General features: G+C 33.1%; 8 protein-coding genes, 1 long non-coding RNA gene and 1 pseudogene across 12 annotated transcripts; 4 read left to right on the top strand and 6 right to left on the bottom strand.

The window, feature by feature from the left end:
• Positions 1–6,590: 6,590 nt before the first annotated feature.
• On the bottom strand, positions 6,591–11,514 carry LOC105965177 (Ribosomal protein L1p/L10e family). The gene is made up of 10 exons (XM_012989701.2): positions 10,757–11,514; positions 9,471–9,548; positions 8,813–8,854; positions 8,620–8,725; positions 8,312–8,376; positions 8,190–8,228; positions 8,001–8,108; positions 7,773–7,860; positions 7,529–7,575; positions 6,591–7,020 (listed from the first exon to the last, which is right to left on the bottom strand). The coding sequence occupies exons 1-10, from the start codon at positions 11,378–11,380 to the stop codon at positions 6,943–6,945; spliced, it is 1,275 nt and encodes a 424-aa protein (XP_012845155.2). The 5' UTR covers positions 11,381–11,514; the 3' UTR covers positions 6,591–6,942.
• Positions 11,515–16,502: 4,988 nt separating this feature from the next.
• Positions 16,503–17,375, top strand: LOC148768831 (uncharacterized). Its single transcript, XM_088821359.1, has one exon. It carries the CDS (start codon positions 16,503–16,505, stop codon positions 17,373–17,375), a length of 873 nt encoding a protein of 290 aa, XP_088677485.1.
• Positions 17,376–29,661: 12,286 nt separating this feature from the next.
• Positions 29,662–32,742, top strand: LOC105965296 (S-adenosyl-L-methionine-dependent methyltransferases superfamily protein). The gene is made up of 9 exons (XM_012989832.2): positions 29,662–29,960; positions 30,192–30,336; positions 30,693–30,783; positions 30,921–31,118; positions 31,216–31,442; positions 31,537–31,668; positions 32,126–32,193; positions 32,282–32,343; positions 32,478–32,742. The coding sequence occupies exons 1-9, from the start codon at positions 29,833–29,835 to the stop codon at positions 32,636–32,638; spliced, it is 1,212 nt and encodes a 403-aa protein (XP_012845286.2). The 5' UTR covers positions 29,662–29,832; the 3' UTR covers positions 32,639–32,742.
• A 21,843-nt stretch (positions 32,743–54,585) lies between these two features.
• Positions 54,586–57,785, bottom strand: LOC105965205 (arginine N-methyltransferase, putative (DUF688)). Its single transcript, XM_088822390.1, has 4 exons — positions 57,545–57,785; positions 55,729–56,792; positions 54,842–55,645; positions 54,586–54,745 (listed from the first exon to the last, which is right to left on the bottom strand). Exons 2-4 carry the CDS (start codon positions 56,749–56,751, stop codon positions 54,716–54,718), a joined length of 1,857 nt encoding a protein of 618 aa, XP_088678516.1. The 5' UTR covers positions 56,752–56,792; positions 57,545–57,785; the 3' UTR covers positions 54,586–54,715.
• A 9,694-nt stretch (positions 57,786–67,479) lies between these two features.
• LOC148768830 (mediator of RNA polymerase II transcription subunit 15a-like) lies at positions 67,480–68,195 on the top strand. Its single transcript, XM_088821154.1, has 2 exons — positions 67,480–67,844; positions 67,946–68,195. Exons 1-2 carry the CDS (start codon positions 67,621–67,623, stop codon positions 68,106–68,108), a joined length of 387 nt encoding a protein of 128 aa, XP_088677280.1. The 5' UTR covers positions 67,480–67,620; the 3' UTR covers positions 68,109–68,195.
• A 383-nt stretch (positions 68,196–68,578) lies between these two features.
• LOC148768829 (SNF1-related protein kinase catalytic subunit alpha KIN11-like) lies at positions 68,579–72,585 on the bottom strand (annotated as a pseudogene).
• A 532-nt stretch (positions 72,586–73,117) lies between these two features.
• LOC105965073 (serine/threonine-protein kinase EDR1) lies at positions 73,118–85,189 on the top strand. 4 transcript variants are annotated; one of them, XM_012989583.2, is made up of 17 exons: positions 73,118–73,312; positions 74,509–74,902; positions 77,480–77,683; positions 78,199–78,390; positions 78,552–78,811; positions 79,002–79,118; positions 79,238–79,327; positions 80,006–80,101; positions 80,487–80,573; positions 82,181–82,298; positions 82,846–83,128; positions 83,479–83,602; positions 83,694–83,713; positions 84,059–84,215; positions 84,340–84,628; positions 84,778–84,850; positions 84,943–85,189. In XM_012989583.2, exons 2-17 carry the CDS (start codon positions 74,648–74,650, stop codon positions 85,017–85,019), a joined length of 2,442 nt encoding a protein of 813 aa, XP_012845037.2. In that variant the 5' UTR covers positions 73,118–73,312; positions 74,509–74,647; the 3' UTR covers positions 85,020–85,189. The 4 variants fall into 4 exon arrangements, with proteins under 4 accessions (XP_012845037.2, XP_012845033.2, XP_088678515.1 ...); XM_012989579.2 differs by having other exon boundaries at positions 78,993–79,118; XM_088822389.1 differs by having other exon boundaries at positions 73,118–73,388.
• A 4,905-nt stretch (positions 85,190–90,094) lies between these two features.
• Positions 90,095–92,204, bottom strand: LOC148768828 (uncharacterized). The gene is made up of 2 exons (XR_016032919.1): positions 91,688–92,204; positions 90,095–91,546 (listed from the first exon to the last, which is right to left on the bottom strand). It is a non-coding gene; the product is annotated as an uncharacterized LOC148768828 (long non-coding RNA).
• A 15,177-nt stretch (positions 92,205–107,381) lies between these two features.
• Positions 107,382–108,337, bottom strand: LSH10 (LIGHT-DEPENDENT SHORT HYPOCOTYLS-like protein (DUF640)). The gene has a single exon (XM_012989535.2). The coding sequence runs from the start codon at positions 108,197–108,199 to the stop codon at positions 107,666–107,668; it is 534 nt and encodes a 177-aa protein (XP_012844989.2). The 5' UTR covers positions 108,200–108,337; the 3' UTR covers positions 107,382–107,665.
• Positions 108,338–114,012: 5,675 nt separating this feature from the next.
• Positions 114,013–116,848, bottom strand: LOC148768827 (Heavy metal transport/detoxification superfamily protein). The gene is made up of 3 exons (XM_088821153.1): positions 116,714–116,848; positions 116,278–116,353; positions 114,013–114,532 (listed from the first exon to the last, which is right to left on the bottom strand). The coding sequence occupies exons 1-3, from the start codon at positions 116,717–116,719 to the stop codon at positions 114,165–114,167; spliced, it is 450 nt and encodes a 149-aa protein (XP_088677279.1). The 5' UTR covers positions 116,720–116,848; the 3' UTR covers positions 114,013–114,164.
• Between the last annotated feature and the right edge of the window lie 10,331 nt (positions 116,849–127,179).

Raw genomic sequence — 127,179 nt, 5'->3', positions numbered from 1 at the left:
AAACGCGAGCATGCTAATTGATTTAAATTCGGTTGAATAATTAAGCATGTATGTTGTTTTTAATTTCGCTGGAAGCGCAAAGGTACGCAATTAATTGTTTTAATTATCGGGCATGTGTTTATGTGTTTTAAAGTTGTTTAAATCGCATAAATTTTTTGTCTTCCGCTGCGTACACGTGCCTGTTACCCAACAATAATAGTCTCTAGCACAGTAATATTATCACAACAAAAATCATTAGTAGTAATAAAGTAATATTAATATGTTGACCGTTCAACAAATGCAAACATAATAAAAAGTCAAATGAATTAATATTGATATGGTTGACAGTCATATTACTGTAACAACAGTAATATTTTCGGTCAACCACATTAATATTATTGTGTTTACAGTAATATTACAATAGTAGACAATAATATTATTAGGTTAATCGGTCAATAACTCAGACAAAACAAAAAAGCCAAAAAGAAAAATATATTGATATGGTTGACAGTAATATTATAATGTCCACAGTAATATATCGCAAATTATAGCCGCGTACTGCAAATTACAACAGTAGAATGCAGAATAATACTTTGTAACAACTTTGTTGCACAATAAATAGCAAAATAAAGGTCGGAATATTTTTTTAGTAACAAGTTACATAATTTGTAAGTAATTATATTGACAACGCATACCAATACACAAAATAGCTTTGAAATATGGAATTTATTAGAATAATAATTTATACCAAAATCCAACAAAAGGGTAAGGCGACAAATAAAAAATAAAGTTTGTGAAACGGAAATATCATGAATTTGTTTTCTACTCAAACTCAATGGTGTTCTCATCGTTCAAGAACTTATGAACAAAAAAATTTTAGATTTCAATAGTCCCAGTTTCTGCAGTCTTTGACACTAACATGGTTGTTGCATACAGAATTGTCTCCCAATATCGAAACAAAATCAATATCTTGAAGGTTCGATTTATCTCTATTTGTTGGTTCTTCCACATTGTTTTTTGCTTCCGTGCGAACAAATTCAACGTGATCAGATCGCAGCTTTTCTATTTTTGAAAAGGTCGGTGATTCATTTACTTTTCTCTTCCCCTTCATCTAATCGACTGTTGAATTAAAAAAAATATATTGCACACAATGTAAAAAAAAATCATGTACATTTAATTGCACATATCAATATGCAAAATGTATTTGGTAATATCAAATGCAAATTGTAATAAGAAACAAAATAATGCGATTTTAAAATCACTAAATAACTAAAGATACATTAGCAAGACAAATGTAATCATTTTGATATGACACCAAGTGCAAATGAAATATATAAAAACAAAAAGTACATTATATATGCAAAATTCAAAATAAACACAAAGTGCAAATACTACTATGCTATCAACAAAATACAAATATACTAACAATAAAGTGCAAAATATATTTCACCATAAACAATACAATCCAAACAAAAAGCAAGAAAATTATAAAAATGTTGCAATTGCCATCAAAAAATAATATAACCAAAAACAACAAAATCCAACAAAAAATAATGTACCAAAAAACGCAAAATCTATACAAAATGTAAAGTAACCTGAAACAATAAACTTCAAACGGAAAATCAATGAGCTTCACAATGAAAAAACACACAAAAAATACGAGGGATCAAAAAGGAGTTTTTTGCACTTTGCACCCTTGAATTACACCCTTTTGGCACTTTGCACTCTTAAATTGCAAAATTGGCTGATTGCACCCTTTAAACATAAATTGTTTGGCACTTTGCACCTCAAATCACTTTTGGCTTAGAAAAATTACTTGCAACTTGTTGAACACCTGGAAGATTGGCAAATTCGTAATGTTCTAATTATCTATCATCTTCCCCCAATTCTTAATCGTCGTTCCACCATTTTTATCTTTCCTCCTATTAATTAAAAAAACCTAAAAATATAGATCCAAACTATTCAATGGGAGCACAAAATTCCTCCCATCATGAAACTAATAGGCACCACCTTTTTGCCACCAAATAAACCTCTCAGCAGCCTTATTTTGTCAGACTATTCAAAAAAAAAATTGAGGGATCGGCCTAAAATTTTCAGTCACATTATTTTTCATACTCAAAAGCAATAAAAAAAAGTGATTTACTATTATGTTTAGTGTTTATACCGATTTACCATTGAAAGAAATGACTTTTTTTTTTTTGATTAAAAAACAAAAGATAAAAATGGTGGAACGGTGGTTAAGAATTGAGGGAAGATGATAAATAATAAAAAAAAAATTATAAATTTTCCCATCTTCCAGGTTTTCCAGCAAGTTGCAAGTAAGTTTTCTAAGCTAAAAGTAATTTGGGGTGCAAAGTGCCAAACAATTTATGTTTAAAGGGTGCAAACTGGCAATTTTGCAATTTAAGGGTGCAAAGTGCCAAAATGGTATAATTTAAGGGTGCAAAGGGCAAAAAATCCAATCTAAAAGTATAGAAAACGACAAAATCATTAAAATGTTGCGATCCACATCAGAAACTAATGTAACAAAAAGCAAGAAAATCCAAATAGAAAATAATGTCACACAAAACAGCAAAATCCAAAAAAAAAAGAAAAGAAAAAAAAATGATTTGTGCATAACACGAAAAGAAAAAAAATATCTAGGGTCGAAATCTTAAAATCCACATCTTTCAATACTCGGAACAAAAACCCCATGGCATTTTGTGAATGAATCGCCAATAAAAACATTAAAAGAAATTGTGCAAGAGAAAATTATCTGTACTTTTCCGACTCCCAAATCGTTTGTTTTTTTTTTTTTTTTTTTTTTTGTGATTTGCATCTACGAAAACAATGGAGTGTTACATAGTTTGCATCGATGTAAATGAATTGGGGGAGAGAGTTTAGTTTTGACTTTTTGAAGTTTAACGATCGAGATAAATGCAACCCTATATTTGCTGAATCAGATTTAAGCGAAGAATTTTGAAATATATGAATTTATGAGCAATTTTCCTATTTTTGTTAAAGGACAAATCAATCATATTAAAATGTAGGGGTTATTGTAATATTGGACTTATAACTTATACTATTAACCTATATAATCTAGTAAGGGGACCTATAGAAAATTGCCAAAAAAAAATTGAAGAGCTTAGCAGCATAATTTTGACTTTTGGTTTTCTCTGCCTTTTGAATTTTTGATGTATTTATTCCGTTTGGGAGTATTATCTTATCCAAAATATACGAATAGTGTACTTGCAATGTACGTGAATGCATTTCAGGTAAAAGGAAACGGGTGGGCATGGGAAAGAGCCACGCGACCAGTTGGAAACGTAGGGCCACGCGCCGGGGTCCATTCCAATTTTGGATTAGCTTATTATTTATTTATTGTGGGCACAAACACATGGCCAACAAATTTTGAGTGTGCCCACTCAATTCATTCATCTTTCTTCCAATACTGTACCTCTAAAGTTGTTTCTTTTTATTTTTAATATTATTAATTTAATATTATAATATTATCATGCCATGACAAGAAAGAAAAAGAAAGAGGATAAAGAGCTATGTAATCATGGTAAGATATCAAAGTTAACTAAACTTGCTCCTATCAATCAATTATGTTTTGTTGATTAATATATATATTTTTTTTTTAATTTAAGAATATTTTCATGATGTAGAAGTACGAAATGAAGATATATCCATAAAATAGCAAATGTTACGATTAATTCCGTTTCTTTTTTTTCATTTCAAAACACAATAGCATTTTTTAATTTTCACCATTCCTAAGTATTTTACATTCCATGATTTAATATATACTTTAATCCTTAAAACACAATAAATCATTTATAATGTATCATTATTTTTTATTTTAAATTTAACCAATCCTCATTACTCATTACGAGAGTTGGTACCTAACATTTACCAACATGGTAACGGTCTAGGGTTTGAGTCCCCCATCTCCTACTGTCCCTTATAATGAACTTGAATTTACTCAAAAAAAAAAATTTAAATTTACGAGGAAAACTTATTCTTGTATTTTTCTAGAGTGAATAACAAATCAAAGTGATTAATTGATTCTATTATTCAAATGAATTATTCTTTAATTAATTGTAGTCTTATTATTCAAATAACTAATTGATTCAGATATAATTATTTATACTTGTAACAATATAGCGAAATCTCTCGCCTTCAGGGCCCTCGTCCCTTGTCCCGACAAGTATTTGATGGAGAAATGTAAATTATGGTGACTCAACGGCCGTTAGGGTAGCGGACCCTAATTTATATAATTATTCATACTTGTACAAGCAAAATCCCTCGCCCCAGGACCCCTATCCCTTAACCCGACAAGTATAATTATTTATACTTGATTTTATGGTCTGTGGTTAATTAATTGAATAAAAAAATTAAATTGATTTTTAACAATGATATATTATTTTGAATATATTTTTAAAGTTTGTCACAGAAAAATGACATTGTATTTTATGTGTATTTACTTAAAATACTTGCATCGGAGGTGAGAAATTTTATTTTTCATCGACGGACAAATTAATCCTTGACGCAATGTTGGGAAGTTTTATTTTTCATTTGCAACCAGTGATTCTACAGACCTGTCGTACTCGTACTCCAGGACATGTTTACCACCTCTGTTTTCCTGCTTGAATTTTATTGATTTCAGAGTGAAAATTGACCATTTTGCTTCAATTCTGGAAGTTTTCATCTTTTTACTTGTTATTTTCCTCTTATTTCGAATTCATTGACTTACTTAATTTTTTCGGGGCAAAAGATGGTATTTTACAGCCCTTTTCGCTCAAATTATAGTAGTTTCGTTGGACTATAACTGATTTCGATAATTTATAATTAATTTGAATTTAGTTAACCTGTTGTTAAATACCATAATTTTGTAGTTGATTACAGTAATATTTTAGGTAATATTTTAGCAGATTCTCAAAATTTAGGGGTAAGTGATAGACAATGAGTAATGAAGAGGACACATTAAGAATTAAAAAAAAAACAAAAAAAGGTAGGAGGTATTTCAAAGAACCCCTATATTATATGTTTACTTCAAATGATATGGAAGCCATAGGGGCGAGGGATTTCGCCTTTTTTGGTACAAGTAATTTTAATTTAAATGCTTGATTCGGATTAGGATATGTAGATGGCTACGGTTTATTGTATTTGATATTTCATAGTTTATAATACTAATTGTAGCTTTGTGGTTTAATTCATATGAATGTTTCATATTGGTGATGAATACGTAGTTTTGTATATACTTTGCATAATATGTATTATAAAAGTTAAAATTAAATAATTTAAAAAATAAAAAAATCCAGTTGAATCTCGATAAAACCGGTCAAATTGTGACGCAGTTACTTGTCTGATTCAATGTCAAGTCCGGTGTTCGGAATATTAGGTGCAAGAGAAAAGTAAAGAAGGAAGAAAGAAGTAGAAGACTAGATTGTCATTTACTCAAGAAAAAAAATTCATTGTCAATTTTCCCTTTCAGAATTCAAACTTGGTACAATTTAAACACATAAAAGTAAAGAAAAGAAAACGAAAACCACTCATAATGTTAATGAAATTAGTATGTGCTCAAATCAACATGTTAATTATGCCAATTGCAGAAAACCTGCTCACAGTGGTTTATAATTTTACAACCTATATGTAGGCATTGTTTGAAATTAAGAAAAAAATAGACAAAGATTTTAAGTTCGAGAGTGAAAATGGAGGCAAAGTTTAATCAAACAAATGAGTAATATTGAGCCCATCCTCCACACTTATTATTGCATAATCATAAAAAGAATATTGTCCAATATAAAGATTATATAATTATGAATTTCAATATAAAATAATAACGTATGACATTGCTGAAATGTTAAATGCCGTTTCAATTTTACAAATATTGTTTTGACTTCGCGTAATTTTGATTATTTTAGAGTATGATCTTCAAAACACATATACTATAGTCTTTGATGCTAGCTTACTAATCCGAACTGAATAAGCTAAACTGGATATCGAAGTCTTTGGGGCTAGCTTACTAATCCAAATTGAATAAGCTAAACTGGACATTGAGTGACAAAGTCATATGCATTGATGAATTACATTGGAGAATTACATTGTAAATTTTAGATATGTCAAAAATTCAAAATTGTGTACAGTGTAACAATTTGATTCATGCATATATTTCTCAACTAATATCCAATCCTAGTAGTTAAAGTTGAATTAGAAAGCTAACCCAAGTAAGTATATATTTCGTGTTGAGTTTTGCCAAATCTAGACTCGAAAATAGTCAAATTACGTTTGAAATAAAAATGGTATTATTAAAATTGAAACGGTATTTATTACATCCCATTATACTATCATTGATGATGAAAATTGAAAAGCCATCAAATTCAATCAATCTTATCAATTCCATAATATTCCTACAGCCATAGGATTTTTGGTTAATGGTTAGGCACTTACTTTCCTTAATTGTTTGTTTTTTTTTTTCTGAGAAAAAATAAATTCATAAAGTGAAATAACAACGAAAATCTGGTATTCAAAGAGAAAACTGTTTAGAATCTGGATACTTAATTCCAATCCTGATCTCATTTTTTCTTTTTGATATATTTCATCCATAACAGTCAAACGAAAAATCGAAATTCAGCCAACACTAAAGCAATTTAATTTATAACTTATATAAGTAAAATAAACCGAGATTGCCCAGCCCTTCTTCCAAAGTAATTGACACAAGGCGAAAGCAAAAAAGAAAGAAAGATATTAGAAAAGATTGGAGTCGAACTAGTTGAAAGAAGCACGGACGTTTCAACTTGTTCATTAACTAAACTGCCTTCCAAACATGGGAAAATAGGCATTTATCTAGTTCATATATATGACTGCTATACCTACCCTAGCAGTGCAATATCGAGAAAAACGGATAATAAAATAAAATAAAAATACCTTCAGTTACAACAAAAGACTCAGTAAAATTGGATCTATGTTGATTGATTCAAATTGTCATTGCAATTGCAGTCTGCTGTGGCGGTCTGCAGCCATAGACAATGACTGTATTGAAATCGGGAAGGACTGACCCATCTGCACAATTTCACAACATATTCAAAAGTCAAATATGAAAACTTTGACCGTTACGCAAAAAGTCAAAATCCAGTACAAGTCATGATATGCACAAGAAAAGAATTCGCATGTCGACAACCACGGAGACGTAAATAATTCGTTTTTTTTTTTTTTTTTTTAATACGAAATTGGATATACAAATTCATATCCTTGTGAACAAAATGCAAACTCAAGATAAGATATACAACGAATTCGGCGATAAACAGCTTTGAAAAAATGCAGTTATCGAAGTAATGAGATTGTCAAAAATTGCAAAATGAAATTATAGTTTCTTGGCTTATCGACACGAGCACCATATTGCGCCTAACTAAACAACTTTGTAATTGTTGCCAAAGACATAGTCATATATATATTGTTCCAATATATTAACAAAACTTGTACTACTGTGATTCCAATTAGATCAAACATTTGTAGGAAGGGGCAAAAAGAAAAAAAAAATACGAGAGTGATAATGTATGTATAGGCTTACCGTGCTGCAAATGTGGAAGGAGTCTACATATCCAGCATATTTGGAACCTGGAAATAATACAACAGGAAATGGATTAACAAGTACGCAAAATATCTCAATATATGTGCATACATTATACATAATTCAAAGACCAGCAATTATGGGAACGCAGATTTTTTTAATCAACTGCAAAAACATGTAACGAAAGACGATTTTTTTCAATCAACTGATAAAAGTACCAAATGTGCAATTGAAGTACACTTACTCTTTTTCAAACCAGCAGGTTTGGCAAGCAAAAGAGCATTTACAAAAGCACCAACGTTTTCTTTCAAGGCATCCTCTGGAAAACTAAGCTGCAAACGACAGTTATTAAAAAAAAAAAAAAAAAGAGTTATTACAACATGTTATAAGCGAAGATAGTAAATAAACAACTATACAATCATGTACAATTAGAGTTACTACAACATGGTACAAGTAAATGAAAAAGCTATACCTTTCCGAGTCCAACATGTACAATTGCAGTTTTGTCTTTCTTGAAAAGAACACCTTTCTCCTTAGCTTCTTTGACAGTTCGAAGTATGTCGTTCGTCATTGTACCTTTCTGCACTTTTAAAATGCTTGTGAGATGTTACTGCGCCACCTATTTGAACTGTAAAAACGATAAGATGATAATAAAACTGACCTTGGCGTCTGGCATTAATTGTTTAAGGTTTCTTGATAACTACAGAAAAAAAAAATAATCAGGTATATAGAGTTGGATAGACATATGCGAAATAACACATCTCGGAAATTCAAAATCGGAACCTTTTTCACATGTTCCATCATGGACGGAGTAGAAATACACTTGTCGAAATCTACTTTCATTTGACCTGCACATAACCAAAACTAATCTATTGAGCAAACTTAATTATGTAATATCCCAAATTTGTAGAAGCCAATTTCGAGAAAACTGTACAAAGCAAAGAGTTATGCTTTTTGAATAGGCGTATTTTTTTTTTAGATAATTTGCTTAAAAGTGCCGAATAGTTGTATCCTTGTTGAATATATTTTCAATAAAAGCACTCAAAAGTTATTTATGAATACATGGTGAAAGAAAGAGAGTCGATCATCACCGCTTTTGATATTCTCGACCAGCTCTGGGCCACCAACAATATCAGCACCAGCATCTCGTGCCTCGTCAGCAGCAGCCCCTTCCGCAAAGACAGCTACACGATATGTCTGATAAAGATTCCATTTATCAGACCAATAACTACAGTAGCAGCAAAACAATTAGTGAACTTTTAATTTAACTGCCATATATTATACCTTGCCAAAACCGTGTGGAAGACGCACAAAACCACTCAGTTTCTGCATTTTCAACAAGAGGAACGTTAAATGTAAGTAACATTTACACCAAATAATAAATGATACGACGTTTTAATTTCAGAATTTAATTAATCCAGGTAGAAAGCAACATAATCTTTTAAGACATTTAAGTTTGGTGGAATGAAATAAAACCAATCAAAACAAGTTACCGGTAAAGAAAGGTTAAAAGAAACAGTATAATTCTCATTATGTGCTCCATAAGCAACAACACCTGATTATATCACCCGATTCAAAACAATAACACAACGAATGCTCTATCCTCATCAAATCTGAAATCACTACAAGATTACAGTATGATAACAACACACTATGTAGAAGTGCCTGATATTTCAAGAAAATGTAACTTCAAAATTGCACTTGCACAGTTCAAGAAAAACGTTCGACTTTTTAATAAGATTTAGTGCAGATATTTTTCAGATAGCGGACTATCAAGGTTCAGTTTTACATATTTCTCAAATATCTTTAACAAGTATGAAAAAGAAATAGTTTCACTAATTTTCAGTTAGTGCAACTCGACAACACCAATTTTTTCGTGTTCAAAATTTTAAGGTAATGATTTTTCCATTATAAATAACTACGGAAGAAGCTACACACATACCAGATCAGTTCGACGTAAGTCAGGAGTCATCCTCACATGTGCTTCTAGAGTTTCATCAAAAGTGTGCTTTCCATTAGCCTGTACAATTGCTAAGATGACATTAAAGAAAATCATAATTAGTATCAAGACGAGAAAGCGTGGGGCCAAACCATTTTGAGCATTATACGGAGGAAAATAACATAATGGACCATTCAGATATACAAGTCGATGCATATGCATAAAAACATCATCTGCATCGAAAGTCCAGCAAATCAATATACCACGCTATCCATTGATTTTCTTAAACTTATTGATGATAGGTTGGATAATTCCCAAGGGTTCCAGACTCGGCACCGAAGTTCTAGCACAAATAGAAGACTACAAAACCTCACCCATGTTGGGTTGTGGTATCTACTTAACAATGTCAATGAAGCGTAAATATATCATTTGAGACGATGAACGTATATTTCATAGAACTAGCATATAAAACAACAATTCAACAATATAGCCATTTGAATTGCGGTGTAGAAGAGTATTCCTGAAGGTGTAAGCAGATATTGCAAAAGATAAGAAGGAATGAAATATTGCTTCGGACCTAGTTCCAATAAACCTCGAAGTAAGTATCTTTGCCATATACTCATCTTAGTCACTGATCATTCATATTAACAGTTCAGTGCAATAGGAGAGCAATAGGATCACTTGGACTACACAGAGGTATTTTGAAGATAAGGCATATTGATTAAGCAGTATTAAATAAGCACGGTCAACGACGTTTCCGAAAATTCCGAAAACCGATTTTTTCTTCGGAATCGGAATCGGAACGACTTTTTTCATCCCGAAATATTTGAAATCGGAATCGGAAGTGATTTTTCAATTCCTATAAAAAACGGAAATTTTCCAAAGGGGTGGATTCCGATGCGATCCGTCCGATTTCCACCCCTAGCTATATTGAACTGACAAGAATCAAAAGCACAAAGCATAATTTCATATCGCAACAAAAACACATGCCAATTAAGCTATGTGCTGCCAAGATTCTTATAACAATCATATTCCCAACTGAATCAATATCGAAACTTCTCTCAACGTTTTGTTTATCCTATGCATTGTTTTTTGAACAGAGGGTCCAAAAGAACACCACAATTCACTTTCTAATAATAGATCACTGTGTTTATACCAAGTTCATCCCAAACAATAAGCTAAGATTTAAGGTCTAAATGCTGCAAAACAAAGCCCAAATACCGGAAGATCACAAAACGCAATACAAATTCCTCATACTCGAAAACCAAAACATGCTCGAAAGAACCGACCTTGACGAGACGAATAGCCTCGGTGAGATCGTAAATGACCTTGACTTTCTTCTTACTGTTCTCATCACTCTTTTCGACCTTAATCATCTTCGGAAACGGCAGCTTCTCGTCTTCCTCATGCTGCTCTTTCCCATATCTCAATACACCCCTCCCTCTGTTGTTCTCAATCCTTCTACTTTCTCTCTCTAACTCCTCATTTCTAACCCCCTTTTCATCTTCTCCCACTTTTATTCGATCCTCGGGCAATGGGGCAACTCGGCTAGGGTAAGAAATTGGGGAAATCAAAGGGGCGTCCTTTATGTACCGCATTTCGTCCCGGGTCCACGACCGGATTGTTTCCGGGTTTACGAAATCGCCATTATCGGGAGATTGGGTTTGTTGATTTTGTTGATTGGGTTGTTGTGGTGGTGGAGCTCTAGGTTTAGTCGGGTAGGAAATGGGTTGAATTGGAATGGGCGTTCGTATGTTTGAGTTGGGTTCGGCGGCGCTGGATTCGGGGTTTGGAGATGGCTGGGGTTCTGTGGAAAAGGGACGGCGGAGGAGGGAGGAGAGGGGGGCGGGCGGTGGTCGATTGGAGAAGCAGCGGCGACCGGTTTCGGAGAGCAAGCGTTTGAAGGCCGCCATTTTTGCGTGCCGGGTTGATTTCTGAGAGTGTTGTCGCAGAGAAGAGAGAGAGCGAGGTAGAGAGGGGTTTTACGTGAAGGGTTTTTTCATTTCATTTCTCTTTCTTCCCTTTTCTGTATTCTTTTTTTCTTTTTTTTTTTTCTTTTTTGTAATTGTTTGTAATTAATTAGGAAAAAACCAATGTTTTCAGAACCGGACCGGCTAGAAGCGGATTATTATTTGGGACATGGGTTTATAGGGTCGGTTCTAGGGATGGCAAAAAAACCCGAACCGCTAGCTATCCGCGGGTATCCGCTCCATTTAAAATCCGTTACCGAAACCATTAGGGTTTGGTAATGGTTTTGGTAAGAGAAAAGAAAACCGTCATGGTTTTGGTATGGTTCTGGTTTTACCTTCACGGTCATGGGTACCCGACCATTTAATATATATATATATATATATATATATATATATATATATATATATTAATTCAACAAAATATGAATAAAAAAGATATTTTGGCAAAATTTTAAATTAAGTATTAAATAATTTAGGGAGGATATATTTTTTTCTCTTTTCTTTTTTTCTTCCTCTTTTCTAAGAGTTACTTAAACGTTATCGGACCCAAAGTTATTTTTTATTACCGTAATTTAAATGGTAAATGGGTACCCGTGGGTACCCGAATATTCGCGGTAATGGTTCTGGTTTTTCCATGAACTTTTTAAATGGGTTTGGTATGGTCATGGTTTGAGTTATATTAAATGGTAATGGTTCTGGTATTGCACTTTTTCGAGGATACCCGCTCCGCTGCCATCCCTAGTCGGTTCAACCGGCTTTTTGATTTTTTTTAATATTCCATTATTTTATTGTTTTTAATGCTTTAAAAATATTATTTCTTATATTTTTAATCTTCCAGTTATTATTTTCACGTTTATCTAATTCACCTCACTTTTTACTATATTTTATTGCTTATATTTCCATTTTTTATTCTTGACAATCGGCCACCCCTATTCGATCACCCATGATCATATCCCACAATCCTTCAATCACTCATGATTAGATCTGGCCATCCACTACTAAGTTTGTAAAGGTTCGCTCAAATCTAGCCACAAATAACCAACTCAACGGTGATTCAAGCCGTTATGGTCGAAAACCGGGTTCCTTGATTGACTCGTCGGTTCTTGGGCTTTACCCGGTCGAACCGAATTTTGATCATTTGACCCCGGTTTTCAATTTTTCCGGTTTTAGATGTTAGACTGAACTAGACATGGCCATGGGCCGGTTTTGGGCCCGGAACCGGCCCGTTGACGGCCCAAACTGGCCAGTTGACCGGGTGAACCGGCCAGGACCCGTGAACCGGCCCGCCCTACCCGGGACTGGCCCGGTTCTAAGAAATGGTGAACCGTGAACCGCCGGGCCGGCCCGGCGGTTCACCCGGATTTAAAAAAAAAAAAAAATTCAAAAATATTCAAAAAAAAAAAGCAAATAACGGCTAGTGAACCGGCCGTTATTTACTTTTTTTTGATTTTTTCCCCCCAATTTTTCCTATAAATACCCTCACACCCCAATTTTTCCTATAATTTACTTATTCATCAAATATTTCCAAAAAAATAATAAAAAAATAAAATAAATAAAAAATTCAAATTTTCCGGGCCGACCCGGAACCGGCCTGGATAGGCCCGGAACCGGCCCGCCGACCCGGCCCGCCGAACCGTGCATATTACGGGCCGGTTCCGGTTCCGGAAATAGTGAACCGGTATGAACCGACCCGGAACCGGCCCGAACCGGCCCGTGGTCGTGTCTAGACTGGACCGCTTTATTGCCGGGTCACGGTCGAACCGGTCCGACCGGCCGGTTCGGTCCGGTTCTAACAACATTGGGAAAAACCCTTGCATTTGCTTTCAACTTTTTAATTAGTCTCTCATGTTTTATAGATCGTCCGGTGTCCGAGAAGGTTGTACTTCTCGGACCCAATAACAAAAGAAAGTACGAACCCTAAGTTAAAAATTAAATTAAATAAAAGTCTCCTATTAATTAAATAAAAAACTTAATGAAAAATTAATAATTTAAGAGTTAGTTAAAAATCACCAAATTAAAAATAGTATTAACCGATCAACGTTAAACTCGTTGGAAGGTAACTCCTTACATGTTAAGGAGTTACCTTCTAAAACGTCATTACATGGTAACTTAGCTAGTGAGTCGACTAAACAATTGCCAAAACATTTTATAAATTGAAATGAAACCCTGTGGAAATGTCTCTCCAAGTTGGTGCATTCTTCGCCAAGCGCAACAGATTATGAACATGCGCCTGCACGAGCACTTAATGCTTTTATTATTTGAATGCGATCCATTCAATAATGATATCCCTCCGAACTCATTGGTCTCGGTGGGACTGCTCTGCATTCTCTGCCATTAAGTCGAAATCCTCACCCCGTAAGCTCTGTTGTTGCTTCTTGCCCACCCTGTCTGAGTCATTATCCCTGCCTCCGCTGCCTTTTTCTTACTTGAGATTTAAACATGCCTCTGCCTTGGTGTTCCAATTCTTTTGCTTGATTGGAATTGGAGTGAATTAGTAACTAAAGTAGTATCACTGAAACCATATCACTGATATTATGCTTCCCTACCCCACGAGGAATGAGATTGGTAGCTCTCTCATGTTGGCTCGTAAAATCGAAGATGTTGGCACCACGCTGATCGAACCAGGGGGCCCACCCCCGTGCCACTATTGACAATCAACCCTTGCAACAGGGCTCCTGATTGACTGCCATCAGATCTTCCCGCATCTTTCAACCATGATCCATACGGTAAGTTCTCGCCCGAATCATTGAAATTCTCCTCATAACGGGTTGCGCATCAATTTTTCAAGTGTCCAGCCATCCCACACATAAAGGAGAAGTTTGGAAGCCTTCCCAGGTGAAAGAGATCCAACATATGGACCCATCCAAGTTGTGCAGATTCATTCCTCTCTTTAGGCTTTTAGTTACTTCAATTAACACTTTAATCTGAACATATGAATGTAATTCCATTTGTTTAGGGTTAAAGACTTCGACAACTCACGCTTTTTCTTCAATTTCCGAACCAACTTGAATTGATCTTTTCGAGACGAGGAGATGGTGTAGTTGAATGATTATGATCATCATATTAAGAACCATAGACATAGGGTCCACTTCTGGTGTCAACTCCTAAAGAAGAACGTCATTTTTGTCCATCAACCACGGGCAACTATTCATGGCTTGGGTTTAGTGTAGACGGTGATGAAAGTTGATGACAAATTTATTTGGGCCCAACGGTTTAGTGTCACACGCCTTAGCCGGCTGGAGCAGTCGTAGGAGATTAGCCTTGATAGTATAGGCCGAAACTTCTCTTGAAACCACAATTCGAATTACCAAGATAATCAAATTCCTCATCGTTGACAAGCCGTCCCCCTACAACATCATCCTGGGGAGACCAGCAAATCCATACATTCAAGTCAGTACCTTCCTCCTACCATCAAAAGTGGAAATTCCCCACTCCTTATGGAACGGGGGAAGTACTTGGAGATAGACGTCTCGCCCGAGAGTGCTATGCAAGAGCCCTACGAGAACCATCCAAGAAGCCTAAACCGTCCGGAAGGGGAGACGACACCCAAAAAACCGACAAATGGAAATGGGTCAATACGATCATTGAGGACGATAGAGAAATCCTCATCAGTGTACCTGATGATAGCATCAAGCTAGCGGCCGTCGAAGAGCTTAAGCTCATAGAGCTCACACCTGGAGATGATTCCAAACTCCTAGGCATCGGATCTGATTTAGATCCAGAGATGGAGAAGTAACTAATCAAATTCCTGCGACACAATGGAGATGTGTTTGCTTGGAAGCTCAAGATTTGTCGGGCATTCCCCCTCAGATAGCTCTACATCGGCTCAACGTCGACAAAAGGTTGAAACCGATCAAACAAAGGAAGCGAACATTTGGTCCCGAACGCAACAAACACATCAAAGCGGAAGTGACAAAACTTCTAGATGCAGGTCATATATGACTAGTTCAATATCCTTAATGGTTGTCGAATGTAGTACTCGTTCCCAAGCCCGGTGGCAAGTGGAGGTTATGCGTGGACTTCACTGACCTCAACAAAGCTTGTCCGAATGACCCATTTCCTTTACCTAGAATCGACTAACTCATCGATTCGACCTCGGGATGCGAGCTCCTCAGCTTCCTCGATGCATATCAAGGGTACAATCAAATCTTACTCTCCCAGAAGATCAAGAGAGGGCCAGCTTTGTCACAGACCAAGGCATCTACTGCTATCAAGTCATGCCTTTCGGGTTAAAAAACGCGGGAGCCACTTACCAACGTCTAGTGAACGCAATGTCCGCAGATCAAATCGGCAAGAATATGGAGATGTACATCGACGAAATGCTCGTCAAAAGTGTCAAGGTCTCGGACCATTTAACCGATTTGGATCAGTGTTTCGCCACCCTGCGAAAATATAAGATGAAACTCAACCCCCTCAAATGTTCGTTTCGAGTTCGGGGAGGCAAATTTTTGGGATATATGATTTCGCAGCGGGGAATTGAAGCTAATCCCGCGAAAATCGAAGCCATCACCTCCACGGCTCCACCAACATCTATCAAGAAAGTCCAATAACTTAACGGTTGTTTAGCATCTTTGAATAAATTCATTTCAAGATTTTAAGGGGAGGAAAAAAGTTTGAATGGGATGAAGCATGTCAAAAGGCGTTCAACGAGCTGAAGTCATATCTTGCATCACCACCCTTGCTTACAAAACCTCAGCCCGGAGACACCCTCCTACTGTACTTAGCGACCTCAGTTGATGCCATCAGCGCAGTCCTCATCCGAGATGGAGAAAAAGGTCACCAACCCATATACTACATAAGTCGTGCCCTCCAAGGAACCGAACAACGCTATACCAATATGGAGAAGCTCGCTCTCGCTCTGATCAACGCAGCTCGGAAGCTCCGACCTTACTTCCAATCACATCAAGTGGTGGTTCTCACCAATTACCCTCTGAAGCAGATACTAAGGAGTCCCGAGACATCCGGGCGGTTAGCCAAATGGGCAATAGAGCTGAGTGAATATGGGGTATAATTCAAACCCTGCCCCGCTATCAAAGCGCAAGTATTGGCTGACTTCGCAGTATAAATGACCTCAATAGAAGAGAGCACCTCCCTCCCTGCTTGGTCTGTTAGCGTTGATGGATCTTCCACAGCCACAGGAGGTGGTGCGGGTATCGCACTAACGAACCCCAACGGAGATGAATTCGAATATGCTCAACGATTCGAATTCATAGCCTCCAACAACGTCGCTGAATATGAAGCCTTGATAGCTGGAATCCGCCTCGCCCTAGCAGCTGAAGCGCGTAAGCTCCTAATCCAAAGTAACTCTCAGCTCGTCGTTAACCAAATACTCAGAATTTACGAGGCCAAAGAAGACACCATGGCCAAATACTTAGCTCTCACACACACTCTGTTATCCAAGTTCGAGAGCTACGGAATAAGACAAGTACCTCGTTCCAGTAACGTTTATGCGGACAAATTAGCTAGGCTTGGAAGCTCCATGGCAGGCATCGAAAGTCGGAAGGTGACGCTCCTCACCTCACCTCAGCCGGAGATAACTTCAACCGATGAAGTACATTACAACGAGGAGGACGAACCATGCTGGTTCACTCCAATCATAAAGTATCTCAAGGAGGGAGAACACCCAACTGACCTCACCGAAGTACGGAAGTTAAAAACGAGAGTCGCTCGCTTTGTAATAATGGGAAAAGAACTATACAACCGAGAATTCTCATTCCCCTATCTCAAGTGCCTCGACCCAACTACAACAAATTACGTAGTTCGAGAAGTACATGAAGGTATCTGCGGAAATCATTTGAGCGGGAGAACCTTGGCTCTCAAACTATTGAGGCAAGGCTACTATTGGCTAACAATGCACGAAGACGCAAATAAATTAGTCCAGAGGTGTAAGCCCTGCCAAGAGAGCATGCCAACATCCCTCACCTGCCAGCGGCACTAATGCAACCGATTGACAGCCCCATCCCTTTCGCCCAATGGGGGATGAACTTAGTCAGACCATTCCCGCTCGCCACGAGAGGGCGCAAGTTCCTCATTGTAGCCGTGGATTACTTCACCAAATGGGTGGAGGCCGAGCCCTTAGCACGCATCCGAGAAGAAGAGGTCATCCAATTCCCGTGGAAGAATATTATGTGTCGCTTTGGAATCCCACGTTCCATTATTTCAGATAATGGAACACAATTTTGTGGCGACAAAGTGAAGAATTGGTGCCTCGGTTTAGATATCAAACAGTTCTTCACATCCGTAGCCAATCCACAGGCTAACGGCCAGACGGAGGTCACGAATCGCACCATACTCCAACACCTTAAGACAAGGCTTGGAAGTGCAAAAAAAAAGTGGGTGGACAAATTGCCTAGCGCCCTATGGGCTTATCGAACAACTCCACGAGCCGCAACCGGAGAGTCACCTTTTAATTTGACTTTTGGCACAGAGCCTATCGCACCCGTGGAAATCGGCGAGCCATCTTGGCGAATCACCAACTATGGTCCTATAGCAAACGAAGAAGTTATGCGAGGAAGCCTCGACCTCGTAGATGAGCCACGAGAAATTGCATACATCCGACAACAGATGTACAAAACACGCATGGCCAAGGCCTATAATTCAAAGGTCCGCCCGCGATCCTTCCAAGTGGGAGATTTAGTCCTCCGAAAAGCTGAAGCCTCGCGCTCCATTGGTAAGCTCAACCCAAAATGGGAAGGATCATACAAAATCACACAAGTTGTCAACACTGTAGCATATCATCTCGAGAACCTTGACAGATATCCTATACTCATAACCTAGAATAAAGGGAACCTCAAAAGGTTCTACGCTTGAGGTATACATTCACATTGCTTCAAATACTTTTAATTTACCATCTTCGACCTCCCCATACAAAATTTGCTTACAAACCATTACCCCTACAGGCTTCGCGACCTTTCACGTCACTCGTCCGGTAAAGATGTCTCTACACTCTTGGGAAGTTTCTACTCCATAACGAGGTGCGTAAAAAACCCACCCAAACTGGGGGCTAGTAATATTACTTACATCAGCAATCCATAATCACTTTTCATCACCTTCTTATAGATGGAGAATCAATTACGAAGGGGATGCCTACTACTCATCACTGGCCCAAAGAGCGAAGATACTCCATACCACATCGCCAAGGGTAACACTACTTCCACTAAAAGATATCACACGCATGCTCTGATATATTCATACTAACATGATAAAGTCATTCCATTTAACATGCATGATTACGCAGCAAATCACAACAACTCATGAGTTGATTTCATATCTCGAAGTGCGATGAAGATAAATAATCCCCTTAGTAGGGTACGTGATATTATATAGTACACATCACCCCAGCTTCAATTACTAAGTCTTCAGTACAAGTGTTTAAAAATTTTCTACTATATTTTTCAGGCATAGAGACGCCAAAAGAAATCGAATTACCATCAGCACAACGACACGGACGAGTACAAGGAAGACGTGGAAGAAGAACAATTTAATATAATCACTTAGAATAGTTTTTATTATTTCAACTTATTTGCTTTTGCAAATTTATTTCCCTTCGCCTCACGTAGGCGTGTAACATTTCTCACTTTCTACCATTGAATAAATCAAACGTTTTGCTTTACTCTTTGTGGCATTACATCTATACTATTTATCCGTTACAACGAGTTCAATGCAGGACGACCATACAAACACTTAGAGAAATTTAGATAATCCATATAGCCAGGCCAGCTGGATTACCTAAGTCTCTTTATTTGTTTCACGAGGTGATACTTTTAAAACGTGGCCACGGATAACATATTTAAGACCCACGCGGTCCGAATAAAGGGCACGACCCTTAACAAAAACATTGGGAGACTGATCCCCTCCTCAAGTACATCGCGTACAATGCTAAATGTAAATACATATAAGCAACGCATAAAACTCTTGACAATGTCAAAGTAAATAAAACGAGATATCAATCTTCAAATGTCACAACAAAGAAGAAAAATCAAACGAAATAGTAGTGGACATAACCATCTATATCAGTGATAAAAATAAACTAAGAGTTCCATAAGAAAATAATAAATAAATAAAAGTTTAATTATCCTAGCAAAACTAACATATAAATCTAAGCTCCCTCACCACGAGCGGAAGACGCCCCTGCAGTGGGGTCATCAGCAACCATGTCATCCACAAGCTCAGTGCCGGACTCGTTGACGTCTGCCTCATCCTCCTCTTCATCGGATATATCGGATTCCATCCCACGAATAACTCTCTCACTGATACCACCCACCTCGCGAAGGTATTTGCGACAAGTATGAACTAATGGCTAATAGACTGCAGCAAAAGCACGTTCCTCAATCATAGAAACACACTCAGCACTACCTCGGAAGCTAAGTTTGGTTTCCTCCACGATGGACTCCTTATAAGCAGCACCACCCGACGTCGCGAGAAAACTCTTTCCCGTCGCTTTCTCAACTTCATACTTCTCTTTGAGCTGATCATAGCACTCGTTCAACTTCTGAACATCATCCTTATAAGCCTTCGTCTCACCTCGGATAACCTCGAGCTCCCCTGTCCTCTGAGCAAGCTCTTCCGTCCGTTGAGCAAGATCGGACCGCGCTATCTCCAACTGGCTTCGAAGTTCGTCCTCACGCGCCTGACTTCGAGCCCGCTCCTCTTCCTTCCTAGCTTCCACGTTCCCATCTTGCTCCATGAGATATCTCCAAGTTGCTACCAACTATTAAAAAAAAAAAAAAAACAACAACATAATATCGAAGCAACAAAAGGATATTCGACGCTGACCATCCGGTATTAAACACCTCGGGTCATACTCCACTTCACACAACTTAGATTTTTCAATCATCTTCGCCATATTCGCGGTAATCTTGAAACTCCCGCACGTAGGTTTCCAAACCAGATGGACATCGAAAGAGGGAGCCCTCACATAAAAAAAACGGGACTTCCAATTCCCCAAGGACAACTTCACGCTCTTCACAAATTGATAGGGAACTCGCGGATGAACCAAAAGAAAGGCATCTTATTCGGCCGATGCAATGTGAATAGCGCCTTGAACAAATTCGCAGTACCATGCAGACCTACTTGCGACACTCTATGGTGAAACGCCTCGAACATAAGAACCGCAGTCGGAGTTAGCTGGCTATACCCTATCTTAAATTCATCACAAATCTTCAACAAGGTCGGATGCGGAGTGATTTGAGAAGTACACGTTACATACGCCAAGTAAACCGTATGAAACCCAGCGAGTGGCAAATATAAACGTTCGCCCTTCTGAGGCAACAACAACTTGATATTCCTTGGACCTCAAACTAATCGACGTAAAGACTGCAAATGCTCTTCATTCAATACACTATCAAAATCCACTAAGTAAAGATTGATGAGCTTAATCTTCTTTTGCCTTCTCGTATCCTTCTCAACATCACCTGGCGGGATATCATCTTCCTCTTCCACTTCGACCATCGGATCAACTTCACTACTCGGCACCGCATGTTCACTTGACGAATGCGATTCATTTGACATCACTATCGCTCCCAAAATCAACAACTTGGCGCCCATAACGACGCCTACTAGATTCAACCCCCTCCGACGCGCGTTCACGCACCCCCTTTCCTCCCTGCGACGCGGGCGTCATCCAATCTCCCCTCCCCCATCGACGCGAGCGCACGCACGCCTTTATTCGGCAGCGCGCGCGCGTCAGCAACCCTCCCCACCTCCCCCATGTGCGCGCGTCCACACACGCCCCACTCAGACGTGCACATGGCACCACGCCCGACGCGCGCCGAACATTGGGCCTCTCTCCATCTCTCTCTCTCCTCACCTCGGATATCGTGCAAGCCCCCAACTCCACGGCTTGGCTTGGCTCCCCTCCACCCTCGAAGCGCGCGCCCTCACACAATATTGGTTGGCTGGTTACGCGACTCGAGCCGCCGTTGTTAAGTGTATATTTTTACACTTAATTGTACCTTTTAATTGGAGCTTTTGGTGTGTTTTAATGATAATTGGTGCTTAAAATGATTGTTATTTATATTTTAGGTGCAAATTGAAGAATTGGCAACTTTTGGGGTGAAAACTGCAAATTCGGAGAAAAAGTGGGCCAAAAGTGAAAAAATCAGAATTCTGAAGACTTTAAGACCGGACGGCTGTCCGGATTTCAAAGCTTATTCTCGCACGGCCGTCCGGAGGAACGTAGTGGCGCAGTGAATGAATTTTAAACATCAATATTCCGTTTATCGAAGCCATTCAAAAGATGCCAAAGTGGGTGAAATTCCTCAAGGAGCTCGTGACAAAGATGAATAAATTGCAAGGGAACGAGATCATCCAACTCACGGAGCAATGCAGTGAAATTCTTATACGGCCCCTTCCACAAAAACTCGGCGACCCAGGTAAGTTCACTATCCCTTGCACTATTGGAGGTAAAAATTTTAGGTCACTCATTGATTTAGGTGCTAGCATTAATCTTATGCCTTATTCCACTTACAAAAATCTTGGGTTAGGTGAGATTGAACCAACGGCTATAACTCTTCAATTAGCCGATAGGTCTTTAGTTTACCCAAAAGGTATTTTAGAGAATGTGCTAGTAAAAGTGAACAAATTTATCTTCCCTGTTGATTTTGTTATACTTGATATAGATGAAGATAAGGAGATACCTCTTATTTTAGGGAGACCGTTTTTAGCCACGTCAAAAACTCTAATTGATTGTGCTAGTGGTGGTCTTACAATGACGGTGCATGATCAAACGGTCACATTTAACGTTTTTAGCGCTAATAAAAATCCATGTGATCATGATGATTGTTATGCTATTGATCTTGTGGATTTTACAAATCATGACGATTTTGACGTTTTGATCTTAGACCATGGGAAAGGATCTTTGAGTGCACGAGATGGTGGCGGAAAAGATAGTCGGACGGAGCAAGTTTATTGTGCGAGCTCAATTTCAACTCCGCCGAGAGACAGTCAAAAGAGTTGGGGTGATAACAATGATGAACGTGCAAGGTGGATGTGGCCACCTAAAGAACCAAACGAGCATTATTGGGGAGAGAAATTCAATCACCAAGTGACTTCGGTCACATTAGCTTGAACAAAGAAGCAGACAAAGTCCGGCTGAAGACTGTAAACTTAGCGCTTCTCGGGAGGCAACCCGAGCTTTCGTTTTTCTTATTTTATGTTATTTTAAATTTTTATTTTTGTTTTTATATAAAAAAAAAAAGGTTTCCGGGGCACTAATAAGAAGTTTTTATTTTGCAGGGACCTAATTGCAATTATTCACACGGCCGTGCAAGAAAAAGGCAGGAATCTCACACGGCCGTGTGAGATTTCGGAGCAGCTACTGGACAAAAACGCACATTGGTGCGGCCGTGCGGATTTTTGCCTAAAATCTCACACGACCTTCCGAAATTAAGATGAGCTACTGTCCAAATTGGCAAATTGGCGCGGCCGTGCGGATTTCAGGCTTAAATCCCGCACGCCCGTCCGAACAAAAAAAAAAAAAAAAAAAGGGGCAGCTTTAATAGAATCTTTCACACATTCTTGAGCCGGTACCCGAGCTTTCGGATGATGAAGAGGATGGTGATGCTCATGCGCAAGGTGGAGTTGACGAGCAGCCCGACGATGGTCCCGACGCATCTAGGATGTTTACATCTGAAAGAGATAAAGAAAGATTAGGATAAACATCAAAGTAGACTGGACCATGTGCCAGACTGGATTGTATAATTCCCATAAGGGATTGTTTCCAATTTAGATTCCTACCATCTCTAAGAGTAGCAAGGAAACTTTCAGGTAATCCTTCAAGAGTTAATGGTCTGAAGGCAATTTGAACACATCCTATATGAAGAAATTTATGGAATTTAAAAGGAATTAAGTCATTTTTATTAAGTAGTCTTATAACCATTTCTTCATCATGAAAAGGAATTGATGATTCAGTTGTTTTAACAATTTGTCTAAGACCTATTTTTTCAAAGGTTCCTAGTTAATAAACCAATTTTGGTTCAATTTTAGGGATAGTCCACTTATTAAGTAGATCCAGGTTATATGGAATGTCATAATCTTCAATTATACTATTTTTAACAGTATTTTTTATTCCAAAAATATTCATAAGAATATTTTAATATATGTACCAGATCAAGAACTATATTCTAAATATAATTTTTACTCCCATGGCTCTGATACCATCTATAAACCCAGAAATTAAAAATTTTGTTAAAAGCAATGAAAAGCAAATAATAATAATAATAATAAATAATAATAATAATAATAATAATAATAATAATAATAATAATAATAATAATAATAATAATAATAATAATAATAATAATAATAATAATAATAATAATAATAATAATAATAATAATAATAATAATAATAATAATAATAATAATAATAATAATAATAATAATAATAATAATAATAATAATAATAATAATAATAATAATAATAATAATAATAATAATAATAATAATAATAATAATAATAATAATAATAATAATAATAATAATAATAATAATAATAATAATAATAATAACAACAACAACAACAACAACAACAACAACAACAGCAACAGCAACAACAACAGCAACAGCAACAGCAACAGCAACAGCAACAGCAACAGCAACAGCAACAGCAACAGCAACAGCAACAGCAACAGCAACAGCAACAGCAACAGCAACACCAACAGCAACAGCAACAGCAACAGCAACACCAACAGCAACAGCAACAGCAACAGCAACAGCAACAGCAACAGCAACAGCAACAGCAACAGGAACAGCAACAGGAACAGGAACAGCAACAGGAACAGCAACAGCAACAGCAACAGCAACAGCAACAGCAACAGCAACAGCAACAGCAACAACAACAACAACAATAATAATAATAATAATAATAATAATAATAATAATAATAATAATAATAATAATAATAATAATAATAATAATAATAATAATAATAATAATAATAATAATAATAATAATAATGATGATGATGATGATGATGATGATGATGATGATGATGATGATGATGATGATGATGATGATGATGATGATGATGATGATGATGATGATGATGATGATGATGATGATGATGATGATCATGATGATGATGACGATGATGATGATGATGATGAAACATCATCGAGTTCAAGAAACACGAGCTAAAGTTCGAGCCTTTGTCGAGCCCGCTCATCGAGTTCGCGAGCCTGCTCGACTCGTTTACCACCCCCTAATCCCAGGTATATAAAATAAGAGCTTCAGACATCTTTTTTGTTGTGCCTTTATTGAGAGAGTATTTTTAGAGAAAAGGCTTCATCTCTCGCATTTATTAATCCATTGTGAGATACATCTTTTCATAAAAAATGTACCGGTTTCTAGGCTTTGTGGAGAAGACACCAAGTTTCAAGAGTACTCACAAGTATGCTTCTTCTATGCAAAGAGAAGAACGATTCTTCGGGAGAGGGGCTTAAAAGATCTCGGTAGGAGGTCGATCCGCAGACTAAAAGGATTCAGTGTTGAAGGGAGTTCAACCGTGTGGAGTGGTGGACGTACTGCAAATTGAAGATCACAATTTCGAGTATTATACAAGAACGGGGTCAACGAATGATTCTTTAGTTTTGAATAAGTCCAATAATTGTATTCGTAAACCTGAAATTAGTGAATTATTATGTGCAAATCGCACGTGGATTACGTTACGTTTGTATTTGATCCACGTTAAAATTTTAGTTTCGGTTATTTATGTTTGTTTACGAACTGTCGCAACACTCTTAATACACAGTAACGAAACACTGAACCTGGCACTAATATGTAATATTTATACGAAATAACTCTATCAAATTGAATACACACCAAGAACCTATGATGCCTTATTGCCATAAAATAAGTAAAATGAGCATTGGGTCATTGGATATTAGAATTCAAACCCGGATATCAGTTTACAAACCCTTGTGACATCCTGAATTTTAGTTTCAAACTCATGATGAACCTTTTTAATTCATCTAATTGTTGATAACTGAGGTCATCAATATTAGGTGGGCACCACTTCTTGCTTTGGGGAGCCTTTTACATGTTCTTGTTTTCTTTTCCCCGGCCCTTGTCTAGTTTCAGTGTGGCCTCCGCTATATTGACCTCTTGATTATGATGGTGCATGGTAGTCGGTAGAATCACCATGAGATCTTTGTAGACGACGGATTTCATTTATTGGAATAAAATTAGAGTTCAGAAACCTATCGGCAATCATGTGGAAATCATGATTTACAAAAGAATAGGGCTTTTCTCATGGGGAGAAAAAAACCACGACACTTTCGGCACCACATAGAGAGCAAAGTTTGGTGACCTTTTTAAAATGACCAATTCGTTGTTGGAGCCAAGCAACTTGGATATCAGTACGTCTCGTTCTAGATTTTTTGCCATTTACGGCCTTTTCTTTTCTTGTGAGGGTTAGGGTTGTTTTCTGATGAGTTGTTTTGATTGGATGAGTTCATCTTGCAAAAGGAAAAATGATAATTGGCGAAATCATCAAATATTGGAAAATAAAAATCTATTCAAGAAGATAAGAAATATAAAATTAGTAGGAAATTTTTAGTTTTAGCCATGAAAGGAACATCTATTTATATAAGAGCAGATGAATGCCGTTGTACCTTTGTGTTCCATTTTCATTAAATTCCAATATAAGCCACACAATCAGGTTTAGTCTACTACGGATTTATCAATTAGTCCACCATTTAATTTTGTTGGATCTTGGGTAGTGTGAATGTGATCTAGTGAATCACTAAGAATTTAGCATTTGTAAATGTTGCGTATCTCAACATTTCAATATTAATAGTAAATGTTTTTCTCTTAATAAATTTAAATTGATAAAAAGGAATGTAATTACCACATATTGAGATGATTCTATATTTGTAATGTCACTTTTATTTTTGAGAGATCTACGGATACAACATAGAAATTAATTATGCTAAAGAGAAATAAATCGGTTATAAAATTTAGGTAGTCAATCTCATTAATAAGAATCGTTATGAAATGATCTTCTAATATGCATAAAAAACGTGGATCATAATTATCATAGTCGTGTATACATATCATCATAACTATACAAAAACACAATTTGCATGTTGTTAAGTATACAAACGTACACTATTAGCATCTATTAAGTTAACAATCGACTAATTGTTCAATTATTTATGTGTCACTTGGATGCATTTTAGTCATTGTGGCATCTAGAAGATAGAATCATGCACTTTTCATATTTTATGTGTTTTCTGGTGTTTTAGTTACTTATAGGGCGTCTATGGGAAATGAGGGATAATTAAATCAAATGAAAAAATAGCGAATAAGGGACCAAGTATCGATCCTTAGGTTTTGACCGATCAGTCTCACAGATCGATCAGTGAAGCTATAAAGAAAACCCTAAGGTGAGCCACCGAACGATCGGTGCGTATCTACTGACCGATGAGTGAGATGGTATTAATTATTTTGTCCGAATTTCATAGGGCACATGCCTTTAACGGGAAAAGGGACATTGGAAGAGAAAAAATGCGAAGAACTCAATCTAGGGTTTTCAAGGATAAATTGGGTTGTGGAACGCAAAATTGCGACGGTGGTAGAGCGACAACGACACCGATGATGAGGTTACTCAGGTTCAATTCATTCGCCATATATTTTCTTTTATCTCTTTTATTATAAATTTGTATATTAGACTTGGTAACCAACAAGACAACTTGTGATTGTGGTCTCTTATTTTCGTGTTATATATGAACAATCTATTTCGATTGAAAGAAATTATATTTTAGCAAGCCATATTTATTGTCCCATACAAGCGCATAGATATAGGCCTTATAGTTTCTCTAATCTATACTAATTATAAAAGGATGAATGTGGTTGGGGTTTCTTCCATTTTTTGTTTGTACAAAAATGCCCTCACTAAATTGCTTTTACATATAAAATTTGAAGGGAAATTACATAATTTAGTTATCAATTAATATACAACAAATATAATAATAATAGTAATAATTAACCTCATACAGTTCATTGCATTAATGAGATTAAAACCACCATGCATGTATCTAGAATTCAAAGTCACACGATCCCAATGCATTTTTTTGGAATTAAATTTCCTATTGATATACCTTGCTAATCGGCTCTAAAACTTTTAATATGTTATAATCTAAAATAAATGATTAAACACAAGAAACTCAAGGGTCTTAGTTAATGGTTTGAGTACCATAAAAATTCAATTAATTTGATCTTTCTCTCAGTTTTTTCAAGTTATACTCTCTTGTGTTTCTCGATTTCTTAAAAGTTGGATCATGAAGCATGACCAAATTTACTTTTTTGTACGGACCCTCAAGTTTGTAAACCTCTTGTAATTTTTTGGTTTATCTTCCATCTATTAAAGCTATCATATATGATGCAACATTACATATGCAGCAAATGAGGAACAAGAAAAAGAGAAACAAAGGATGAAGTGTGCACTGCAACAACATCGGAAACTATTTGAATAATATTGAGGGGAAGCTGTGGGATAATTTGCTATTTGGCTTTGTTTCTTTTTAAAATGTAAGTAATTTAGTCACGAAATGAGTACCAAAATTTTCATGTTAAATATATGTTATATATTATTTTATATAAACTATTGTTGTATATGTTATTAAGAGTAAAAAACAGTTTACCCCCTAAACAGTTTATTCATGAGTGTTGATTCAGGAGGGTAATTTTGTCTTTTCACGCACAAAATGTACAAAAATCGCACAAGTAATCGCACACACAGCGAGTGAATGACACGCACAAAGATTAGGGGAGTATGTGGCTTTGACTATTAATTAATTACAGGAGGGCTTTTGTCACTTTTTTTTAGAGTAAACTGCAAAAAATACCCCTGTGTTATCTTAAACTAGCAAAAACCCCCCTATGTTAATTAAACTAGCAAAAACCCCTCTATGAAATTTTTTAAGTAGCACACTCAACCCACAATCCATTTGAGTGTTGACCAGCTGGGAAAATACGTTAATACCCTTGGGGATTTTTGCAATAATAAAATTATTCTATTTTTTAGCTATTAAAAAAATAGAAATGAGACTTAATTGTTTCTAATTAATTTCTGAATTTTTCTTTTAGTTTTTTTACTATCATATAATTTCTGAATATTTCGAATCATTTTAAATTTTATTGTTGAATTGGCTGAAAAGACAACTAAATTATTATACTTTTACAAAAAAAAGACAACTAAATTATGTAAAAAAAATATTAAATTATGTATTTCTTTACTTTGTAATAATTTTTAAATATCTATACTTTAATTTCATTTCTAAAATTTTTAATAACAATTTAAAAAATTTACTAAATTTTTAATAGTATTTCAATTTCTAAACAATCAAAATAAAAAAGACACAATATTAAAAATAAGAAAAAAGAAACAAACAAAGAGAATTCTCCAAAAAATTGGCCACTGCCATCTCCGACAACACCACCACCGTTTTCCCACTTTGAAATTGAATCCTAAAAGACAACAAATCAAAAATTTCAATCTCTTTCTTTAACCAGATCCAGAAAAAAAGAAAAAAGAAAAAAAGGGAAAGATTTGAGCTTCTGCAAAACCCAGCAACAACCCCCCAAAAAAAAAAAATCCACAAAAATCCGTCGAATGTCAGCTTGTAATCGGGGTTGTAGGGCTTGACTGGGCTCGAATTCGCACCACCGCCGCCGTCGAGGAGGAGCTTCCAAATCAGCGTGAAGAAGAAAATTAGTTGCTCCGAAGTCTTTACTGATATTGATCCCCCAAATCTCCAGAAGCTACTCCGGTTGTCTGGCCACTTGTGCTCGAGTGTGTACTTCGAGCGGCGGCGGTGACGGCGGCGCTTGGAGAGCAACAAGGCGGAGCAGCCATGGTGGAGGATGTGTTGCGGTGGGTGAGAGGCGACTGAGATTAGGGGTTTGTGTATAATTTATGAGAAATTCATTAAAATACATAGTAACACATTTTTTGGGGCAATTTTGTCATTTTAGGTTGAAAAATTCATTACCACCCACGAATCCGGCGCGTGTGTCACACGAAAGGGCACTAGGGGGGTTTATGCCATTGACTAAATATCACAGGGGGGTTTTTGCTAGTTTAAATAACACAGGGGGGTTTTCACCATTTCAAGATAACATAGGGGTACTTTTTGCACTTTACTCCTTTTTTTTATCCCATGGGGGTTTTTGGTCTTTGGGATTAACACATGGGGAGTTTTTGCATTTAACTCTATTAGAAATGTAAGCTTATGGGTATTTTGGAACAATATTTAATTTTGTTTAAATATTTGTAACCTCCCATACCGCCGCCTCCCGTCCGCCGCTGCAGCGTTCCAACTCGACGGATAACCAGTCCCATCCTCCATTAAAATCGATGGGCATTTAGCCTTCGAATTTTCGGTAATTCGAGCCATGGACGAGGAGTTGGTGGCATCTGTGTCGAAATTACAACTTCCAGAAGCCTTTCTCGATTTTCTCAATCAAAACGGTTTGGATCCTTCTATTTATATTGCCTCTCACTCCACACCTCGTTATATTAGGTATACTTTCTTTCCAATCATCTTATTAACTTTGTGTGTGTGTGCGCGCTCGCGTTTCCCTATTTGATTTTGGGTGATAAATCAGATAGCTGCAAATTTTATCCGCCCTGTTAATTTGCTGATGCTGTAATGGAGTTATTATTAAGTTACTGTTTTGTATTAGGAATGTTTAATTCTATTTTATGTGAAAAGATTGTGATACATTTTTTGTTTTGTCAATTTTATTGGAAGGTTAAAACCAGGATGTGAAACCCAGCTTGCAGAAATTGAATCTGAGATTAAATTCAAGCTACAAGAATTGTGTTGGCTGCCGCACTTCTATTATCTTCCGCCCGACATTCGAATTGCGAGCACAAAGGCGTATCGCGATGGAAAGGTGACAAATAGAATTCTTGATAGTTCGAACAAATGTTTGTCGGGTTTTTGTTGTTTGACCTAACAGCATAGATGTTGGCGTCAATAGCAGTTTTCCTAAGACATTGTTTGTATTTTGAATTTGAGCAATGAAATTGAAAAAAAAATGGAGCAAGATAAATAAATGTAAAGAACAAAGAACCATTTTTCGTATTCGTTGCTAAAAATCTTGATCCAAACTTAGCATAAGCTACAGTTAAATCTGGTGTTTGTTTCACCCTGTCGTTTTTTTTTTTTTTAAAACAAGACAAATATGTTTTCCAAAAGGTTTTATTTATTTATATTTATTTTGCTATTTAACTTGATTTCATCGTGTAGATCTATGGCATAGACGCAGCTTCGGGTGCTGCTGTTTCAGCTTTGAATATTTCACCTGGAGATCATGTACTTGACCTCTGTACAGCTCCTGGTTTGTGCTTCTTCATGCCGATATATATATATATATATATATATATATATATATAAATAAATATGTGTGTGTGTGTGTGTGTGCATGTATGTGTATAATCTCTATAAATTAATTTTACCGGTTCATGTGTTTTGCAGGTGCTAAACTTTGTATGATACTAGACCTTCTTGGTTCGTCAGGTTCTGCGACAGGTATCGATATTGCTAGACATAGGTTAGCAGCTTCTAGAACTTTGGTGCAGAAATATTCTCTTGGTGACCGTTGTCGTCTTTTTGTTGCCGATGGGACTACATTTTCTCTTATGCCACTAAGGCTTCAGTCAAGCTCTAAATCATGTAATGCATCTCGAAGACAATTCATTTACTTGCGTCTCTACTTTGTGGTCGTATATTGTCTTGCCATTATTATGATAGAAAAATCATTGTTCAACAGGCAATAATACCGTAGTGGAAGAAAAAATCGAGATATACAATGAGTGGACCCCACGAATACCATGGAAAGAACGGAAGAGGATGGCTAAAGCTAGGGAAATGGTGTCAGAAATTAAAGATCCAGAACTTATATTCTACGGGCGTCATTCTGGGGTGGTTGGTCTAAGTAAAGATGATGTGTACGGACACTTTGAAGATGTTGATTTTTTGCAATTTGGTTACGACAAGGTACATACAAGTTTTCGGTCATCTCATGTTTCTCTCTCTATTCATTTATGGTTTACTTTTTGCAATTTTAACATTTATATGACATTTAATTCAGGTGCTTGTGGATGCAGAATGCACACATGATGGTTCAGTTAAACACATTCAGAAGTTTGAACAATGGGGCTGGCCTACACTTTCACGCCGTGTACTCGACGCCGATAGGACTGATGACTTGACTGTGCTTCAGGTACAACATTTTAACTTCGATGAATTTTTCTTTCATAAACAACTTGTGGTTTTTCTTTTCAGCTTTTTTTTTGTTTTTTTGAAGTTATTAGAAACTGAATATCTGATAGTCGCTTGTCTATGATCTATAAGATGATGTATGATTCTGGTAACTTACCGATACTAGTATGCCATCATTTGTTCTTTCCGTGAAATCCTGGAGTACGAGAATAAAGCTTGTGCTTTGTTTGAGACATAGATAAATATGATATTGAGGTAAAATAAAAATTAAAAATTGTTAGAACTTCGTAACAAATCGCATCATGTTTCTCCATGTTAGTTAGTCATTCTGATTATTCCCGGACAGATAAAAAAGAGTCAGTTGAGAAAGTCGTTACTCCCTTTATTCTTTACTTGGACTAGTTCCTAAATTTCGTGTATTTCATTCAGTGAAGAAAAGGTTAATTTCACTGTTTCAGTTAAAATTGCTAACGAATGGATTCCGACTGCTCAAAGCCGGTGGTTGTCTTGTCTATAGCACCTGCAGGTATCTCTATCTGAAATTAACAAAGCCGGTGGTTTCATTTAAGTTACTGTTATTTGTATTTTATCTATATTCGTCTTGTTATCAACAGTTTGACGGTTGCTCAGAATGAAGATGTGGTAGAAAAGTTCCTTTCACAACAACCAACAGCTGGTATGTTTTCCTATGCTTTTACAAATTAGTCATTGGATGACGTGCCAAAAGCCCGGGTATAGAAAACCCGGGCATTACAGGTCGGTCGTGAAGTAAAATAAATATCATATGATTGTGCAAATGAATAATTGCAGAATTGGTGGAGATAGAAGGTGCAGAGAAATGGCCGTGTAGGCAAGCAAGAATACCGATGACTCTCCGATTTGATCCACAGACTTCATCAACTAGTGGTCTTTTTGTTGCCAAGTTCACAAAGTTGTCTGCTTCATCTTCCCTACATTATTTTTCCAGCTGAATATTCTTGTAACAAATAACATATTTTTGGGTTTCAACTTTTCCTTTGAGATAAACCTACTTTCTCAAGGCTTATTTCTATTAATTCTACATTTTTAACCACAATTAATATAGGGAAAATTAGTAGCACCGCTCATTTGGGAAAATCATGTGAGGCGGACCCCCTCTAAATAATAGTTTGAGAAAATCTCTTTATCTTTAAAACAACCCTCCTCACAAATTTAAATTGTACATTATACCCGTTTAAAATCCTAATTTTATTTTTCATTTTCAGTTTTCATTTCTCTTCTCTTTTTTCCTTTGCTTTCTTCTAGATCTCTTCTCTCTCCCTTTTTTTTTCCTACGGTAACACATATTCTCCTTACTCGGTCGAACTCTGATGGGTTGCGCCACCTCCAAGCTCGACAACTTACCTGCCGTTGCTCTATGCGACTGCTGCTCTTTTCTTGACGAAGCCGTACGACAACGTTTCGCCTTCGCCGAAACCCATACTGCTTATCTCCTCTCTCTCAAGGCCCGTACCCTTTTTCTAACCAAGATCTCGACGCTTCTTTGCCTAGGCCCCACTTCCTGCAGTGTACATCGTTGATGGTGTGGGGGTGTGATGGAGTGGTGTAACGACGGTGTGGTGACGATTGTGAGCAGATCTAGGGTTTTTTTGGGTAGATCGCACAGAGGACGGCGCGGGCGGAGGAAATCCGTGCAGGTTAATCGACTACGTTTCAGTTGTCAATTAAGGTTTAATCGACTACTAAAACGTAGTCGAATAAGGTTAATCGACAACATTTTTTTATTCATTTTTGGATTTGTGTTTATCAATTCCTTATTTCGACCTAGTAGTTGGACTTGGGGGCACAACGGTCGTGTGTTTTTGTTCTGCCATTGTCAATCCGATTTGTATGAAATCAATTACAATTATTGTATATTTATAAAAAATAGTTGATTTTGTTTTTTTTTTTTTTTTTTAAATGGTGTTGGGTTTCAATGACCGTCTTGTCTTGTTTTTATTACTTTTAGTAGTTAATTTCATTATTCAATAAAGATTACAGTAGTCAGTTCCTTAATCAACTACACCTGACAACAAAAAAAGAACACCTACAACGAAAAAATTGAAAAAGAAAATAAATAAATAAATGAATTAATAAATAAATTAATAAAAAGAAAGGATAAATGGGAAAAAAATGAAAAAGAAAATAAATAAATCAATGAATTAATAAAAAAATTAATAAAATAAAAATTAGAAAACAAAAATTAATTTAGAAAAGAAAAAGAAAGGATAAATGGGATGCGAGAAGCGGGAATAATATAGCGGAAGGACAATTTAGGAATTAGAAAGAAGGTGAAAGGAGTATGAGTCCATCCGAAAGAATGAAATATGAATTGGACTTTTCTCTATATTAATGAAAGGTTTGATGGGGTTTTCTCAAAGTACCCCGGGTCTTTACAAATAAGTCCATCAATGGGTACTTATTCATAAAGAGATCCAAACAAAAAACTCATTTACAAATAAGTCCACACATGGTCCACATTTTTGTAAAAGACTAAAATAACCCCTCATACTTTAATATGCTCCAATATCATCCTTAATTTAATTTAACCTCAATTTGACCCCAAATTTCACCAATTATTCAATTTTGACCCAAAATATTTTTTTTCAAATTTATTTTTTGCCGCCGGATTCCGGCATTGAATTTTCAAGATTTTATTTTTACTTCCTGATTTTCCGCCACCGGTTTCCGGCGGTCAATGCCGGTCTTCAGCGTTGACTTTTCCGATTTTTTTTTTTCTGTAACAATTTTTTTTTCCCTTTTAAACAACAATATTGCTGTGATTGACATTAATATTAACTATATTACTATTAAACACCGTAAAATTAACTATACGACAGTTTAACATAGTAATATTGCTATATTACTCTCTAACACACTAATATTAACACAACAAAACTCATCATTATTGTGTAATAGAGTAAGGGCTCGTTCGGTTACCTATATTGGATTAGATTGGATTACATGAGATTGGATTAACTTCCTACTGACTAATTAATTATTTAGTTAGTAGCATGTTCGGTTTCTTAGATTAGATTTTCTATTAAATTTGTTAAAATCGGTTATTATATACGAATTGTCCATAAAACCACTTAGTATACAATAATAAAATATGATTTTAAGGATAAAATTGTCTTTTTCCTTTTTAGTCACCCCCTATTAAATTAATCTCAGGGGGAGGGGTGCTACTAATTTAAAGAAATAGTAGCATTTAATAGCGGGCTTTGATTTTAGTCGCGGGTTTGAAAAAGTGTGAATCTTACCAACCGGACATGCTATTAGCCCCTACTATTTAGTCAGTAGAACCTTATAGCGGTAACCGAACGAGCCCTAATATTACTATGTTGATCATTCAACAAATGTAATAAAAAGCCAAAGAATTAATATTACTGTGAGTGACATTAATATTACTATAGCAACAGTAATATCACCGTCAACCACATCAATATTACAATAATAGGCAGTAATATTATTACGTTACTTTGTGAATAACTCAAACAAACAAAAAAATCCAAAAATAAATAAATAATAATATTGATGTGGTTGACATCAATATTACTATAAACACAGTAATATTACCGTCAACTACAATAATATTATTGTGTTTACAGTAATATTACAATAATAGACAGTAATATTATTACGTTACTCCGTGAATAACTCAAATAAAATAAAAAACCCAAAAAAATAATAATTTTGATGTTGTTGACAGTAATATTATTGTGTTAATAGTTATTTTACTATCAACGACAGTAATATAATTACGTTGACTTGTCAACAAATCATACAAAATAAAAATAAATAACAAAAAATAAAAAAATAATAATATTACGTTAGTTTACTGTCAACGGCAGAACAATTACATAAATGTATTGTCAACGGCAGTACAATTACGTTAATTAACTGTCATTGACAGTATAATAATATAATTACGTTAATTTACTTTCAGTGACAACACAATTACGTTCAACATTTAACGGCGGACGTAAAAAAAAAAAAAAAACAAACAAACAAAAAAAAAATTGTGAAAAAAGTCTAACGCCAGAATCCGGCGGCAGGAAAAAAACAGACCAGGAAAAAAAAAAGAAAAAAAAAATCAAAGCCGGAAACCGGCGGCAAAAAAAAATTTGAAAAAAAAAGTTAAAAAAAAATCAAAATTGGATTTTTGTGGACAAAATTGATTAAATTGGGGTTACAATTAAGAATTGAGTATAAAGGGTTATGGGTAATATTGTCATATACATGAATGTTTTACTTAATTTATATTAAATATTAAAGGGATGAGCTTATTGGTGAAAGACATGTAGCCCTAAACCTAAAATAATAAATATGCTTGGTTGGGGACTTATGCACAAAAACCTACAATTAATATATCGGAGTAGTACATAGCAAACTTATTATTCACTAATAAATTGGACGAGACTGCGACGAAAATGAACAAAATTCTTATTTAATTTATGCTTATTTTTTTTGAAATGGTAGGAATTTTTCTATATTAATTATTCTTTTTATCTTACCTATTTGGGCACTTTACAAATAAGCCCATTAATGGTACTTATTCATAAAGGGGTCCAGATAAAAAACTCCTTTACAAAAAAAATCCACACACTGTCCAAAGGTTTGTAAAAGACTAAAATAGCCCCTCCCATTTTAATATGCTCCAGTTTCATCGTTTAATTTAATTTTACCTCAATTTCACCATAAATTTCACAAATTATTCAACTTTGACTTAAAACACAATTTTTTAGTACAATTCCATCCGTCGCCGCCGTTGACTTTACTTTATCTTCATGATTTTTCCGCGACTTTTGCGTTTTTTTTTTTTTTGAATTTTTTTCTTTAACATCCTTTTGCCCCCGTTTAAACAGCAACATTGTTGTGGTTGACAGTAATATTAACTATGTTACTGTTAAACACAATAATATTAACTATACGATAGTTTAACTCAGTAATATTGCTATTAATCTCTAGCACAGTAATATTAACCCAACAAAAGTCATTATTATTGTGTAATAGAGTAATATTAATATGTTGTCCGTTCAACAAATGTAAACATAATAAAAAGCCAAAAGAATTATTAATGATGTGGTTAACAGTAATATTATTGTATGTGTTTACAATAATATTACAATTATAGACAATAATATTATTACGTTAATCCGTCAACAACTCAAACAAAACAAAAAACCCAAAAAAATAATAATATTGATGAGGATGAAAATAATATTATTGTGTACGTTGATTTGTCAACAAATCAAAAAAAATTAAAAAAAAACAAAAAAAAATATTATCGATGACTCTAATTGTACTGTCAACGACAGTACAATTTCTTTAATATACTGTCAGTTACAGTATAATTATTGTTAGTGACTTATGCACAAAAACACTACCTATTTAACATAACTAGATTTGTAAATGTGATTAGTTTTAATCGTATGATTTGATTTGATTAGTTGAGTATTACATGGTATGATTTTATTTAATCATCCTTGATTGTATTGGTTTGATTATGATATATATATTTTTCGGTCTATAATTATGTTATTTGAAATTTGAATTCAAAATGTTTCGTAATTAATATATACTACTCAAAATTATATAAACCCCCCATTCATTTCATGTTCCGTACACTGTCCTTTTTTCATCCATTTCATTCGAGGTTGTGTTGTTTTTTTTTTTGTAAATTTTAAAGAAAATTTTTGGTGTATTACAATTTTTTTGGTGTATTACAATTTTTGGTGGAATATTTTTGGTGTATTACAATTTTTTTTTTCTATATACATTTTTTTTGTGTCCCTTTAATATTTGTATTTAACTATATAACTATGCCAATATTTTTTCTTAATCTATTTCTTGCAGATATTGTTCACAAATCCAATTAATTTAAGTGTTGCATTGATACCGTTTGTATGTAATTTTATTTATTTGTTTTATTACTTAGTAATATTTCAATCAATACTAATTTGGCAGCATTTCCCAATTCATGTTTTTGAATTGGCTGAACCTATTTGCAAGTTCAAAATTTCTAAGCGCAAGACTTTACTTCACGCCAGATCAAAATATAAATAAATTTAATAAGAGTAAGATTGGAAATTACAAATATAACCTCAATATTAATTTTGATATTATTAATTGAAAAAATGCTTAATTGCTATTGCAAGACCAAAAAAAAAAAATGAAAAATGACCATTCTTCTTCAACAACAAAATCCAACCTCTTCTTCTTCATAAAAAAACTCTTTCATATTCTCCAAAAATCCTCATCAAACAAAACCCTCAAATCTTACTAAAACTTGAAAAAAAAGACATTATGGACACACGAAAACATTAATATGGATGATTCTAAGGTCGAAGAACACAATGAGATAAGAAATGTTGTACTTTATTTAATTTTGTGATCGTTTTTTCGTTTTTCGAAAATAATTTTGCATACACAAAAATTCGACGTTTACAGGTCGAAATTTAGCAATAAAAACGACATTACAACGTCGATTTTTCCAGTTTCTGAAAAATCGACGCCAGCATGTCGTTTTAATTGCTAAAAATCGATACACTGATGTCGAATTTTGGACAAAATATCGACACACAAATGTCGAAAAAAATGCAAATAATCGACAACAACTTATTGTCGAAATTTAGTGAAAATTTTGACATCAATGTGTCGAAATTTTACAAAAAAATCGACAAGTACAGGTCAATATTTTTAAAATCACAACTCCTTCAACAATGGTGGTGAAATCTAACCCTAAAATAATCCCCTATGTTCTAAATGGACTTGTGGCGACTGTCGACTGCAACGACGACGGCGGTGGTGGTCGACTGCAACGGCGACGGCGCGAGACGGCGAATCTGCAAATGGTTCTCTTCTTCCCTCCTTCCCGTTCTTCAATTGTGTTGGGTTTCTTTTTTTTTTTTTTTTTTAATTTTGTCTTGCAAAAGTAATTGGTGTAATTATATTTTATTTTGTTTGTATTTTACTAAGGTTATTATAGTCTTTTTACACTTAATTTGGTATAAAATTTAATTTGGTCTTGCCCTAAGTAAATTTTGGATTGCATATAGTCGCTGCCTTTTGAATTTTGAATGCGGCAGTTTTTCAAAATATATAATTCATTTTGAAAACTGTATAAACCCCCACATAGTATCTAATGTATTGATGAAAACTGAATCACAATAAATCAAAGGGCTAAATACAGTTTCCACCCTTAAAGTATAGGGTTGGTAACACTTACCCCCTTAAAGTTACAAATGTAACACTTACCCCCCTCATTAATGAATTTAATGATAAAAGTTTGACTTTGGATGATGTGGCATTTTGTCTTCCTAAATTATCCTTCTAGCTATTATATTGATGCATATACAATAATATATTTTCAATAATATTTCAAAAACTAAATTTTATTAAAATATAATAATTATTAAAAAAAATATTTTGATTTATGTTTAACTTCACATTTTAATTACTATAGACCCTAATATAAATAAAATTTCAATATTTTAAAAAATATATAAAATACGTTAAACATTTGCAAGAAAAAAATATATTTCCAAGACTTAAACGTCCATTTTTTTTTATAATAAGTATTGATTTGAAAATTTATTTCAGTTACTTAAATTGCAATAAAAAAATATTTCAATATTTAGACGTTTAATTTCTTATTAACTTTTGAATACATTTTGTGATTCTCGGAGTAAAAAGTGAGATGATTATATTAGAGTCATATACGCATTAAAATAACTATATAAACTATAAAATCATAATTAAAATCTATTAGCTACAAATGAACACAAGGTAAAACAAAAATGAAATTAACATTCAATTTTTTTCATTCATAAATTTACAATATTAAAATAATAAAATTAAGTTTTTACAAAGTTGCCGAATTTTTTATTATTACATATTCATTATTTATATAATGGCAAGAAGGACAATTTGGGAAGAAAAAATGCCACATCATTCAAAGTCAAAGTTTTGCCTTTAAATTCATTAATGAGGGGGGTAAGTGTTACATTTGTAACTTTAAGGGGTAAGTGTTACCACCCCTATAGTTTAAGGGTGGAAACTGTATTTAGCCCTAAATCAAACATATGCAGGAAAAAAGTTAAAGATATTATAATATATAATATTGTAATTTAGTGGACTAAGTTTTGATAGCTACGTGTCACCTCCTACTTGTAGCTTATCTTTGGAAGCATGCACATCTTGTAATTAGTTTGTATAAATAGTGATGCTGGGCAATAGAATTAGAGATATGAATTCCTCCAGCAAATATTTTCTTTTGCTTTCTTCATATAGTGCAATATTGTTCTTGTTTTATTTCTATATTTCAATATCCGTGTGTGTAAATATGTATACATACTTTGATAATGAGATAGTGGAGTTATTATATATCAAAAGAGATATTTACACAATTTTCCACCCAATTCCAAATATCCCAAATATTATAAGAAAAATATTGACGGATAAGATCTCCTTAAATCGCCTTCGACAGAAACTTTTATACAGATGTGCATGTATATATACGTATATTTATTCCATCAAAACCGAGATTATGAATATGTCTCTAATTTTCTTTATGGGCAATTTGCTATAGGTTCCTCCATATTATAATTTATGTGTATAAATCCAAGTTAAAGTTTTTGTATTTTAATAAATTAATAATATATATTAAGACAAAAATATCCTTAAGTAAAATCAAATCAAATCCCAAAAAATCTCTCTATCAAAACAAATTATCAAACATCTCTCTTCCAAATATTAACTAAAAAATAAAGAGCAAATTACAAATAGGCCCATGACAAGGGCACTTAATTAAATGAGGGACATCCAACTTTTTTGTCTTTCAAATAAATCCAGCTCATTCAAACTTATTTGCAAATAAGGAAAATACTTTTATATATACCAAAATTACCCCAATTCATTGAAACTCAATTCAACTCAAATTTCATGATTTACACCCTAATTTAGCTCAATTTTATCAAATAACCAATTTTAACCCTAATTTCAAGTTTGACCCGCCACCACCGGAGACCGCCGGTCTCCAGCGTTGACTTTTTTTTCCCTTGTAATTTTGTTTTTTCTTAAAAAAAATTATTTAATTAATATTATTGTCTTGGCTGCTAAATTACTATCTCCAGAAGTTATTTAACTGTCGGAGACAGTAATTTAACTGTTAATTGACTTTTTTTCTTCAAAAATATTTTAATTAATATTACTGTCTTGGCTGCTAAATTATTGTCTCCAGCAGTTAACTATCGGAGACAGTAATTTAACTGTTAATTTACCTTTTTTTTTAAAAAAATATTTTAATTAATATTACTATATTCGTTGATAAATTACTGTCTCCAGCAGTTATTTAACTGCCGGAGACAATAATTTAACTGTTAATTGACTTTTTTATTCTTAAAAAAATATTTATAATTAATATTACTGTCTTGGCTGCTAAATTACTGTCTCCAGCAGTTATTTAACTGTCGGAGACAATAATTTAACTCTTAATTGACTTTTTTCTTTTGAATTTTTTTCTTAAAAAAATTATTTTAATTAATATTACTGCTTTTGGCTGCTAAATTACTGTCTCCAACAGTTATTTAACTGTTTTTAGATAGTAATATTAATAATATTACTGTTCGGGAAAATAATATTTATAATATTACTGCCCCAAACAGTAATATTACTGTCTGAGATAGTAATTTAGTAGCCAAGACAGTAATATTAATTAAAATAATTTTTTGTAAGAAAAAAAAATTCGAAAAAAAAAAGTCAACGCCGGAGAACGGCCGGCGGTTAACGCCGGAATCAAGCCGAAAAAAAATTTCAGAAATTTTTTTTTCTGAAAAAAAAAATATTTTTTCAAAAAAATATTTTTTTGGGGGGTTAATGTGATATATTTGTTTAAATACAGGGTCAATGTGTAATATTAAGAAAGTTAGAGCATAATGGATGGAATTGATAAGAATTATATTTTGGAGGGTATTTTAGACTAAAGACATGGGGATGGGTTTATTCGAGAGACTGTTTTTTTTGTGGACCAATGCATTTAAGTCCCATGTGATGGGCCTTTTTGCCATTCGCCCAAAAATTAAATTAATTTGTTACAAAAAGTATACTATTTATTTTACAAACTCATACTCTAAAAACGCAACCACCGCTGCACCACCACCTATGTCTCCGTAAACTCCGACTCACTTTGTTAACCGCAAATAGCAAACTGAAAATTAGAATTTGTGTTATTGAATTGCAAATAACAAAATACCTATGAATTTGTCAAATGCAAACAACAAACTGAATTATATTTTTTCCAGAATTTGCATTATTGTATTGCAAACAAAAAAACTACCTATGACTTCGCCAAATGCAAACAGCAAACTGTAAAAAAAAAATCAGCAGAACTTGATGTGTTGAATTACAAGCAATAAACTACTGATGACTTCATCAAATGCAAACAACAAACTGAAAATAATCAGCATCATTGAAAAACATTAACAAAAAAATTGATTATGGATCACGTTGCAAACAACAAAAACATTACACGGAGTATTTGTAAAAATGTAACTTAAGACATACCTTACAAATTGTAAACCAGAGGAATCGAATCTCAACAACAACCGCAATTCTTCAAACAAAAAACGAAGTTAACGTGCAAACAGAAATTACTAACAACAAAAGATGAATGTTCTACATACGGAAAACTCAATGTCAATTTTGGCTAGGGCTTTGAATTTCTGAAATTTCTTTGGGAGGGGGATGTTTGTTGTCCTCTTTAATTATTTCACCAAGAAATCATCTCATACTCTAATTTTTTTTTTATTTTCCTTCTCTATAATATTTCTTCATAAGGAAAAAGACAAAGAAAAATAATAGAAAAACATAGAAGAACGAGAGAGAGACGCGTGATACATAGAGAGATTGATGATTAAATATAGCATGAGAGAAACGTGAGATTGGAGAGAGAGAATGAATGATATATGAGATTTGTTTTCTTATATGAGATTGGAGAGAGAAAAACGTCTATATACTACTTATTTTATTTTAGGGTTAATATGCTAAGAGTCCCTTAAATGAAACCTAATTTGAACTAAATGACAATCTTAAATTCAATCTTTTAATTAAATCCTTATTTTGAAATAATATTTGATCCACATCCCTAATTTTTATTGTATCCCTAGTTTGCCCTTATACCCTAAATATAATATCCCACGTTTATTCAACTAATCAGATTTATTTTTGTTTTCTCTCTCGCATCTCGCCTCTTCCTCTCGCCTCTTCTTCTCCTTCTCCCTCTCAGATTTTTTTTCGGTTCTCCCTCTCAGATTATTTTTTGGTTTTGTATCTCGCCTCTCTCTCTCTGTCTCGCCTCTTCTTCTCCTTCTTCCTCTCAGATTTTTTTTTTGTTTTTTATCTCGCTGCTCCCTCTCCCTCTCGCCTCTTCTCCCTCTCCCGCTCGGCTCTTTCTCTTCCTCTGCCTCTCCCTCTTGCTCTATCTATCTCTCTCTCTCGCTCTATCTATCTCTCTCTCGCTCACTCAATTATGGTGGTTGTGGTGGGTGGCGGTCGGAGAGAATTACAGATCTGCAAATTGCAGCGGTGATATATGGCTCATGACGGTTGAGAGCGGCAGCGGTTGTCGTGTATTAGAGCGGATGGTTATGGTGGTAGATGGCCATTGGAGACGGTGGTGTGAGGTTAGTATACGGTGGGAGGTGGTTGCATCTAGGCCTCTTTGATGGTGCTAGGGTTTTGGTTGGCGGCTAGGGTTTGGTGGATTGAAGTTGGCGGCGGCGGCGGCTGCGAATTTGTTGACGGCTAGGGTTCAACGACGGCTGAGAGTTGTTTTGCGGCTAGGCTTTGTAACAGTAAACCATAGTAACCTATAGTACACCGTAGTATACTATTGCACAAGTATGCAATTATAACCCGTAGTACGCTACAGTACACCGTAGTATACTACAGTATTAACAACAAATAAAATCAAAAAAAATATTTAAAAATATTTAAATTGAATTTAAAAAAATAAAAAAAAATATTTTTTTCGTAATCTTCAATATTATGAAGAGAATTTTTTTTTTAATTGTTTAAAAATTGCTAAGATGGAGAAATAGAAAGAAAAATAAAATTAAACGTGTTTTGTATAAAAAAATATTGGTTAGAAAAATAAAAATATATTTAATACACGAGGGCATTTTTGGAATGAATTTTATGAAGGATGTGTAGCAAATGTTTAGTTAATGCTTTATTCATAATTTGTTTGCATAGACATATAATGAACCGTTTATGAATAGCAGACTCATAACACACGCGACAGCGGGTTATGAGTAAACTAGTTATTATTATTATTATTATTATTATTATTATTATTATTATTATTATTATTATTATTATTATTATTATTATTATTATTATTATTATTATTATTATTATTATTATTATTATTATTATTATTATTATTATTATTATTATTATTATTATTATTATTATTATTATTATTATTATTATTATTATTATTATTATTATTATTATTATTATTATTATTATTATTATTATTATTATTATTATTATTATTATTATTATTATTATTATTATTATTATTATTATTATTATTATTATTATTATTATTATTATTATTATTATTATTATTATTATTATTATTATTATTATTATTATTATTATTATTATTATTATTATTATTATTATTATTATTATTATTATTATTATTATTATTATTATTATTATTATTATTATTATTATTATTATTATTATTATTATTATTATTATTATTATTATTATTATTATTATTATTATTATTATTATTATTATTATTATTATTATTATTATTATTATTATTATTATTATTATTATTATTATTATTATTATTATTATTATTATTATTATTATTATTATTATTATTATTATTATTATTATTATTATTATTATTATTATTATTATTATTATTATTATTATTATTATTATTATTATTATTATTATTATTATTATTATTATTATTATTATTATTATTATTATTATTATTATTATTATTATTATTATTATTATTATTATTATTATTATTATTATTATTATTATTATTATTATTATTATTATTATTATTATTATTATTATTATTATTATTATTATTATTATTATTATTATTATTATCATTATTATTATGATTATTATGATTATTATGATTATTATGATTATTAATATTATTAATATTATTATTATTATTATTATTATTATTATTATTATTATTATTATTATTATTATTATTATTATTATTATTATTATTATTATTATTATTATTATTATTATTATTATTATTATTATTATTATTATTATTATTATTATTATTATTATTATTATTATTATTATTATTATTATTATTATTATTATTATTATTATTATTATTATTATTATTATTATTATTATTATTATTATTATTATTATTATTATTATTATTATTATTATTATTATTATTATTATTATTATTATTATTATTATTATTATTATTATTATTATTATTATTATTATTATTATTATTATTATTATTATTATTATTATTATTATTATTATTATTATTAATTATTATCATTATCATTATTATTATCATTATTATTATTATTATCATTATTATTATTATTATCATTATTATTATTATTATTATTATTATTATTATTATTATTATTATTATCATTATTATTATTATTATCATTATTATTATTATTATCATTATTATTATTATTATTATTATTATTATTATTATTATTATTATTATTATTATTATCATTATTATTATTATTATTATTATTATTATTATTATTATTATTATTATTATTATTATTATTATTATTATTATTATTATTATCATTATTATTATTATTATCATTATTATTATTATTATCATTATTATTATTATTATTATTATTATTATTATTATTATTATTATTATTATTATTATTATTATTATTATTATTATTATTATTATTATTATTATTATTATTATTATTATTATTATTATTATTATTATTATTATTATTATTATTATTATTATTATTATTATTATTATTTCGTTAGTTGTTTACCATTTTTTGAAATGTTAGCGTTAACCCTAAATTTACAATTAGGTAATTTAATTTAGTTTAGAGTTTGTTAATTAAATTATCCACGTGGCATAATATGAATGGAATCCGATTATTGTACATAATCAGCTCATCCGGTGGGAATTTAAACTCTTTCTGGAATAAAAAGATTATGAGTCATTCAAAGTTGCAATTTCCTATGTTTTGGAGGGATGTTCCAAAACTCCTATATAAGCACCCTTTAAATGAAAAAAATGGGAGATGGTTGTTTAAGTTTAAAAATATCTTGCAAGTTAATTGCATTGAGAGTGAGTTATTTCTCTTTATACGAGTGAGTGATTTGGTCGCGTTGAGTGATTCTGTGATTAGTAGCGTCGAGTGAGTCCACTGCCGCCAGTTGAGTGATTCTCGGTCATCTATCATTTTCTATCTCTTCCCGTCGCGGGTTTCGGCCTGCATCAAGTGGTATCAGTCAGGTTACGCTTTTTTTTTTCATACTCTCATCAAATAACATGTCAACCCATTATCGAAGAAACTTTAAAGATGTCAATATCCACGCGGAAATTGATAAAATATGACAAATGTTAGGTGAACTTCTAGCAAGGGAGAACTCTCCTACTCAAAGTAGAGGAAATATTTCTCAAAATTCTATAAGCGAAGCTCATGGCGAACTTCACAATTCCTCAAGTTCAACCAATAATTTTTAAAATCCTTTCGCCGCTCAAAATGATACAATAGTAAATGCGGATGAATACTGTGATTGGAAAGGTTAATTCACCAGAGGTTTTCTTTGAGTGGAAAAATCTTGATGAAATTAACCTTGTCGAGGAAGATCAGTATGATGAAGAAGACAAACCCCCTCATTTTGATGAAGAATTTGCACAAGAAGTCGAGGAAGAGTATTGTCCTATGATTGACAATTTGAAGTGCGAGAAACATCTAAAGCCTTACAAAGCTTCGTGGTTCAAGAAAGAACAACCTAATTTCTCAAAACAATCGCATGAAGTTTTCAATTGGAAATTACGACGATAAAGCCATGTTCTTCCCATGGATTTTTTTCATCTTCTTTTGGGAAGGCAGTGGAAATATGATCGAGATGGTCACCATAATGGAAGAGAGCATACTTATTCGGTTTTCAAGAATGGAACTAAGTATGCTTTGATTCCTTTAAAACGTACACCAAGTTGCAATTGTCTCAAAAGTTCAGTGAACTTTCTGTCCTACTAACATTTAAAAAAAAAAAACAACCAATGTTTTGATTCGAACTCGAGGACGAGTTATTTTCAAGAAAGGGAGAATGATGCAAAATTGGTGTTTGTAGATCAGTCAACTTTGATTGAAATTGGAGGATCAAATGGATGTGATTTCTCTTTTGTGTTCCATCTTTCTGGCTAATCGAGCCGAAGGAAAATATTTGTGCTTGGTTAGTCATATACACGTAGTCATATATAGTCACATGTGGTCATATACACGTAGTCATATATAGTCACATGTGGTCATATACATGTAGTCATATACATGTAGTAACATTAATCTATAGTTATATATAAGCTATGTGATTTTTTCCTGATGTATAGTGATGTTGATGATTGTGTTTTTCCAATTTTTTTTTGTACTAATTGATAATATCAAATTGAAATTGTGAATTTTGTTGTTGCTTTAGATAAAATTCTTTTATTTATATATAATCAACGGTCTACATAATCGGTAGACCGTAATTTTGGTGTAAAAAGACAGTGCATGACTACATATAAATACATGCATAATTATAGAACTTGTAGTATACTATAGTCATGTGTAGCGATTTCAGTACAGTAAATTTATCAAAATTTGAATTAATAAAAAAATTAAAAAATTAAAAAATAAAAAAAATTAAAACATTTCGAAAGTTAAAAAAAGAATATTTAAAAAAATTAATAATAAAACAACAATAAAATAATGTATATAGGAGTAAAAAAATAAGGGTCTTTACAAATAAGCCATTCAATGGTTACTTATTTGTAAAGATATATAAGACAATAAACTCCTTCACAAAAAAGTCCAGACATGGTCCAAATTTTTGTAAAAGACTAAAATAGCCCATCATACTTTAATACGCTCCAATTTCATCCTTAAATTTAATTTAGCCTCAATTTGACCCCAAATTTCACAAATTATTAAATTTTGACCCAAAATACATTTTTATGGACAATTTCATCCGTCAACGCCGTTGACCGCCGGTCTCCGGCGTTGATTTTTTCTTTTTTTTTTCTTCTTCATGATTTTTCCACCAGTTTCCGGCGTTGATTTTTTTTTTCTTTTTCTGATTTTTCCGCCACCTGTTTTCGGTGTTTACCAGCGGTCAACGCCGGTCTCCGGCGTTGACTTTTTCGAATTTCTTCTTTCTTTCTTTCTGTAACATCTTTTTTTCCCGTTTAAACAACAATATTGTTGTGATTGACAATAAGATTAACTATATTACTGTTAAACACAGTAAAATTAACTATACTACAGTTTAACACAGTAATATTGCTATATTAATCTCTAGCACAGTAATATTAATACAACAAAACTCATTATTATTGTGTAATAGAGTAATATTAATATGTTGCCCGCTCAACAAATGTAAACATAATAAAAGGCCAAAAGAATTAATATTACTGTGAGTGACAATAATATTACTATAACAACAGTAATATTACTGTCAACCACAGTAATATTACAATAATAGACAGTAATATTACTACGTTACTCTGTGAATAACTCAAACAAACAAAAAACCCAAACAAAATAATAATATTGATGTGGTTGACAACAATAATACTATAACAACATTAATATTACCGTCAACCGCAGTAATATTATTGTGTTTATAGTAATATTACAACAATAGACAGTATTATTATTACGTTACTCCGTGAATAACTCAAACAAAACAAAAAAACCCAAAAAAATAATAATATTGATGTGGTTGACAATAATATTATTGTGTTTACAGTTATTTTACCGTTAACTATAATTCGTTGAGTTGTGAACAAATCAAACAAAATTAAAAAAAAAAAAAACTACAAAAAAAATAAAATAATAATATTACGTTAATTTACTGTCAACGGTAGAACAATTACATAAATGTATTGTCAACGGCAGTACAATTACGTTAATGTACTGTCATTGATAGTATAATTACGTTAATTTATTGTCAGTGTCAGCACAATTACGGTGAACGTTTAGCCACGGACGTACAAAAAAAAAAATCGAAAAGTCAACGCTGGATACCGACGTTGACCGCCGGAATCCGGCGGCAAAAAAAAAAATTTGAAAAAAAAAATTTTGACAAAAAAAGAAAATCAAAATTAGATTTTTGTGGTCAAAATTGGTTAAATTGGGGTTACAATTAAGAATTGGGTGTTAAGGGGTTGGGGTAATTTTGTCATATACATGAATATTTCTTTTATTTATAATAAATATTAAAGGGATGGGCTTATTCGTGAAACAGATAAAGCCCCTAAACCTAGAATAATAAAGATAGTTAGAGACTTATGCACAAAAACCCCTAAAAAATAAACGAAAAAGAATTTTATTAAAATCAAAAATCAAAAAACTGATAAATGCAGGTCCAAAATGCTAAATGCAGTTGGTGAAAAAGTTAAATGCAGTTTGGAGAAAATTGCACATAAAGGTACAATAGGATTTTTGCCTCTGCAGGGGTATCTTGGAGAAAATTGCACATAAAGGTACAATAGGATTTTTGCCTCTGCAGGGGTATCTCAAAGAAAGAATTTTAGGGTGAACCTAACTCTATATAATTTTTATATTAGGGTGTATATCAAAGGGGTAAGTACATATAAATCCCCAAACACAAACTTATAGTGCGGATCAGTCCCTACAGACGTTTCATACGCGTATCAGTCTCTAACGTAAAGTTTCACACGCAGTTCAGCCCCTAGAGACAAGGAAAATTCTAAAATACCATTTACTTTAATTTGAAATTACATATTTTTTTCATTTTCTCTCTCTTCCTTTTCTCTTTCTTCTCTCTTTCCTCTTTCCTCTTTTTCTATGTCTCTTCTCTCTCTCATTTTCTTGCCCATTCCAATTCAATTTCTGTTATTTTTCTTCAAACAACAAACGAAAATGAACACGAAAAGGCGCAAGAAAACAAACTCCTAAATCAATACAAATGAAGTAACAAGAACAAAGAAAAGGAAGAACCAATGTAGTAGAAGAAGAAAAAAATAAAAAGAAAAGAGGAAAGAGACCCATTTTCGAAGAATGGTGAAGGGGAAGAAATAAGATTTAATTTGTTTCCCCTAATCATTAAATCGGTTGCAATATATGTTGTTTTATTGTTCGGGTTTGTAAAGATCATTTATTTATTGTCGATTTTGAACACCTTCTCCTGGGTATTATTCTTCGGCGACATTAGCATGTTCCTAAAGCATTTTTAGTCCTAAAAAGAATATGTGTATGTAGTTGCTGGAATATGTCCTTTGTTATAGAGCTAACAGTACTTTGGCCAGCTCTACTCCTACTTTATATTGAAAACATTGTACCATATATTTTGATGAATTGCACTTACCTGTTGAACACATGGTACTATATTTCTTATGAATTGAGTTTATATGGTTTACTTGGCCACAAATTAATATAAATAATATAAGCGTACCATACTAATGAACAACAACTATTTTCTAGTTCATTTGAAGATACCGTGTCAATTCTAGACATGTACTTCACATGTGTATTCATTGTACTTACGTGTTTCACACATCGGACTATAGTTTGTGTTGAATTGAGTTATACCGATTTCCATGACACTTTAATGATCAATTGGTATGGGAGATGCATAAATTATGTTTTAGATGTGTCTTTTAAGGTTGGTGAGCATTATTATTGTGTTTGGAGTACAAAATGCCATAAATATGTTGAATTTCATACATGATACTTATAGAAGTGTACAAGATACCATAAATGTGTTGGATTTGTTACATGATACTCATATAAGTGTAAAAGGCTCATGCGTAGAGCTAAAATTTTCCTCAAATGTTGCCATAATCTATGTTGATCAACTCCTACATCATCTCATTTCATGTTAATAGTCTTAAAATGATATTATATGGATGCATTGGCCCCACAATAATATAAAGAATATAACAGTACAATATGAATGGACAACATATATTTTATGAATAAACTCACCATACTATATGCATGAATAACTCTAACTTTACCAGTTTATACATTGTACTTACTTGTGGAACAAAACATACTACATTTTGTGTTGAATTGAGTTGCACCAATTTCCTTGACACTGTAATAGTGAATTAGTATGGGAGATGCATAAATTATGTTTTAGATGAGTATTTTAAGTTTGGTGAACATTGCTGTTACGTTTGGAGTCCACAAATATATTTGATTTCCTACATGATATTCACATATAGTACAAGGCTTGTATGTAGGACTAGTATTTTTCTCAAATGTTACCATAATTGATATTGATGGATTCCCACGATATCTCATTTCAAGTAATTAGTCATAAAATGAATGAATGCCTCAGAAAATGAGTTTGTATTGTTGCATTGGTCCCAAAATAATATCTATAAAGCAAGCGCACCATATAAATGGAGAACATCTACTTTTTCATTGAAAGAAGCGTACTCTAGGAATGGACAACGCGTGCATCACCGGTGTAATGCATTCATTTTTATGTAGAATAAATTGTACCATAATTATAATGAATTGAATTGTACCACTTTCATAATAAATTAGTGATTAGTAAGTGTGGGAGGGACATAAAATATATTTTATATGACTATTTTAAGATTGACGAACAATGGTGTTGCGTGTAGAGTTCAAAATGCCACAAGATGCCGACATGATACTCACTTAGACAACACGTACTTCACCACTGAACCAAATATACTTGATTCTAGACGTAAGCGTACTATGTTGACGCATTTATTCTACTACATCACTAGCAATACTAGTACTTTTCATCTCTTATTTCAACGCCATCCAACCACACTAGCAATATTAATGTTTAATACGACATATACTACTACAGTCACATAAAACACAAAATGTTTCAAAAAATAATAAGAGAAGCGTCTTTCTCTGAACCTATATCAAACTATCAAACATCTTCTAAATATGTGGCTAGAAAAAAAAATCAAATCTTGTTTCTTCCCCTTCGCAATTCTTCAAAAATGGGTCTCTTTCCTCTTTTCATTTTGCTTTGTTCACAAGTTTTTTTCTTGCGCCTTTTCGTTTGTTGTTTGAAGAAAAATAACTGAAAATTGAGTTTTGAATTGAAACGGGCAAGGAAAAAAAAGAGAAAAGAGAAAGAGAAAAAGAGGAAGGAGAAAAGAGAAAAGAAAGAAAAAAGGAAGAGAGTGTTGTAAATAATATAGTTGTGGGGTTTCCTAACATAACCACCCAACTCCCCACTAGATCACTAACCTACCCCATGTCTTCCCATTATGTGTTAGTGGTAGAGTAACTTATTTTATAACTTCTCTTGTAACTCCCGATGGTTTTTCACCTATATAATGGAATTCTCCCTCCCCCATATTAACACCCTTATTAATCTCTCTACGGATTTTTGTCTTTGCATTCTCTCTCTATCTTTTATTATGTTGTCATACTTTATTTTCCACAATCATCAAGCCAAAGAGAATACAATTAGGGCGATTTACAATAGAGAGAGAAAAATTAAATGAAGAGAGAGAGACAAAAAAAAATATGATAATGCAAACATAGGGACTGAACTGCATGTGAAACTCTGCAGTAGGGACTGATCCGCCTATAAAACATTTGTAGAGACTGATCCGCGCTTTAAGTTTGTATTTGAGGATTTATCTCTACTTACCCCTATATCTAATGACTCATTTATCTTATATATAAATGGAGAAAACGAGTAGCCGAAAAGACCCTAATAACATTATTTTTTAAATTCATCATTATTATTTTAGTATTATATTTTCATCTCCTATTTTCTACATTTTTTTCTCTAATGACTTTTATGGCAAATCGGATAGCAAATCTAATCCACTCCAACAGCTATTGTTTTTAAGTCTTGCAATTTAATTTGTAAACAATTTATCTTGTAATTAATATTTGTTCGAATTGTTAATAATTTCTTACTAGTAGCAAATAAATGGAAAAATGTATCAACACTTATAGAAGTTAGGTGAAATGATTAATGGGTCTATTAGCGAGAACCCCCTCGTTATTTTTTAAATAGAACTAGATCCACTTTGTTATTCGCATTTGAGAGACTCCTTTAATTTCTCATAATCTTATTTTACCCTTACATTATTCCAATTCCCCACTCGTACTCACTACCTATATATTTTTTTCTTTTCTACCTTTTTTTTTAATAAATTTCTATTTAATAAATTCATTTTTAATAAATTCGTCGTTTTTTCTCCTGGCAAATTTGCCACACAACGTAAACAACTACAAATTACAATAATCAACTACGAAATTCTAATCAACTACGAAATTCTAATACGACTACAATTTATAACAAAAACAACTATAAAAACACCTCAATCCAACTACAAATTTTAACAATCAACTAGAAACTACAATTTATAGTAATCCACTACAATTTATCGAAACCAACTACAAAATCTTCAAACCAACTACAAAATCATCGAAACCAACTACAATATATCAAAATCAACTACAATATTATCAAAACCTACTATGAAAAATATCGAAATCAACTATAAATCAACAAAACCAACCAAAACAAATTTCTAATTTGGCACGACATCGGAACTAGACCGCGCATTTTCCGTCTCCAGAAGCAACTAAATGAAATCCGTAATATCAGCAAAATCCCATGGCGTTTCAAGTACAACGATGAGCCGCCGCAAAGGCTCCTCCACCGCCATTCCCCAATTCAACAACCTCCTCCTCCTCCTCCAATTAGAGACTATGAATAAACATAAATAAACTATTCTAATACCTGGACGAAGTATCAACAGTTGTGACCGGAACACGGTTCGGATACAAGTCCTCGAGAAGCCTGGTAGGTGGCATTACTGGAGGAACATTGGTCAGGAAGCTCTCGGCGGCGTAACTATTAAACTCGATTTCCCCGTCTTAGCGTTGCCGGCAACTACAATCTAACGGCATTTCCGGCACCGGAAGCAGCTGAAGCACGCACCGACGCCAGAGAGAGAACAGATAAGATAGAGAGAAAGAGAACAGAGATAATAGAGAGAAGGCTGCAAATGATACGTTTTGGGTAGTGTTCTTGGTGAAAATATATATATGTTATAAGAATACGACAGACATATCAATAGCATTAAGATTAAAGATAATTATAAAAGTGAAACATAGGAGGTGTTGCTAAGGGGGAAAAAAATTGGACCCATACTTTATATAAATGTATTTTGATGGGTTCTCACTTCTCCCTAATTAACCCTCGATTAATTTATGCTTTTTGTTTAGTATATGTTTTTTATTGGAACTTGTATGATCATATTTGTAGGAATATTGAACTTTTTTTTTTTTTGATAATTTAAATTTCACGACTATTATTTTAATATTGTGTAATTTTCTTTTTAATACAATTTAATTACCATATATTTAAATTTTCTTCATTTTTACAATGCTACCGGAGTATTGCTAGTTATGAGCAATTAAATGTGTTAAAAAACGCTCTATTTAGGCAATATTTCGGTTGGTTTGGAATATATTGTCAAAAAAACCCATGTTTCATTAGACACAGATGAAACCATAACCCCTATACAAGAATATGTTTATTGAGACTGTAATTACATGATAGGAAATGAGGGATCAAAACTACAATTACCAACCCATTATCATCCCAAAAGGAAAAAAAAAAAAAAAAAAAAAAAAAAAAAAAAAAAAAAAAAAAAAAAAAAACGAAACAAACATCTCAAGAATCGTCGAAAATAAAAGTATTTAGGCATCGTGGTATGATCACCATGAAATCCATTCTCAAGTTTCCGGTATAGCTGTTAACGATTCCTGGTAAAATAGAGAACAAACATATATAGTATGAGTTCAAATTTATCGGAGACAGTCGTATTGACAATCAGTTCAACCGATTTAAAACAAACGTACCCTGGAATAATGCAAGTCGCGACGCTGCATTGTTGTAGTTTTTACGATAGTTTCCCACTTCATATTACTTGCAGGACAATCCTCAGAAACCACCTGGTTTTGAGGTTTTGCAGCTGCACCGATATACGAACTTAGCGGAGAATTCTTTGCGGAAATCGAAGGCAATGTGCGCCAAAGCCAAGAATCCGATGGAGATTTAGGTAAAGGCGGAGGAATAGGGAGTTGAGAGTAATTTCGATAAGAGTTCCCCACAGTTATTGCTCTTGATAGCTCCTTCTCGAAACACTCCGTTGCTTCTTTTTCCGTCACTTGTATCTCTTTTGTAACCGTTGAGCTAAAACCATGACTTTGATTTTGCTTATCGATCGATGATAAAATATTAGAAGTGTTTGACTTGTTGAAATCCTCAAGATATAAATCTATCGCATTCATTTGAGCGATCCTCTTAGTGACGGTGTCGTGATCTTCTTTTCTTGAAACAGAAACATGTTTAGTGTCTTGTGTACTGAGAGAAGAAGTTGTTGGCGATTCGACACTCCGTATAGTATCTACATAGAGAGTCTTCTCAGTAACAGGAAATCCTGAATCAAACTCCTTTGGATCAGCCAATAATTCCTCAAAGGTTGTTAGGCCGCCGTTTTTATTCTGTTTTTCTTCAGAAATGGCAACAACTTCTTTTTCTTTTTCGATAAAGGTTTCTAATTGACCATTGTCGTTTCTTGATTTAGTAGTCTTGTTCTCTTTAAGTGCACCTGCCCCGCGAGTTATGTCTATTGATTTTATCTCTGTTCTATTAGACCTTGACTGCTCAAATGAAAAAAAAAAAAAGTTATCGAAAAATGCATTGGCTAATTAGTTCATACGAGCTTAAAACCACGAGCTGTTACCTGAATCTCAGTTTCGCTGTAAGAACCAGACGACGAAGATCTCGGTTGTACTTTATTGCGAGAAGAAATTGGCACTCGTGTTCTCACGCTAATAGCAGGAACAGGATTTAAAAGGCCGCCGAACGAACTCTTTAAGCAAAAACGGGGTATCAAACCACACACTCCCATAGAATTTGCATGTTGATCATACTCATCATCACTCTCTTCTTCTTCTTCACTTTCTTGGTAATATGAATACCGTTTTGCAAAACTAGGCCCGTAACGGAGCGAAGGCTTATGTTGATGATTTACAATCTTCTTTATCTGATTCTGCTGTTGATGTTGTTGTTCTTGAACGGCGTTTTGCTTTTGGGCTTCTTTATTATATTGAGGGGTTTCTAAAGCCATCGCCTTTGCAGCTGGAAGAAACCTATCCATCATCAATTCACGAGCTTGCGGATCTGTCGAAAACCTTCCGGAAGGTTTAACATCCAAATCATCCAATCCACTAAGGCCGCTCATACTGCAGTTCAAGAAAAATGATTCCGTTCTCGAGAGTGTATCGAGTGCATCTACGTATGTCTCCGAATCACAACTCTCCTTCTCGTCTTCTTCTTCGTCTTCTCTCTCTTGACTTCTCTCTAACTTTTCGACAATAACATCTCGTCTGTTATCATCGTTCGTAATTGGAGAGACATTATTATCATTACAAATATCATGTGGATTATTGGGCTTTGGATTTCTACCGGGAGGAAGCTTAGGGGCAAGCGGAGGTCTATCGGAGTTTCGTGTTTTTGGTTTAGTCTCTTGTTTAGGTTGTCCGGGTGTTTGTTCCCATATAAATGGAACAGCTCCTGGATTTCTAATCGGACCCGATTTCAGTTCTGATTTGTGAGAGGGAAGCTGAGGTATAACGCCGGCAGCACTGCGAGAATTGTTATTGGTGGTTTTCGCTTCGTTACTTGTTCGTGGAGTTGCGTTTGGGGAATAATTTCTTCTTACGGATAAAAATGGTCGATTGAAATTCAGCTTTTTTTCCTCCATGAGATGATATTCTTCAAACAGCACCAACTACTGATAGAAACCTGTGTGAATATATATCAATACCAATATGTCATGAGTTGTAATCATAACACATCGATAATCCTTAACTACAAACGCGGAAAATATCGATTCTCAACAAATGCTACAATCGAAGAAATGCGAAAACGAGAACACTGTCAAAACTCAAAAGAGAATTACTTGATACAATTTACGCCATCCATTAGCATTTCAACAAGAAAACCGACACACTGCAAGCAAATAAACACGAAAGTTGCTTCTGATATAATCACACAAACAACACCCCAAAACACACACACACACACAAGAATAAGTGGTAGTAGATATTATTAGAAATAGGGTGGCTAATCTTTAATGTGTTTGGTCTCGGTACATATGATTTCCACATTAATACCTTGCCCAATAATAAATTATATATCTCAATTGTATAGGCAACACGAATCAATCGAAGCATTCATTCTAAAGGTTGCAACAGGAATCAAATAAATATATTCTTTTGGTAATTAAGTAATGAATACAATTTCCAGACTTTAATCTATAGAATATATAATTACAACCCAGAACTGATCTAAATCTACTCCATATATATATCTGTATTTAAGGGATTGGAAAAGGTGAAAATTGGATAAAACAACGCCACATCACCGCCAAATCATAAACAGTAATAAAGATGATAACAAAGACAAATATCAGCTAACGAAACAAAAAAACAGATGAGCAGTCAAAAGGAAATGAAAAGGAAGAACAAATTTTTAGAAGAGATGATTATGTATACCTTTTTCAAGAAACAAAATAAAAGGATGAATCTTTAAACTTGACTAGTCTTCTTGGATGAATTCATATTGATAATAGACGATGAATACAACAGATACTCTATTGATGAAAGCTGTACAGCAAATGCAGAGGAAAGAACTTAAAGAAGAGAGAGAAAGAAAGAGAGAGAGAGAGAGAGAGAGAATAAACCAAGTTGCAAGCTTTATGTAAAGATTTTTATTTGCAGTAGTGTGATACTGATTGTTCTTTTTAAGCTACATGGACAAGTAGTAGAAGCTTATCTTATTATGCAAATGGAGAAGTAAGACAGTTGTGTATCAAATTTAAATTCTTGTTATGGAGTTATGGGAATTATTAACTTATTTACTTATTTAATTAACTATGTATGTATAATATAATATTTGTTGGACTTTGGGTTTGGGTTTTTGGATCATGTGATTACATTTAATTAGGAGTTGAGGGGTGGGGAAGTGGGGAGGGTCCAAAAGTCATAGTCATACTCCCTACACATGCATCAATCATCATTCATTCAAGTCCCAATCTTGGTATTTGATTATTATTTTAATATACCTATATTTATAATATATATACATAAATGCCAACTTCTTCATTGTCAATTAATTAAGGGTAAAAAGCGTTTTACCCCCTGGACTTTGGGGTGTTTTGCACGGCGCCCCCCCAGCTTACAAAATTTGCACGTTTTTACCTGAACTTAGGTAGTTGTTGAACGATGCCCCCCCAGCTTACAAAATTTGCACGTTTTTACCTGAACTTAGGTAGTTGTTGAACGATGCCCCCTTAAGTGTCTATTTTTGAAAAAAAATAACCGGAATCTCACACGTGCTTTGCACGTGTGAATCCAAGGTTTAATTTGCCTTTTCCTGTACACTTTTACCACTGTTCTACCTTTCCCTTTGTTACCGTTAGGAGATTCCTAATATTCCTCCCTTTATAAACCATTAGAAGCCCTAATTTTCTGTCCCTTCTCTATTATTGCCATTCATCTTCTTGATTTGGTTTCAATTTCATATGGACGCGACGTGCTATTGTTCGAGAAGACCAGTCATGAAAACTTCATGAACTGATCTGAATCCATGAAGAAGATACACCAACTGCGACAAATACCGGGTAAAAAATTCAATCTTGTATCTTTTGTTTTATTTAATGAAACTGAAACCAAATCAACATGAAATTGGAAGAAGAAGCAACGGCAAATCAAGAAGAGGAATGGCAATAATAGAGAAAGGACAGAAAATTAGGGCTTCTAATGGTTTATAAAGGGAGGAATATTAGGAATCTCCTAACGGTAACAAAGGGAAAGGTAGAGCAGTGGTAAAAGTGTACAGGAAAAAGCAAATTAAACCTTGGATTCACACGTGCAAAGCACGTGTGAGATTCAGGCTATTTTTTTTCAAAAATAGACACTTAAGGGGGCGTCGTTCAACAACTATCGAAGTTCAGGTAAAAACGTGCAAATTTTGTAAGTTAGGGGGGCGTCGTTCAACAACTACCTAAGTTTAGGTAAAAACGTGCAAATTTTGTAAGCTGGGGGGGCGCTGTGCAAAACACCCCAAAGTCCAGGGGGTAAAATGCTTTTTACCCATTAATTAATTAGTCATTCTTGTTTGGGAATTTGATCATTTTGGAATAACTTTGAACACCTCAGCATGAAGAGAGAGGGAATAAAGTATTAATCCTACTAACATGGTATTATTGCTTACTTAATTATTTTTGGTGGGTTGGGTTGCCTTTGTCATCTATCTTTCACTGTCCCACACAAAGGCTTCAATTATTAGACCCTTTTCTTGCTTCACTTTCGTGACACATTTTTAGAAAAGTTTGGCTGTAATAAATATTCTCTATTTAAAAAAGAAAAATAAGCTAAATGAGTGATACCCTAATTTTGAAATATTTACGAGGAGATCTAATTAATTTTTCTGCATTAGTTAAAAATCAAGGAGTAATGGCAAATATGCCCATGACAAGGGCACTTAATTGAAAGAGGAATATCCAACTTTTTTGTCTTTCCAAATAAATCCAGCTCATTCAAATTTATTTGCAAAGAAGGAAAATTCTTTTATATATACTAAAATTACCTTCAATTCATTGAAACCCAATTCAACTCCAATTTCATGATTTACACCCCAATTTAGCCCAATTTCATCAATTAACCAATTTTAATCATAATTTTAATTTTGACCCCAATTTTAACCCGCCACCACCGGAGACCGCCGGTCGCCGCTGTTGACCGGCGTTGACTTTTTTTTTTTATTGAAAAACTTTTTTTTTTCCTGAAATTTTTTTCCGGCCGGTCGACTGCCGTTGACCGCCAGGTCTCCGGCGTTGACTTTTTTTTTTTTTTTATAATTTTGTTTTTTCTTAAAAAAAATAATTTAATTAATATTACTGTCTTGGCTGCTAAATTACTGTCTCCGGCAGTTATTTAACTGTCGGAGACAGTAATTTAACTGTTAATTGACTCTTTTTTTTTTCTTCAAATATATTTTAATTAATATTACTGTATTCGTTGATAAATTACTGTCTCCAGCAGTTATTTAACTGTCAGAGTCAGTAATTTAACTGTTAATTTACTTTTTTATTCTTAAAAAAAATATTTTTAATTAAAATTACTGTATTCGTTGCTAAATTACTGTCTCCAGCAGTTATTTAACTGTCGGAGACAGTAATTTAACTGTTAATTGACCTTTTTTTTTTATTTTTTTTCCTTAAAAAAAATTATTTTAATTAATATTACTGCCTTGGATGCTAAATTACTGTCTCCAACAATAATTTAACTGTCTTAGAAAATAATATTAATAATATTACTGTCCCAAACAGTAATATTACTGTATGAGACAGTAATTTAGTAGCCAAGACACTAATATTAATTAAAATATTTTTTTTTTTAAAGAAAAAAAAAATTCAAAAAAAAAAAAAAGTCAATGCCGGAGACCGGCGGTCTCCGGCGGTCAACGCCGGAATCTGGCCGAAAAAAAAAACATTTCAGAAAAAAAAATTATTTTCTAAAAAAAAAAGTTTTGGGGGTTAATGTGATATATTTGTTTAAACTCGGGGTCAATGTGTAACATTAAGGAAGTTAGAGCATAATGGTGGAATTGATAAGAATTATATTATTGAGGGTATTTTAGACTAAAGACATGTGGATGGGTTTAATTGAAAGACTGTTTTTTTTGTGGATAAAAATGCATTTAAGTCCCATGTGATAAACCTTTTTGCCATTCGTCCAAACTAGGGGTGGTAAACGAGCCGAGCCGACTCGTGAGCTCGACGAGCCGGCTCGTAAACAACTCGAACTCGGACTCGAGGTTTTCGAGCTCGAGCTCGAGCTCGCGAGCTCGAGCTTTCTGACGAGCCGAGCTCGAGCCGGATTTTAATTGTTCATCAGCTCGCGAGCCGGCTCGCGAGCCGGATTTATTATTATTTTTTTTTTTTTTTGTATTTTTTTTATTTTTTATATGTTATTTTTATTTAAATAATGTATAATAATATAAAATATTATAGAAATAAATACAAATATAAAAAAAATATATAATCACAATTTAGTTTTTATTTTTTATTTTTTTTAAAATAAATTTTAATAATAAAATAATAATTAAAAAATATTTAAAAGAAAAAAAAAAAAAAAAAAAAAGAGATTGGGCTCGAGCTCGAGCTCGAGCTCGACAAAATTAACACGAGCTCGAGCTCGAGCCAAGAAAAGAAGAACTCGACGAGCTCGAGCTCGAGCTCGAGCTCGACAAAATAGACTCGAGCTCGAGCTCGAGCCAGCCAAAAGAGGCGAGCTCGGCTCGAGCTCGGCTCGTTCACACCCCTTGGACATCAAAATTCTGATCTTAATTTGTGAGACTTCTTGGGGAACTTAAAATACTTGTTTTACCCTTTTAATTTCAATTCAATACATGCCCTAACCCCTAATCTTCTCTCTCTTCCACTCACACTTCTCACACTGCACACCATCGTTTACATCTCTCCCTCTCTCTAACTCTCTCTCGCTAGATCTGGCACCGACAAAAAAGAGTAAGAAGATGCCGGGTGGTGACAGGCGGCAGAGGCTTGGGCGGGACGGCTTAATCCGTCGGCGACGGTTGTTGATGCAAACATCATGAAGCAGACCAATTTCAGAAAATGGGGAAGACTAGGGTTTTCATCGCTGAAGACAAAATCATCGACATCTCTCAAAACTTAGGAAAACTACAGTGGCAACCTGAGGATATAGGGCTCGATCGAGGTAATTGAATTATGTAATTCAATTTGAGAAAAATAGTTCTAAATTTGTGTCTGCAATGTGATGCAGTGTGAAGTCTGCGTATGTGTTTGTTGGCTATGTGTATGTTGGTAGGTTTGTATGTGTGTTGTTGTGTGTCTTTATGAGAATATAAACTATATATATAGGCCTCGTTTGGTTGGGGAGATTAGTCATGATTAACAAAATAATTGGACTTTATTTGATGTTTGGTATTTTCAATAACTTGTCGGGTCAACCCGCAAATATTATTTTATCATGCCTTATCTTACTTTTTAGACATGTTTGTTTATTGAATCTTCCAAGGTCCAATAATACAATTAAGTTTCATTAGATTATTTAATTTTATCTTGGCTGATCTTATCTTCCCTACCAAACAAGGCAATAGTATATTACGTATATATATGTGCAGAACATACATCGATCTATATGTATGGTTGGTACATATACGTATGTATTGCATAATTATGTTATGTGTGCATGTGTAATGTTTTATTAGATTTATACATATATATTTGTATTTAATATATTATGTGTGTGAGGAGTATATGCTGGTTATGTGTATGTATATCGGTAGGTGATACTGTGTGTGTGTGTGTGCATATTCAAATTTGAAGCAAAATTTGTTGTTTGTTTAACTCTTTTTCTTTCCCGCAGATCTTATTGTTTGAACTATTATGTAGTAAGTTTTTTGCGGAGTCGACATTGTGTTCTTCGTTCAAAATAAGCCGTTCTTGTGTTGCAGATCTAAGCTTGTAGTAGCTCGTGTTTCATTATCGAGAATGAATGGTTTGAAATTAGAGGATCAAATGGATGTGTTTTCTCATTTGTGTTCTATCTTTTTGAGCAATCGAGCCGATGGAAAAATATTTGTGATCGGTGAGTCATATATACGTAGTCATATATAGTCAGATGTGGTCATATACACGTAGTCATATATAGTCACATGTGGTCATATACATGTAGTCATATATAGTCATGTGTAGTAATATGTAGTAATAATGTAATATATAGTTATGTGTTTTTTCCTGATGTATAGTGATGTTGATGATTGTGTTTTTCCAATTTCATGTTGGGTACTAATAGATTTAAATTGTGAATTTTGTTGTTGGTGTAGATAAATTTTTTTTTTTATATAATCAACGGTCTATATAATCGGTCGACCGTAATTTTGGTGTTAAAAGACAGTACATGACTACATATAACTATAATCAGTTGTCTATATATATATATATATATATATATATATATATATATATATATATATATATATATATATATATATATGGAATAAAAAACAAACAAGAAGAATTTTATTAAAATTAAAAATCATCTAAAATGATAAATGCATGTTCAGAAATGGTAAATGAAGTTGGTGGAAATGTTGAATGCTGTTGTGCGGAAATTATACATAAGGCCACAATAATACTTTTGCCTCTCCAGTAGGGTATCTTAAAGAAAGAATTTTAGGGGTGGGTCTAACCCTACATATTTTTCATATAAGGTGTGTGTATCAAATGGCCCCAAAAAAATAAAAACTCATTCTCCTTTTTTTTAATGGGGCTATTAGTGAGAAACCCCTTCTATCATTTTTTTTAATAAGGCTGGATCTAACTTCTTTTCTATTACTAGTGATAGATCCAACTTTTCTGTTATTCTAAGTTTACCCTCCCTTCTATTCATTCTTCACTACTTAAATACATATTTCATTTTTTTTTTCTTTTAATTATAATATTCGTTTATTTATTTAAAATAAAATATTTAAAAAAAACTAAAAACTAAATAAATTTTCTTCAGCTTTTCTTTCTTTCTTTTTTAGTGTTTAGTTTTCAAATTGGCCACCAAATTTTCGAAAACAACTACAAAATTTTCTGAAATCATCTACAAGTGTGTGACCAATGCTCAGATCCACCACATATAAAACATATATTTATGTTCTGATTTTGAGCTCTATTCGGCTTTTAAAGTTCATATACAAATCGTTTATGAATTCACTTGTTCCTTACTTCAGACAAGTGTATGACTTTTTGGTAATCCAAACGACTAATCAGTGTATCCCATTCTTTCTAGGGACCCTCATTCGATGAATAGCTCAAACGAAGGACTTCATCTAACTATCTCCTAATCAGAAACACAGTCTCGACCTTCTGGGCTTTACTTAATAAATTATCCTCGAAAACAACCATTCTCAATTGCTTACTAAGCGCATAGATCTTAACATCCATTCTCCAACTACTATAAATTTTACCATATACATTAAGTTGGGTAAACTCGAGTTTGCTCATGTGTTTCATCTCAAATCAAATACAATATGGAGTATTATTGTTTTATGGGAATGTAACATCCATAAACAATTTCATGAATATTTTTAACTTATTAAAACTTCCGGTCTAATAATTCATATACTACAATTCATGAATATTGCTTATTTGCTTACCATTTGTGTATCATGAGAGTACATATGGCAAATAAATAATGGATCAATTGAATAGAATTCTCCATTAGAGATAGACCGAAGTCTTCATGCAATTAAGACAATGAGTTTTTTTCCAAACACCAGAGACATAGCATGCTCAATAGAATTGATATAAAAGACAATCAAAACCGTATAACTTGCCATGATATAAATCATAATTATCATGTATATATAACTCGTACAAATTTCATGAACCAATTTGAAATGACTATGATAGTTAATTACCAATAAACTAAATAGATCTACAATGCAAAATTCATACAATCACATTGGGCATAAGTGATAACAAGTAAAGAACATGAGACAAAAGAATATATCACCAGACTTCATCACTTTGTATATTAAATCTCAAACATTGACATCATGGCATATAGCAAAATACAAAGAATCATATAGCGTGATTTAGACGGCCAAGTTCATGACAATATTTCATACTTGAACATGCAATACTTTTGCTCAATAATAAGATATCATTTCACATGCCCAGAGCAATTATTATATGAAATAAGAAGACATTTTAATCACACTATTCATAGAATAAAGATTGTCAATCAGATCATATTTTCAAATTATCCATGGTATAAATGAAGTAATGACTTGAATATAAACATACACTTCATATATTCCATGCCATTAAATAGATCTATCATGCATCTCTTACGAAATCAAAATTACAAGGAGATTAAAGTTTATTTGAAACGCTTAAATCCAAATATTAAGAATACATTCTTCCGAGATTACCGTTTCACATACAAACCGGGATCATAAGTTCTCCAAGTAACCTTGTCCCACAACCAATTACCTTTCCCCGAGCACCTCGAATTCTTCGAGTATTCTAGCTCCACGAACGATTGTCTTTCCACGATAACGGCGAGCACTTCGTGCTGATAACGTGTTATAAAATGGCATATTTATCTAGCTCTTATTTGGTGATTGTGTAATAATGCAGTAGAGTACAATGTAAACAACAAGACAAAGAGATAAAGAGAGAATGCAAATAACAACAATCTGTAGGGGGTTAATGGGGAGGGAGTTTTTCACATTACTATAGGTGTTAAACCACCGAAAGTTACAAGGAGGAGTTACAAATAGAAGTTCCATGCAAGTTATATCCTACACACATCATGGGACTAAAATGTGGAAAATTTACACTAGTTGGAGGTTGAAAAAACCCTCAAAGTGGTTAAGTTAGAAAACACCATATTCTAGATTATTTATAACATATGGAGATGTTCACTCACATTCTTTGTATTTTTTATATGGAGACGTTCATTCTAGTTATTGTACTGCTGCTTTGTCTGAAATCAAAGGAGAACGACACTATAAGCAGACAACTTGTTCTATGTCAACCAATGAAAGTCTTTTTAGTAATTCTTGGTAGGTTGGTTTTGCATACAGCATATTTGGATTTGGAAATAGTCGGTGCCTAAAATAATATATAGATGCCTTTAAATCGGTAACTAATCTGCTCAATTAAGAAAAAAATAAATAAAAAAATAGATGAATGGTTTGTCCCACATCAAAATTAGTATATTTTTAGTGCGGATATATAATCAATTAGAACTAAAGTATTGGTTGCTCAGTCCAGTTGCGCGGGCTCGTAAAACCAAGCGAAGGCACCAAGTTTGATTTATACATTGGTATAGGCGGTGTGTTATGTGTAATTCAATCTCCCTAATTGTTAAAAGAATACAAATTCATCTCTTATGGGTTGCATGGAATTTAGAAGTCAATGACTTGGGCGATGACATCGGCAATTTCATTAAAGAGAATTCGAGCCTTGTTGATAAAACTTGCATGGAGTCGAAGATGAAGCGTCGACTGGATGACGTGTGTTGGGGTTAAATACCTAACATGCTCGGATGACGTGTGTTGGGGTTAAATACCTAACATGCAAGTGCACGTATCGCAAACAAGTAGTAAAAGTGGACTCGTGAGAGTCGGATGTCGATCCCACAGGGAATACTCAATTTATCTAATCTTAAGTACCAAATTCTAACAATTATGATTTTTATCCAGCCTACGCAAAATTGTCAAATCTAATCAACTAAATAATTAAACTAATTATGAAAGCAAATAAACACGAGAAAATATCAATAAAAACGGACCTAGGATTTTATCTTCCCCCTATGCAAGAATTGCTCACCCAAAAACCCCTCAATTATGAAATAATTGATTCATGATTATTAACCCGAGACACTAATTTACTCATAACCCGCTGTCGCGTGTATTATGAGTCTATTATTCATATAGTCTATGCAAACAAATTATGAATAAAGCATTAACTAACAAGTCTCGTAAATGGCTACCTAAGGTGATATATGTATGTCTACGACACCACATGCAATTGACACACTCATCCGGTGAAAACTACTCGAAGGTTCTTATACTTACCGTCTAATAATCAAAATAGCTATGTCGAGTCAATCCCAATAATCACAGATAAAGCACATAAATTGATCAAGTTCATGCACTAACAATCATAACAAGTATAAAAAATAATCATAAAATCATAATTGCATAATCTCAAGAAAACGGGTTCACCATCCCCACATAGGGTTCCAACAAAATCCTAGATTAAAAACTTAGCTACTCATGTTCTCTACGAAAAACATAATAAAAATATAAAAAGACATAGATTAAGAAAAGATAGATAAAAGAAGAATTGTGATGAAGATTTGTCAATTCTCCGTCTTCGATTCTTCGTTCTCTCGCTCCTCTCGCTCCAAGGTTGTCTCAAAAGTCCTTTGATTCGTGCTTGGTTTGGGCTTAAATAGATGTCCAAACTTGGTAGAAAAATTTAGGTTTCCTTGTGTGATTAAAAGTCCACAATTGTCTCCAGCGTGTTTTGGCGCGGCCGCGCGAAAATCAGTGCAATTCTCACACGGCCGCGCGAGAATCACCGAAACCTTCTGCCCAACTTCTGCAGTTGGCACGGCCAAAAATAGGCTAATTTTGGCACGGCCGCGCTGGCCAATTTTCAGCATATTTTGTTTTCTTCCGTTTTTGCCCGTTTTTGACCTTTTTTGGCTCGTTTCGTCCCTGGAACTTCCAAATCGTCAAGTTGTACCTAAAATACAATAAACCACTCATTAAGCATCATTAAATCAATAAAAGTATACAAAAATCCTCGTAAGAAAGTATACATTGAGTGTAAAATATATGTTCAACAACGTGGTATCGAATGAAATGGGATTTTTCTCGAGCGAAAATAGGATAAAGCGATAGCGAAAAGAGGTATCTTTTACTATTAATAAGCATTATGTTCTTCTTGCAAAAGAATATTCTCGATTTGAAATCAAATATAATTAATGCGTGCTTAATTATATAGCTTGTTATGGGTGTGCTGATGGAAGAGATAAACGAGATCAATGAAATGCTTATTGAAGTGGTGGTAGATGTGAAGAACGTGGGCGATGAAGGTGGGATCCTCGTTAGGTTTTCGTATATACCCGTTGGATTCTCAAGGAATATTCCTAATCTGCTTCTGGAGTTGATTGTGAGCGCTGATTATCCCAACTCATCTCCTACTGTACCGGAATCGATGCCTATTGGTTGTGGGTGAGAATTTTAACAACATTGATCCATCGCTTTGAAAAAAAAAAATTAATTTCGAAAGATACAAATAAAATTTGATGCATACCAAATCTTTTGATGTACAGTGATGAATGTATGTGGACGAAGGCAAAGTCAAACTTCGGTTTATCGATTAAGAAAATTTCCGAGCCTGTATCGATTAAAGAAATGGCTCGAGCGTGGGATTTTTGTGCTCGGAAAGTATTTCATGAGTTTGCGGAGCAAATGGGAGGAGGTAACTTCAGTTGAAGATATGGCAATTGGGAAAATTGTGCAGTTGATGTATGATGTACATTTTGTGAAGGACTTTTATTTATTTATTTTCCAAAAGAGACAAATAAAATTTGTTTTTTAATAGTTATACGAAACATGGAAGATTCGAATAAAACGAGTATTTACGTTTAAACATTTAGTTTTTGATAATTCTAAAATAATTGAATCGGTACAAGGAGAGATGATTGTAGGGTATTAATACTATACACCACGAGAGCACGAAAAAATGCGCATATATTAAGGAAGAGAAATGGATGTCCGCTCAGTTGTTGCAAGTCCACTACATAGAATTGATTGAAAAAATCACGACCGCTGATATTTGAAACGAACATAAATAAAAAACCGTCGATTCTTTAAAAAAAAAAAAGCACGACTCGATCACCGGAATTTTGAACTTGACGGCATCGTTGGATCTGAGAGGTAATCACAAGCAATTCATATTGTGGTTACCTATTCTCTTCCATCTTACATTCAATCTGTGGAAAATGTTTAGAATATCCAACATTGTCTGATGTGGCGATGCTTGAGACTGGGAATATCGAGATTGAATAAATAAAATAAACCGACAAAAAAAAAAAATCGAATCTTGTGACATTTATCACATTAAAGCTGAGTGTTGTCCAATTATTGTTATGGTCAGGATAAATTGATCGTGTACATGTCTGAACATTATTATCCATGTGTTCCTGCATGTATTCAGAGTATCAGAAAATCCGCTTATTGAATATTTTTTCCCCGTAATTACCGTATTTATATAGCTTCGATCTACAAATAAAAATAAATAAATAAATAAATAAATAATAGTAGTTTTACTTGAATTTCTCGATTACAATCATACGCATTGACATGGCGTTGAGAGCGGTCATGCCGTAAGATAGAGTACGTAACTGTAACCTGGATTACCGAAAACATAATATTCTATTTAGGCATAATCAATTAACTAATGATCAATGAGAAAAGTTAAATTAAATGGTGAGACAGCTTCGCCACCTCGTTTTGCAGACGACTCTGAACTGATCCGACCACTTCACGGACATCAAATCCCATTTCGACCATTTTTTTCACGGCATCAGTATCGATCTTTTGTTTTTTTTTTCTGCATAAAATAAAATTGAGGAATATACGTAAATAAATAACCTTCTACATGTTATGAGCATGAGTCGAAACAATTATATCTAAGAGAAAAATATGTCCGAAAACTTTTCAAAAGTGTAACATGAAAATTGTACTTACCTTATCTCTTGTACTAAAACCACCAAGTGATGAAATGGCAATGTACGGCGGAGGATGCTTCCTAATCCATGGATGACTACGTATTTCAGGAATCGATATACGTTTGATCGGATCAGCCCACAAGTATAGAAATTAAATCACGTGCATTTTCAGACAACTGATTCGGAATAGAATATACTGCAATCTACTCTGCTCGAAAAAATAAAAAAAAATACTACTAACACGAGATGAAGTTAAAATTAGCTGGATAAATCGAAATTATTTAATTTTCTAATCACATTTATTTTCGATTATAAACTAGGGAGATTAACATCATCAAAGGGAAGCCTTCCACACAGAAGCGCGTATAAGATAACGCCACAACTCCACACGTCTACCTCGGGACCCGCATACAGTTTTCTGCTTAGAAGCTACTGAAAATATAAAATTTTCATTCATATTGAAACTAATATAGATGATATATATATATATATATATATATATATATATATATATATATATATATATATATATATATATATATATATATATATATATATGATAATTTTTTTTAAATTTATGTGTTATTAGACCTCAAGAGCAGCGTAATTTGGGCTTCTGCAGCACGTCTTAGGAAAATGCCCGACAGTGTAATATTCCCTAAACCAAAATCGGCCATTTTGACATTATTTTCGGAATCCATGAGTAGATTTTCTGGCTCGAGGTCACGGTGAACAACCAAGTGTTGATGGCGATATTCGACGCCTGAGATTATCTAAATTGCAATAAATTAAAAAACAAAAATGAATCATAAACTAAATTATGTGTAACGAAATATGTCTTAATATCATTTTGTTGTTTGTTTCGTAGGTTTGGGTACGAAATTTTACCTTTAATTACGTTTTATGTTAATTTCGTAATAAACCTACGAAATTAAAGCTAGTACTTCGTATGATTTTACACGAAATTGTACCTTAAATTTCGTGTAGTTTCATACGAAATCCCTTAAATATTGTCTTTTAATTTCAAATATTTATGCAGGAACTAAGAGAACAATCTCACGATCATAGTCACTTCTTTGAACGTAATATATTTCAAATATTTATGCAGGAACTAAGAGAACAATCTCACGATCATAGTCACTTCTTTGAACGTAATATATTCTATATACGATCATAGTGATGCACGGGATAACATTTTAAAATGAAAATAATTATTAGTCTAATACATGACAATAAAAATTATAATAAAATTTAATAGTGATATCAGTAACAACATTAACATTTATACAAAATTAATAATGCAAACTCATTTCGAAAAAAAATAATATAAACTTAGTTGTTATAATATGACATTGGTCATTTTATATATGAAAGGAAGATATTTTGACTATAACCCTAGACCTAAACCTAGGGCCAAATTTGTCAATTACTATTTCAACAGTTTTTTTATTTTTGAAAATTATTTCAGCAGTTTTTTTTTCCCCCCATTTGATTCGATCAATTATTTTGTAATTTTTTTTCCGTCCAATATCTTTATTTTCTTGATTTTTTTTATTAGGTACACGATAATTTCTTATTTCCCTGCATATTGGTTAGACGTTCTGCCACCATCCGAGAAAAAAACACAGCACTCACAAAAACCGCTACAGAACTGAACAATAAATTTGGATGAAGAGCTACAAACGAGCAGAAGTATGCAAAACTATATTACTTTTAGCTCAAGTAGGAAGTCAGTTTTTATTTTCAGCGAGCTTTCTACGAAGCCTGCAAATTTCTTTTGTTCGTTTCAAAAAAATCATATGCTATATGTTGTTTTACTTCTACCAGTTTTTTATTGTGTTTCATCATGTTTCTATTGAATTTATTTATACAACCTGTTGCCATGTTTCGCAGGATTATATAACAAACATAGGTATTTCTTACTACCTTTATTGTTGTGTATTATGATGTGTGTGTGAGTTCATATAATATACAACTCTGTTTGTTGATCTTTTTATTGCTGTGTAGATGCGATTTTTATTGATATTTCATCCAATACTGCAATATAGGAACTTTGATCTTCATATAGTTTATTTCTTCTCTAATTTATTGAGATTGCAGTTGCAGGTTTTGCACTTCCTTCGAAAGTAAAGAGCTAAGAAGCCTGTCTTATTTGTCCCGATAGACTCCCAAAATTAATCTTGATATGCTTCAATATGTGTTCAAGAATTTGAACCTTTTTTTTTAACACCTATCGATTCAGAAAGTAGAAGAAAAAAAAATTTGGACAAGAATGGCTCTGCCCATTAAAGAACCCTGATGTAAGAGACAAGCTTGTCATATTCAAAATAAATTTCTTGGGCAAAAAAAACATTTTTTTTCTGCAAAAAATTGCCATGCCTCCCCAAGAACAATCTTATGCAAAAGTGAAAATATGGTCTGATGATTTCTTCTTCTTCTCTTTTTTTTTGTTATTTATTTTTTATTTTTTATTTTGATCGGGAACATAATTTTATGAAATATTTCAGGCAAATTTTTGTTATTTGTTTCTTTTTGTTGTTCCCTTTTGTCATTGGTTCTGGACAAACTATATATGTAATATGTTTATTTGTATAAATTATCAACTATCTTCCACTTCATATTTTGTTAGATTTTAGCACCTCATTTTCGTCCACTATGTACATAACCGCCCCATATGTTTCTAACAACAGAACTTCTCCTTAATTCCATCTGTTGTGATCCGATTTGCATTTTCATAATTTTAGTATATTTGAATTTAGAAGCTCTTCTGCAGAGTTTTAGTACTAGTCCAACGAGACAACCTCCGTCTAAAAGTATTATTGGGGAATGTTTGAAGTTATTGCTATTTTATTTTGGTATTACTATAACAGATCATTTCCGTACACCTCGGCCATTAACTCATTATTATTCTCGGCACAGATTTAGAGTTTACGAGTTTTCGCTCTATGTTTTTTCTGTAATATCTGATATATACATAGTAATTGAAAAATATTCTTTTAAGAAACTCACAACAAATGTATTAATATTGCTTTTCTTTGAGTTTTATAGTTTCTCCAGTTGTGGAGACGTTTTATGAATCTATCTTGACGATTCTGGATGACAAAACGAGATCATGGTTTATTTAGGTCCTGCTGTTTTCCTTCTCTTTGAACTTGGCGAGACATGGCTTGGTCCATCCTTATCGGGTCATCTTTAAGGCTAGCAACCTCCTGGCCAAACCAGCCTCCATCAATTTTCATATTTGTAGGTAAATGTTGAAGATATCAACCATAAATGATTGATAAATGCACATCTCGAATCCGGTCTAAAATAAATTAACATAATTTTCTACTAGACTGTCCAATAAATTGAATTTTATTTTGTATTAATTTTGTTTTCAATCGTATAGGTCAAGTTACTGGTAAAATTATACTTGAAGAGTGCATAGCAAATTGGACTAAAAAAATACTAATATCTTAACGTAGATTCAAATATTGGTCAAAGGAAATTTATGACAGAACCCAGAATAAAAAAAAAAAAGAAAAAAAAGAAATGGCTGTTGAAAAGACAGCTTAAAATTAACATATTGTACCCCGTGCATAATAAGTTGTACATTTGGTTCAATTTTTGAAAAAGGGAATAGAAAGCAGCTTCATCACTCCCCACTGGATCCATTCATAACCGGTGGCAATTAATTCTTCTTTTCTCCTCTCCCAAAAAACCCAAATCCAGAAAAATAAGTACCAATTATAGCCGGACACAGCAAAACACCCGCTTCCCACACTCCCCCACTATATATATATTCACACCGCCGCTCATTTTTTTGTTTCTACGATTCAATTATTTTTAGTTAGTTGAATCCGATTCCAATTTCATTTCAATTTTTTTTTTCTTCTTCTTCCAAGTTCGGATGCTGGGAATTGTTGCTTTCAGAGTTGGTGGATTCAAATGTGAGCTGAGCTTCTGGTGCTAGGATCTTCTGGCGCGGTAAAATTCCTCGATCCCAGCTTGTGTGCTTTGGATTTGGAAGTTGTTGTTACCTATTTTTCCCATTTCAATTTTGGTTAGTGGATTTGTGTTGATATGGTACTGAATTTGAGTGATCGGAGCATTTTTTTTGAATACGAGTTAGTTAAATTTCCTTGTTTTGAGTATGAGTTAGTGTTATTGAAGATCTGGGAACTCGATTTCGTCTCGTGCCTTCAATTCGTAGTGGTTCGTTGTTGGAAATTGTGTTTTTTTTTTCTTTCAAATTTTCGATGGCTGCGCTAAAATTATAATTGTTAAGGGAGGAATTCAATGGCGAGCAATGGAGTTACTTGCGTGAAATGTTTGTTTGTTAGTTGCATATGTGCTGTTGTTGTTTGTCCTGAACTTCAATTTTGAGAGGGGATTTTCATGGAACGTCACCTTTTCTATATTCGGTGACTATCTTAAGTATTAATGTGAGGCGAAGCTGATAGCAGAATGTGCTTCAGTATACTTCAAATGTTAATTGAACCTTTGAGAGACCAATTGTTTATGAGATTAGAGTGGATGATATGATATCCGCACTGAATGTATACCCCTTATTATTGGGCATAACAAGTTTATTGCTGATTGTTAACTGTAAAGTCCAATTTCTTATTTTTCTCTGGAAATGACCATACAGAATGGCCTCAATAAGTCTTGCAAAACATTCTACATTAATGGTCAACAATCCAATTTCTCTTTTAATTTTGAGATAACCATACATGGACTTGTCTCGATCAGTCTGTCAAAATATTCTACATTCTTGGTTAATAGTATTCATGTTTAAATTGACCACTGTGCTAATGTATCTGCCAGGGAACGTCTATTACTAGATTATTGAAGTGGTAATCTGTTTGTTTTCCACTTTTGTCTCATTTTGAAATTTTCCGATGTACAATTAGTTGTGACTGGTTATTCCCTTTGTCTTTTACATTTTGTCCCTTCCTTTCATATTTTTCTTGTTTATCTGTCCATTTCATTTGAGTAATTGTTAAACTTATGATATTCAAGTATCTTTCATTCTTCTGTATTTGCTTCCCCTCTTATTCTGATCACCTTAAACCATTCTTTCCATTTTTACTGATCACCTTGAGTTAAAAGTGATGCGCTATTTATCATAGTGAAGGGAACTTTGAATTTGAATTTAACTCTCTGATGATTTTATTTTTCAGGTCATATGGCCTCCAGCACAAAGAAGCTGGTAAGGGTGTTGATACATCAATGAGTTCGTCCCTTCACTGAAACAGTGCAACTAATAAGTAGTTCTATGGGATAGAAGTGGTACAGAGATGGTATTGTATTTGAAGAATTATGAACATGGAGGATAAGCGAGATGATATTGGACCTTCAGAGCAGAGGTCTCCTAGTACTACATGGTGGCCATCAGATTTTTCGGAAAATTTTGGATCTATATCCTTGAACTCCAAGGATGAAAATATGAGGAATAAAGAGTTATCCGACAAAGTAAAATATGATCGATTATCATATAAAAGAGCATCACAAATCCTATGGAGCACAGGAATGCTTTCTGAACCAATTCCAAATGGTTTTTACTCTGTCGTTCCTGTGAGTTCTAAGACGAATCTCATAAGCCGCATGTCATTTTATGCCTGCTTTCAGTTTTGTCATTCTACGATCTTTTGCTTAAATTAGAAGATGAACTTCTAATTAGTTTGAACAGCTAGTTTAAAATAGCCTGCTTAATAAAGGGAAAACTAATACTGCATGCAAAAAATGCTTCTTCTCATCCTAGTAGGGTGGTTGGTTTAGAAGAATTTTCAACTAATAACATGGAAAGACTATTGTAGTTTAAACCCCAAAAGACTTTCATAAGGGTAGAATCTCGAGAAGTCCATTTCTGGTGATTACTGTTGGCACTCTTCCTTGTTCAAACCTTAGAATGTCATGTCCCCATTTTGTTAACATGTAGGAAATTAGTTGGGGCCATGAGTTTTGGTTTTTTCTTTTGATGATGAAGATTGGGTCTAAAATCAAGGATATGCTCTTCACATCATATTCTACAAAAACATTAGCAATGGAATTGGCGCAGTATGACGTGCTGTTGTATTTGTACGTAATCAACAGAAGTTGGCGAATTATTGGTTAAAGATCAATTAATGTGCACATCCTAGCATATGGATGCTTTTATTTCACCATCCTATAACTAAAATAGTTCAAGTTTATTTTAGCACACTCTGAATCAAAGCATTAGACAATGTCCTCTGAATTCTTCACTGATTTTGATTTCATGAATATTCTTGAAATATTTTGTCTTATATGGGGCTTCTTATGGGACCCGTCTCCATCTGACTTCGTGAATATGGTTTAAAAAATAATCAAAAAGGATTATTAAGTTTCTAGCAGTTGCTACCTATTACCTTCAACCTTCAGTCATTCCTTAAAAAGAACAGAACAGTTTGTTATTGGTCTCTCCCAATTAGAATTTCTTGGAAGTAAACAAAGATGACCCAGAATTACTTTGTTAGCTTGGGAAGCTAGAGTAACAATCTCTAACTAAAGGAGATGGTCGCCTGCCAGTCCTTTCTCGTTTCCTGGTAGTTGTCAGTGTGCTGTTCTAATCTTCATTTTTATGTTTTCAAGTTTTAACTTTTCAAAACCTGGTGATTATTTCCTCATTATCGAATAGCTTATTTTTAATTCTTTTGAAAATACACCAGCACCATTGACCATTTCGACATTTTTTTGGACAATATCCCCTAGTCAGAAAACAAAATCTATTTCAAAGAACATTTCTTCCATCCTTTGCTAGTCTGTCAGTGATTCACATTTTCTGTGTTCAATTTGCATATCAACTATTGATAAAACCTTGTAAACTAGAAAGAGAGGGATTTCTAGTATCCTACCTCTCATATACTATTGTTATGGAAGTCCTCAACGTTAAATTAATGGGTTTTAAGATTTATTAAGGTTCTTAGAAATTAGAGGGTGAAAATTAGTGAAGAATATTGACTTCCGTGTTAAAGTTATAAACCCCCATCATCTTGGATTATCTTTTAGGTGCGTAAGTTATCAACATGCAATTTTAATTTAGTTTAATTTTTTTATATCATTGATGTAGAGAAACATTTATGAAGATGAGCTTTATAATGTTTACGTATTTCACATAGAGATTGCAGTCACTGGATTATTTATTTTAAGTTCAACTGACGAATGATATTTATGAAGGTTCCAATTGGATTTCTAGTATTTAATGGAGTTCTTTATGGTATGAAACTTTGTGATATGCTAGAAAATGATATAATACCTAAATTCACAGTCAGTGAGGAACACAATAAGTCCTATCTCCATGAGTCAAATTTCCATTGGATATGTTTAAAGAGCCAGATAAGTAGTTCTTGTGGTTGTTTCCATCTTAATAGAACTATAATAAGGGATTTTCGTTGTTATTGATATTACATTTCAAAATTCATCTTCATTTCACAGCAACTAGTCAAGACAGGTTTAGTTTTCACATGCTTCCCTCTGTCATTCTACGTTTAACTTTGGAAACCCAAATCTTTTGAAAAGAATACGAGATCAAAATGAATTCGAAACCGAGCTCAGCTGTAGTTTTTTCTAACTTTGTATTTTCCCAGTGGGACTTGTTGTTCTGAAGACATTGATCCTATTCCTGAATGTTATGATATATGACCAAGGATTTGTACTCCTAAATATGAAAATCTCCGAATCTTAATCTTGAGCAGCAAAATATTGATCTTAATCTTAATCTCGCTCACACCGCTTTTTTCGTGTTACACATTTGAAGTATGTAACTGGAACATGAAATGGAAATTCTATTGATTGTGGAGTGGTATCATCAATAATCTTTTAGAATTGGAGTTGAAAAACAGGCTTCTCAATTGTCCTTAACAGAGTGCAAGATATTTATTTGTTCTAAAATGCTGATGTTAAACTGTATTTTAATTGAAGTATCTTTCATTTTCATCGCTTGAGCCGAGAAAGACCTTAAGTCCTGCCATGAGTGTTGTTGTTTCCAGAAATTACCTGCCCCACTCCTTAAGAAAGCCAGATACTTGGACATTTTTGAGTTATATATCCATTCCTGATTATTTCATAGCCTGTTTTGTTTAAGGGTTTATTATGTTTTAAGTAGCAATATTTTAACAGTATTTTCCCTGGTAGGATAAAAAAGTCAAGGAAATGTATGAAGATGTACCAGCTCTGGAGGAGCTTCATGCTTTGGAGCTTGAGGGTTTGAGAGCTGATGTTATTCTAGTAGATGTGGAGAAAGATAGGAAGCTTTCTATGCTGAAGCAGTTAATTGCAGCTCTGGTTAAGGGTTTGAACACAAATACCCCCGCTGTGATAAAAAAGATTGCTGGACTGGTGAGTATAATTTGGTTAAAAAAAAAAAAAAAAAAAAAAAACTCATGTGCACTTCTGATACAGATTTGACAAAATATGTTTTGCTTTGGAGTTTGACATGTTGTTTTATTTAGTTTACCTATTACCACAAGAGACAGTAGCAGTATTATCTCTTATATGTTTAGATTTGACTAATATCATCACAGTCGTATGTTTTCCCTCCTGTAGCTCTTGAAAAGATGAGGCAGGAAATATAGCTACTTTGAATCATCTTTTGTCTGCTTTCTTGTTATATTATTTCTTAAGGCTTGCCCACCCGGAGTTCATATTGATTTAGGGCTTGAAGTGTGTTGATCGGGTGGCATTTTTTTTTTTTTTTTTTTAAGTGTTTTCTTTTTAAATGATGGATTGAAGTAGTGCATATTCACCTGTTTCTTTATTTAATTATTCAGTTGATTTTTCTGTTCCCTAATCATGTTTATGCTCATTTGGTCTTTGCATATAACCGCAATGTGGAATTTCTGACCTTCGAATAGGTATCTGATTTTTACAAGCGGCCAAACTCAGAACTAAGTCCCAGAAAAGCTGCTCAGGAGGATACCCCACATATATCTGAAAATCGAGGAGTGCAGATGCTGGGGCAAATAAAGCAGGGTTCGTGCAGACCTCGAGCAATATTGTTTAAAGTTCTTGCAGATACTGTAGGACTTGAAAGTTGTCTAGTGGTGGTAAGACTTTTTAAAGTGATATTACATATGTTATTCATTTTTAAGACTCTGTCCTTGCCTTACATTTAACTCGGAATTAGCTTTGATAGTTTAGAAAGTTATTTTGAACTTGTCCACTCAGCTGAATATTATCTTGTGAACATTTGGATTTGTTTTATTAGGGTTTACCTACTGAAAGAGATTCTGAGTGTGTGGACTCGCACAAACATATGTCTGTAGTAGTCGTGCTGAATTCTGTGGAATTTCTGGTCGATTTAATGCGATTTCCTGGCCAATTAATCCCTCGATCAACCAAGGCTATCTTTATGACTCACATATCTGCTGCCGGGGAGAGTGATTCTGCTGAAAATGATTCATGTGATTCACCAATGGAACCAAATAGCCCTCTTTATGGGGTTTCTGAACGAGTTGATCCTGAGAGGTTAGCAGCTAAGCCTCTTCTGACTTGCAAACCAAATTTCTATTGGACCATTCTTAGCATTAAATAAAGCTTCGTAGAAACTAATACGATCTTTGATGAGGCCATTCATCTTTCTAGAAGAGAAAAGATTGCTGTTTGATTGGTACATTCTTTGTATATTTCCGAACTTAGTTATTTTAAGTCTCTGCAGAGCTGAGAAAGAAGATGGCCTGCTATATCAGCGGAGACTAGAAGCTTCTTCAAATGCAGCAGGGCCTTCATTAAGGAATATGATGTTGCGGTCAAATTCTGTTGATACAAAACTGAGGTACTATTACTTCTCAATGCGGCAAAGCCTTTTTATAACTTGACACAATCATTCTTAATTCCCCATATATAAATTTTGTTTCATGATTCATGATATTGTCTTTCATGGTTTTGTTTCAGCTTATCGCACAGTGAACCTAATATAGCTGCTACATTTTGGCGAAGGAGCAGGAGGAAAGTCATTGCCGAACAAAGGACTGCAAGTTCAAGGTTTAACAAAATGTTGCTTATTGGATCAGACTATATATGTACATGTATACATTAGACAGATACCGTGTTGATTGTGGAGTGTGGACCTTTGCTTTCTAGAAACCTTTTGCTTACAAATACAAATAACATGCTCCCACGCGTTGACTTTAACAGTGTAGTTGAATGATTTTTACATCAGCATCTGCATTTTTATGAGGATCTGACAGTCAATTATTCTTTCTCCTGAAAAGATGCTTTGTTGCTTAGTATGATGAACTGACAGTCAATTAGTTAAAAACTATTGGTGACTGACTGACTGGAGGTTGGAAACACTAAAATAGTAAATACTCTTTGAGCATATTAACACCATATATAACATAGTTGATGTTGTATCTCTCCTCTTTTTTTGCTTTACATAGTTCATTTCACTGATGATTTCCCATACTACTTAATAGAATAACAATGGAAAAATAGTTCATTTCACTGATGATTTCCCATACTACTTAATAGAATAACAATGGATAAAATAGATAATACTCTGGCTCCTGGTCTATCTGAAGTATATGGAAGCAGTTTTCTTTCTTTATTGGTCATGGTGCCATACCATTCATGAATATTAATTTTTATGTTTTGTGGACTAGAGCATCGTTTTCTGGCTGAAATTTGTTTTGCACTTCTAAAATGTTTGAAGTTTTCCAGCCCAGAGCACCCTTCACTTCGAGCACATGCTCGATCTATGCTTAGTGGAGATAACAAACCATTCAAGGATTATCCTGACGCCATTGCTACATCAAGGTAGCTTTTGTTGGTTTTATTAATTTACCTTTTGCACATCTTTTAGTGTATTTTGTTCATTTCTGCAAACTCAGAATTAGTTTGATCAGCAAAATATGGTTTTTGATCTGGAAAATCGCCTCATCTCTATTTTTTTTGCTTCTGATACTTTATATTGGATTGCCTTAGCTTCATAAAATTCTCCTTCGTGAATTTATGAAGAGAAAACAAATTATTTGCATAGAGAATTGTACAATAATTACATAAGTATGTGTCAAAGTGTCTTGCTCAAATGTTATTTGAAACTGATTGGTATAACGTACATAAACTCTGAATTTGCAGATTAGCTTATTCTGTAAGTAGGGATTTACTGAGTTTGAGTTTTCCAAATAAAATGTTTCTGCAGGTCAGAAGGTGCATCAACATCAGATGCACGTAGAATAAGAAGAAGAAGCATTAGCATGACTCCGGAAATTGGTGATGACATCGTTAGGTAAGTACTATCTTCCACATCATTAAAACACTATTAATTATTTAAACATGAATTGGTCATCTGATTTTTGACAAGCTCCTCCAGCATAATATTTTCTGAGTAAAATTACGCTTGGTATTTGGCCACTGTGATATCTCTGATTCACATATTTTCGTAAAAAGTGGATAAACTGTTGAACTGTTCACCCAATTCCTTTTTCGATTTTTTTGGTATGAACTGCTTAGTAATCTAGTAAATGTTTAGGAGGCCTTCTTTACCATGTCATTCACCGCTTTTCCCATGGCTGCCATCATATTGGATTGTCTTTGTCATAGAAACTACTCGCTTATCCTTTATCGTATATGTTTGACTTTAAACAGTGTGCAGCTACTTTGGGTAGCTCCTCCACCTCCCTTGACCTGCTCAACTTAGTCTTTGAGAGAGCTGAATTTCTTCGCCCTGCATACGTAAACACATACAACAATAGATCTCACTTTAAACAATGTTAAACTGAAAGATAGGAAGACAGTTGGTCAATTAAATGAGTTCAGAAACAACAAGAAGTTAGGTAGGGTACACCATTAAAAGAGTGTAAATTTTCTGAATTTTTTTAAATTACCTAAAAATGAATGGCTCAGTTAGTTTTCGACCTTAAAAAAATTATCTATGCCTCAAACTTGTGGTCTATTGCTGAATGCTGATATCTACTTATAGTTATTGTCTCATGGTCTTAGAACTGAATGTGGAGTATTTTCCAAAACCATGTTATCATATCGCATAATGTATCGCATATCGTCTTCCTCTCGTATTGTATTGTATCGTGAATTGTAAGATACATGACAAAATCTGATGAATGGCACAAAATATAGAAACATTTCAGACGTGTACAAGTTAACATTTTAAAATAAATCTAAAAGCAATATTCTAGTTATAGAGTCAGGGATAAACTATAATATTTGATTAAATAACATCAAAGTTCAGTTCCAGATCACTAATTCTTGAAAAAGAATCTACCACATTATCTTCAAGATCAATATCACTCATAATCACAAAATCCACCCCTAGTTGCACCTGAATTGTGTCAAAATCATACCAAAAAGCTTGATAAGACCTGAATCGCGAAAAATAGCGAGACACAAACACACCAAAGTCGGCCTGAATCAATGTACAGCAATTCTATGTCAAAATCACAAACAAATCATATCAAATTGAGATTGAATTACCCCTTAATTGATATAATCTCGTATGAAGAAAATTGCTATTTAGTAAGTAAGATTTTTCAGTATTTTTGGGATTTGTTTCTGAAGAAATTGAAGAATAAAAAACTCGGATTTTATTTAGGATATGAATAATTGGGGGAAATAGCGAATACAAATTTAGAAATTTTGTATCGTGCATATTACGATACGCACGATACGGTACAATAGGCTGTCCGAGTCGTATGATTCACTATCATATTGTATTGTATCGTAGGATATGTATCCGTATTGTATGGTACTAATGATGCTGTTCCAGAAGCAAATACGATGTAGTTGCATCACATGTTTACTTCGAAATTGTTTACATGGAATGGTTAAGGTTACTTAATTCTTTCCATAATGTTACTTAGTTTGTTCTATGTTTGTAAGGGCTGTGCGAGCAATGAACGAGTCCCTGAAGCAGAATCGTCTTCCAAGGGAACAAGGTGAAAGCAGCTCATATTCCTCTGGTTCAAAGGACCAATATAGTGCAGGTCAACTGAAAGATGTATGTTTCCTTTTACTTGTATCATATTGGTGCTTTTTGTGTCCTTCTCTCGCTGCATTAATTTGCCACATAGTTATAATTTTTTTTCTTCCTGCCAAGGTGTGCTTTAAGGATATTGTCTTGCTTTCATGAACCCATTGTGGTATCCTTCTGCTCTGTATTTCTTTCTCATTTCTTACAACATAACTGTGTCTGTCTTATATTGGATGGATATGCTTCTGCAATTCCCTTGGGTTGAACTTATATAAGTCAATCATCACGAAAATTGTTGTTCTTAGCTACATGCTGTTTCGCCATGCCTTTCTCTCTATGTTTTAATTTTTAGAACTTTACTCCGATAAGCAGTGAAACACTTTACATACAGTTCTGTAATGATTACTGGGGCAAGAGAAATAAAAATTGAACATAACATTAACATTTTCATTTAGTTGTTGTATCTTGTGTACGTCCCACAAGTTTGTTTTTGGTCCATCGGGTATGCAAACATTAACTTATTTTAAAGTTTCTGGTTAGCCTATAAGTAGCAATGACCTTGTACTGTACTCAGGTCACAGATATTCAACTCGACGAACATGAGAAACTGTCTGGTGGAACGCCAGCCTTATCCAGACAGCACAGCTCCCAAAAGGCAATGTCATTACCGTCATCTCCACATGAGCTCCAGAGTCAGACTCAAGAAAGAAGTGGAATTCCCAGTTTAAATGAAGAAATGGTTTCAACATGGTACAGAGTTCTTGAGTTACCTATCTTCCAACAAAAGCCTCCGCTACCATTTGAAGAGTGGAATATTGATTTCTCAGAGTTAACTGTAGGCACTCGTGTTGGGATTGGTAAGAACTGTCCCTACTCCCTTCTCTTACTATTGATACTGATAAAAGCCCAAGACTTAAAAAGTAACAAAAAAGCAGGTGAAATGGCCAGGTGGAGCCATTTACTTATCTTCTGAAAACTGAAATTTTATTAGACAATCTACAAGTTTTATATCCAATAAGCAACTCATGTTTTATGTTTCTGATCTTGAGTTATGGATTTCCTCTTGAATGTGGTGAAAGAATATGACTATGAGTGTTCGTTGTGCCATGAATCTGAAAGCTATCTTCATATATCATTTTTACTTATAGCTTACACTTGATTTTCTACAGATGTGTAATGTTATTCATTTATAATGATATATTTTCAGGATTCTTTGGGGAAGTTTTTCGCGGCCTTTGGAATGGAACTGAAGTTGCTATCAAAGTGTTTCTCGAGCAAGATCTCACTGCTGAAAACATGGAGGACTTCTGCAATGAAATAGCTATCTTAAGGTGTGTTACTTCGTTTCTATTTGGCCATTTGATTTTCTTCTGGTATGTAGTTCTAACTTCTACATTTTTCTTTGGTTCTTTATTTCTCCAGTCGCCTTCGTCACCCGAATGGTACTTTTTTCTTAACCTGCTTTATTTTGTACTATGTACTTATGTTTACCAATTTGATTTTGGTATGCACTATGCATTTTAGTCAAGACTTGTGAGAAAATGCGTTGGAAAACGAAACTGAAGCTCATACACTTAAAAATAACTGATGTGTAATAGTCAGTATTGGTATCAGTCATATCCAGTGCTTCATGTTTAATGTAAGAGGGAGGATGCAATTCAGAATCAAATAAAAGTTTCAGTTATTTCTAGTAAACTTTGTTAGCAAGGACCAACTTCTGAATCACTTTTTAACGTGATTGTGTTATGGCAAACGTTGGGTGATTAATTCGTGTAATTTTCCTCTAGTTATATTATTTCTTGGTGCTTGCACAAAACCTCCACGGCTGTCGATGATAACTGAATACATGGAAATGGGATCACTGTATTATTTGATTCATCTAAGTGGTCAGAAGAAGAAATTGAGCTGGCGGAGAAAAATCAAGATGATACGTGACATATGCAGGTTTGTTATGATTTCTTCTGTCCATCGAATGTTTCTTTGTACAAGGATTGTTTCCCCTCAATCAAAATGTAGTTACTACTTGGTTTTTGAACTTCATTTCTTTCTCCTACTGCTGCCAATTAAGGGGGTTGATGTGCATACATCGCATGAAGATTATTCATCGTGATCTGAAAAGTGCAAATTGCCTTGTGAACAAGCACTGGACAGTTAAAATCTGTGATTTTGGGCTATCAAGAATAATGACTCATTCACCAATGAAGGACTCGTTTTCTGCTGGAACACCTGAATGGATGGCTCCTGAGCTTATTCGTAATGAACCCTTCACAGAGAAATGTGACATTTTCAGTCTTGGTGTTATTATGTGGGAGCTATGTACTCTAAACAGACCGTGGGACAGAATACCACCTGAACGTGTATGCTACAATACTCGGTTTTTTTTTTTTTTTTTTTTTCTCTTCCCTATCTATTTGTCATTTATTAGTTGTAGATTTTCACCACACTTTGCTGGTAATTTTTCATTACTGAAGAAATTCATTTCATCTAATTGTCTTGCATTGGTTAGGTTGTGTATGCTGTTGCAAACGAGGGATCACGGCTAGAGATACCTGAAGGGCCACTGGGCAGGTTGATTACAGGTATTTTACTTAAATTGAGTTGTTGCAAAAGTAAATATTCACATTTGCATTTGGGGCAGTTAGAATGTTAAACATTTGAATCTTGATTGCAGAGTGTTGGGCGGAACCTCATGAACGACCAAGTTGCGAGGAAATTCTGACCCGCTTGCTGGACTGTGATACCAGTTAGCTAATCATGACGCGCAGTTCATTGTATAGAGAAAAAAAAACACAATGCTGTTGAGTTTTTTATCATGTGTTTCGGCTCCAAATTTTGAACTTGTGTGTGAATTTTTGATATGCTAACGTTCTTCTATTGTCGGTATGAAATGGAAAAAATTTTAATCGTTTTTTGTGCAATCAACACTTTAATTTTTCTGCTGAGTGTTGGTTCAGATCCAAGTAGCTAGATATTGACCGCAAAAAATTCTCATATACTAGGAAAAAAACCAGGGAACGCGAATCTGAATTCATCATCTCGCTGCAGTAGAAGAAATCAGTCTGTATTATGTCCTAACACCAAATCCATTGCCATCTTTACTGCCATTAACATCCGTTCTGTATAAGAACGGTTCAGATCATACGAGTGAGCTCAAATGCACTCCCAGATTTGTACGGCAACTTTATCTAATTAGGCTTCGTTTGGTTGTCCATATAAGATTAAATAATCTAATGAAACTCAATTGTGTAATTGGACTTAGAAGGTTCAATAAAAAAACTCTATAAAAGGTAAAGATATATCATAATAACATAATATTTCGAGGTCGACTGTGAAAGTTATTGAGTATTATATCAAACATCAAACAAAGTCCAATTATTTAGTTAATTATGCTAAATCTCCCCGCTCTTAGTAAATTATTCAATGTATGAACATTATAAAATCTTTATTTCAATTCCAACAAAATGAAGGGAAAATTAGCTAATAGTTCCTAGTTGATGACAATAAATAGGTTAAGAACACGCTTTTATTTATACTAGAAAAATGACACGTGCACGTGTTTAAATAATTTTCATTTGCAGTCAATTATAAGATTATAAGTAATAGTTTATATTGAGTACTGTAAATTACAAAGAAACCAATATTTGAGATAAATATATGATTTAGTGGACTTTCATTAAATAAATACCATTCATTCATGTCTATTCTCGTTTTTTACTTAAGAAAATAAATTTCTTACTCTCATTTGGTTTCTTTGAATTCCTTTTTGTTGTCATTATGCATTGTTTCACATTGTCATTATCTTCATAAAAAACATTAACTTTTATATTTTTTTCGTTTTTTCTTTTTGTACCTTGATCCAATAGCTAACTCAATTGGTAAAGGACATAGGTGACAAACTCCTATTTCCTGATCGTCGAAGCACATCCCGCAATTTATATACATTAAACTTTGAGGGGGTGAAGTGCAACTTATCCTATAGTTCCCGCGAAAAAATGTAATATACCATGATAACAAAAAAGTCCCAATTATTTATAATTTTGAAGTAAGTTGATTATTACTCAAAAAAAAAAAAAAAAAGTAAGTTGATTAAATATTTTAAAAGATGGATAATATTTATTCACCTTTATTTGATCGAAAGATGAATAATATTTATTAATCTTAATTTGGTAAGCTTTTGGGCTTACATTTTCAGTTTATTCTGGAGAAAAAGATGTTTTGGGAGAATAATTTGAAAATAAAATAAAGTTTGTTTGTGTTTTTAGAAGAGATAATTTGTACTGTAACAGTCATATCATGTCTAAAAGGTATTGGAAAAATAATTTAATTAAAAGATAAAGTGATTTTAGTTTGTATTTAGTGAAAATAATTTTCACTGTAGCAATCACATCATGTTTGTTAGAGAGAAACATTTGAATTTTTTTTTTGGGAAATTTTTGAAAATATTTTAGAAAGATAATTTTATTTTGAGGAAAAGAGGGAAAATAATTTGAAAATTGTAACAAAAATAGCCGGTGTGTTATCAATTAAAAAAAACGCGTTCAATAATAGACAAGAATCTAAAGGGAGAATCAAATACACTGTTTATTATTTTTAGGGTAAATTACAAACACCCCCTGAAATATGGTCAAATTACAAAAACACCCCTCTTGTTTGGATAATTACAACCACCCCCTCAACTCATCAAATTTAGTGGAATCTTCGAGATTATATGGAATATTATCACTTTTGTACCCGTTTTATCCCATTCAAACTCTACATTATGAAGCAAGATGATCATAATATGTGATTTTTAGTTTGTATATATCAGTTTGTGGTGCATCGGAAACTGTATTTTTTACACAAAAAGAGTACAAACTAGAGCACATTTCACGGAATTTAGATGACTGTGTTGAATTTGGCACCATTAAGGTGGAGGTCTAAAACAAATCATAGTTGAGGGGGGTAGATGTAATTATCCAAACAAGAGGGGGGTTTTTGTAATTTGACCAATTTACCCTTATTTTTAATGAGGGACTTGATGAATATATAACGACTTTTTGTAAACGTAGAACATTTTATATTAAAAATTAAAATGTAAACCTCACCCAATCTTATTCTTTGAAAATATTCTCCACTAATCTTTTTAAGATATTATTTTGTCAAAATACCACCACAATATTACTATAAGGGTATTGAATTCTGAGTATAATATCGTTGAATGTGATGTAAATTTTTCACTTTCAGTAGTAAGGACCTGTTATTTTGGACCTGTTATTTTTCCATTTGTTTTTAACTGAATAAATATCATTGTCCCAGTTGACTATCGTTCTTCGCCGATGCAAATCGGACAAAGATGGTACGATGACACTGGTTAAAAAGAAATAGAAACTCAAGATCTAATTTCAAATCATCTTTTTTTACTTTTTTTTTTTTAAGCATAGGTGAAGGAAGATTAGTTAATAGGTGAAATATCCTATGTCCACTAAAACTTGTCAATATATATCATTTTAGTTTTTCAATAAAAAATATTAATTGTAGTCATAAGCAAATTTTAAATATTAGGCAAATTACAAGTCCCTTTTACGATGGTCTATTTCCTATCTAACAATTATCACTTGTACATTTGAAAAATACACTTACCCTCTAAATTTAATGGTGAACCTATTTGCCTACTAATGTCGTCAGTGGTAAAATAAAGTATATTTTTATCATAAAATTCAAAAAAATACTTTCTTTTTAAATTATCCTCAACACATGACACCTTTTTTTATGGCGGCGGTTATATGCAAGCCCATTTTTTTATTAGTTCAAGACCTCCAACATAAAAATACTAATTTATCCTTAATGAAATTTAAAATCAAATAAAAAACACAAAACATTAAAAAATAAAAATAAAATCATTTCCTTTGTGCAAAACCAAATAAAATACATAAATCCAAAAACCCTTCTTCCTTATTTCACGACTTAAAACTCTCCTTCTTCTTCTCCTTCTTCACAAACCCACCAAGAAATCTTACACACCAAAATTATCAAATACATACCAAACATTGACGATGGAACCGGAAAACAATGATATGGTGGTTTACGAGGGTGGAGAACACAATGAAATATGTTTTAACCGTTTATTTTTGCTTTTGGGTCGTTTTTTTTTTTGTTGGAAAAAAAATTCGACGATACCGAAAATCGGTCTGCAAATACCGATTTTTGTTAGTAAAGTCGGTAACCACATTCCGATTATTTTAATGAAAATCGGTAATTAAAAACCGGTTTTTGTAGTAAAAATCGGCATGACAACACCGATTTGTTTTTGTATTATCGGTATTGTCATGTCGACTTGTACTACAAAAATCGGTTTTTAAATACCGATTTTATTATCTGTAATTTTTTAAGACCGTTTTCTCATACTTTCGTGCATCAACCTTGAGAATTGATGGAGGATTATTCAAATGAATTATCTAACGAATAAATATTTGATATACGGCAAGCTCTACTCGTTTGGGTTAAAGGAGTGGGAGACGCCACCGAATGGTGATAAACATTTTCGTTTCAAATATTTAAAAAATATCAATTAACCAAATATATAATGTATTATTTAAAAAAAATTCAAAAAATATCGGTATTCGAAAACCGATTTAGTACTCAATAATCGACATTAGAACGTCGATTTTGACTTGTAAAGTCGACGTTGTGTCGCCGATTTGGTTAACAAAAATCGGCATTATGACGCCGATTTTTGTGTACAAAATCGGTCTGGATAAACCGATTTGGGAAACCAGCGAAAAAAAATAAAAACAACCAATTTCAATCTCAATTTTTTTCCAAAATCGGCCAAATTATTGCAACCCAACAAGAAATAAGCATAGATTAATGTTCATAAATACATATTTATCAAGAATCGATGTTCGATTAATGTTTTCGAATTTACAAATAAAAATTTAGTAAAAAGGACATCGATGTTCGATTAATGTTTTCGAATTTACAAACAAAAGTTTAGTAAAATGGACTTACTTGTTGGTGGTGGTGCGGTGGGTGGGTCGCCGGTCATCGCCGGTGCGGTGGAAGTCTCGCTGGTTGGCGTCGCTGGTTGACAGTCGTGATATTTCTTTTTTGTTTTTTTTTTTTTTTTTTTTTTTGGATTTTTGATCTTGAACAAATAAAAAATAAGATTTATTTGTATTTGAGTATTATTTGTGGATAAGGGTATATTTGTCATCTTTGGTCATGATGCAATAAAATTAAATTAATTTACGGGCTTGAACTAATAAACTCCTTTATGTGATTTTGAACTAATAAAAAAATGGACTTGCATATAACCGCCGCCTTTTTTTATATCGAAAATTAATTTTTGTACGGTGCATAAATAAAGAAGTCGTACAAAATAATAGCAGTGACTTTCATGCCTAAGAGTGATTTTTTTTTTTTTTTTTTTTTTATTACATTAGATAAACATAAATGGAGATACATCTCTACATGTATGAGTAGGGGTAGAAATCGGAATGGGATTTCCGAGCCATTTTCGATCCGAAAATATTCGAATTTGGAACCGTATTTTTCATTTTGATTTCCAATTCTTCCGAATTTATACGGAATTGGAATGGTATATAAAATTACCGAAAATTTCGATTTCCGATCCGATTTTAGTTCCGAATATTTCTATGGTTTTTCGAAATATATAATATAATTTTATGATATATTATGTAACTCGATAATATAACTTGTGTTATATTTTATATGAAAAAGGCTCAAGTAAATTAAAACCTTAGAAAAGATTAAAACCTTGCATTTTCATGCATTTTTTTTAAAAAATATAGAAAAACACTGTGTAAATTTCCATTGTATCCGAATTTAGAACAAAAGATTATAAACTAATGTAATTTCCGAAATTTCGCCGATTTCGAGGCATTCCGAAATTGGAATAAATATTTGCATTCCAATTTTTTTGGAATAAAAATTGGAATCCATTTTTTTACTTAATCTGTTCCGAGCTGCGATGTTTACTTTCCACCTCAAGATGAAATTTCATGCAGGAAACAAAGTAGGGAAGTCATAAGAAAACAATATGACTTGAGGAAATATTAGGAGAAAGGGATTCGAAAAGCAAAACACATGCATGAAACGGGCCAAGAAGATGGCGTCCAGGAGGAGCAGGACGACTCGAAAAAATCAAGAATACGAGTAAGAAAAAGGCCGACCGCGTGGTCGGAAGAAAGTACTAGACACCCCACCCCCAATATGGAAGGTGATCTCAGTCACTCGGTTGACGAGGAGCAAGAATAAAAGGAGTATCTGGTACACCGTCTTCCAGCAGAACTAACAGAGTGCCCGATCTGCCGGCGTCCATAACAATAAACAGAGTACCTGGTCCGCTGGCCTCCTGAAGAATAAAAGAAGTGCCCAATCCGCCGTCCTTCAGAACAATAAAGGGGATGCCCGGTTCACTGGCCTCCAGCTAAATAAACGGAGTGTCAGCTCCATAGGCCTCCAGAAAAGTTAACAGAGTGCCCGATCCGCTGGCCTCCTAAAGAATAAAAGGAATGCCTGACCCGCCGGCCTCTAGTGACTAAACAGAGTGCCCGATCCACTGACCATCGAAAGATCAAACAGAGTGCCAGGTCTGTCGGCCTCTGAGAAGTTTAGGAGTACTCGGGCCGCCGGACCCAGGAGATAAAGGCCATACTAAAGCGGTGCTCAACCTCTGTAGAGATAGTGCGGCCAAATATCCTGACCATCCCTCGAAACTTAAAGGAAAACGCCGTAGTAAATAAAGAACATACATATTGTTATAGCTCAGTAAAAAAAAGACACGAGCACATGATCACGAACAGAGAAAATATGTACTCAGAAAATGAAGCCCTCTTCTATTTAAGACAACCTTGATACGGCAAATACGAAAGACGAGGACAAAGGCAATAACTGGTTGTTTTACAAAGTTGTTACAAAATTTGACATTGCCCCGCAACACAACTAGGCAGTACCTCTCAAAAAGCCCGTCCATCTCTGGAAACGAGGAAAGAACGAAGAGCAGCCACTCGCTGAATTTCTCTCTCCTCGGCAGCCTCGGTCATATATCGGATAAACTCATCCTGAGACCGATGAGATCTTTCTCCAGCTCGATGACTGTGAGGTCGACCATCGAAAGACGACCTTCCAAGTCCTCAACCAGAGCTCGAGTGGCAACCTCAGCCTCTTTAAGGCGGCATTGCTGGCCTTCAGCCTCTCATTTTGGTTTAGAAACTTAAGAGCGATGGCATTCAATTTATCCATGTCATCGCGAAGGCAGGCAATATGGGGTGTCACTTCAGTACCATGTAGGGCAAGGGCAAGGTTGAAACTAAACCGATTAGTTACAAAATAACATAAGTATAGAATAAGAGTCCTGATAAGGAAGGGCATATATCAATATTCAATACGACACACGAAAATAAAGGCTGTCATACCTGACCTAAGGAAACGGCGGCACGTTGCAGCACGTCCGTCTCAAATAAGTTAACCACAAGCTACCAATCACTCGGGGTATTGAGGCTAGCGTAAAAGTCCATGAGCTCACTTTTCCTGACACGGAGGGTGCCAGCAAAGAAGGAGGGTGTCGGACACTTGTATCCTCGACAAAAGATTCACCAAACACAAATCACTTTGCCACGGGCTCTTCAGGATAATGTCCTGCTGGCGGAGGGGAACTCGACAGAACTACCTACCACGTCGCGGGAAGAAAGGGGTACAAGCGCCAAATGCGGGTTGGACACGACAATGGTTGGGTGACTAGCGATGACCAAGGGTGAGACGACGTGGCCTGGACGGGAAGAATGAGGTCCTTACCAACCTTTCTGAGGCAACCTTGCTTTTCAACTTGTTGAAAAGACTCATCTCGAAAGAGAAAAAAAAGAGCGCATAAGAAAACATCAAAGTGCCAAAATGCATATAATATACATAGTACAAATAGAACGCATCATTACCATAGTCAGTGGCGAATCCAGGAGTTTTGTTAAGGGTGTTTGAACTTACATATAGTCAAAAATATAATGGCTGGCTAATAGCTTACGGGGTTTCGGGGGCAGCGCCCCCGGATTTTTTTTTTGAATACTGTACACATTAAATAATAATTTTTTTTTTTTTTTGAATACTGTACACATTAAATAATAAAAAATCTTTAAAATTTTTAAATTTAAAGGGATTATTTTTACCATTTTTGGGCAAATTGAGGAAATATTTAGACATAAAATTGGTGAAAATATTAAAGGAGTGGTAAACATATTAAAGTTGCAAGTGACAAAATGTACGTTTCATAAGCAGATTTTGAATTTTCAAAAAGAAAAAAAAAAAACCCACATAGTTGTAAATTTAGAAAAAAAATTGAAATAATACATATATATACAATATTTAGAATTTTGGAATAATTTATATTATATTTAATATTAAAGAAATGGTAAATAAATTAAAATTACAAATAGCAAAATATACGTTATGTTAGGAGATTTTTTTTTAATTATTAAAAAATACCCACATATTCAACATTTTTTAAAACAATTGAAATGTTGTATGTAATGGAAAATTATAAATAAAAAAGATTTTAATTATTAAAAAATACCCACATATTCAACATTTTTTAAAACAATTGAAATGTTGTATGTAATGGAAAATTAGAAATAAAAAAGAAAAAATAATATGTTAGGAGATTTTTTTTTAATTATTAAAAAATACCCACATATTCAACATTTTTTAAAACAATTGAAATGTTGTATGTAATGGAAAATTAGAAATAAAAAAGAAAAATTGTATGTAATGGAAAAAAGAAAAAATAATAGAGAGGGGTTAGACTCTCAGTTAGATTTCGAACCCTGTACCTCTGCAGAATTCTATGAAGGACTTAACCAGTTCAGCTACAGCATTACATTAGAAAGGTTCTACATTTACAGATATATATTATTAAATATATAGGAAATATTTTTTTTTAAAATCAAGGGTGTGCTGTAGCACACCCTTGGACCACACTAGATACGCCACTGACCACAATCTTCAGTATTGGGCATACTCACGGTCGACATTTCGAGGCCGAAACCGACCACGCGATCGACACATAACAGACGGTGACAAAAGAAATGATTTACCGCGTCTATCTCGAATCGAAGACCATCCCCTACGCGATCTTGATCCGGGGTATTATATATGATGACAGTTGGAATAGGTCAGGGAGCCCGAGAACGCATAAAAAAATACCTACGGGACCAATCGGGGAGACTCTTCGACAGGTCGCAGAATAATCGCCGCTAGGAGCGAGAAAAAACACCAAAAGCAAAAAACGTGGCTTTTTTCACATAGAATAAGTGTAGAGTATATCGGAAGAGCGCATGGATCGGCTGAGGTAACGGTTGATAATATAAAAGCAGCTCATTTGACCGATCACTGGGAAAAGGGATGGCAAAAAAATCCGATCCGCTAGCTAACCGTGGGTATCCTCTCCATTCAAAAACCCCCGCTACCAAAACCATTAGGGTTTGGTAAAAGAAAAAGCAAACCATCATGATTTTGGTATGGTTTTAGTTTTAACTCTTAGCTTTATATATATATTAGTTTTAATTCAACATAATATCAATAAAAAAATAATTTGGCCAAATCTTAAATAAAGTATTAAATAATTTTGGGAGAATATAATTTTACTAAATGAATTACTCAAGTTGGTTTGAGGAAGCAGATATTGGGTGGCGGCTCTTTAGAGAAAAGAGAAGAGAAAATTCAGATCGTTGAGAAAAATAACATGAGAGATTGATAGTGGTAATGATTAAACATATAGTGAAAGGGTAGTATAGAGATATTATAATATAATTTGCTGGAAAAAAATTACAAATGGATTTATCTTAAAAATAGGGGAAAAAAAGATCTCCTGTAATGGTGCAAACCTAATGAGGGGGTTTCTAAGATAACCCTAGGTAATTTGTTCTTAGCAATTAAATGATGCATATTCTATTTTTCAGTTTAATGTAATACTCCATCTGTTCCACAATAACTGTCTCTTTTTAAAAATATTTTTGTTCCATATTATCTGTCACTTTAGATTTCCAATACTGCATTAAATGCATTTTTCCTCTTTTAACCTTATCAATGAAATTCTATTCATTAATTTTCTCTCATAAGTCATTAAATAGTAAATGTTGTTTTAGTCATTTTTATATAATTTTTCTAAAATCAAGATATATTTATTGAGTTTTTTAATCTTTGTGAAAAGTGAAAAGTGACAATTATTTAGGAATGGAGGGAGTATTAGATAGTTTGTTGTTTGCAATTAAATGATACACATTCTATTTTTCAATATGATGTTTGTTTGCATTTGGTGGAGTCATATACGACGATAGTTGCCACAGTGGTGGTTGTTTTAGACTTTTTGACAATGTTTTTCGTACGAATTGATTTTGTTTTTTTTGTTAAAATTGGAAGGGGAGAGGTGTGGGAGAATTTGATTTAGCTGAGAGGTTATGGGAGAATTTGATTTAGTAGAAAAAATTTCGGGATTTGATTTGATTTAATTAAGGGTATTTTTGTTACAAGTTAGAAAAAAGATTTATATAGAAAAGTAGGACTTATATGACTAGATTGATTCCTATAAAATTTTGGATAAATTTGAGTTGGCCCATACAATGAATTTTTACTATAAATCAACTCACTCTTTAACTTCCATTTCAATTAAAACCACAAAAATATATGAATGTAGCTTTAAATATTTCTATTTCGTATGAGCCCATCCCACCCTCCGATCCCACCCCGCCCATTAGATTAGTTCCGACCCGACCCGACCGTTTTTTATAGCCGATGGTCTGAGTTGTCGAAGCTTCGATTAGCTGACTTAGCTAATGTTGAAGTCAACTAATAGGAGCTCCGACGACCCGTTGCCTGAAAAAAAAAACAATGATTAAAGAAAAAAGATGGAATGTCAACTAATGTCGAAGTTAATAAATGCTGAGTCAGCTAACCGAAGACCCGACGACCTACTGTCGGAAAAAGGAGAAAATAAATGAAATGTCAACAAAGGTTGAAGTTCACTAATTTTGAGTCAACCAACCAGAGCTTCATCAACCTGTCGTCGAAAAAAAATAATTAAAATAAAAAATAAAGATAAAAGAAAAAATAAAAGAAATGTCAACTAATGTTGAAGTTAACTAATGGTGAGTCTGATAACCGAAGCTCCGACGACCCACCGCCGAAAAAAAAAAAGAAAAACAGAAAAAAAAACGGAATATCAACTAATGTTGAAGTTAACTAATGCTGAGTCAACTAACCGGAGCTCCGACCACCCAGGCCACCGCCAAATATATATATATATATATATATATATATATGTGTGTGTGTGTGTGTGTGTGTGTGTGTGTGTGTGCGCGCGCTCTTTGAGGAAACCCCCCAGTATTTCTTTTAATGGAGAGAAGTTCAAAATATTTTGCTTCATTTGAAAAAAGTCCACACCCATTTTTAGCCATCATATTTTTCAGCCTTACCCCCGCCCGCCGCGTCATCACTGGGTCATGCATGAATGCTATACAGTTGTTACAATGTGTCAGGCGCCGCGTCATCACTGGGTCATGCAGGAATGCTATACAGTTGTTATATACACTTCCATATTTATTCATATATTTCCAATTTCAATTTTCTTTTTTCTTTTCTTTTTCCCTTTTTCTTTTCCTTTTTTGTGTCAATTTTATTAATCAACTATCAAGTATAGTCGATTAAAGTAAATCGACTATGAAGAATAGTCGATTAAGGAAATTCTTTAATTTTTTTTATCTATTTTTTTTTTGTTTTTTAATTTTTTTTTCTATATCAGGTATATTAATCGACTATGATGAAGCATAGTCGATTAAGAATTTGTTACTAAAAATAACAAATTACAACTGCAGAAAAATGCAAAATCAACTATATTTTACAAAAACAAACAATATACAAACATTATAATTGATTTATACAATTGGAATCAATAAACAAAAAATCCAAAAAAAATTAAAAATTGGAGTGAATGAAGCATATTAATCGACTATGATGTGAAACATAGTCGATTAAGAATCTACTACTAAAAAAACAAATCACAACTGCAAAAACATGTAAAATCAACTATATATTACAAAAACAAAAAATATACAAACATTATAAATGATTTATACAATTGGAATCAATAAACAAAAAATCCAAAAAAAAAAAAAAAAAAAAAAATTGGAGTCGATCAACCTTAATCGACTACCAGAGCATAGTCGATTAGCTTAATCGACTATTGAACATGTACATAGTCGATTAATGTTTCAGCCTGCGCGAATTTCTCTACAGGCGCCGTCATCCGCCCGATCCACCAAAAAACCCTAAATCTGCCTCCCTATCGTCACCACACCGCTGCCACAATACACCATCACCACCTTACTTTGACACTATGACGGTTTTTTATTACAAATAAATAAATAAAATAACAACTCGCACCACCAACCAAAGCAGAACCACCACCCATCAAAATCCGATTCCGGCGACAAATCGACAATTTTACCTTTTTTCGCCGCCGATGTAGCAATCCTGGCATTCGAATTCAGAATCGCTATCAAAATCATTTATAATGTTTGATGGGTGCTTCCTCTTCTTTCTTTCTCCATCTCCCGGCGACGGCGGCGGAGAAGATTGCCGGAGAAAACAGAGGGAAAAAAAAACAGAGAAGAAGAGAAAATCTGGAACGTGAGAGCGGCGGATGAAAAATAAAAAATAAGATTAGGGTTTTGAAAGAGTATTATAGACAATTAAGGGTAGTTTTGGAATTATGAAAATATCATATTGGTGGAATATTAGCTAATGGGTTTCTCTAATTACTTTTGGAACAGGGTGTTTCCTTAATTATTTTTCCTAGATGAGGGGGTTTTCTCTAAATTTCATATATATATATATATATATATATATATATATATATATATATATATATATATATATATATATATATATATATATATATATATATATATATATATATATATATATATATATATATATATATATAATAAATAATAAAAGTAATAATGATTATCAAAATAAATAAGATAAAACAAACTCTATTAGAGTTTGAAAATAGTAAAAAGGGTATAAACCAATTATTTGAGTTTGTTCAAATAAAACTTACAACAAATCAGTTTTACTAAAAAACATAAAAAGACTTGGGCTTATCCCACATTATGTAAGTTAGTAAGGGAGCTATCTCAAATAAACCCTAAGATCTAATATATAGTAGAGATGGCAATGGGTAAGGGTTTGTCGGGTCTTAGACCCGGAACATACCAGTTTGGGGCGGGTCTTGGTAAGTTAAATGATTTTGAATCGGGTAATGGGTCTAAGTTTCTAGAACCGGATGGTTCTGGGTCGGATTATGGGTCTTATTGGAACCGACCCATAACCGACCGTGTAAATATATTATATTTAATATTGTATCTATATATACAAATTAATTTAGGATTTTATTTATCAAACTTCCAATTTTCATCGTGTCTATTTTCATTTGCCAATTTTTCGCGGTTTCATTTTTTTTAATCTTGTTTCTCGTAAGTAATATCTATCAAACTTGTCGACCACCACTAGCTGTCTTGCATTTTAAACTTTATTTATTGTAGAAGTTAAATATAATTAATTATATAATTTTATTGTTCACTTTATATCACTTGCACAAGCTTTTTAAAATATTGTATTTTAATTTTGAATTTTTTTGCTAAAATATACAAGCAAAAATATTATAAAAGTTAAAAAATATTAATTTTTTTTTATATTAATGGGTCTGACGGGTCAGAACTGTTTAATTCGTGTACAAATTGGTGCGAGTTCGGGTCTAAGCTAAAACGGGTTGAAGTGAGTCTTGATTTTATATATTTTTCGCGAATCAGGTCTCGGGTTTAAATAAATCATCCCCAAAACCGTCCCGCAAACATCCCTAATATATAAGGATCTATAGCAAATTACCCATCTTTTAAAACCTATTTTTAATAAAATGTCCTCAAAAAACTCCCAATTCATTGTTGTCTAGAAAATTTTATAACTCAAAAGGCTCAATACTATTTGACTTTTATTATATATTGCATGTATATTTTAACAACATAATCTCAAAATAAAATGCAATATTTACAAGTGATGTAAAGTGAATAATAAACTTAGATAATTAATTATATTTTTAACTTTTACAATAAATAATGTTCAAAATGCAATAGCGGTGGTCGATAAATAATAGATAAGACTTGCGAGAAATTAGATTCAAAGAATTGAAATGATGAAACAATGAGTAAATGAGATTAGAAACGATGGAAATTGAAATTTTGATAAATTTAATTAAAAATTTACACACACACACACATATATATATATATATATATATATATATATATATATATATATATATATATATATATATATATATATATATATATATATATATATATATATATATATATATATATATATATGCGTGTGTGTATAAATATATATATATATTTGTGTGTGTTAAATATAAATCCACTATCCCACTAATAGATTCTTAATTTCCCATAATTTCATTATCACCCACTATCTCACGTACTTTGTAGTGTTATAACCACTTTATAACTTGTAACTTTGGTGGTTTTACACCTATATAAATGAAATTTCTCCCTTCCCAAATATACTCACAATTATCTCTCTACGTATTTGTTGTTCTTTATATTCTCTCTTCCTCTTATTGTTTGCAATGTACTCTACTATATTATGCCACTATCACCCAACCAAAGAGCTAATACAATCTAAAGGACTAGTAAACAGGCATTTTACAACACAATATAAAAGATTAGTTTCGTAAATTTACAACTATGCATTCCAAAACATAAGTTGAACATATTACATAAACATAAAATTAAACATTATGAAGAACGAAAATACAATTCATTACGATTGTCATTCAAATTAAAACACGAAATAATATTACATTAAGCTACAAAATACAACATTTCATAATATACCAAATAATCGGTCGATGGTTATGATTGTCATCACTAACACTTAGTCGCCATAATTCATCATATTTTAACTTCTTGATAATTAAGTTGAACGGACAAGAATGTTTCTTATGCCGACTATGTTGTCCAGGTCAACTTAATCATATCAAGTACTAACAATTCTCTTTTCCAGACTAAATAATTAAACGTTGGCGATGACTAGGGGTGGAAATCGGAACAAAATTTTCGATTTCCGCCGAATCCGATTCCGAATATTTCCGATTTTGGAATGATTTTTTGTAGTTCGAATTCCAAAATTTCAATTTTCGATTTTTTTCCAAAACAATCGGATCGGAATCGGAATTGTATATGAATTATTCGGAATTTCCGAATTCCGATCCGAAAATAATTTCGAAATTTCCGATAATATTTTCGAAATTTTCCGGAAATTATTAATATTTCTTCATTAGTATCGTTACTATATATTGTTTCTAGTGAGGCTTTAAAAAGTCCACTTTAGCAAACTGATGCGTCCAAATATTGAATATTCTGAATTTTAGGGACTTAACAGTAAATACGACAAACTTTTAATAAAAACCTAATTTCTTCTTATTCTTCTTGCACCGCTCACATCTCCTCTGGACTTTTTTTTTTCTTTCCACCGCCAACTCTTCTTCTCCACCACATGAGTCATAACACCTAACTTACCATGTCTTTAATCGTTGCCTTCGCGAAACAGAGGCTGGAATTGCTGCGAAATATCACAATCATTTTTCTCTCAATATCGCTGGAGTTGCTGCCAAAAGCTATTGTTATTCTCTCTATAAATCTCCGTCGTGGCTGTTGCTTTTCATCCGTGCTTCAGTCGCCGGGCATACTGAACGACGTTTCCGAAAATTCCGAAATTCTGATTTTTTTTTTCGGAATCGGAATCAGAACGACCTTTTGTATTCTGAAATTTTCGGAATCGGAATCGGAAGTGAAAGTGATTTTCACTTCCGAAAAAAATCGGAAATTTTCCGAAGGGGTGGATTCCGATCCGATCCGTCCGATCTCCATCCCTAGCGATGATTAATTGCATTATTTGTTACCCACATATTCAATGCCTCCCTACTATCAAAGGCGACATCACATTGAAAACAGTAACTGTAATTGTGAGATTCTTGTTCTTATTCTTGCATAGAAAGAAATCATATTAAATCACTTCAAAAATTAAGGGATTTTTTGTGAAATTACACAAAATGCAAGCTTGCATTTCGTGTAATTTCACACGGAATAGAACAATATTTGAAAAAAAAAACCATTTTGTGTTGTATTGCACGAAATGAATGTGCTAAATTTCATGCAATACAACACGAAATGCATAAAAAAGTCCAAAATCGACAAAAAAAAGTATTTTTTACCTCAAAATTGAAGTCGGTTTCGATATCGATAATTGCCGTGTTCTAATTCATATTTACAGAAAATAAATCACGATTTGGGAAGTTTTAAAGTTTTAAAGTTGAGGGAATTTTGAAAAGGTGAAAAGGTTTGTAAAAAAATGAATTATTTCGCACTAAAATTGAAAAAAAAATACACTAATAATAACAAACCCCGTTTTCAAAGAGCTGCAATACATAGGAATCGAAATAAATATGAATTAAACTAGGGCAAATGGCAAATAGGTCCATGACAAGGGCACTTATTTCAAAAAGGGACATTCAACTTTTTTGTCTTGCAAATATTTCCAGCTCATTCAAACTTATTTGCAAATAAGGAAAACCCTTTTATATATACCAAAATTACCCTCAATTCATTATAACACAATTCAACTCCAATTTCATGATTTACACCCCAATTTAGTCCAATTTCACCAATTAACCAATTTTGACCCGCCACCACCGGAGACCGTCGGTCAGCCGCCGTTGACCACCGGGTCCCCGGTGTTGACTTTTTTTTTTTGTGTTTTCTTAAAAAAAAAAATTTAATTAATATTATTGTCTTGGCTGCTAAATTAATGTCTCCAGCAGTTATTTAACTGTCAAAGACAGTAATTTAACTGTTAATTGACATTTTTTTTCTTAAAAATATATATTAATTAATATTAATGTCTTCGTTGCTAAATTACTGTCTCCAACAGTTATTTAACTGTCGGGGACAGTAATTTAACTGTTAATTGACTTCTTCTTCTTCTTCTTTTTTTTTTTAATTTTTTTTTTCCTTAAAAAAAATATTTTAATTAATATTATTGTCTTGGCCGCTAAATTACTGTCTCCAACAGTAATTTAACTGTTTGAGACAGTAATATTACTGTATTAATTAATTTTATCGTCTTAGCCTGCATTTTTGCTGTCTTCGACTGTAATATTACTGTCTCCGACCGTAATATTATTGTTTCATGCAATAATATTACTGTTTGGGACAGTAATATTAGTAATATTACTGTTCGGGAAAATAATATTCATAATATTAATATTACTGTTTGAGACAGTAATTTAGCAGCCAAGACAGTAATAATAATTAACATATTTTTTTCTAAGAAAAAACAACATTTCAAAAAAAAATCGAAAAAAAGTCAACTGCGGAGACCGCCCGGAAAAAAATTTTAGAAAACCAAAATTTAAAAAAAACAAAAATCAAAAAAATATTAAAATGGGGGTTAATGTGATATATTTGTTTAAATCTGGGGTCAATGTGTAATATTAAGGAAGTTAGAGCATAATGAATGGAATTGATAAGAATTATATTATGGATGGTACTTTAGACTAAAGATATGGTGAATGAGTTTATTTGAAAGACTATTTTTTTTGTAAACCAATGCGCATTTAAATCCCTTGTCATGTCTATTTTTGCCATTTGTCCATTAAAGTAGAGGATAAAGTTTTATATGTTAATAAGGGTAAATTACAAACACCCCCCTGAGGTATGGTCAAATTACAAAAACACCCCTCTTGTTTGGATAATTACAACCACCCCCCTCAACTCATCAAATTTAGTGGAATCTTCGAGATTATATGGAGTATTATCACTTTTGTACCCGTTTTATCCCATTCAAACTCTACATTATGAAGCAAGATGATCATAATATATATGTGATTTTTAGCTTGTATATATCAGTTTGTGGTGCATCGGAAACTGTATTTTTTATACAAAAAGAGTACAAACTAGAGCACATTTCACGGAATCTAGATGACTATGTTGAATTTGGCACCATAAAGGTAGAGGTCTAAGAAAAAATCATAGTTGAGGGGGGTAGATGTAATTATCCAAACAAGAGGGGTTTTTTTGTAATTTGACCATACCTCAGGGGGTGTTTGTAATTTACCCATGTTAATAATATAAGTAGACCAAAACTCGATTGGACATTTACATACCACATATCCTTACATGTTGTAAATGGACATCGATCATCACAATAGCTATTTCACAAGTTGATCGAAAGGTATCTCAAGTAAGGATGAGGGCAAATGAAAGATGAAATATATTTGTAACGGATTACAAAAAATCGATCAAAAAAAAATAATAATAATGAGGATTTGTCTGACGGATCCAAAATTGTTTTTCCTCTCCATTACAAATTTTGTGACTAATGTTGATCAATTTAGTGACAAAATTATCCGTCACAAAAGCCCTTAACTTTTTGTGTAGTGCAATGTCTCACTCTTGACAGATTTGAATAGCATTCCTTCCAATACACATAATTAATGTGCATATATGAATGTAAAACGTAAGTACAAAATCTAAATGAAAATATAATAGACTATTTAACTGTAATAATATTTCTTTCTTAACTGCACATGTATCATGTTTTAAGGGGCAATATTACACAAATTATATTGTTACAACTGATTACAAGTAGTAGACAAAAACACTAATTTAGTGATCCTTGTTTATACATTTCCAGATAATTAGTACTATCAAACATTTGTGAAGTAATTTTTTATTAAGAATGCTTATTATTCATGCATCATGATTCATGCCATCAAATTTTGCATCATGGATAATTTGTGTTTAAATGAAGAATAAGAAAAAGATTAGGACAAAATTGAATAAGTAAAGATGTCCCACAAAATCTGAGGAGACAGAAGGCAATCCAATAAAGATTCAAAGGACATTGATATATTTAGTATTAAAATCCAAAGATCTTTTATTCACTTGTTTTAATGGGAAACTAATGCTATATTAATAATGGGTCTTAATTCCGGTCACTAACTCAACTAAAATAATTAAATAAGCATTTTTTATATCTAGTACAAGAGGGATGATAATAAAATTACAATGATGAGGTTGCACATTCATATTTTATATATATATATATATATATATATATATATATATATATATATATATATATATATATATATATATATATATATATATATATGGTCCTGAATAGGGGTGGAAGTCGGACGAAATGGATCGGAAAAAATACCTTATTCGAAAAATTTCTAATTTTTTTCGGACGTTAAAAATAGTTTCCAATTTCCGTTCCAAAAAAATCGGAATTTCAAAATCCACTCAAATTTCGGAATACCTCGAAATCGGTGGAATTTTGGAATTTCCGGAAATTGCATTAATTCTTAAATTTTTTGTTCCAAAATCGGAAATAATGGTAATTTTAAGATTTTTTTTTCCTAATATTTTCGTAATTTTCCGGCAAAATGCAAGAATCCAAAACAAAGGTTAATAAGATGAAATGTAAACACTTGTAAAAACAACATAATCAGTTTAAGCAAACATAGTTCTTGCAAAACACGAATAGAAAAATAATTCAGAAATACAAAATATATATATATATATATATATATATATATAAATATATATATATATATATATATATATATATATATATAGAGAGAGAGAGAGAGAGAGAGAGAGAGAGAGAGAGAGAGAGAGAGAGAGAGACCATAAATCTAAACCATATAAGCATATATCATAATATTTATATTTTTTATATAATATATATCATACATTATATATTTCGGAAATAAAATCGGATCGGAAATCAGAATTTCCAATAATTTTATATGTAATTCCAATTCCATTCCAAAAATAATCGGAAAAATCGGAAATCGGAATATCGAAAATTGGAATGAAAAAAATGGGTTCCAAAATCGGATATTTTAGGATCGGAATTGGCGGAATTCGGAAATTCCGTTCCAATTTCCATCCCTAGTCCTGAAATTAATATATAGTAGAGACTAGTAATTCTCTCAAAAAAAAGAAAAAGAAAAAAGAGAGACTAGTAATTAATATTTGTAGACTTTAATTGAAATAGCGTAATTAATATTCCGAATAGAGTTCTAACGGACTATTATTTTTAGCTAGTGGTGGAGACAACATAGAGTTAGGGGGTGACATGACTCCCCCAACATTTCTTAAATCACTCATAGCTCTTTGTTGTCTCCACACTAGCTAAAAGTAATAGTCCGTTAGAAATCTATCAGAATAACGTATCCAATGCATTATCCGATTAGAGTTTCTAACAATATTTCAGGGGGTGAGCTTAATTATCAATACTACATGGACCTTAAAGTTATTTTAGCATAACATAAAAATGTGGGTGTAATTTACCATATATATTATTGAATTGCAAGAAAAGTAACATTTGCAAAATTTTGATACTAAAATAATAAAACAAGAGTAAATTTAGAAAAGGAGGACATAAAATTGATTTGTTGCTACTGGTGATTTAAAAAGAAAAAGAAAAAAAGAATATAATAATTGAACAACGTCTTGTCGATTTGAAAAATAAACAAGCAAAATAAAAGCATCATCCCCAATAATCAATATATAAAAGTTCAAGTGACAATGTGTGGGGTGCAAAGATCTGACAAGAATCCTAAAAAGATGCCTACTAAAATGGAACGCTGACAACCTAATTCAGAGCTACTCTACTAAATTCTAATACTAAATATTGGTGGATTTCGTTTTAATTTAATTTGTGATGCAAGAAAAAAAAAATTAAAGAAAAAAAAAAGATGGATCTTGAAAAGATATAAGAGGAGGGATTCCAATTTCCACCTGATGTCAGTTAGAAAGGCTCCATCTTTTTCTAGGGTGAAATATATTTGGTAAAGAAGAATCTAGTGTCACACTCACTTTCTCCATATCACCATTTTACATTGTCTAACTTTTTAATTGAAGTGTATATATATATAGATGATTCCTAGATAAAATAAAATAAAGGGTAAATTACAACACCCTGGTTAAATTACAAAAATCCCTCTTTTATTTGGGTAATTACAACCATCCATCAACTATAAATCTTCTTACATGTCCACCCTTGCGATTTTAAGTTTAGTGGAATCTTCGAGATTATATGGTATATTATCACTTTTGTACCCGTTTTATCTCATTCGAACTCCACACTTTTGAAACAAGATGATCATAATATGTGTTTTGTAACTTGTATATATCAAAATGTGGTGCATCAGAAACTCTATTTTTACACAAAATGAGTACAAACTAGATCACATTCCACAAAATCTAGATGATTATGTTGAATATAACACCATCCATCCATAATTACTAAAACCTATGGGAATTGTTTACATTTAAAATTGTCCCTAACAATTTTAACGCTTAAAAAAAATTCCTTAAAAGTTTGAAACATATTCTTATAGATTTCGACAGCGGCGGTCACTGGTCGGCAAGAGCAACGGTGAACTTTTGGCCAACTTCGACTTTATATAGTTCCGCTCCGGCGACTTTTTACTGACAATTTTGACGACTTGTTTGGTGATGTTTATAGAGTTTCCGGATTTCAATAGTATCTAATAAAAAAAAAATTGATGTTGGAACAAAAATTTTGATTTCCAATTTTGTATTTACTATTATCGATTAATTTTGGATCAAATTTAGAATTGCTTTTCACTTTCGAAAAAAAAAAAATACTTTTCTGAAAGTGCTAATTCAGCCCCTAATTTTACCCCACTAATTTGAGTAGCTACTAGGGGAAGCAGTAGAATAAAAGTGACTGACATAAGGACATATATAGAATAAATAAAAGAAATTGGCATACAATATTTATACTAGATCCCTAATACTGTCACTCAAAAGAATCACAATTGACACCCTTTTAAAGCTTTTTAGTTTTGGGGGAAAAAAAATAAAACACCCCTTTAAATAATAAACATTGCAATAAAAGTATAAAACTCTCAACCACAACCACACGTACAAAACAATCATATATTATTTCATAAGAAATATATAACAATGATGTTACCCCTCATGAAATAATATAATTAATATCCATGGCGATAAAATTAACATTTTTAAGGAATATTCGACGGAATAAAAAAGATTCGGCCAAAACTTAAACCGTAATAGTGACAGTGTAAAACGAAAACAAACTTAACAGGTCTTAGTTACCTTAGTAACTATTAATACAAGTGTTTTTTTTTTCTTAATTTATTAGGGGTTCTCAACTTCTCATAGGTGACCAACCCTCATTAGGAGAGTTGGTACCTAGCCTTTACCAATAGGGTAACGGTCTAGGGTTCGAGTCCCCCCACTCCTATTTCCCCTTGTAATGGACTTGAATTTACTCAAAAAACTTCTCATAGGTGGTGTTTGCAAATGATTATTTAAAAGCAGAAGTTAGTGATTGTGATTTAAGTTAGTTTTAAGTGCTTATTTCTAAAAGTTGGGGGTGTTTGCAAATATTTCGGAAAATGAACTAAAATTGAAAAAGCAGGGTTATGGGTGCTTTTAAAAAAATAGCTTAAAGCAGATTATTTTAAGAGAAGCAAAAGCAAAAGTTGATTTTGCAAACACCTAAAAACAGATTATGAGTAAAAAAAACCGCATAATCACTTTCAAAAAGCATTTGCAAACACCACCATAATGTACCAACATTTTCTTTAAAAATACATATTATTTTAGCATTTTCTAGAAAATGGTAGTTCCAAATCCGAATGTTAATTATAACCTCCTTGCAAATGAACGAAATAAGGATCTCTGCAACATTCTCCATAACTTATCACAGAGAATCATGATAAGATATGGTTAGCCTAATTAACACTTTAATTAGGGAATCTTGAAAGGACAATTTTAATTAATTTAGATCAATGTTTCAAGCTATACTTCAAGCTAGGGTTTATGAAGGCCATAGCTCTATATATGTACTTCATTTCATTGTGATTAATTTATAATTAAGAAAGTCTTAATATTTGTACTGCCCTTTTCTCACTTGTGCTGATTAATCTTTCTCATCTTCCACTTCAATAACTCAAACACCACTATCAAATTACATTTACAATGCAAGTTTTGAGTATACCCAAATAAAATAAAATCTTGACTCTTACCTAGAAGGGGGTTTTCCATGAGCAAAAATATATAATAATATAAAATCTTGACTTTTATTTGCTAGTAAGGGGGAAAAAACAAGATTAACAAGAAAAAGAAATCCGGCCGGCCGACCGACCACATATTTGATATATATATTTGATCCAACGGTGATCGAGAAATCCGGGATCAAGGAAATGGGATTGAAGAAGAAGAAGAAGAAGAATTGGATTCATGATCATGATCTCGGGCGGGTGCACCAGGTTTCTTCTTCTTCTTGTTGTAGGGAATCCCTCTCGCCTTAGACTGACACTCCTTAACTTCCCTTAAATACATCCTTATTGAACTACTTGCGAATGGGTTTGACTCCGGCGATCCTCCGTTCTCCTCGTACGCGGCGCGCAGCCGGCCGACCAGGGCATCTAGGCTGCCCCACGCCTGTCTCAGCGGGCAGGTGCATGGGGCAGGCGGCTCCGGCTGCCCGTAAAACGTGCACCCCTGCGAGTGAACCTTTGTCTTCCCAAACTGATCCAAATACCTCATGAAATCAAGCACGTGGCTACTGTTGCACTGTGCCACCCCCACCGCCGGCCTCATGTTCCTCAAGAACTGCCCGAATGTGTTCCAGTCTCTCCTCTTCTGTGACTCGTACCGGCTCGGCGTCGCCGCTGCTGCCGGATCGCCGCCGCCCCATGATGATGACCCTTCTGCCCCTCTATCCATTATTCTTATTAATTATTAATAATAATAAACTACATATATATGTTGTTCTGAATTGTGTCTAAATAAGGGGGATTATAAGATGAAGAAGATCACATCAGAGGCGATGTGAGTAGGGGCCATACACAGAATTGCTTTTCGTTTCTATCCTTCTTTTTTTCTTTTTTTCATCCAATTATTTTTATTTTTTACTCCTATGTAAGGTTTTATTTTAAAATATATTGTCACGATATCTAATGAACGAACGTCTCAACAAAAAACTTAAGTTGTTAGTATACGTTCCCTGATTATGTACAAACAAATTACGTTTGAAGTCTTACACCTGAAATATTTAAAATTATTAGCGATCGAATTCAAACTCAAGATCTTTATTTAATCTGACTCTGATACGATATTGAATAACTATTTTTACTAAAATTTTAAATTAATAATAAAATATATATATTATTAAATATTAATATTTGGAATAGTACACGTTGCAATAATTTTTGTGTGGGAATTGCCTGTCAAAAATTATGATCCCCCACTCCAGCTAGTGTTGTACGATCAACCCTAAAAAAAAATATTATTTCCTACAAGTTGACAAAATGTAATCTCCATTGGTATCTCTAGGGCAGTGACTGCCAATAGCAGCCACCACTATTTTGTGTTGATTTGTGGTCTATGTTATATTATTTTTTTATTCATCTATTACGTCCAATGATGACAACGTTGGATTATAATAATAAATTACTATGGTATGTACTTTTCTTGTGCACAATACAAGGTAAGTAGTCTTTAAATTATGCGAAAAATTAAAACTCCATCACACCACACATTTCAAAAATTAAAGCAAAAAATCAGACACCAATGAGTTATTCAAAGGGCTCCAACAAATGTTTTGAGATTATACAAAGACTTATAATTTTTTTGTTTGGTTGATATAACCCTTCAATATCTAATTTAATAGAGAGAGAGATGTTCAAATTCTTTTTGCTTTATTTGAGAAAAATACACTCGTAATTTCAGTCATCTATTTTTCTAATTATATATGTCCTTGCCACCTGATCATCAGCACTATCCGCCCATCAGCCGGTTTTCTTAAAATTATTACTATTTTATTTATTTTTCTAATTTTTCTAATTTTTTTAATTTTCTTTTAATTTTCTTTTAATTTTTTTAACTTTGTTTTAATTTTTTTAACATTTTTTCTCTATCAGATATATTAATCGACTATGAAGCATGCTAATCGACTACGATGAATCATAGTCGATTAAGGAACCGACTAATATAAATAACAAATCATAACTAAAAAAATGTAAACTCAACTATATTTTACAAAAGAAAAAGATATACAAACATTATAATTGATTTATACAATTGAAATCAATAAACAAAAACTCTAAAAAAAAAAATTGGAGTCGATGAAGCATATTAATCGACTATGATGACGCATAGTCGATTAATGAACTGATTACTAAAAATAACAAACCACAACTACAAAAAAATGCAAAATCAACTATATTTTACAAAAATAAAAAATATACAAACATTATAATTGATTTATACTATTGGAATTAATAAACAAAAAAAAAAAAAAATTGGAGTCGATTAAACTTAATCAACTATCAGAGCATAGTCGATTAGCTTAATCGACTATTGAACATGTACGTAGTCGATTAAGGTTTCAGCCTACGCAAATTTCTCTACCTGCGTCATCCTCCGCCTAATCTACCCAAAAACCCTAGATCTGCTCTCTATCAAAATCTGATTCTGGCGAGAAATCGACAATTTTACCTCTTTTCCCCGCCGATATAGCAATCCCGGCATTCGAATTCAGAATCCCTATCGAAATCATCATCATCTTTATGGCTTCTGTTCAGATTTGCAAAATTTATAATTCCATGAAGGGGTAGAGAGCGGGAGGAGTAGGAGGAGACGTCTCAATAGGGGAATTGAAAGCCAGAGAAGATGGATTAACCCGACTACGACGGAGATGGCAATGACGACGACGGATTCAACGGGATTGGCACCGTTGTTCTGGCAGTGATGTCGGTGGTTGGTTCTTCATCTTCCAATCAAGAGAGAATAACATACATAATTGAGAGAGAAAAGTAGAATACAAAAAGAAAAAAAAAACAGAGAAGAAACGGGAGAAGAGAATAGAAGATTATGGTTGTAGAATGGTATAATAGACAATTTAAAGGTTGTTTTAGAATTTAAAAAATAACATTTAGGTGGAATATTAGCTAATAGAATTTTCTCTAATTATTTTTGGGATGGAGTGTTTCCTTAACTAAATTTCCTAAATGAGGGGGTTCTTGCTAATTTTCCCTAATTTATTTTTCCAAATATAGGACTTGGGTCCCGCATTAGAAGGTAAAATACTGAAGTTTTTTTTCCTAATGGACCAAGCAAACTGGGTCTCCAAATTCTGTTTAGGAGACCCATATGGAAACCCGGTAGATTTTAAAGTCTCTAAGAAACTAAATTTCACAATGGAGGACTTTATAATTTTGAGTCTCTAGATCATATTACAGATTATTTTATATAGTAGATTCGGGCTCAAATTTTATTCATTTACGAGGTTGTAGACAATTAAATTTTATTTAAACAATCTTAATTATTTTTAATACACGTTTCGATTAAAAAATAATAAATTCTGAAATGATATGAAATGTTGAACTACAACCATTGTATATGATTTCAATTAAAATATTTGTAACCCCCACTGATTTCCACCACCTTTCACTCCACATGTTTTTTTTTTTCCTTTTATTTTATTTTATTTACTCTCCTCTAAACCTAATTCAACATAATAGAGCACGCCCCTCCTCCCCAATTTCATCCTTCTCTCTGTTCTTCAACACACTAGAAACAAAGAGGAAAAAAAAATATGCTACAAATTTCTTCAAGTAATTGACAACCAACCCAATCCTCTACTTCTAATTTCTTTAGTCCTCATTCACTAAACAATAAATCCAATCACATTCCCCTAAATTTGTACTAGCATTGAAGAGAAAAAAGAAAATAAAACTCACAATCTAAAAATTTAGAAGTGATGAAGAAGATGAAGAACAATTAGATGTATTTATGTCTTTTTAATTTTCTTTTCTAACTGTTGAAAACCAACGGCCATATTTGGAACTCATTCAAAATTTTATTTTTATTTTAAAAAATTAAATTCAAAATTTAAATGCAAGAAATTGAGTCTTATTTGAGTTGGGTCCCATGAAATATGAGTCTCCAACTAAAGACCTATATTTAGGAACAAGGATAAAGATTTGGCAAAAATCTATAAATTTAAAGTCCCTCTAAATTTCTTGTTGGTGTTGGATTTTCTTCCACAATTTCTACATTTTGTAACCAAATGGAGTTTGCTTACTTCATTAGAGATGTCCTAAGTACATTTGCTAATCCGTCACCATACCTTTTTTTTAATCCGTCACCATACATTTTGACGACGAGAAGAAGAATAAGTGCGATGCAAATGAATACGCTTGATTCATTAATCAAGTTCAAAGTATTGAAGGTTCTAGAATTATCTAGAATTCATGAATGCGGAAAAATACATGAATGTGTCTTTTGGAGAGATTCATGTATAATGCTATGGAGGAAGAATATTATTAAGTGTATGTTCATGTATTCATGTATTTGTTCATATATTACTCATTCAATCAACAAAATGAAGGAGAGAAAGATCGAAAGAAGAGACATGGAGAAGAAAGAGGACAAAATTCCATAGTCTCGTTTCAAGTTCGAAGCAAAATGTACCCTGATGGTCATTTTTCATGTCCTTATAAAACAATTGCGTGGTTGCTTGAAAAATAATTTGAACCCAATTTTCAAAATCTAAAATTATAGAAAAAAGGTGCTCTTGGTGTTGGAGTTTGCAAAACCCTTTTTTTTTCTTCGAATTGCACAACTTTCGAGGATTTAAGTCGTTGGGTATTGTCATTCAATATTTTAAGTAGTTATAGACATTTCCTTCTTACTCGTGCATTTTTTTTATTTGAAAAACACAGTTCTTTTATTTTTTGAGTTTTGATTCTTGATTTTTGATGTGAAAAACACATTTCTTTCTTGATTCTTTTATTTGAAAAACACAGTTCTTTTACTCAGGCATTTTTTTATTTTGAAAAACACAGTTCTTTTTGAAGAATGCATTTACAGGGTATTTTTGTTATTACACTTTCTTTATATCGGTATTGTCCCATGTTATGTTTTATTCGTTCTGATAGTTTTGTTTGAAAAATTAAATGGTTGACGAATTGATACAATATAGTAGTTTATTTGTTGCTGCAGACATTGCTCCCAAACTGGAAACGGCCCAAGAAAAATTAAAGGAGAGTCAATGCTGACTTGGTGCTTTCACCAAAATAATGACCAAAGTGAAAATGCAGATGGAGATATTACGACTGAATGCTCTCAAGTTCAATCCATTTGGACACTAATCTACATGCCCAAATTGGGCACAATTTTACGAAAGTGTAGTTGTTAGTTTTATTTCATGCAAATATTATATATTTGTGTAAGATCCAATGATATGAACCACGCCAACCAGGGGCGGACCCAGGGGGTTTCTTGGGGGCTGAAATATCGGAGTTATTTAAAGAGAAGATTTTCTTTTTTGTTTTTGGGGACTAAAGTGTACAAATTTAAAAGTTTGGAAGGCGAAAGTGCATTAACTAATACATAAATAGCAAAAAAAAAAAAAAAAAAAAACTGCTTAAAAGAAATTCTTGGGGGGCGGGACCCGGGGGCCACCCCAACCATATGCATGGATACGCCCCTGTCGCCAATCATGTGATGAGACCCGATAACAATACATCGGATATCAATTCCTAGACGGCCCAAAAGAAAGAATTAAAGGGGTTTTAAGGGGTAAAGTGCAAAAAGATGGCTCTTTGAGGGAGCAAGTGTTATTTGCCCTAATAAGATATTTAAACATAATTATATCCCTATTATTTAAACACGATTTTATCCCTATCGATTTGTAGAGCGTCGTCGCTGGTTTTGAACTATCCACATCATTTAGGGGAAGAACAAAATCAAGAGAAGGAAGAATAGAACAACCCGACAATTTGAACTTAAAAGCCCTAATTTCTTTTTCATTAAGAAAAACTAGATTTCTTTTTGAGAAAAGGGAAAACAAATCGCCTCAGATACCAAAAAATCAATTTATAAAACTTTTACACCGCAATCATAACGATTTTGGTTGGCCTCCGCCTCGTCGACCAAGTAATCGGCCGCCTCAAGTGATTTATAGAACATTGTGTAGAGCAATAAAGTTTTACAAATAGGGACTGATCAGTGACTTTATTTACATAGGGAGTGACGAGCACTTTAAAATTTTGGTTGGAGGCTTAAATGTATTTATACTGCTTATTAATTTCTGACTTCATGTATGATATTTTGTATGGTTCAAAATGTTTCATAAAGAAAGCTGACAAAATCTTTTAGTTGAGTCTAACCAAATGCTCTTTCTTATGTGTGCGGCTCATTTATTTTTTTCATACCCAAGCGATGTCTATGGATTCACCTAATTGTTACTGTACTTTTTCTTAATAAGCAGAATGGAGAAGAGAACGTACTCTTGTTGTATAATAGTTTGCAAACTATACGAGAGACGTAAGCCACGCTAAGCTAATCACGTATGACAAGCCCGATCCACCTAGCGACCGTTGGCAAGGAGATTCGAACCTGAGTCATTTAATACAGGCTCACTTGAACCAACCACTAGACCATATGAGTGAGGATTCTATCTCAAGTCTATCGTAGAAAAAGGAACAAATACATGATAAAAATTAAATGTAACTAAAAACGCTACAAATCGATAATTTTGAAATCTACACTTTGCTGAAATGAATTCAATAAATTAGACAAAAGACGAATAAAGATTCTTAATACAAATAGAGTGATTGCGAAGGGTAAACAGCTCCCTCCAAACAAAAATAAAATAAAATACGAAGCGATCGATTATTTGTTATTACATTATAGAACAACCATGAGGATTTTCATCACTAAAAGCATCGCCAGTGCGAGTTCCAAACATAGTTGATGAGTTTCCACTATAGTACGTACTGCGACTACTACCATAGTTGTCGTAGCCATGCTTGTAGTAGTTGTAGCTGGAGGCTGGCGGTGGCTGAGCCGTGTAGTGAGTGGAGGTGCCGCCGTAGTTGTCGTGGTGGTGGCCGGTGAAATTATTGTTTCTCATCTCAGGATTGTAAGGGAATTGCCACAACTCAGCTCTTCTTCCACATTTTCTAACTATTTTGAGGACATTCTTTTGATCAGCCAACCCTGTTACCGTCACTTTCTGCAACCCCATGTCTATGTCAACTTCATCAACTCCTGCATGTGTTTTATATGTACACAAAATATGATTCATTTGATCTTCCACTCATGAAATTAAAATACAACATGTTATCATAAATTAACACACAAATATGAATGTGTGCAAATTGTGTATTAATTAATATTTAGGTTACGACTTACGTGTGTCCATTGAGATATTATTACACGAGAACGGGCGACCACAAATTTTTAATAATTTTATTGTTACGTTATAGATATAATATTGTCTTCTGAATAATATAGTAGTGTTAGTCATCTCTTCTAATCAAGGTTTCTTACTAATTAGATTTACTTATGTATTCATTTACCATGTAAAAAACGTTTGGTTCTGTGGGTCAAATTAATCTAGATTGAACTGCATTATACTAATTCTTAATCGTGACATGTGAGCCGGGCTTTGTTAGGCTGGGACGCGAATACCACTGGACTTTATTGGTCCAGCATCATTCAAACTCGCTCGTATATTATTTTTGCTTCAGGTTTATATCTGGCTTAAACTGAACATATAACACTATTTTTTTTCGTATTCGTATTCCTATCAACATATAACAGTAGTATATTTTAATTATTGGAGAATTTTTTTTGCAAGTTGTTTAGATTCCTATGAATGGACTAATTTACTTTATATACAGTAGTATATATATAAGTTTCGTGCATGTAGTCAATAGTATAAAATTAATTTTAAGTAATATTTAAAAATAAAAACAAGCTATATGAATTATTTAAAGAAATTATGATGCTATTTCAAATAACATAAACATTATAAAATGATTAAAAATGAAAAATATAAATACTTATTATATTTTTAAATATTGAAATTCGTTAAATTATTTTGATATATGTTTGAAAAGAATTTCAATAGATTATTGCAAGTTCACAGTTTCATTTATTAACAGAAGTGTTTTTGTGAACTAGTGTTAGTTATATATATGAATATAAAATCTAGAGATATGTCAAATAAAATTAAATAAATACTAAAATTATTTGTTTAATTGGACTAATATACAGGTTGAACGGTAATTATAAGCCCAAACTCAGTTCATTTTTTTTAGTTCAATAGATTCACTCAAACTCAACATGGCTTACAACAAACTAGGCTCGACTCAAATAAACCGGGGCACACCATCGCGCTTCGGATAAGCCCAACTCAATTGGCAGTCCTATAGACTTAGAATATATAATTAACTATTTTATTTCATAAGAAATAATACTCTTTATGTTAAAATTGTTCAGGCCTATATTTAAATATATTAAAATTTAGTACTATATGTGATTTCTCATTACATTCTTAAACAAACACACTAGAATCTTGTGAACCGAACATTTTACTAGCTCATACTATATTTAGTAATCGAGAACATGGTTCCACCACTATTTGATAAACCTCGCCAAGGGCAACAAAAAAATTGTGCATGTAGTGAAAATTGTATTTTTAAGCAGATAAGATCCTCTCCTATTTCAAATAAGTTGAACTGAAATGTCGATGCCACATGTATAAAAGTGACATACCAATATATTCCCTATTATTATTAATATACATGTGGGATATATAACTATTATGAAATGATACACCATGCATTTGAAATAGATGATCCATTTTGATTTTCAAGTTTTAATCCTACTTAAGTAATAATCATGTGACAATATTGTATGTGTGATCACTTCTTCTATGATAGAACACAAGGCTAGAAAATATAGTAATGTTATGGTAAAGTAACTTAATTTGAGAAAATTGAAACTACCTTTGGCCTTTTCGAGAGCTTTCCTTATCTTGCTCTCGCATCCAGCGCAACACATATGCACACGCATTTCTGTGACCTGCGATTGTCAAGATCGATCGTTACGTTGGTCCAATGAAATGTAAGCTCAGTGCAAGAGCAAAATGAAAATACTGACCGATCAAAATTCCGATTTTTCCATGATAACTAATTATAAATCATATTATAAATGTATTGTAATCATTCTTTTATTTTTTGTAAGTTATACTTTAAGAATTGATATTCTAACAAAAACTTCATTACTAGAAACGACGAGGGAAGAATGAAAACCTAAAAGACTTAATTGCAAAACCCCATTCAAAATTTCAATCGAAATGTACCCTAAACGTCGTTCGTACATGGAGATGGTATACGCATGCAAAAATAAACTTTACAAGGACAGAAAAAGAGGAGAGATTACCGTCATCGTGTTTGTAGACGACGTTGATCAATTTCTATTCGTTTTCCAAACGAATTTCTCTCAATTTTCTATCCTTCGTAACTAATGACCAAAGAAGTTGATAACAATATCTGGATCTTATTTTCTCAATCTATTAAATGTGTACATATACGCACACGCACATATATATATATATATATATATATATATATATATATATATATATATATATATATATATATATATATATATATATATATATATATATATATAGTTTCACAAAAATGATGAATTATTAAGTTACCTCTGAACTGCACCGACCTTCCTTCTCTTTCGCTAGTGGCACGATAGAGAAGATGGCAAGCAATAAAAAGAGGAAAAAAAAAAAAAAAGTCAAAAGGGGCACAAACTAAAAAGTTGTACTTAGTGATAATTTAAATGGCGAAGTAACCATTATAGAGACATGACAAGTCAATGCAACATTAATTTACTAAGCAAACCTCTTCCGGCCATGTTAACTAACGTAATTAGCTGCAGATATTAATGCAATTAGAAACTTAAAAAAAAAAAAAACTTCTAATTTCTTTTAAAGTTTCGTTAACGATAAGTTTCGTTTCTAAGTTAATGCATGTTCAAACGATAATCGTGATTAATACATGGGTACGGAATACACAAGTTTATTGTATTTAATACCTCGGTATTATATTGATCAAATTGCTAAACAAATTATCTTGTTATTAATATATATAATTGCAAAAAAACTACATGCGAATGCATTTTTTAACACACAACCTCCAAAAGTCGGGTTTTTAAGAGATAGTTTGCTTAAAAATGGTGAATTTTAGGTTTTGTTGAGATTATCTTAGAAATGGTGAAGTTGCTATTGTATAAGTATCAACATCCTTTCGTTGGGTTTTAATTTGTATCAGAACCGCAAGTAGTAATTATTCAAATCAAGATAACCGTATCCCAATATACCTCATTTATAATTAAGCAATGACATCGGAAAGAAAACGGTTGTAGATATTGGAAAAATACGGGCAAGAAATACGGAAATTGGTATCTGGTAATTGCTCGAGTGAAGTTTTGGACGACATCAACAACAAAATTCATTGGGTCGTCGCCCACCACCGCCTTCAAGTGCATCGTTGGAGGACGAGGGAGATGACGAATATTTTTATGAAGAACCTCAAATTTATTTTAATGATGCACGCTCCTGGAGAAGGATTATCTGACTCAACTAAGATAATTTTGTGGGAAAAGAAGAAGCTAACCATAGTAGATATTGAAAGAATTTTTCGATGTCTCGGTGTTGGGATAGTAGACCGAAAATCTCGTTTTTACCCATATAATTTTATTAAGGCGGCGGAGACATTCAACATAAAAATACTAATTTACCCTTAATGATTCAAAACCAAATTAAAAACAAAACACTAAAAAGATAAAAAAATCATTTCCTTTGTACAAAACCAAATAAAATACATAAACCCAGAAACTTCTCTTCATTATTTCACGACTTCAAAATCTCCTCATTCTTCTCTTTCTTCACAAACCCACCAAGACACCCTACACAAAAAAATTATCAAATACACACCAAACATTCACGATGGAGCCGGAAAACAATGATATGGTGGTTTACGAGGGTGGAGAACACAATGATATATATATGTTTTAACCGTTTATTTTTGCTTTTGGATCGTTTTTTTGTTGGAAAAAAAAGTCGACAATACAAAAAATCGGTCTGCAAATACCGATTTTGTTACTAAAGTCGGTAACCATATTCCGATTATTTTAACAAAATCGGTACTTAAAAATCGATTTTTGTAGTACAAATCGGCATGAAAACACCGACTTATTTTTGTATTATCGGTGTTGTCATGCCAACTTGTACTTCAAAAATCGGTTTTTAAGTGTCGATTTTATTATCTTGTTTTTTAAGATTGTTTTCCCATACTTTCTTGCAGCAACATAGGAGATTGATGGATAGGGCCGGCCCTTGTAATGGGGCGAGCAAGGCCCACGCCCAGGGCCCAGTTTTACTAGGGGCCCATTTTTAGTGTTTATATATATATATATATATATACTAACAATTTTTGTGTGAAAAAAATATTTTCTATTTATAAATTTTAAAACTTAGTTTAGAATTTAAATTTTTTTATTTTCTTCAAACAAAAATTATTTTATACATATCTAACAGTTGCTTTAATAAAAAAAATATTTAGATATATATTAATATTTTCAATATTTTATTGATAATGAAATTTAAATTAATAAATATTTTCTATATTATTTCATCAAAAATAAAAAGAAAGTCGGGCCGAGACCCCATATTATTAAGGGCACAAAATATATTCTCGCCGGTCCCTAAATACGCTGGACCAACCCTGTTGATGGAGGATTATTCATATGAATTATCTACCGAACAAATATTTGAGACACGAGAAGCTCCACTCGATTGAGTTAAAGGAGTTGGTAGACTCCACAGAATGGTGATAGACATTTTTGTTTCAAATCCGGGATTAAAAGGGCGTAGAAAAACCGGTACCATGATGAATAACCGGATGGTTGGAAGACTTCCGATATGGAATCAAGGATTATAATGTTTAGGAAGTTAGTTGGTCAAGAAGTAGCCTTGCAAGAAAACTTCATAAATTTAACATATGTAAGTGAAGACGAGACGGTAAAAGATTTTTCGTGAAACAATGTAATAGATGTACAATCGTTTAAGATTGTTGGTAGCCTTTATTATTATTATGCATTACTTACAATTGCTCGTAACATATATATTTATGCTTAATACCTCTAAAGTTGTATTATAAGATCCAGACACCTAAGGATAGTGTGTATTACGAGTTGGAAAAAAAATCAAAAAGAGAAAAACCGTGAGATATCGGTACTAAAGAAGGACCTTCATCAATCCGAGTGCGTCGACCGGGAGGATTAAAAGGGGCACGCCTTTTTTTTTGGCTTTTCTACCTTGCTCTTTTGAACATTTTCCTTTCGTTTACGGTTTGAGACGGTCGGCGGTACACGAGGAGGTTCAGGTTCCACTACAAAACATTTAAAAAATATCAATTAACCAAATATATAATATATTATTTGAAAAAAAAAGAAGAAAAAAACCGAAAAACATCGGTATCCGAAAATCAATTTTATACTCAATAATCAACATTACAACGCCGTTTTGATTATAAAGTCGACGTTGTGTCGCCGATTTCGTTAACAAAAATCGGCATTATGACGCCAATTTTTGTGTACAAAATCGGTCTGGGTAAACCGATTTGGGAAACCAACGAAAACACAACAAAAAAAAAAAAAAAACAATTTCAATCTCAATTTTTTCTCCAAAATCGGCCAAAGCATTGCAATCGAACAAGAAATAAGCATAGATTAATGTTTATCCACGCATATTTATCAAGAAACGATGCTTGATTAATGTTTTCGAATTTACAAACAAAAGTTTAGTAAAAATGACTTACTTGTTGGTGGTGGTAATGGTGCAGTGGTGGTGGTGCGGTGGGTGGGTCGCTGGTCATCGCCGGCACGGTGGAAGTCTCCTAGTCGGCGTCGCGGCGGTCTGGCTATGGCAGTCGTGCGGTCGTCTTGCGGCAGTTGTGATATTTTCTTTTTGTTTTTTGATTTTTTGGTCTTGAATAAATTAAAAATAGAGTTTATTTGTATATGGGTGTCATTTCTAGATAAGAGTATATTTGTCATCTTTGGTCTTGATGTAATAAAATTAGATTAATTTATGGGCTTGAACTAATGATCCCCTTTATGTGGATTTAAACTAATAAAAAAATGGGCTTGCATATATCCGCCGCCTTTTATTAATACTTTAATAAAATAGTATAATATCATTTTTTTTATAATTTGCAATATTAGGGCGTTCAATGCATCTTCTTAAATATTTAATTAATTAGTGAGTCTAATATTGTAATTGTATTCGAAATGATGTGTTGGTTTGAATACAGCACACATAGATTATTTTGAAAGATCGTTGGAAATATAAAGTTAATCGTTCAAAATCTAATGTAATTAGACTAACCATCGAGAATGATTGTAGCACAATAGTAAATTAATCGGTCTTGATCACAGTAAATAATCGATGTTTTCTGACGTTTTCGATAAAACCTTCTAATAATTTTTGTAGTTATTGTTTTGACTTATTGTGCTAGCATATACAAGTATACGACATGTGTTGAATATGACAAAATCAAATAATTGTTTTATTAGTGTTTAAAATGAAATTGTGTTATTCATAGTTGACAATAATTACATAGTCTCTTAATCCCTATTTTTTTATTTTTACCGAAAAGAGATTCTATTCGAATTTCCTTTTTGGTAAAAACCATTATTGAAAGTAAAAACAAATGCCTTGGGTAGAGACATTAAGGCTTTGTATCATGAAATTCTGAAATGTGGAAATTAAAAATGAAAAGGAAAAGGAAATAAATGATTTTTGAAATTCAAATTGTGTTTAGTTCCTAGGAAAGGTGGTGATAAAAATGATTTTGTGGAAAATTATTTTTCTTAAATTTGTTTGGTTCCTAGGAAAAAAGTCGAAAATAACAATGAATTATTTAAATGGAGTAAACTTATTTTCTATCAAAGACGTAAAGCGAAAAAATAAAATAAAAATGTTAAGTAAAAAAGAAAAGAAAAAAAAAACGGTGAATATGAATATAATTTTGGGGGAAACATGCAATACCCCTAAAATAGAAAATATTATGAGTAAAACTCATTTGATTTTGAAGACTTTTGCCCACATTCACAATTCAATCTTAATTAGTGAGACCCCCTGAACTAACGTGAGAAGGCAAAAATACCGTCAACTATATAACCCTAAATCTTAATTATTAGCCCTATCATATTCATCTCCTCTCTTCTCCACCTACATCTCTCAACTCTCTCCGAAAAATCCGATATTCTACCCCCGCCGCTGCCCACCGCCGCCATTGTCTCTTTCATCTTCACATAAAAGTTTCTCTCTCTCTCTCTCTCTCTCTCTCTCTCTCTCTCTCTCTCTCTCTCTCTCTCTCTCTCTCTCTCTCTCTCTCTCTCTCTCTCTACAGATCTGTACACCATCAATCATCGATGGAGACCACTCAGCTGCACGCGGCGCCGACACCGGCTTCCGATTCTCCTTACGAAGAACAGACGAAAAAAGAGGAGAAAAATATTTTTTTGAGACGTAGCAGTTTCGGTTTGGAGGCCATATCGGAAGATCTAACCGTCAGATCGGGTTGATTTTTTTACGCCAAATGCGTACCACATCAATATACGTTCTGAAGGTGGAGATCGAAATAAGACTTCTCTAACTACAGATCAGATCTTAAAACAACCGCTCTTGGTTTTTTTTACTGAATAATTCGGGGAATCTAGATTTGACGCTTTTTTCGTGCAATTGAATAGTTGGATGTGGCTGAAATTTGGACAGAGTATTCCGAGCAGATATTGCTATTTCTGTGCGGATGAGATTGAATTTGGTGTCTCCTAACCCCGGATATTAATTGACAAAGTACTTACAATTTGGTGAGATTTTTTTTTTTTTTCACTTTTTACACTTCACTTTGAGAGATTTTCAATTTAAAATTTGTTCGGGTCATTTGTGTTTGATTTGATATTCCAATTTTTTGTTGTGATCCGATGAGGAAAGTTCGGAATAAATGATGACGGTGGCTATGAATTTGATATGCCTAACTAGGCCATCCCAATAAGCTTACAATTTCTCTATGTGACACCCCTTTTCTAATTACACTTACTTAGAATTAAGAATATGCTAGCGGAAGACTTTTAGAAAATAATGTGTGGAATGCTCAGTTTTAAAAATCACCTTCTACAAATAGAAAGTTACGCATAAATTTTTATTTTAAAATTAGAGGAAGAGTGTCCACCTATTACCATACCATATACATTTAACCAACTATCACGAAAGAGACATGCATGACTTGTAATTTAAATTATTAAGAGTAAAGAGAGGAATTTCGGACAGCTTAGGTAGATCGACTTTGAAAATTAATCTCTTAAAACCTTCGTGAAAATAGTTTTAAAATTTAACCACATACTCTCATATGGTTCTAAATCATTCATTTACAACATTTTTAAAATATCATTAGCCATTTGAGAGAAATAATTAAACACATGCAACTGTACAATTTGAAAATCCAGAACATGGGAGGGAGTTTTGGAAATTATTTATAAATTCCCTACGTATCTAAGAACTACCAAATTTTATACCAAAACATAAAATTGAGTTGGGAACATATTCCAAGTTAAATGTGACACCTCTTTTCTAATTACACTTACTTAGAATTAAGAATATGCTAGCGGAAGACTTTTAGAAAATAATGAATGTGGAATGCTCGTTTTAAAAATCACCTTCTACAACTAGAAAGTTACGCATAAATTTTTATTTTAAAATTAGAGGAAGAGTGTCTACATATTACCATACCATATACATTTAACCAACTATCACGAAAGAGACATGCATGACTAGTAATTTAAATTATCAAGAGTAACGAGAGGAATTTCGGACAACTTAGGTAGATCGACTTTGAAAATTAATTTCTCTTAAAACCTTCGTGAAAATACTTTTAAAATTTAACCACATAATCTCATATGGTTCTAAATCACTCATTTACCACATTTTGAAAATACCATTAGCCATTTGAGAGAAATAATTAAACACATGCAACTGTACAATTTGAAAATCCAGAACATGGGAGGGAGTTTTGAAAATTATTTATAAATTCCTTACGTATCTAAGAACTACCAAATTTTATACCGAAACATAAAATTGAGTTAGGAACATATTCCAAGTTAAATGGATTCATTTGAGTAAGAACAACTTCATATATTGATGCATGTCCTAAAATGACTCTGCATGTGTAAAGTTATGGAAAATAATTCATAATAAATTCATGGTTTATCCAAATGATGCAAACGACCTACCAAAATGACCGTAACAAAAAGAGATATGACTCAGTAAAATTACATGGATTTTAAAACATAAGGTATATTTAATATGTATTATCAAACAATAGGCAGAACACAACATATAACTAACCGATGAGCATTATATAGAAGTTTTGGAAAAATGAGGAAATCATAATCCTAATTATTATAAGATGTAATGTTCTACTACTAAGAGCCCCGAGGGGTGGAAGAGTATGATAATAAATACCTAAGACGGTATCGAAAGTCTTTAAAATTAAACTATATAAGTGAAACCATATGGCTATATTAAGAGCACAAAAGATCCACACGCCTTCCATATGAACACATCCATCGATCCTCGAACTCGACTCCAACTTTACGACTCGTGCTCGGGATGAAAGTTCCTACAAGCATTTCAACACCTATATGAGTTTTTTGGACTCAATGAGAATTTCCGAAGAATATCGAATACACATAGGCAAACAAACATATATTTATGATTGTATATATGTATATGTTGAAAGACTTTTATTTATTTTATGCGGAAAACTTTAATCACAGAATCTTGAAATCAAATTCATCTTAAGAATATAATCACGTAATAGAGACTATCGACATACCGTTCGCCATGGATTCCTATAGAGATGATGAACGATGGTAATCTACAAGCCGAGCCTAGCCAGGCCTCATTCGAATCTCCTTGAGAACTTCATTCGTAGCACACCTTCTTCTCTCTATCTCTCTAATATCACAACTCACTAATATTCTGTAAGTGATGGAATTCTCAATTGCGTCTGATGGTTGAGGAGAAGAGCTGTGGATTTCTTTTATAGACGAGAGAAGAGGGCCACGATTGATTTGTAACGGCAGAAGACAAATCCCACCCATCATGGTCTTTTATTGCCTTGAACGTTACAAATCAATTACCATAAAATCACCTTAATACCATAATTGAATTACCCACAATTTAATTAATTAAAATAAAAGATTAGTGGACCAAAAAATAAAACGTTAAAAAAACGTAAAACTAACATTCTCCCACTTGGTCCACTGAATCGATTAAGAAAAATAAGGTTTTTAAAAAATATTTGACTCGGTGGGTTCTTCATACAAAACATTTGACACGTGATCACGATTTTTAAAAGAAAATTAAGGTGATTACCATAATAGGTAAATATAGTACTTTAATACTAGAACTAGTTTGAGTTATTAATGGGAATCATAGCGGTTATATGATTTATTCATCATATTCCCTTCTATGTATCACGCCACTAATAACCCTTACTATTCTAATCCATAATAGCCTCTTTAATTTTGTCTTGTTAGGACAAATCCTGTTAAAATAATTTCAAATATAATATGTGCACACATAATTGGAAACAGGAAAACAGAAACATTTCATTAAATAAATTAAGTGTCAATTACATAATCATAACTCATCAAATCATGGATTGCTCAAAAGACCCATTCTAATAACATGTTCCTCATATGTCTTTATAGGCAATCCCTTGGTTAATGGATTAGCAACCATAAGAGTTGTACTTCAATTTTCTATTGACACTTGTTGTTTCTGGACTCTTTCTTTAACAACCAAGTACTTAAGATCCATGTGCTTTGATCCACTTGAATACTTTCCATTCTTAGAGAAGAAAACGGCTGCGGTGTTATTACAATATATCTTCAAAGGCTTAGCAATTGAGTCAACAGCCTTAAGCCCTAAGATAAAATTTCGCAACCACAATGCATGACTCGAGGCCTCAAAACATGCTACAAACTCAGCCTCCATTGTGGAAGAAGCAATAATACTTTGTTTTACGCTCTTCCAAGAGATTGCTCCACCAGCTAGTAGAAATACAAAGCCCGATGAGGACTTTCTACTATCTACACAACCAGCAAAATCGGAGTCTGAATAACCAATAACCTCTAATTGGTCCGATCTCCTATAAGTAAGCATGTAATCCTTTGTTCCTTGAAGATACCTCATAACATTCTTTGCTGCTTTCCAATGTTCTATTCCCGGATTACTTTGATATCTACCAAGTACTCCCACTGCATAACTAATATCTGGTCTAGTACACGTCTGTGCATACATCAAACTTCCAACTGCTGATGCATATGGAATCAATTTCATTTTCTCCTTTTCCAAATCATTCTTTGGACATTGCTTTTCACTTAATTTATCACATTTCGTGATAGGAGCATTAATGGCTGAACAAAACTGCATATTAAATCTTTCAAGAACTCGATTGATATATTCTTTCTGAGACAAGCCTAACAATCCTCGAGATCGATCTCCACAGATCTCTATCCCAATAACATAATTTGCCTCACCCATATCAACCATCTTAAAATTCTTGGAAAGATAATTCTTAGTTTTTCGTGAAGCAAACCAAGATCACTACTTGCTAGTAAAATATCATCCGCATACAAGACTAAAAAGATAAACTTGCTGCCACTGACCTTTAGATATATACACTGATCAACAGTGTTTTCCTTAAATCCAAAGGAAGTAATGGTATCATTGAATTTTATATACCATTGTCTAGAAGCTTGTTTAAGTCCATATATGGATTTCTTTAATTTACAAGCCAAGTGTTCATTTCCTTGTTTTGCAACTCCTTCAGGCTGGTCCATATAGATATCTTCATCTAAATCCCCATTCAGAAAAGCGGTTTTCACGTCCATTTGGTGTAACTCCAAATCATAATGAGCTACAAGAGCCATAACGATTCTAAGAGAGTCTTTCTTAGATACTGGAGAGAAAGTTTCTCTATAATCAATGCCTTCTTTTTGAGTGAAACCTTTGGCCACTAATATGGCTTTAAATCTTTCAATATTGCCTTTAGAGTCACGTTTGGTCTTGAAGACCCATCTACAACCGACTTTCTTACTGTTCTTAGGCAATTCGACAAGATCCCAGACACCGTTATAGTCCATTGATTTCAACTCTTTATTCATAGCATCAATCCATTTATTAGAATCTGTACTTTTCATGGCTTGTGAATATGAAACTGGATCATTTTGAATACCAATATCAAAATCAGATTCTTGTAGATACACCACATAATCATCGGATATGGCAGATTTCCTTTCCCTTTGAGATTTCCTCAAAGCTACCGGTTGTGGTGGTTCTACAGTATTGCCAATAATAACATCTTCATGAAGTGGTGAATGGAGTGGCGAATCATTTGTTTCAACCTGCTGTATAGGTTGAAGAGTAAAGTTATCTTGAGGGAAATAAGATGGTAAAATATCCACCCTAATTTCCTCAAGTTCTACCTTTCTTGATTCAAGACTCCCACTAACTTCACCATTCTCTAAGAACTTGGCGTTTCCAGTTTCAACTATCCTCGTAGTATGGTTAGGACAATAAAATCTGTACCCTTTTGACTTTAGTGGATAACCAATAAAATATCCAGAAATTGTTCTAGGGTCCAATTTTTTTTCATTTGGATTGTATATTCTAGCCTCTGCTGGACAACCCCAAACATGTAAATGTCTTAAACTAGGTTTCCTACCAGTCCACAACTCGTAAGGAGTTGTTGGGA

The sequence above is a fragment of the Erythranthe guttata genome, chromosome 8, assembly GCF_056151865.1.
Source record: "Erythranthe guttata isolate IM_541 chromosome 8, IM_541, whole genome shotgun sequence".
Taxonomy (NCBI): domain Eukaryota; kingdom Viridiplantae; phylum Streptophyta; class Magnoliopsida; order Lamiales; family Phrymaceae; genus Erythranthe; species Erythranthe guttata.
Note: the sequence above shows the minus strand (reverse complement) of the source record. Positions and strands in the feature narration are given on the sequence as shown.

Bases quoted from the DNA above. Each gene is read 5' to 3' on its own strand.
- LOC148768830 (XM_088821154.1), top strand. From the start codon at position 67,621: ATGGGTGTGCTGATGGAAGAGATAAACGAGATCAATGAAATGCTTATT. The intron at 67,845-67,945 runs GTGAGAATTTTA...TTTGATGTACAG, and splicing joins TCGATGCCTATTGGTTGTGG to TGATGAATGTATGTGGACGA.
- LOC148768827 (XM_088821153.1), bottom strand. The intron at 114,533-116,277 runs GTAGTTTCAATT...AAACACATGCAG, and splicing joins AGCTCTCGAAAAGGCCAAAG to GAGTTGATGAAGTTGACATA.
- LOC105965296 (XM_012989832.2), top strand. From the start codon at position 29,833: ATGGACGAGGAGTTGGTGGCATCTGTGTCGAAATTACAACTTCCAGAA. The intron at 31,119-31,215 runs GTAATGCATCTC...ATTGTTCAACAG, and splicing joins TCAGTCAAGCTCTAAATCAT to GCAATAATACCGTAGTGGAA. The intron at 32,344-32,477 runs GTATGTTTTCCT...GAATAATTGCAG, and splicing joins TTCACAACAACCAACAGCTG to AATTGGTGGAGATAGAAGGT.
- LOC105965205 (XM_088822390.1), bottom strand. From the start codon at position 56,751: ATGGAGGAAAAAAAGCTGAATTTCAATCGACCATTTTTATCCGTAAGA. The intron at 55,646-55,728 runs GTAACAGCTCGT...TCATTTGAGCAG, and splicing joins ACAGCGAAACTGAGATTCAG to TCAAGGTCTAATAGAACAGA. The intron at 54,746-54,841 runs GTACGTTTGTTT...CTATTTTACCAG, and splicing joins GCGACTTGCATTATTCCAGG to GAATCGTTAACAGCTATACC.
- LOC148768831 (XM_088821359.1), top strand. From the start codon at position 16,503: ATGACCTCAATAGAAGAGAGCACCTCCCTCCCTGCTTGGTCTGTTAGC.
- LSH10 (XM_012989535.2), bottom strand. From the start codon at position 108,199: ATGGATAGAGGGGCAGAAGGGTCATCATCATGGGGCGGCGGCGATCCG.
- LOC105965177 (XM_012989701.2), bottom strand. From the start codon at position 11,380: ATGGCGGCCTTCAAACGCTTGCTCTCCGAAACCGGTCGCCGCTGCTTC. The intron at 8,229-8,311 runs GTTCCGATTTTG...TTTTTTCTGTAG, and splicing joins TGATGGAACATGTGAAAAAG to TTATCAAGAAACCTTAAACA. The intron at 7,021-7,528 runs GTAAGCCTATAC...GAAATTGTGCAG, and splicing joins CCTTCCACATTTGCAGCACG to ATGGGTCAGTCCTTCCCGAT.
- LOC105965073 (XM_012989579.2), top strand. From the start codon at position 74,648: ATGAACATGGAGGATAAGCGAGATGATATTGGACCTTCAGAGCAGAGG. The intron at 80,574-82,180 runs GTAAGTACTATC...TATGTTTGTAAG, and splicing joins ATTGGTGATGACATCGTTAG to GGCTGTGCGAGCAATGAACG. The intron at 82,299-82,845 runs GTATGTTTCCTT...TACTGTACTCAG, and splicing joins GTGCAGGTCAACTGAAAGAT to GTCACAGATATTCAACTCGA.